Source organism: Cheilinus undulatus, linkage group 13 (genome assembly GCF_018320785.1).
Source record: "Cheilinus undulatus linkage group 13, ASM1832078v1, whole genome shotgun sequence".
Classification (NCBI taxonomy): Eukaryota; Metazoa; Chordata; class Actinopteri; order Labriformes; family Labridae; genus Cheilinus; species Cheilinus undulatus.
The window spans coordinates 25920160-26064338 of record NC_054877.1 but is presented as its reverse complement, the minus strand read 5'-3'; the positions used below and the strand labels follow the sequence as shown (position 1 = coordinate 26064338).

Here is a 144179-nt window from a genome sequence, read left to right as displayed (position 1 = left end):
TAGGCACCTGGGACAACACCAGACTCAGCAAGGGGGGAGGATCATCAATATGAGAGAGTGGGGACCTAGTTTCTGTGAAATACATCAGGGAGAAACAGAGAGACACAACAAGGAGGAGGCAGAGCAAGAGTGAAGCTGGTGGGCTCTGCAGAAAACATTAGGGACACTTCTCGACAACGAATTCCCCTATACACGCAAAAATACAGCAACCACAAAAACAGAACTGAGCTGTAAGGAAGAAATGCACCCCTAAAGGGTCATCTGATGTCCAAAAAACTGACCAATCCACTTAAATGATGAATTCATCACATGCCTTACTATGATTACTGACTATTAATGATACCACACACAGGCTGCACAAATCCACAGGACATCACAAATGAAGACAAATGAGGGACAAATCAACACTCAGAGGATCTGAATATGGATTAACACTGGTGACTCACCAAGAACACTCAGTGTGATTATGGGTTGTTGCATTGCCATGGTAACACATCCTGTAATGCTCTTTTGCCTTGTGTGTGTGTGACTGTTTGTATGTGTTTGTGGGTAGTAGGTGGCAATAATGTCACACTCACCCCTGATTTTAGTGTTAGCACTGATAATTCACTGTCAGTTTAAGAAATAAAAGTATTGCAAGTGATTGCAGAGCATGTATATAATGGCTATAAAAAGTATTTGCCCCTTTTGATGTTTTACCCTTTTATTGACTTTAAAAATCAATCATGGTCAATATAATTTGGCTTTTTTGACAAGAAAACCTTTAATGTCAAAGTAAAAACAGAATTCTACAAAGTTATATCAATCAAACAAAAATATGTAAGGTAAAATAAGTGACTGCATAAATATTCACCCCGTTAGAAAACTAAACTAATTCAACAGAGGTCCAGCAGATTGGTGCTGGTATGACCTGAGTGCTGTGCTTGTCTCCCAAGTGATTGCAGTTTAAAGACACCTGTATCTAGAAGGTCCAGTCACTGGTTAATCAGTATTCCAGGCAACCATTACACCATAATTACAAAAGAACACTCCAAGCAACTCAGAGAAAAAGTTACTGAAAAGTATAAGTCAGGGGATGGATACAAGAGAATTTCCAAGGCACTGAACCAAATCCATCATCAAGAAATGGAAGGAATATGGCGCATGTGTAAATCTGCCTAAATCCAGCCGTCCTCACAAACTTAGTGACTGTGCGAGAATGAGGCTAGAGAGAGACCACCAAGACACCTATGACTACTCTGAAGGGGTTTCAAGCTTAAGCAGCTGAGATGGGAGTGACCCTGTATACAACAACTGTTGCCGGGTTCTTATTAGTCAAAGCTTTATGGGAGAGTGGCAAAGAGAAAGCCACTGTTAAAGAAGACTTATAATAAATCTGGACTAGAGCTCACCAAAAGGCATGTGGGTGACTCCATGCTACATGATGATACCCTACATCCCCACAAACGCACCATCCCCACTGTGAAGCACGGTGGTGGCAGCATCATTCTCTGGGAATTTTTCTCAGCAGCTGGTCCCGGAAGACTTGTAAAGGTAAAGGGTAAAATGAATGCAGCAAAATACAGGAAAATTCTGGAGGACTACCATATTCAGTCAGCCAGAGAACTATGGCTTGGGAGAAGATTTATTTTTCAGCAAGACAATGACATAAGCATACAGCGAAAGCTTCACAGATTAAAGACAACTAGGTGAATGTTCCGGAGTGGCTGACTCAAAGCCCAGACCTTGATCCAATAGATAATTTGTGGCTGGACTTGAAAAGGGCTGTTCATGCCAAAACTTCCTGCAACCTGACAGAGCTTGAGCAGTTTTGCAACGTAGAATAGAGTAAAATCACAGTGTCCAGATGTGCAAGCCTGGTTAAGACCTATCCACACAGACTCAGTGCTGTGATTGCAGCCAAAGGTGCCTCTAATACAGTCACTGACTTGAAGGGAGTGATTATTTATGCAGTCACTTATTTTACATTACATATTTTTATTTAATTGAGATTACTTTGTAGAAATCTGTTTACACATAGACATAGAAGATTTTTTGTAATGTTTTTCCTAATCGCATGCAATTAAGGCCATTTATTTTGCCTGTTATATCTTGGAATAAGATGTTCATTTGGACACGTCATGTGAGAATGGCTAATAAGAAGGATAAGAGACATCTTCTAGAAATAAATGTACAAAAAAGACTACTGCTCTGCACACGTGCAGAAAAGAAAAGGTTATTACAGGACAATACAGATCCCTTGTATGTTTTTATTCTCTGGCAGTATTGGGATGGAGTCAGAAGGCTGACAGGGAATAAAGGACATAATGTAGGCTAGGAACATAGGCAAGAGCATATATACACATTTGGCAACTGAACTCAAGCCCACCTACATTGAATAGATTCATACACACAAGACCAGCAGATGACATGAATAAAGTGGTTTAAAGACAACCAGGTGAATGTTCTGGAGTCAAAGCCAAGACCTCAATCCAATTGAGAATTTATGGCTAGACTTGAAAAGAGTTGTTCACACCTGATCTCTGTACAACCTGATGGAGCTTGTACAGTTTTAAAAAATGGAGTAGAATTGCAGTGTCCAGATGTTCAAGCCTGATTGAGACCTATCCTCACAGACTCAGTGCTATGATTGCAGTCAAAGGTGCATCTACTAAATACTGACTTGAAGGAGGTAAATATTTATGCAGCCAGTTATTTTACATTACATAAGCCAAAATTACATTGAACTTAACTGATTAAAAAATCATTCAAAGGGTAAAACATCCAAGGGGGTGAATACTCTTTAAAGGTACTGCATTTTCCTCTTGTGAGACATCATCTTCCAGCTCACTGCGTTTAAAAATGGTGCTTCTATTCTTAATTCCACCTAATATGCTGTGATTGGTTGTTTTTTCAGTGAGTCAGAGGTGTGATTCATAGGTCAGAAGCTAGAAATAACATTCATTCAAAGGCCACATTTACCACCACCTCATGCGTTCTGTTTCTAACAATGTTTATATCCCCACACCTTAAACTGCATACTTTATATTAATTTTACCCAGCTTTCACATAAAAAGCTAACACAACTGAGATGATGATAATAAAAGCTATGTATGTTATAGTGTCTGTTATGATGTACATGCACTTGTCAGTACATTCGAGCACGTAAACAAAAATCTATCAGATCTTGCATGAGCAGAAAACATGCATGTGTGAAGCTGCGTTGGTGCAATGTTATATTCAGACCATATGTGTTGGTATTTTTGTATCTATCTGGTTGTCAGTGTTTGTATCTTGTCTGCAATCACAGTCTTGTTCTCAGACTTACACTTACAGGAACAAAGCTGATATAGATACAGGAAATTTTTGTGTGTATGAGCGAAAGAGGTGTGATTTACACACGTGCGACATGTGATTAAGATAAAGCTGACTCTACATGAGGCAATAAATTCCACAGAGCCACTTTTAACTGCCGTGCCAGTGCGAAAAGATTAATTAACAACGACCTCTTCTTGAAGCAAGACACACACTCACACAATCACATTCACACATACACAGCAGAAACAACCTCTAATGAATATTCAAGAAATATTCAAGAAAGATACTAATATTTATGACAAAATAGATAATTGCCAACAGATCAGAATACAGTGCTTTACAGTGCAGGACTGAGCTTTATCGCAGCAAAAATAAGGCTGATATTTTTGCAGAGTGGGAGTGCTGGCTGCTTCCAGGAAAGAGTGCAGGAGAACATTTAGAGCCTAACACAGACTGATACAGACTCCTTGAAGTGAACTCGTGGCTACAGACTTGATTTATTACGCCATAAAACTGGGTTATGAATTGTAAAAAAAAATCATCAAACCTGTAAAAGGGCACCACAACACTGGAACCAAAGCTTGTTTTATTATCTGTTCCAGCAGACAAACAATTGTTTTTCAGATTACCTCCATCATATTTAAGTGAGGATCTTTCGCAGTGGGCCTTGGACTGAGTGGGGTCTGGCTACAGACTGTACATCAATGACAGCCACTCACACAGACCGTTCATCTGAGTGGCCTTCTATTTCAGATCAGAAATTCACATGTAATCTTTCTAAATAAAATTGGACTTAACTTCCATTTATGGTTATAGTATTAGTTAGGATACCAAGCATTAAAGTTAAAAATGTAACCTGCAAAACCTGATAACAGTCAAAGGTCGAGTCAACAGTCTGCTTACAGGAAAAAGCTTGTCCTCCTTTAAGAATACACGCGTCTTCTTCCAGGGCCTGGTTGCAGGGACAGCAGGCCAAGCAACTTATCCCAGACATCTCTTTCCCCAGCTACATTTTACCGGCTCTTCCTGGGGGTATTCAAGGCATTCCTAGGCCAGATGAGATATATTATCTCTCCTGGGTTAGTCCTGGGTCTACCCCGGAGTCTCCTCCCAGTTTTACATGCCCACTTTACTTCAAGCTTTCCCCTGATGTCTGAATTCCTCACACTTTCTCTAAGGCTGAGCTCAGACACCCTCCTGGAATCTCCTTTTTAACCACTTGAACACTAATCTGACCAAAAAAAGAAATTAGCAGAAAGAAACCACATTTTTACACCTCTACAAGGTATACAATTAATGAACACTGGTGTTTCTATAAATCACATGAGCAAGGGATGAACATTAGGCTCAGTGACCTTGACCTCTGACCTCCAACTTCTAATTACTTGAACCTGGTGTAAGAGTGGGCATTTGTGTCAAGTTTACAGAAAACCCCCAGATCTCTTAGTATTTAAAGCAAGGCATGAACGTGAGGCCTGTAGGCTGTTTTGGACTATGTGTATGTGTACGCCTATTTTTTAAAAAGCTGTGCATGTCTCTCAGCCAAAGTGGGCAGGAAAACAATAAAAAGTGATCTTATTAACTTTGTTCTGGCAGATATATACATTTATGTTGGCAGAATATGTCACAGTGAAATTGACCTTGACCCAAAAACTAATGCTATGTGCCTCAAATTGCCTGAGTTAACACATGGCTTCAGACACCAAAAGTCTAGTACCTAATCATGTACTAATATGCAGGATGTGTTTAAGAGATTGACCAGTGGCAGAAACAGATCTAGCTCATTAAAGCCTATCTCAAAAGTGTCTGACTATCATAAGGACAGTCTAATTATGGGACCAGTCAATCTCAGAGAGTCCAAAGTAGTTTCTCTTGATCCTCAGAAAGTGCACTACCAAAACATATGGTGAATCATTACCCGTTTGGGGATTTCACATGGTGTGTATCAGAATATTGTGTTGTACTCTTTTTAGTCTGTGTCAAGGGACTATTTTGAATTTGATGACCTTTAGACTTTCCTCAAAGTTTTTATGATTTTACTCTGTTACCACCCCTGTCTAATTTTACCCACTGACTTTGCTTTGACTTCCTTATTCTCATTCTCTGGAATCACCACCATCTCTGGAGAGGTTAATACAAAGTATCATTCACTCTTAAAAGCTAAAAAATAGGTAACTGAAAGTTTTTAGGGAAACCAGTCAAAACACCAGCACACCAGTAAAGACACCAGTGTAGTTTTGTTTGAGCAATATTTTCTATGAGAAGTAATGAAAACAGATCAATAAGTTTCATGAGCATACAACAACATCAGCAGACATTCATGGCCATAAATACCTGACTTATCTGTCAGCTATCATAAAATACAGCTACACTAACCTCAGCTGTGTACAGTTGGCTGTATTTTAGTCTGTCTTCAGATAAGTGATGTGTTATGAGCAGTTTCGACATGTTTTGTCATTTCCTACCATGATTTTGCAGTAATCTGCCTTTTGGTCTAATGTTTTGATTTTACAGGAAAGTGTACCCAAGAAAACCCTGAAAAGGTTACAGGACAGAAAATAAACCCCACAAAATCAAACACAGAAACGTTTGGGCATTTCAAGACAAAGCACTAAACTTATCACTTTGGTTTCTGCTACACCCACACACACACCTACACAGACTCACACACAATAGAAATGGGAGGTTTTCTAGGATCTCGTCATTGACAGACTGATTATGAATACACACAGTGGGCTGTTCTGTTGAAGGTGGTACCTGCGGGACAGCACCGCTGTTAGAGGAAATGCATCAAAAGGATGAAAGGACATTGTAGTTGGGGAGATTCAGAGTGGGGTTGTCGGAGATTTTGCTGACTAAAAGAACTATTGTTCTTCCTCCACATTCACTGCTCTTTATGACAACTGTTTAGCATACTATTTAATTATGATGACCGTAATGTTTGTCATTGGAGAATTTCCCTTTTTAAAAGTACAGAGAAAAATATAACTCATCGAAAGAGAGAACATGTATCTTCAGCAGCTTGATTACTTGTATCTCTGGCACATAGAGCAATGGTTTACGCTTTGGAAATATAGGTTTATGAAATGTTTTACACATTTCAACACATCGTAAGAGCTGTGCAAAGAAACAAACAGAAAGACAACTGTTACAAAACTGCAAAGACACTTAGACATGAATCACATACACAAGCCACATGCCAAAAATATTGAGTGGGGTCTGGTTGTAGACCGTACATCTCTGACAGCCACTCTTATAGACTGTTCATCTGACACAAAGTTTATCTCAGAAAGCTAACACAGCTATACTAGCTACGTACATAACATGACCACATATGCCAATGTACCTATGTTGCCTTTAGCAATGCGAGCTTTAGCAAACGTAGCTAAAGCTAACGTAGCTGCATAGTTAATGTCCATATATAGCTTACATAGCTGCTCTGTGTGCTTAGCTTTAGCTACAAAGCTAGAATAGTTAAGTTACATAGATATAAATACGTACATGCTGCCTGGCCCACCCATGTGGTTGTCGTATGCAAAAGGTGGAGGAGGAGCCTGACGATGGCTGTAAGACAATAATGACGGGAGATAACCTGGCATGCCAGATACATCTGTTTCACACATCCATCTGGAAAACCACTCATAGACAGCGTTTGGATGAACGTTGTGTCTGTCACATCTTTACAGGGCAACAAAATACGTGACGTAGCCGCTACCAAGCCGCGACCCTACCGAAAGGAGTAAACTCCATAGAGAACTGCATAATGCGAACCATGGTGACTGTAGACATGTCAGTACATGACTTTTGTCGTTTTTGAAAAGAAAGCAACTCACTCCTGCTCTTTGTTCTTCCTTTGACGAAGAAATTTTTATCAAGTTCTCATAAAACTGGCGCTTCAGCAGCATCCACGCTAATGTCTTCCGCCATAATTGCACTGGCCTCTTGTTGCTGCTTGCTTATGTCACTACTCTGCTGCTCCCAAAAGCACTGTCCCTCGACAATGATTGGTCCTGCCACTTTTCTAACCGGGCCCAAACTGTTCAGATGAGAGCTTTGCAAGATGGATTCACCAGTGAGAAACACAGAAACGGGCGTATCCATCTGCTTTGCAAGGTTAGATGGGAGGTCTCTACATGATTAAACTGCTTGTAACTCATGAATTTCAAGCACTTTGTTTTGCCCGCATTTATGAGCTACATAAGCTATGCTTTCTGCATTAGATCTCTTTTTTTTTACCTGTAAGCAGAATGTTTACTCGTTCTTATCAAACAATTTATAATTAGGTTTTGTAAGTCAGGTTTTTAACTTTTAAGTTTGGTATCCTAACCCTTACCCTATCCCTAAATGTAAGTTTACTCTGATTTTATTTTGAAAGCTTTGTGTGTATTTCCATCCTGAGATATATGGTGTCTCAAACTGTCTTGAAAATATTTACAACATATTTAACCAAGACAACCAATAAAAGGTATCTAAAGAGTTTAAGATGTTAAGCTACACTGATGACATTTTGGACACATTTGCCAGATAGAAATCAACAGGAAAATCAAACAAAACCACCTACAGGTTACAAAAACATTTCTACATATTGTACTTAAAATCAGTTTGGTTTTGCTGGGATCAGACTTTTGCATGTTCTTGCTTGCATTGATGCTATTTATCTATTTACAGCATGCCTCAATGGGGATCAGCTTGACTCAGTATCTACCCTTCAGTATTGGTGGGATTCTTAACCATCTGTCACAGCAACAACTCAGCTGTCTGCCTCCACCTGCTCTGAACACCTGTGGTTAGTAGCTGGTTAGCATCACTGAGATTCTGAGTCAAGTGCATTGATAAAGTACATCCAGTGTCACATGCTTTGCAAAGCTATTAAAGCTTTTGCTTTCTATAAATGATCAGTGGTCTATGGAGTTATATCTTCACTTCAAAGAACTTTGGCAGAAGTGATACAAAAAGTCTATTTAGTACTATCCAGAGTATTTCTTTAAGCGATAAAGAACATTTCCAACTAAGTCTAGATAAGCCACAACATGCAGTAGAAACAAATTTGTCACATTTATTTTTTCCATCTTATGCCATATTTAATCAATTTTTGCCACTTTCTGACATTTTTCTTGCCCCTTTCAACCCATTTATGACACATTTCACCAATTTTTGCTACTTTATTTTCACACTTTTCACCAATTTTTGCTACGTCTTTTTGGTACTTCTCATTTATGCAAGTACTTTCCAATTCATGCCAATTTTAGCCATTTTTTTATGCTTTTTGCTTTTTTGTGCAACATTTCTGTACCTTTTAACCCATTTTTGTCACTTTCAGTTTTTCCACTTTTTGCCGTTTTTAATCAGTTTTTACGATTTCATACATTTTGGTACTTCTTTGGGACACTTTAAACCCATTTTGGCCATTTTCACCCATTTTTGCCACTTGTATTACAGTTTTGCCTCTTTTCAACCTTAGTTGCCACATCTTTTGCTCCTTTTAACCCTAATATGACTCTTTTTAACAATTTTTTTTCCTTTTTTCCCTTTTTTGTGGTGCCTCTTTTTGCAATTATTTTATTATTTCCATTAAAGTTGTCACAGTTTGTTCTAGTTTATTTTCTGGCATCAAGATGTTGGTGCACATCATGGTTTAGCTATGAAGTCTAATATAACTTTCCTAATTGTTTAGTTTAGTGTGCCCATCCACATTGCAAACATTACTAATAAATAATAATAAAAACGTGATTCTGGCTATGCTATGCTACAGTCTAAATAGATAAAAATTATTTTTTGTTGTTTGATAAGAGTGGCTATTATTCAGGTTAAGAATGAAATATGGTTATCTCTGATTAACTTTACGATGGACCACAATTTTGTAGGCCTCTAAGGGTCCCCCAGTTTGGCTGGGCTCCAGAAAGCTCTCCCTTTTATCCCCCCTTGTGGGCGGCCTTGCCTAAAACTCAACTATCCCTGCAACTACCATTGTTCTTGACAAAGACTTATTTAAGGTAGCCTGAGATACAACTCTGACTCAAGTTATCTTTGATAAATTAAAATAATTGTATCTTACCAGTTCAAATAGTGTAACAATTTGCTTTTACCCAGCCAGTAAATTAAACAACGTCTCTAACATATGCTTCCTAGCGGTTTACTGCTGTCATCTTCAGTATCCTGTTTCTCAAACCAACTCTGGATGAAATCCAAAATAGGCGGAGGACAGAAAAATCATTCATCATGATTTCAGCTTTAGGGACTGACAGGGTCCAAGACCTCTGCTGTTGTACACAAAGTCAGACAGCTTATTCTAGCTGTCGGCACAGGACAGCTTGAAATATAGCTCAATAATCCCATTATAACGGCTGGCTGACTTTGCTTCCAGTCAGTCAGTCAGTCAGGTTTTGGGTTTTCCCCTCATTCCTCCTGGATTAGATTAAATTCTTCTTATCTCTTTGTGCATTGTGTTGTCAGCTAGCCTTGGGGGTTTATGTAGACAGCAAAGTAAGGCTAAATGTGATTTTTGGCTTCATGTAATTCTGTCACAGGATTTTAAACACAAGCTGTAAGCATTCAATTTCACAGCTTTATTAAAACACATAAATCACCTCTCTTTATAGTAAAGGAGAGTTTCTGTGATGTTTTCATGTAAATTCACAGAAAATGGGGATTTTATGGACTGTACCTCATAAACAAGTCTCCTTTCTTTTCTCTAACTACCTGTGTATGCAGGGGAATCACATCACAGGTACTTCCCATGTTGTAAATCAAACATTTTTCCCTTCATGTTTCCAAAAAACTGAAGCTGAAAGCAGAAATAAATCTCCACTGAACTTGGGATCTTTACATGAGCTTTTCATCTGAGATGAACTTTGTGTCATGATGAAATATGGCTCCGTGTGTGCTCTGTATGCATGTGTGAGGATATGAGTGTGTCAAATGACTTGTTAGGGAATTCCCCTCATATCAACCAGTCTGGTCTGGAATCTGTCTGTAGCGCTAATGTTTGGGTTTGTGGAGAGACGGAGAGAGAGAGGGACAGGGAAGAGAAACTAGGGAAGAGAGTGAAAACATCATGTGCACATCTCATATGATCATATTAAATCTTATCTGTGAGTTCTTTTCCTCATGAAATCATCCAGATTATTCTAATTAGTACTATTATTCTATATCTTCTTTGATTTTTCAGCCAGGTTTTGACTTTGTGTTGGGAGCTAAAGCCTCTCGTTGGGGGTTTAAACAACCCCCACATTGCACAAAGTGTCCCATTGAGGCCCATGGGTGCCTTGTCCTACAACAAGCTCTTTTTCTCCAACAGACGGACTGGAGCTCAAACATACTTGTAGTAGGAGGCCTTTCAGTGTCTTGATTGTTGGCAGCTTTCACAGATTGTATGCTGAATGAAAAAGGGCTTGTCTTGTGGCTTATAAAAACACTTCTCAGTAAAAAATGGGAAACATTTATCTGAAAGAGACTGTGTAGAAATCTGACTTTGTGATCTTGTGAGCAGTTGGATCAAAGGAGTAATTATGCCCATACAGAGATTACTTCTGAGATTTTTTCTAATTCCAAGCACAAAATTCCCATGTGATTTCATGTGTCTCACTATTGCCACGTTAATTTTATATTTGATGTTTCAGAGTCACTTTTTTCCAACTTTTCCCATTATTGTCCCATGTGATCGTTCCACATGATGATCACATGTAGACATTTTCACCCAGGGATCACACGGGACTTTCCACACTCAGCTTAGTGTGAAAGTAGTGTGAAGGTTGTTTTTTGAACTGCTAAAGAAAGCTGTTTCATTGGTAGGATAAACAGTACATAGATTTTGGTGTTTGCAAAAATCATATTTCTAAGACCTAGAAATATAAAAATGATATAGTCATTAAAAAGTTGTTTTCAACAGCTTTTTTTTTTTTTGCCATTTCATAACATTGTTTCCCTACTTCATGATTCATTATAATGGCACTTGTGACATGGTTGAGTGTATCATAAATATGATTTATTGGGCCAAAGAAGCAGAAAACTGCAGGAAAAAAATGGCATCAAATTGCTATTTAACTGATATATCAATCCTTCATTTTAGCTTTGTTGGGGCATTTCATATTCAGTTCAGATATCACAAAGTATCATGATTTTCTTACACCACAAGAATTATTGCAGAATCATCAATATTACTGTCAACAACGTCCCATATCGTGTCATATCATATCATATTGTGTCGTGTCGTGTCGAGTTGTGTTGTGTCGAGTCGTGTCATATCGAATCATACCTTATTGAATCGTACTGTACCGTATCGTATTGAATCTTATCATATTGTATCGAATCATATCGTATCACATCTTATTGTATCGTTCTCATTGCATTGCATCATTTTGTAGTGTATTGTATCATATTCAATCACACCATGTCATGTGGTCTTGTATCATTTTGAATCATATTACGTTGTATCGTATTGTTTTGCATTGTATTGTGTTGTATTAGTGGACACCAAACACTACTCATCACCACTAACACACCATCCTCACTGTGAAGCACAGTGGTGACAGCATCATGCTGTGGGGATGCTTCATGGCAGGCCGCCCTGGAAGGCTTGTAAAGGTAGAGGGTTTTTCACTTGTTGAATGTAACACTTTATAGCAAGGATAGTGGGGGACACAGGAATAGAACATCAGTATGATATTGTTTGATGTTATAAGTTTAATGAGATACAGTACATAAGGTGATATCAGACAGGGTGAATATTCATTCTTGTCCGTAAATTCATATATTTTAGGGCACCTATTTATAAGTCACTCCCACAGTTTGGCCATCCCAGTCATAAGAGTGTAGCTATGCCACTGCTTCAGATACAAAATCTGGACTATAAAAAGCAGCTTTCTTTGAAATGTCACTTTTACCAAGTTTTTAGGACAATTTTGAGCTCAGATGTGTCATCATCTTTTTCCTTTTTCATCTATGACTTGATTATGGCTTCAGGATGACCTACATTTATCCATTCTGGACAATGATTGAGATTATATTTCTGTGAAAAATCAGGTTAATGCCATTAGAGTCTCTGCCAAGCTTGTCCTTTGATGACTGTGCCCATTCATGTGTTCATGTATTTTTCTGTTGTGTCATGTGAGCGGCTGACCTGCTGCTGAGTGACCTCAATCAGCTGAAGGAGCTGCTGCGCTGTCCTTTATAAATGATCTCATTCAGCCAAAGATGATTAGTCTATGCTATCATGCTTCCTCTCACATGAGAGCTGTTGACCACAGTGTGGTGTGAACACTCACTGCTGCTTCTTGTGTGCTGAACTTCACTTTTGAAAAATGAAACTAAAAAGAGAATAGAGCTGTTATATTTGGAGCGAGGTGCAAGATTACAGACTATTTTTCATCTTCTTTTGAAAAAATATCTTAACCACACTTTATCTTACACTGCATGATGGATCTTTAGTGTTCATTTAGATGTATCTAATCTTCAGTTTATAGTGCATGCCCTATGAAGTCCTTTCAGAGGAGTAAATCTGGCTCCTCACTGCATCCTCTGCATCACTGTCTCCTGACCATCTGTTTCCAGGCTCTGTGCCTTTCTGTCCTGTCAGCAGAGTCTCCTCCTCCCAAAGACATTAGTGGATTAACAGCCTCACACACAAGGTGTCTCCATATTATTCAAGGGTGTGGACATGTTGGTTTTTACAATAGATGGTAAAATGCTGCCTCATAGGACGCTGACTTAGAAAACTGAAAATGGAGAACAGCCTAAAATGAGTTTTTGAAATAATGACTTCCTTGAATGCCCTTTGAGTTCAGAGGAAATAGAAATGAGTAACCAGGTAGTAGTAAATGTTTAGAAGAACCGAAAAGTTTTTTTTTTCCCTGCAAACATAGATAACAGATTAATAGTATTTACATCTTCAAAAAGCCATGAGATGCAGCAAACAAGTATGCGACCTGGCCCACCCACAGTGATAACTGGGACCTTAAGGGCCCTGTAGGTGGCCTCCCCAAACGTACTTCAATAATATAAACTCATAAAATAGAACAGTACTGCTAGAGGTTAATCACCTTAGCCTTGAGATCCGCTCTTTCAGTTTGTTAAACAGTTACTGTTGGACTCTAATGCCCAAACTCTTTTTCTCTTTTCTTTTTTGCCTTCTTATTTTTTGCACAGGTTCTGGAAAAGGCTCTACATAGTCCCAGTGGCAGGCTTGGAGGGGAAGAGGAAATTGTAAAAAGGGCACCTGTTGTATGTGGTGGTGTACCCGTGCACAAAAATGGTAAAACTCTTATAATGAAATACTAGGAAACCCTGGATAAGATTAAACATTTAAATGATTAAATCAACTATAACTCTGTACAAAAAGAGGAAGAATTATTGACTATGTAACTGTTTATTTAACAAAGATACTCAAGGGAGGATGCCAGTGAATTTCACATGAAGGAACTAATGGTAACTCATTGCATTTACTTCACAATAGGACTAGTGTCAAAGAGGACAATGTGTCAAATTTCCTCCATTAAGAAGACACCAAAAACCACATTTTGCTAAATTTTGCCCACTTAAAGAGAACAAAATAAAGTACTTTGTCAAATTTGGTTCACCTAGAGGGTGATTATCCATCATAAGGGCATCAAAGTGAACACTTTATAAAATTTCAACCCCTAGTGCACTAAAGATGGCAAATAAGCAAATTTGCTGACCCATAGATGGGCAAAAATCTACCATAAAGGCATTCAAAAGGGCACTTTTGTGTCAATTTTTCAATATTGGGGTACTGGGGCTAGGGGGTCCAACCATTAAGCTGAATTTGCCTCTGCACAATAGTGACATTTTGTATAAAAGGCTTAAACCATTTTAGGAAAATGTAGTTAACATTTTTTATGGTGATTATTTGGTTCAAATAATCACCATTATTATCTAAATCTATTAGGACTAATAATTATAATTATTTATCATTGCTTGAATTTAGGATAGACTGTTGGACACCCAATGAGACAGTGTCCTAGAAAGCTTTCCTTTTCTTCTTCCTTTTCTTAAACTTTAGAGAAAATCCCTCAAAATGTTCTTGAGATATAGTGTTCACAAGCAAGGGATGAAAGTGAGGCCCAGTGACCTTTGACATATGACCTTTGAAATCTAATCAGATCATCTTGAGTTAGTGGACATTTTGCAAAATTCGAAGCCATAAAGGGTTTTCTTGGCTATTATGCTCACAAGAATGACCCGGGCAAACAGTCAACCCAAAATCACAGCATCTCCTGCCTTGGCTATCAGCAGCATACAAACAGGGCGGCACTGAGAGTTCTGACATCACACAGAGTCAGCTCATTGTTAAAGAAATTATTTTGGATAACCTAAAACATGTTATTATTATTCGATGTCTCCTTTTTAAGCAGAGAGTATCATCTGTTTGGGGTGTCACCTGTGTGTTTCTGTAACAGAGGTTAACTGAAATATTCAAACTGCAATAGATGAAATGTTTGATATTCATAACTGATGGAATAAAACACTTTACAGTGGAACTATTTATATTTTGTCTGTCTAGGCTGTTGTTGCGTGGGCGCTGTATCTAGCTTCCTCTGCACCTGACAAACAGGAAGATGTATTTATGTCACTGTTTGCGTGCTACCACAGGCTGTAAAGTTTTCAGAGTTGAACTTTCCACGATGCACAACACACATACATAAACAGCAACTGTTGCCCCCCTTTGATTTTTTCATCTCTATAAATAGCTTTTCTGTGTTCACATGTAGCTTATTGTGTGTCTAAACGTGTATTTCTAGCAAATATACTCCCACGCACACACATATGGATGCAGACAAGTGAAGAACAGCCACAGTTTAGACTTGGCTCTATGCTCAGAGGCTGAAGCCATCTGGACAGCTATGAAGTCCTGAGCAGCACGTTTGTATCAGATATCAGAGAATCACTGCACTGATGTGAGCTAACTGTTTGCAGTCTTTAACTACCGGACTCTTTTACTTCAAATGCACTATAGGAGTCATACATATTCACTTCACAAGTTAATGTGTTTTTCTGCACTTTACCTTTAAATTAATTTTATATGATAGGGATAATGCAATTTAACATAGCACAAAACAGACACTAGCTGATGTACTGCACATAGGGCTGGACAACATGGCCTAAAATTCACATGACAGTATTCTTTTGCCCTGCAGTAATGGTATTGTACCAGGGTATTATAAAATAAACGCAATAAATGCCAGTGCTACAACCCTTAACCCTACCATGCTTAAGTTTCATTTCACTCCTGCTAAGGTTTGCCAAGCTGCTACTGACAACCACTCATTTCCTGATGTGGGTATTCACAATAAAAGCGCTGGAGCAAAAAACAACTGCAGACCTCTATTGTGAAAAACCTGTGGAAATAGCCAAAGTCAAACTAAGCTACTCCGTTGCAGCTCACAGCTCACCCCAGACAGGCCAACAGAGATGCTTTGCAAAGCAAGTACACTCACTTCATGCTGCTGTTTTTTATACACATTAAACTTGGAGAGGAAACGCACAAGTTTTAGCCCATCGCTGTGTTTCATATTAATTATACTGGGCGATAGTTGGCTTCATAACTGGCTGCTTTTAAGTGTCAAGGCAAAACACGCTGGTGACTGAGCTCAGACTGAGCTGTTGGGTGTCATTCAAGGACACATGTCCTCTCTCTCCCCCTCCCTCTCTCTCTTTCTGCATCTCTTGTCATCATTATATCCCTCTCCAACCGACAGCCAATCAGTTTGCTTCGTCAGGAGGTCTGTCTGTCTGTCTGTCTGACTTGAAACATAAGCATAACATTAGTGCCTTAAAAACGATAAATCCCTCCGCCCAATCAAAGTCAAGAGGATAATATAAAGGAAAAGATTGATAGTAAAAGGAGCAAAAGCGGTGCTGAAAAGGTTAGATTAAAAAAACCTAAAGTTTTAGAAGCTGACATGGCCAATTGAGCCAAACTTAGTCCCTTACAAAAATTAGAACAATCTCAGAGCTTGATGGAAACGTGCCAGGTGGAGTTGACCCAGGTAAGCTTGCAGTACCAGATGTGCAACAGAGTTTAAACCGTGGATTCTCAACCTGTTCAGCCCATGACCCCCAAAATAAAGGTGCCAGAGACCAAAGACCCCCACTGTACCTGAAGGTGGCTGAACACAGCAATGCACATTCAAGAACAGTCATGTGGAGACAAGGCCGTCCAAAAGGGGGTGTAAAAGGGAAAGCTTTCTGGGGCCCAGCCAAACTGGGGCCCATGGAGGTAAAAAAAAAAAACATGGTCTATTGTAAAGTTAAACTGTAATATCCATATTTTATATTGAACCTGAAAAAATAGCCTTTCTTATTAATGAAACAAGTCTCTTTTTGAAATTGTTTGTAAATCTATTTTGTTAGAAAATAATAATAATTATAGTGGGTTAAAAATTGACAAAATGGGTTAATAATGACCAAAAAAAAGTTGAAAAGGTGGTAAAATTGGATGTTAAAAGTAGCAGAAATGGGTTAGAAGTGGCAAAAATTATATAAGAATGGCAAAAACAACTGAAAAAAGGCCAAAATGGATTACAGTGGCAAAAATGGGCATAAATAGTGGGAAAGGGGAATTAAAAAGTGGCTGAAAAGGCTTTAAATTGGCAAAAATGGGAGGAAATCTGGGGAAATGGGAAGAAAAATTGATATAAACTGGCAAAAAAGTGCTAACTGAGAGAGAAAAAATTGGCAGATACTGGCAGATATTGGCCAAACTGCAAAAATGAGCATATCAGGCAGTGAAATGTGGTAAAATGGGAAAAATTGGGCATAAAAGTGGTAAAATGGGGTTCATAGTGGCAATAATGGCTCAATAGAGGTGACATTAGGCTTATATGGCAAGAACTGGATGAGAAGTGGCAAAAACAGGCAGAAAAAAGTGGTGGAATGGGTTTAAAATGGCAAAAGTAAGTGTTAAATGGCAAAAATGTGTTAAAATTTGTGGGGAAAAAATATTAAAACTGGTTGAAATTTTGCAAAATTGGTATAAAATGGCAACAGAGGAATTTAAAAAATATTCTTAGTTTTTTTTTATAGGGAATCTGGAGACCCCCTTAGTGTCTCGTGACCCCAAGGGGGTCCTGACCCCAAGGTTGAGAACTACTGGTTTATACAACCTACAAATTCAGTGAGTAATGTGGCATCAACTCCTGGTAAATAGCAACTATGTTGTAACATGAGCTAAATGTGAAACATTAGCTGCAGCACCTCAAACAGTACTCCTGACAGTCAGAAGAACCACCTCTAGCAGCCCCAAACCATGAGAGAGGACAGGCTGGACTCAACCAATGTTTTCATTTATAAAGAGCAGCCCATTGTGTAGACCTGCTCCATATGAAAAGAGCTCAGCCCCATAAAAATAAAACTGACTTGGCTTAAAGATGACTAGGGCATATCAAACAAAAAAGACTTAGAAAATTATTAAACTTGATTGTGTTATAAAATAATGATAATCCCATAGTAAGACAAAATCATGAGATAATAATAAATATGAGAACATTTTTAAACCTGATCTTGTCAGTAGTTCCAGGACCAAGTAGTAATCCTAGTATAACTATCACTGTCAATAAATGTAAATAAATTACAAAATTTAACACACAAACTAAATAAATAATCATTAAAAGACGCTTGAACTAGTAATAGCTGTTTGCCATAACTTGACTTTAGTCATGAAAATGTAAATCTGGGGATAAACACAGCAGTGTTTTTAGCAATAAAAATATTGCTTTGGGGATTTTTAAAAGTTGGTTTTAGTTTCACTGAAATGCCTGTTAGCGGTTGGTATTTAGAAGAAATTTCTAAACCTCAGTGTTCTTTAACACAGTTCAGACCCAGAATAGTTTTCTGAAAAAAAGCAGAAGTGATGAATCACTTTCACCAAGCAAAGATATGAGTTATGATTGACTGACAGTCGAGTTGGAGGAAGCAAGTGGAGCAACGCATGGCTGAAAATTGGTGGAAAGTGCTTAAAGGGAAAACCCAGGGGCACACTGTACAAAGGCTGAGGTTTAATACAAACCCTTTCAGATGAATAAAAAATAGATTGTGTGCATTCTTGAAGTATTTACAAGTGATTAAAAAGAATGCAAATAATTGCAAATGTTTGTTTGGGATAAAGTTTGGGGTAAAGTTTCAATCATTACACCACCTAGATCAGCAAATGTGCAAATGTATTAACCTACAAGAAAGATGTGGTTCACAAAACTTAGAGGAACCACTGGTCTAAACTTCAATGCTACTTTTGGTTCAACTCTTCAGTGTGTCTTTAAGAAATCACAGGCTTAAGTACTGAACAATGTTTAGTAAAATAATAATAACATATGAAATCTAAATGGGTAAAACAGACAGAAACCAGGAAACACGTTGTGGGTGACACTTGAGATGCTATGAAAGTTCTGGTGTTATTTTAGCATGAACAGGTGATTCCTCCTGTGAGACGTATTGCTTTTTTGTGTTAGGGAGAAGGATGGGAAAGCCATAAACATAATAAATCTAGGTGGGAAATGAATGTGCAGACCTGAACAATGCATTAGGATGCAGCAGGTCTGAACATGAAGTCGTGGGAAGGGAAAGGGTCTGATGAAACTGATGAAAATGACTCAAACGCTGTTTCCTGAGAGGAAGCGTGTGTTAGCTAAAAGCCCGCTAAAGTAAAAATCCTCACACAGGCCTCGGCTTGTGGCCTTGGCTGAAATTCATAAGAGGAAAGAGCACTACAATAGCCTCTCTCTATTAACACATGCTGAGGGGGGCTGGGGGATAGAAAGTTCTTAAGAAAACAGAAGTTACTAATTAGGTAAAGTTGTCCCACCGCAGTTAGATGTCTGGCTGCATTCTTCCTCTCCCTCTCCTCTCATCTGCCTCCCTCCAGATGTTTGACTTCCTGATGCAGTGACTTTGGTTTTAGTGCTGTTTCATGTCTGTTCTCACAGTGGGAGATATTGTGGCTGATCATTAGTGAAAATGAATAATGAGCCCAGCTGAAACACCAAAGAGCAGGAGAAAAGACACAATAAACAGGAAGAAATTAACAAGAAACATGATACAGGATGTATGTTCTAGTAGATCACAAAGGACTGCAGCTGTTTATAGAATATCCTGGAAATGCACGGTTTTGTGGAGTCCAAAATTACCATAAAAGATTTGATTTTTCAGTGTTTGTATGTCTTTTGAGTGTCTGAACATTCACTCCCCCCTTCCCCTAACAATGACTGTAACAAGCAGAGTGAGCATGTGAAGATCTGAAGTTGGCTTCTACCATTGCTGAGTAAACTAGGAAGTTTTTTGTTTTTTTTTTCTAGAAAGGATGTGTGGTTTCATGTAACATCCTGTGGTTTTCCACCTTTGAAAAGATCTTTTCTTTGTCCATGGTGTTTGTTACACGGCTCTGACCGTCTGATGACTTATGCCTTGTGCCACAGGATGGACATAATGTTGATAGAGTGATGAGATTTAATCAGGTGTCCGTGTATTGTGTTGTATTTTGAAATTGATCAGATGCCTTGAGCATTCTCATTCCTGCTGGGTCGGTCTGCTCTTTTGAAATTGATGTGATCGCCATTAAGAATAGACCGGTAGCATATCTTGAACAGAGGAGTGGCACTTCTTACACGCTGGAGAGAGACTAGCATGTACAGTGGAATTGCAAAGATTGACTAAGGGAGTGATCTGCTTCAGGCCCTGTTCACACAGAGATTGACTCGGGAGGCCGTAAATGCTACTTTTGAAACCGGGTCCCTACGCTTACCGTTTTGTCTTTGTGTGGACAGCCAAACGCATCTTTTTTAAACAATTACATCATACATAGCGTAGCCTATCTACGCTACATGCGCAAGTCGAACCAAAACAACAATGGTGGATTACAGGGCTGTGTTTGTGCTGCAGAAGCTACTGAGCCTGTTATGGCTTTTACTGCAAAACCTGATGCTCCTTTACCACCAACTAGAACAGCAAACACCAGACGTTCTTAAATCCACCTCAGAGAACAACCAGAAGGGCAACAAGGAGAAAGTTTAGCTGTTTTCGAATTGGCCTACTGCATACTCCTGCCAAACGCAGTATGCAGTATTGCGCACTGCCCACTGCGTACTGCGTTTGACAGTAGTATGCAGTATGAATGCCAGTCAGACGTTACTGTGTAGTATGCTTGGCCCAGTTTAGCTGGTTGCCGGTATACAGAAGTACGTCATACCCTGGTCAATATTAAATGATGCTACATTGTTTTCCATCCGTTTACATACAGAAAAAAATCTGGGAAGCATTTTTATTTGATTTTTTGGGATTTTTCTGGCTGTTGTTTTTAGCTTAGCATGTATAGTGCAGTAAAAGGACACACTTGACAGCATACGAGCCTTAATGGCAAAACAAAAACAACAGTGACCTTATTACAACTTATTTCGCTATAGTACATGTTATAATAGGTAAAGAGTGAAAATTGGTAAAAAGTGGTAAAAGAGTGTAAGACTTCATTAACAATGGTAAACTGTATTTAAAGTAGCAAAAATGTGGTGAAATTAGTTATAAGTGCCAAAAAGGGTGACAAAAGGGGTAAAGTGGTTAAAAAGCATAATGATTGAACAATTTCAGAATCAGACCTAATCATAGCTTTTCAGCTCCAAAATAAAGTAACTGTTAGCCTGGATGCCAGCACTAATGCTACTGGTCCAACACACATGCATTGACATTATCAATAAATCGCAGCTGGGCAGGGGGTTTGTCAGGGTCCCAGCCAATTTTTTGGACACCTTCACTGATAAATGATCACTTTGTTCAAAGGGCGTATAAGCATATCATGTTTTGAAGTTACAGATAATTTCATAAAGTACAACTGATACAAGGATTTAAACACGGGGAAGAGGAACTAACGGGGGCCTACCAGAAGCAAAAGGAAAAATGTAATGTTTCTGTGTTTATGTGAAACCACTATTAGACCAGGCCTCTGAGTTTTAGCATGCTGTTTGCTTGTGTTCACTCACTACGGTTCATAAAAGACTATCACTGGTTGTTGTTTCAAGCCACAAAATTCCCAGAGCTTTGTTTTTTGTTTCTGTGCTTGTATAAAGACCCAGTGTTAAGATGAGTCTGGCACTTTTGCCAATGCAACTCTTGTGCTTCAGCTGATTCCGATTTGATCAAAATGGCTCCTTAATGACTATTCAGAGGAGATAAGATAACCTGGTGACATCTGTGAGCCTGGTTAAGGAACATTTTAGGGACAGTATTATTTAATTTAACTTCAATACAAAACTCAGATGTCAGAGGCTGTAACATGGTTTTATTGATCCAAAAACATCCATTAGATTTGTTTTTAACAATTCTAAACAAATGACCGATGATTTCATTCAGTAAGCTATGAAATAACATCTTTTTTCTTGAGTAACTTCCAGTGCTGAGTGATTCACTAAAACATGGAGAGAAAGTTTCATTCTGGCCAGAAAAAGTGGATGACATTCTCCTTTGTGCTTTTAATGGAAACCAGAGGGAGAATCGTAAAAGGAAACACACATTTCCTGTAGAACTGGTGTGTGACGTACACAAGGAGCAGGAACAGGAATGTGACATCAACAGCAGGATCCTGCATAAGGATAAGCCTCCGCCAACACAAACACACACTCGTACACATCACAGCCAGGAAAAGATGTGGTCGGGGGTCAGAGAAGCAGCAACAGAGGAAAGGAGGGATGTCCCCTCCTTTGACTCCTTTTCCTTACCACCCACTTGGCCTTGCCTAAAAGTCCCTTCTCCAAAGATTTTATAGATCCCAGCAGTTGTGGTGACTTTTATTCCCTCGTAAATAAGAAGGGAAAAACAAAGCCACAAAGTAAGCTATCTTTACTGGCAGCATAATCATGTCAACTTTACTTCGCACAGCTGCTCCAGCTGTAGCCAGAAGACACTTCATTACAAAACGATGACTTTAGCTTCTAATTTTAGCAATAAAATGCCTTAAACAAAGGACTCAAACTAAGTCCCTGTTACTTAAAAAAGAAAAACAAGCTTCAATATATAGCAAACTATACCAAGCTGCTTGCAATGTTGCTGTAGCTTAGGCCACTAAAGTTCCCCAGTTGGTATTATTAGTGCTTGATGCCTTAAAACAAGGACGTTCCTAGCATTTATTTCCCTAATCAGCTAAAAACCCTTTTAAATTCTGTTTAAAGAGTCTAAAGAGGAGAAAATGCTTAGAGAACAGTCTAATTCATCAGGGTCATTGTGTCAGTGGGTGTGATGTGGGCCTCATATGCTGTGTAGAGGGTGATAAATGAAACTAATGCTGAAAAGCAGGGGCACCTGTAGCCTCTGTAAACAGGGCACTAAGGACATAACCATTAGGCTACTGGAGCCCATTCATTTCAACATTTCCTTATTTTTCAATACAGAAGGTTACAGCTTGAGCCAGGCCTTATTTTGAGTCATGTTCAAGGTGAATGATTTCACATCCTGGATTCAACGTTAAACTGGTTTACAGAATGTGGCAAACTCTAGCATTGCTAGCAGTGCTACCCTTTGATCCTCCCCGCTGGTTGATATCAACAACCGTGTTTAATGTCATACTTGCTTTGGTGAGTATAGCCTAAAACAGTCCACAAACAATGTTATCCCTATTTTCTGAATCAAAATAGTGCTAAAACGTGCTGTTCCTACAAGATACTATCAGTGCTATCAACTCGTTATTGTTTACATTTGGTCATAGAGCATTGATGTAGCTTTACTTAAGCCATTACAGCAGATACTAGTGGTGGGAAGCTGGGTTACGATCAAGACAGAGTTTGACTAGGATTATGGGCCTGAACTGAGAGGGAATGTTAATAAATGACTTGTAATTCTGATGCAGACTACCAAGGGATCTGATTTAAACTATCTAGTCGACTAATCGTGTATGTCCTTGCTATACTGATGATATTAACTGGTGGCACAGCTCATTATGATAACAAGAAGAACATCCCAACAATTAACTATAAAATCTTATTTCATGCAATAGTACATATTTAGGATTACTTCTTGAAATAGACTAAAGATAATTGCAAAGACTATACCTACTTTATTGTACTTAGCTTAAAGGGATTTTACTTTGTACAACACAGAGAGCTCTTGTGCAATGGTGGAGCTTAGCATGTGTGACTTTACAATAATCAGCATCTAATAAATATCCGGCTGAGAGAATAACTCGACAAACTATTTTCCAAGAAAGGATATATCTTTATTTGTTATTCTATCATTTTCTACACTTTCTATTATTGCTTTAAAATGTGTTCAAACTCACTAGCACATGTAAAAGGGTGACCAATAGCACTGATTTATGGAAAAAAAAAGAAAAGAAAAATTGAGAAAGAGGTTTTAGAAACAAGAACTAATGATACTTCCCAATGACACAGTGACCTCATCTAGACAAACAGATTTGGGAAACTGAGTTTTAATTTCCCATCAGTAATAATCCATATCGCATTTACATCTGCTAATCATTTTTGGTGAACCATGAGTAAAGATAACGATTTTTTGAAAATAAAAGAGACTGCAGAAGACTTGGCTCAGTGTGCTGATCATTTTGCAGAGAGAAGCTGGCATATTGCCATTTAGGCTCAGTCAGTATTCTGTTGAGGAAATGATTTAATGCTAAAATAACTGCAGCTACTAAAGAGCTTTTTAATAGTGTGTCTTCTATGGTGAAGTGAATCTCCTAGATTCAGATTCATATTAAAGACATAATTCTATTTAACTGAAAAACTATTAAAAAGGCAGTGCTTCAGTATCTTTTTGTCTGTTCCGATACTCTGTGCTTTTGAAAAGCACAATAAAGGCTATCATCAACTGTAAGACACTCCTATTATTTCTGACTGTTAGTTGTTTAGATCAACAATTCCCAGAAACCATGCTTCAAAGACACCATGCTGTGTTGTTGATTAAGTTTTCATGACCCTTTTCCTCCTCTTCTCTTGCATGCTATGTTGGATCTTTTATTTACTTCAAACAAACTGCTGTTGTTGCTTGAAGCATAACATGCCTGACTTAGTGTGATGTGGGGATTTTTCTGGGAAAAGGCCTACAGTGTTTGGATGCATTGCATGTGTACTGTGTAGCATCCTCCGCTAGGACAAAGTTTTTTAATGACACATTTTCATCAAAGAGCTGAATGGAGAAAAGAAAAAACAGTTATAATAACACACATTTCACATACAAGTTAATTGCCACAAACAGTTACAACGGACTCACACAGAGCATGACAATAGGTTTGAAGGTTAAAAATATAGAAAACCATTACTTATTGTTTGGATATCTAATTATTAATTTCACAAAATGATTTTTAAAAAAATCAAGCAACTTAGTACCATATAGCTACATGATTCTTGCAGATGGTACTGTGAGAATGGAAGTGCAGTAGTTTGCTGGTGCAACATATTTATAGTATTATATACTTTAAAATGTATCTTTATTCATAAACAAATCCTGGAAGGACACTCATAAGATGAGCACATTACAAACATTACAGACTGAACAACATTTAAAAAAATTAAACAGTGACAAGTTTGAACAGTGGCTTGCTTTTGCCTTGTCAGGTTTAGCTAAAGCTAATATAGCTGCGCAAGCTACATAGCTAACATTGCAACATTGGCCAACATAGCAGAGTTAGCGTTGTCAATGTGAGCGTTTTTATAACTAAAATTGCTGAAGCAAATAAATGTACATACATAAGCTATAGATAATGTAGCTAAGTTACCTAGCTTTGTTAGTATAGATATCCACGGGCTTCAAGATCTTTCGCTTTAGCTCTGTTAACTATGTATCTTTGTTATCTATGTAGCTCCATTGTCTACGAAGCATACCCAACTAAAAGAGCTTTGTAAGTTATGTTTTGCTACGCCAGAATGTTTTCAAGTAGGATGAGCTAGTTCCTGTAAGCGGACTGTTTACTCAGCTTTATCAAACGATTTGTTATCAGGTTTTGCAGATTTTGAACTTGTAACTTTTGGTATCCGAATCCTTGCCTCAACCCTATACCCCAGCCCAACCAAAAGTTTAACCCAATTTTATTTTGAAAGCTTTAGCTTGTATTTCAAATGTGGCATCTCACAGGAACACTCTGCGGGGGGGGGGGGGGCCCTTAACACTGTGAACACACCCACCTGGTTTTAGTTTTTTAAAAATAAAAATCCTGAAAATATTGCTATATACCTTGCCTTGAAGACAAAGGCCTCTGATATAAGCAATGCAACCCAGAGTAAAAAAAGGTCATAGAGACCTTAGTGACAAGCTAGCAAAATGACACTATCATGCTAGTATGTTTTCTAAATCACATTCAGAAAAAGAAGAAGAAATTCTCATAAGCGGATCTGACAACAGTGTTTCATACCTTGCACATCTTCCAGCGGCTTGATAATACATTCCTAAGGCATTCCACTAGTTTATCATCGACAGGCCTGCAGCAGGCATTACATTGAAAACCCACCATAGAAATAAAAGCCTTTACCAATTGCAAACTCAACATACAAAAAGGAGAAAAGACTAAATGAGAGAGGTCTGGCTGGCTGCAGACCATGTCTCTCTCTTGCAGACCATTACTGGGAGATGCACAGAACAAAATACATAGGCTGCTAAAAAAATCAAAATAAATCTGATTAAACTTTCAGTTAGGTAAGGGTTAAAATACCAGAAGTTATAATTAAAACCTGACCTGAAAAACTTGATTAAAAAATGTTTAACAAAGCCAAGTAAACAGTCTTCTTTCAAGACAAAACCTTACCTTCCATGATAACATTCTAACGTAGCTTACAAGCTTATGTAGCCCTGTTAGTTACATCAGCTATGTAGACAACAGGGCTACATAGCTATCATAGCCAAAGCTAAACCTAAAGCTCACAAACCTCATGGATATCTGTGGCCTACGAAGCTAATGTTAGATTCATAGTTCTGTCATCTACGTAGCTTATGTAGCTATGTTAGCTTTACCTATGATAAAGCTCACATTGCTAAAGCTTAGGTTTCTAAAGCCAAATTAGCTACATTGGTTTACATAGTAAAGTAAAATACATAGCTAGTGAGGTTAAGTTAGCTTTAGTTAAAGCTTACAAAGCTGAAGTGGGCTACTATTAGCGTATCTACGCTATCTCTAAAACAGGTATGTACATACAGTGCCGTGAAAAAGTATTGCCACCTTTCTGATTCCTGATGTTTTTGCATTTGAGTCTTTCACATCGCTGTGGAGGAATTTTGACCAACTCTTTTTCACTCTTCTAACGGGCTGCACACCTTCCAAAAAGTTCAACTTTTGTCTCATTAGTCCACAGAATATTTCTCCAAAAGTCTTGGAGATCATCAACATGTTTCTTGGCAAATGTGAGGCGAGCTTTTGTGTTCTTTTTTGTCAGCAGTGGTTTTGGTCTTTGAACTCTCCCATGTTGCAATTTTTGCCCAGTATCTTTCTTATGGTTGAGTCATGAACCTTAACTGAGGCTAGTGTGGCCTACAGGTCTTCAGATGTTGTTCTGGGTTCTTTTGTGATCTCCTGGATGAGTCGTTGTTGCACTCTTGGAGTCATTTTGGTTGGCTGACCACTCCTGGGTTTTCTCCATTCCCAATTTTCTCCGTTTGTGGATAATGGCTCTGACTGTGGTTCACTGGAGTCCCAAAGCCTTGGGAATGGCTTCCTAACCTTTTTCATACTGATAGATTTCAATCAGATTTCTCAATTGTTCTTTAATTTCTTTGGATTGTGGCATGATGTGTTTCTTTTTGAAATCTTGTAGCCTACTTCACTTTGTCTGACAGCTTCTTTTTAAGTGATTTCTTGATTCAACAAGTCTGGCGGTAATCAGGCCTGGGTGTGGCCAGAGAAATTGAACTCAGCTTTCCAAGAATTGTGGTGAATCACAGGTAACTCATGATTTAATAAGGGGGGCAATTACTTTCTCACATAGGGCCAGATAGGTTTGGATTTTTTTTTTCCCTCCCTTAAAAAATTAGTCATTCAGACACTGTTTTTTTTTTTATTTACTTGAGTTGTTTTTGTGAAATATAAAAAAATGGTTTATGATCTGAAACATTTAAGTGTGATAATTATGCAAAAACATCAGGAATCAGAAAGGGGGCAAATACTTTTTCACGGCACTATACATAATTTACCCCTGGTTAGACCTCTGACCTTTTCCTCTGTTTAATTTCTGAAATATTGCTTAGCCTGTAATGTTTGCAATGTAGTTATTTCATGAATATAACTGCCCGACTTTGTCTATGAATAAAGTTGCATTTTAAAAACAAAATCTAAAACTAGAAATATGTTGTACTGGCAAATTACGGGACTTTAATTCTGACAGCGATGGCATCTCATAGTAAACATCTACAAGAGGGGCCGTCTGAGCTCTTTGGTCTGCAGCCAGACTGCCTTGGATTAACCTCTGTTCATAGCAAGTTATGGATATGTTGTAAATGTTTAGCCCTGTGTTGTCTTTTGAATGGACAAGTAAAACATGAGGCCAAATCCTGATTTAGCACAATATTATATTTTCACATTAAAACATACTTTCTACTCATGATCTGGATCTTTCACTTTTCTGACATTGTTTTTCACCTGTCATGATATAAACCAGCCGAACTGAAAGGATTGTGGAGACTGAGGAGCAACAGTGACTTTGCAACAAAATTGGATGGGACAAGAAGTACACATCATGACAACATAATGCAGATTTTAAACACATCATCAAACTAACCAAACATATTCGGGGGGGAAACACAAAGACAAACTGTGAAATTATGACTCACAGTGTCTGCTGTAAACATGCCTGACAGTTTACATCCACATGTCCTGCTTTGACTCTGACACACTCTCATGACCACAACCATGCAACTTTCCAGAATGGTAAGGGTGAGATCATTGTTACAAACATTAAGTGTGTCAGTACTGTCACTTTTATCATTATCTTTTCCATTTGTAGCCCTTTAAGTCTTTTATAACAGTATTATTGTGATTTCAGATAGAAGTGGCCTACCTCTAAAGGTCAAAGTCAACAGAAATAAAAGCCACTGGGGGGGGGGGGGATCCTCTAAAACTATTTATCTTTTAGTTTAATCTATTTTTACTTACTCTATTTGCCATGTTGCCAAGAATATAAAACAAAAATTCTCATCAAGTGTGTATTTCCCTACTCTTTTTTATGGTGTTTGACCCCAATCACTGGTAACAACTCTTTACATGACTTACATTGAAATCAGATGAGGTGAAGCATTTAAATAAGTCTGCAATATTCATTTTCTCATACATGACTTGTAGACCTTGTGCAGACTTCAGATAGAGCTTATTACTTACACCTCCGAGGTTACTTACTGAGAGCTGTGAAAGTCTCACGCTGCAATTAAAGATGTGCAATCAGCACATTTTGGCCTTTAGAGCGAGAGAAGCAGCCTTTTGATCTCTCGCTGCTGCCCCAGATTCCAGCGTGCAATCAGGAGGTTAGTTTGATGACATTTCTCTCTCTCACTCTCTCTCTCATTCTCTCTCTCTCTACAGGGTTTCTTCGAATAGCTGCCAAGTGAGTCCTGTGGATCTGTAGGCCCTTTGCTTTTGTATACACATAAACACACTCACAACACAAAACAACCCTCTAACTAAGGCTGATTTGGGTCTTATATTGCCTGTGTTGATGGCTCCAAAGAGTGCTGCTGCATCAGAACAACAGCTGAGAGTGTGGCAGGGAGCCAGGCTCTATGTGTGTTTGTGCATGTGTGGGAATTTTCATGTCATCTTGTGTGTATGAATCTGTTCCATGTAGGTGGGCTTGAGTTTAGTTGCCAAATGTGTATATATGCTCTTGCCTATGTTCATAGCCTACATTGTTATGTCCTTTATTCCCTCAGTCAACTTTCTGACTCCACCAGAATACTGCCTCAGAAAAAAAAAAAAACAATAAATGAGATCTGCAGTAGTCTTTTTTTTTTTGTACAGTTATTTCTAACAGAAAATCGGATCTGAGAAATTGTATTTGTCTAATTTCAGGTTAAAGATGTCTTGTATCTTTATTATAAGCCATTCTCACATGGCGTGTCCAAACAAACATCTTATTTCGATATAACAGGCAAAATAAATGGCTTTAATTGCATGCGATAAGTAAAAACATAACAAAAAAATATTTTATATATACATGTAAACAGATTTCTACAAAATAAAGTTAATTAAATAAAAACATGTAGTGTAAAATAAGTGACTGCATAAATATTCACTCCTTTCAAGTCAGAATGTAGTAGATGCACCTTTGGCTGCAGCATAGCACTGAGTCTGTGTGGATAAGTTTCAGTCAGGATTGCACACTTGAACACTGCAATTTTACTCCATTCTTCTTTGCACCACTGCTCACTCTGCCAGGTAGCACAAGGATTGGGCGTAAACAGCCCGTTTTCCATTGGATTGGGGTCTGGGCTTTGACATTGGCACTCCAGAACATTCACCTTGTTGTCTTTAAATCCATTACTGTGCAGCTTTCACTGTATGCCTCGGGTCATCGTCTCGCTGGAAAATAAATCTTCTCCCAAGCCCTTGCAGACTGAATGACATCGTCCTCCAGGATTTTCCTACATTTTGCCTCATTCATTTTAGCATCTACCTTTGCAAACCTTCCAGGGCTGCCTAGAAGCATCCCCACAGCATGATGCTGCCACCACCACACTTCACAGCAGGGATGGTGTGTTTGTAGTGATGTGTAGTGTTTGGTGTCTGCCAAACAGCGTCTTGTTTTGATGGTCAAAAAGTGCCATATTGGTCTCATCAGACCAAAGAACTTTCTTCCACTTTACCATAGAGTCCCCCACATGCCTTTTGGTGATGCCCAGTCAAGATTTGATGAGTTTTCTTCAACAGTGGCTTTCTCTTTGCAACTCTCCCATAAAGCTTGGACCGTTGACGAACCCAGGCAACAGTTGTTGTATGCAGAGTCACTCCCATATCAGCTGCTGAAGCTTCTAACTCCCTCAGAGAAGTCATAGATATCTTGGTGGCCTCTCTCACTAGTATCTTTCTTGCATGGTCACTCAGTGAGGACAGCCTGATCTTGGCAGATTTACACATGTACCATTTTCCTTTCATTCCTTGATGGATTCAACTGAACCCGGGGGATGGTCGGTGTCTTGGAAATTCTCTTGTAACCATGTAACCAACCCTGACTTAAACTTTCCTGTAACCTATTCTCTAAGTTGCTTTGAGTGTTCTTATGTCTTCATGGTGTAATAGTAGCCATGAAAACTGATTAACCAGTGACTGGACCTTCCAGATGGGATCTTTCAACTACAGTCACTTGAGACACATTCACTGCACTCAGGTGACCCCCATTTCACTAATTGTGAGTCTACTAGCAGTAGTTGGCTGGACCTCTGTTGAATTAGGTCAGTCACTTTAAAGGAGGTGAATATTTTTCAATCACTTATTTTGCATTACATATTTTTATTTTATTGAGATTATTTTGTAGAAATCTGTTTTCACTTTGACACCAAAGGGGATTTTGTAATTTATTTATGTAAAAAAAAATCAAAATTATATTAATCATGATTGATTTATAAAATCAATACCCCCCCATGTACTGTAGCTACAAACAAGTGAAAAAAATACATCACAAATTTACAATAAATCATTAACAAACAATAATCTGTAGTTTTATTGTTTCAGTAAAGGGATTTAACCAACCATAACTTGCTTTATAATGAGAGACTTGGGCCTTACTTTTGAGGCCAGGTGTCAACCACAGGAACTTTTTTCAAATAATCTGAATCTTTTTGCTGATATTTTATTTACATTTGGCGCTTTATTTGTATTTAAAATCCGTGCCTCAATCCTTCAAAGTAACTTTAGACTAAGATTTAATAATACTCAACACAAAATGTTGACTGCTGCATTGGCAGATATATTCTTTTTGTCTTCTTGTATCATTAAAAATGAGATTCATCTGAACTTGTCAGATAAATGAAGCTCAAGTACAATGAGATACTTTTTGACAAGAAATTGGATGTATACACTTACAAAGATGTGAGCTCTGTTTTTCCATTACAGTCCAGGAAGCATCTCGTAATATTTTAAACTGAGGGCTAGAATGCTGACTACTCCTCTATCAGCACTTGTCTCATAGAGGTATTATAGCTATGAAAACTATTACAAAGAACATAACAAACATATTTGTCACATTCATGTCCGGATGATCTCTGCTATCTGGATTGACAAGGTCAAACAATGATAGGACTCCCTCATGGATGTCATTCCTTACAACTGTTTCCTCCATATTTAGAGATACAATATCTTAGCTGATACTGTATGTAGCCTATGTCTGTTTTAATTTGTATCTCTTGGTAATGTGGAGTTACACTTTCAAACTTCCTTCAAAAAAAAAAAAAAAAGAAAGAAAGAGAAGAAATGCAATTTTTTTTATGTCTTGAGGCAGTTGTTTTGTCTAGTTTGAAATCTAAAGTCTTGCAATTTTATCACCTAGTGTGTTAGATAAATGTCATGATAATGCAGTGAACTGCCCTGCCAGTTTTCTGCCCGAATAAATGCATGAATGTTTGCTTAAAAAGAACTGCTCCATACTAAAGCCTAAATAAACATAGTGTAAATAAAAAGAGAGGACTTAGACCTGTAGGGTTGCTGTGACACTGTTTATGAAATGAAGTCACACAGGACTATACTTACACTTTAGTCTGCTGCTGCACTGTGACATACAGGAAAGCCTGTTTCTATTTATAAATCTACCATGTCTGCAACAAAGCTGTGAGAATATGTTCATCAGACTACACACACTGCATTTTCGTTGGTGAGGAACTCAATTAAACTGATGGACTGAACAACACGGTGTTTAGAGTCAGGGAGAATATCCGGTTTTGGTCTCAGCTGTGTCACATCAAACAAGATAAGACATGAATGAAATGGCTTAGAGGGGTTGACTCACTCACAGTCACAAATATTTCCAGAGCCAGCATGGAGAAACAGTTGAGACACCATAGCTTGGATAACCAGAATTTGATTTCTCTGCAGCTTTCCTGTCACACAGCCACTAGTTGATGATCCTAGAGAAGTCTTAATAAAGTCTGGCTCCAACATGTATGCACTAATTCACATGGGCAGGTGAAGTGTGCTTTATTGTTACAATGGTGATATAAACTGTAGAAATGTGTCTGGCTCTCGAGGCTATGTGATTATGAAAACCTAATCTTACATGAGTCAAGGTATGTGATCTAACCTCACTAACCTCAAGCCACCAGCCAGGACAATCAGAAAAGTACACTAGACTTTAGAGAAGTCAGACAGGACCATTATTATTTGAAATGAATGTGTTATACAAATGAAAACCTGCAGCTGATTGTACCAGTCTTCTACAAACAGTAGAATATCATCTGCATAGCACCTTATCCTGTGATTTTCAGCATGTCTACAGAGCTTTACAGCCACTGTCAGGGGATCAAACCCCCGCCTTAAGGTCAAAGTAGAAGTGAACACCAGATCAAAGTCTTTTTTTCAGATGGATTGTATGATTCCAATACAGTGTAGCCAAGAGGATTCATGAAACAGGTTTAGTAAAAAAAAATTACTAATAATCCAGCAAAGACATAATATCAGTTGTGAAAATCTACAATAAAAATAAGTGTACAAGACAAACTTTTGATACCAGATTTTTCATTTAAAAAGTTAACATCGGTCACCACAGTTGATAGAGTAGGCAAGGATGCCCATAAGGGGGAATAAAGGGGAGAGCTTTCTGGGGCCCTACCATATGGGGGGCTCATGGGGTCAGTAAAACCATGGTCCATTGTATTTTATTTTTAACCTAAATACTAATCACTCTTAACCTGGCACACCAGATGGATTTGCTTTAGCAGCATCCACCCTAATATCTTCCGCCATAATTGCACTGGCCTCTTCTTGCTGCTTGCTTATGTCACGACTCCTTCACGTACGAAAGTACTGCCCCTTGATGCTGGTTGGTCCTGTCACTTTCTAACTGGGCCCAAACGGTTCAGACGGGAGCTTTGCAAGATAGATTCGCCAGTGAGAAACAAGGAAATGGGTGAATCCATCTGCTTTGCATGCAAGGTTAAATCACTCTTGTTATAGCGACAAAAATGAGTTATATGTTTTAATGCTGTAGTACTATGTAGCCTTTTTCAAGATGTATCCCTTTCCTTAAAACAGGGTTAACTTTTCCAGGTAATGATAACATTGTGGACAGGCAAACTGAACTAAACGATTAGGAAAGTAATTGCAGATGTCAGGATGCCAGAAAATGAAGAAGAAACTGTGACTTTTGTGGAACAGTGAATACATTATTGCAATATAACAAAACATATGACACAAATTGGGTCATAAGTGGGGGAAAATGACAAAACTTGGTTTAAAGGGGCATAAAGTTGGAAAAAATGGGTTAGAAGTTGAAAAAAGTGGCAAGAGGAGGTGTACAGTGGCAATTTGCAAATGGTAAAAAGGGGCAAAAATGGGTTAAAAATTGGCAACAAGGTATTTAAAGTGGCAAAAACATGGTGAAAATGGGTCTACACTGACAAAAAAAAGTTGCACACAAGGGTTAAAAGTGGCAAAAAAATGATTAAAAGAAGAGCAAATGTGGTGAAAATGGGTTGTAAGTGGCAAACATGGGTGGGAAAAGTAGTAAAAATGGGTTAAAAAGTGGCATGATTAAATATTTTAAAATTTAGACCCAATCATAGCTTGACATACTTTTCAGCTCCAAAATGAGGTAACAGTTGGGCATGATGCTAGCATCAATGCTACTGGTCCAACATACATGCTTTGATATCATCAGTAAATCACAACCATGGAGGGCCCATTCACTGGTTTTGTCGGGGGTCCAGCCAACTGTGGGCAGGCCTGAAATAGGCACACATATATAGAGGCAATAGTCCTCAATGCAGAGGTCACAGGATCAGTTCCCAATCCCAATGCTTAGTTGATGCTTTTCTTTCCCCAGTCTCTCACCATATTTCCCTGTCTTTAGCTGTCTTATCAGAATAAAATAAAGAAAAATAAAGCTGGCTATGGTTTGTATACCAGAGCAACCAACTCACCAGTTTTGCCAGAACCATTGCACATGACCTGACTTAAAGTAAATTCTACCCTGGCTGTGTTCAACAAGAGGCTTCTTTGCATGGTGCAGATGAGGCTGGTGGCACCACTTTTTAAACAGTTTCTTTGTCAACATGTTATAATCCTGCATTTAAATAAAAGAGGTTTAGCATTAAGTAAATTTACCTTGTGGTATGCTGGTTTCATTGAAAAGACTCTTAGACATGTGACAAGCAAAGGTGTGCAGTGCAGCCCCTTGGCTAAGTTCATACTTATAAGCCCAAGCTAAGAGCTCAACTACCAGGGGAAAAAACAATACTGCAAAATCCACATGAAAAAAAAAGACTATTAGAGTCATTCATATGTACAGAATTTGCATACTGTGGACTTTGCTGAACCGTTATCGAAAAATTTTCCCCCTGGGAGACTCCCAAAAAGCAAACTGCCCCTTATATACCAGTCTGACTTTTTATGAAAGCAAAAGTGGAAAGAAAGTTCATTTTCAATAAACTTTATTTTTGTCCCATTTCCCCCAAACATGTTACATAGAAAAGGTGATTGGAATCGAACATTTCCTTGTGTCAAGACTAACATTTACACAATAAATAAAAAAACATGTATAAATAAAAAATAAATAAACAGGACATTATGTGCCAAAAAATAAAGACTCTTCTTAATTGGCAGATGGCTTTCACAATGTTGGGTTTTTCTGAAAACAAATGTACGTAATACTTGCATTCCAGGTCACAGTTTTTAGGATACAACTCTGGGTCGAGAAAGCAATGTAAACCGATAAGGATTACAGTATAGTACAACAGCGTACAATGTTTTCTTTTTATAGATATTACTGGGATATATTTATGATACCAGTTATTCTAAAAGCTTATATCAGGTAGTGAGAGTGTAGTGCTATTGGACTTACTTTCAAACTTGGCTCAAAGTACAAAGTAAACCCCATCTTTAAAAGCCACCCCTGTTTGTATCCAGCTCGACATTCACGAAGGGTTGTTATTGCACTATACAGACATCCCTCAGAAAGGCACTTTTATCCCCCCCTCCCACCCTCATTTCACTACCAACAGTTTGTTTACAAGCACGTGTGGCACACTCACCTTCTGTATGTGAATTTAAAACTGAATCTTTTTAAAAACCAACAAAGAAAATGCCTTTTGGTATCTGGTTAAAAACAAATAAAATATAACAAGTGTTTGTAAAAGGCTTCACTTTCCAGACAAATTTACAAAAAACAAATTATAGAGTGCAATACTGTGTTGCTCCCATAGCCCCTTTTAACATGCTGTGTACCACGTTGGTGAAAACTTTCTCTCTGACGATTAACAAAAACAGACGAAAGTGATTTTTGAGCCGAAGCAGCGAACCTTCTCATCACTTTCCTCAAATAAGGCCAGGAATGTTATTTGTGCATGTGAGGTCAAGACTGTAGTGTGATCCTTAAGCTGGCTCAGTATTTCTTCTTTAAAATGAAAAGGACAAAAAGAACATGTGCGCTGTAGTCCAAAGAGGCCAGGAACCAACAGAGGGTAGGAGGGTCTTTCAATCTAACCACACCACAGCTTTCCCAAAGCATCTCCGCCGTAAGACCACAGTTCCAGTGCAAGTCAACGCTGTTAATCGACCTTGCTGCTAAAACACTTTTGGAAAAAAAAAAAAAAAAAAAAAATAGCCTAAAAGCATTCCAGCTACAAGATTGTCCTTGTTCCGTTGCAAGCAAAAAAGGACAACTTTAGTGTTTAGATACCTTTTGGGAGACCATGCCTGGGTTATTGGCCGTGATGGGGAAGTGGGAGTTGCAGGGTTGGGTGCTGTCTCTCAAAGCCAAGAAGCATTGGTTCTGAGTGAGAGGAAGGGGATCAGGAGTTGTGGTGTTTATTTAGGCATCTGCCTGTGAGGGATCCATCATTTCAAGCCAAGTAGGAGTCTCTTATTATAGGTATCAATACCTTCCAGGTGAACACCTTTGAGGCATGAGCTGGGCAGGCACTAATCCTTGAGGCAGATGCTGCTTGTGGGCAACTTCCTGACTGCTTGATGATTATCAAGGTCAATCCGTGTGATAAACAGCTGCCTGAGCACCAGTACAGGAAAGGATATTTACTCCACTCCTCCGAGCATCCTTCCATCCTTCCTCCCGGCACTGCCTTGAGGAATTTGATCAAACAGTCAGGCTGCCTAAGAAGTGGTGTTAACCAGTCTGGGTGCCTCGAAGGCATCTGCCACTCAGGCAGCCTGGGAGGCACTAAGCGGTGCTCTCAGGCATCTGCATGGTGTTGGAGCAGCTGGACCACATATCGTAGTCGGTGTCTGAGCTCCGAGGTGCAGCCCATCTCAGCCAGCATGCTGAGGAGGTAAGTGTACGAGACGCGCTCCCTGCTGATGTAAGTGAGCAGGTACGAGTCGTCGGATGACTTGCACAGGATGATCTTTGTGTGGTCGGTGTAGAAGTTCACCTGGTGGGGATAAAAAAAAAAAGAAAAATATAAGCAAATTGCTTTGATGGCAATGTTTAGTAAGGCATCTTTGACTTTTTTTGAGCTTCACACCTGTAGGGTGCCGTTGTTGAAAAGCATGACAAGAGCGTGGTCAGTCTTCACCCACTGGAGCAGCAGAGGAGGAGAACTTGAGACTTGCTCTTCACACTGAAGATCTCCACCCTGAAGAACAGACAAAACAGGATATCACAAAAAATGTCTGAATTTATCTTTATTTCTTATTAACCATGTATTTTGAATATCAGTGCATATGGAAAATTAAATATTTGATTACTTAAACAAATTGCAGCAAGCTAATAATTAGCCACTGTGCACATACCTCCATAAGGTTTTGCTCCATGTAGTTTGCCATGAGCTCAACTATTTGTTTCTGGCTGCGAAGCTGCTCAGGTAGAGAGTTGGCACAGAAACTGAAGTGTTTATTGTTGGTTAAGCAGTAGTGGACTGTCCTGTTTGAAGGAAAAGGGAGATTTTAATTATAATATTCTAAAATGCAAAAGAAGAGCTTTCTGACTGGGTTATATAGATACTGTAAATTTTAAAACACACTGAGTAACTCAACTGAGTCTAAAGCACACTTCCAATGTTTACACAACACCTTCTGTAAATACAGCAGCACGTCATGTACTTACTTGCGTTGGTTACAAAGACTGAGATGTGTTCCCTCATTGAAGAGCACACCAATGCTTTGGTTTGACAGCTGATAGCCAAAGCCATATTTGTTTGAGTAGTCCACCCATTTGGTGACCCACAGGAAGGACTGAGGCCTGGACAAACAGGGTGGGTTTCTGGTGGCTGGAGATAAAAAAGTAAAATTAAATCATACAAGTCAAAGGTAGATAATAAGGGATATAAAGTCATGTGTAGTTTGAAATAAAGATGCCACAAATGTAAAGAAAAGGAAGTTTAAGAAGGTGCTTGAGGTTGGATGAGTCAGCAGATTTTTGGAGGGTAAAGACAGGGCTGGGATAAGACAAGATTGGGTTGATTAAAATTGAATGATGGTGCATAATTTGTTATATAATGCTGAAAAGCACCATTTCTTTGTGGGAGAAACTACACTTTTTGCACTCAATGTCAGCACAGATGCTCATCAGCATTTCAATTTACTCTTTGGAGACATAATATGGAGCCGACTCATTACAGTCTTTTTTTTTTTTTACCATGCTGTGCTTTTGTTTAATTGCTTTGCAGTCTTTATAACTCAGCATTATTAGTGCTCTCCTACCTGCAGGCATGGTGGCTAGGCAGCTGTTGAGAACTTTCATGGCTGATTCAGCGACAGCTGCAGGGGTCAGGGCGTCCTCACACGCTACAGACAAAACAAAAATTAAATTAAGTTTTAAAACCAAAAACAAGGTTTCAAAAATGCATTGAAATCCATGAAAAAGTAGTGTGCCTCACGTTCAGTGCTGCTTGCCATAGTGCCCTTGAATGAGCGGGAGATGGACTTCCTTGATTCCTCCTCAGCAGGGGTCTGTTCTAGAGGTACAGAGCTGACCAGCTGACCAGTGGGAGAGGGAACCTGAAAGGCAAAACAAAACATAAGATATGCCATATATCAGCAGCATATTTAAAAAAAAAAAAAAGCACAAGGCTGAAGACGCCACGTAACCAAAGAGTTAAGAAGACCTGGCTGAGACTTTCTGTCTTCTATTAATGTTTGTACAGCTGCCTCACCTTTGAGAGTCTTAAAAAAAAGTCAACCTGCATAGTTGTTTTTCATTTCTATATTAGGGTACAGCTCAGACGTCTGTTGCTTCAGTTTTCGCTCTTCTAATTGACCCTTTTTGCAAATTTACTAGGGCGAACCTACTTTTAGAAACACTGCTCCCGTCTGTGTGCTTGGATAAGTAGTTTATATGTTCATGTAACCACAAAGCTGTCTTAAATAACCTGATAGTAATCTTTTTGTTAGCCTTTTACGTTTCCTGCAGGAATGCTTCAAAAATGGGAACAAAGCAGCTGTCAAAATAATCTTAACAAAAAAAAAATGCAGCTCATGCCTCTTGACAACAACCTGGTTTCTCAGCACAGGCTCATTATGAAGCTGACAGAGAAATAGTCACACCAAGGAGCAAACATTGTAGTTCCTTTTGGGCTCTATAAATAGCAGCTCAACCATACTGATCAGGGACTGGCCGAATTGAGCTTCCTGCTGCTGTGGCATTTAGTCTCACCTCCTATTGTGAATCTTTCTGAAATTATTCCACAAAATGATAAATAGTCCATCGCAGAATGAAAAATGTGCATTATAAACCAGAAAAGGAAGCATAGGTTTATTTAGCAGAGTAAAAACTGACTGTCCTCAAGTACAGAAAACTGTCCTCAAACAACAAAATCCCTCCTCTGAAATTCACTCCTCTACTGATGAGTTGAAGGACTTTAGGGATGACATAGATTCTTGCACTGCGTAAGTCTCAGAGAAACAAAGCCACAAAAAACATTTCTAAATCTCTTTATGGGGCACAATTCCTTTGTATAATTAAAAGCATTATACATTATTCAAAGAGCAAGTTGCATAAGCAGTTTTTAGTCACTGCGGATGAACCAAGTCCCACAAGTCATGCACAAGTACTGATTTTCACAGCACTTATTAGAAGCTTCAAGTACGCTAATTTTGTCTGCGGTAAACAAGTCGCCATTTTGTTTTCCTCGCAGAAGTAGGACACAAGAAGAGATGAAAGACGCACCTCGTTGGGTCCCACAGTCTTGTAGCTGATCTGCCGGTTGATGGAACATTTAACGATACCAGAAACCAGCTTGGAAATGTCTTTGTCATCTTTTTCCTCGCATGGAATTTTCTCGACTGCAAAAACACAAAAGTCAGACACCAATCAGAACATAAACAACACACTGTTCCTAAAACAGAAAGGGGAAATTCTTAAAAAGGACGCTGATTACACTCTCCTTCTGTATAAGCATTATGAAATATGAAGTCACATGAGCTAAAACTCAATTAACAGGATAAGAGCTGCTACGTAATTACACCAAGGAGAAGGAAAATATGTAACTAACAGTTGGCGTGCATAACAGATGACCTACTCTTCTTCTGTGCCAGTCATCTGGCTGCTCTGCGGCTGCTGCTGCTTACCTTTTGCTTTCTTCTTCCCAAAGAGGCTCTTAGCCATTTTAGTGAAGAATTTCTTGGCAGGGCTGGGGGGATGGAGCTCTGGCACCATCACACAGCTGCTGGGAGGAAGCTTATCAGGAGTGAAACCCTAGAGGAGAGAAATAAAAAAGGCAGAGCAGACAAGGTTAGGGGGATGAAGAAGAGGTGGGGATGGTACACAGCTCAATCTGAGCAAGTGCTGGCAAGTCATATTCTACTCTGGTTTCAAGTATACTGCAAATTTAAGCAAGAATAAACATCTAATTTTAAGTTAGAAATATATATATATATATATATATATATATATATATATATATATATATATATATATATATATATATATATATATATATTTTAAGTCACATCCAACTGAAAAGTCTGGCTCTTATTTCAAGATCTGAGACATAAAAAGACCTTGCTTGATTAAAAATATTTTCAGAGCCAATGGGGCAAGTGATATTGATTGAACTTATTCAAAGATGCAACAAATTCAATAAGATGCATTAACTTATTTTGACTGTACAGCTCATTTCAAGGCACTTGATGTAAATTTTGCTCACCCCATTAGCACAGCTCCTCCTTACAAGCAATACAGGTCATAGTAATTGTCTTTTGTATTCTGAATTAAATTGTTTGTCTAAACCATTCAGGAAAATGTAATGAGATGTTTTGATTTGCTTAGATTTAACTTTTCGCAATGAACACTACAAAAAGCTTAGGATGAAAAACTGATAAAAATCATAAACTGTTAAAAATCATACAAAAGGAGTAACATTGACATTTGTTACACTGACAAAATTAAAATAAATTATTCATACTTTGGTGAAGAATTCATGGTTGAGGATTTGATCCAGTGAGAGTCTGTCACTGGGGTTTTTCTGCAGGATGCCTGAGATGAGTTTCTGTGCAGCGGGGGAAAGAGAGGATGGCAAGTTGTACCGAACTTCCTTTATACACTTGTAGGTCTCCTTTAGATCAAGAGTTTCAAAAGGAGGGTTTCCGCACATTAACGTGTACCTGAAAGGGTTAAAACAAAGCATGTTTTACTGGAATCAAAACTAAAATCGACTCAGATAGTTTGAGTCAATCAGCATCATTTCCTCACTCGCTGATAAGATAAAACCTAAACCAGCTCCTCAACATTCTACAAGTGTCACTTTAAACAAGACCCGACAAAAGCAGCTTACATCACACATCCAAGCGACCACACGTCAGACTCTGTGCCGTGGCCTTGTCTGTTGAGCACCTCTGGTGCCAAGTAGTTGGGAGTGCCACAGATTGTTCTGAAAAGAAAAAAACAGTATTGATTTAGAACCATAAACTAGTCTACATGTACTCAACTTTTGTTGTTGAAGATGAGGAAGTGTGTGCTGAAGCATCTCTATCCTGCCACATTCATTCTCCTGGTATTTGCCAGGAAAGTGTCAAACAGGTAGTGAAACTGTGCTCTGAGCGCTACATTCAACTGTCACATGGAAACCGGTTTAGTTAGAGACTTGCTGAGGAAGAGATGTGGGAGGAAAGGTGTGCTTAGTAACCACTGTAATGGTTTTTGAGTTAATGTGTGCAGAGAAAGCCTAGGAAAGAGGCTAATGCTGAGGTCTTTTGATACTTCTATGTGCAGGAATTACTGGGTGTCGTGAAATGTTGTTTAACCACAAAAATAACCACATAAAAAATTCAGTTAGGTTTTTAAATGTCAACAAAGAACATTAAAAGACTAACTTTTTCCTCTGCTCCACTGTCTCCAGCTTTGCAGCAAGGCCGAAGTCTCCCAGCCGCAGCTCCATGTTCTCATTGATAAAGAAGTTGCCTGAAAGAAACAAAAGCATTTGTCCAGTCAGCATTCCACACGTGACATGTGCATACCCAAAGTCACAGCAGATTCCTGTGATGCTTTGCTGAGCGTGTGCATGTGCCAGGTTTCAGCTCACATACCTAGTTTGAGGTCTCTGTGCAGGATTCCTCTGCTGTGCAGGTACTTGAGGCCGGATATGATCTGTCTGAGGTAATAACGCACTTCTGGCTCTGTGAATGTGTGTCTTGCCTTCCAAATGTGTGCCAGGGACTGCAGAGACAGAGCAGTGAGTGAAGTGTCAACTTCCTGTCCATCAGTTTGACTATACAATACAGCGGCACACAGAGCTGCAGTAGCACACAAATTAGTCAGGAATGGTTATGCTTTGGTTTTGTATACTTGAAATTGGATTAAGAAAGGGATATTAGTACAGATGTGGGCTCTACTGTGTACTATGGAGCAAGCTCTGTATGTGCAAGCAAGCTGTGCAGACTGTTCAAAAAAATTAAGCACAAATTGCCTCACCTTTCGACTGCACAGCTCAAGGAAAATGTAGATGTTTTCCTGGTCTTCAAAATGATGACAGAATTTCACCACATGCTTGTGTGACAGGGTTTTGTGCAGCTCAATCTCATTGGTGATCTGTCAAAAATATAATCAGTTTGTGTTTATAATTCAAGGCAAAAACTATAATACTGAATCCACTTTCATGCATGATCATCCCTGCAGAGTATAAACAAGCATAATAGCGTACCTTGTCCCTCTGGTGCGGTTTGGACACTCTGCTCTGTGGGATCACCTTCACAGCATACATTTTGTTGTTAGAGAGGTCTGTCATCTCATAGCATCGAGCGAAGCCGCCCTTGGGGGAGACAAACAGGATGATCAGTTAACAAAAGCAGCAGGTTGAAAACCTGCAATGGCCATAAATCATTGGCCTCAATAGCACATCTTTGATCCAGGGAGTGATAAGTGTGCAGCAGTTAAAATGTCTGGACAGTAAGACAGCCAATTCTGGCAGGCTAGAGAAGAAAAATCAATCCAGTTTCAAAGGGTTAACTATTCAGCTGCATCATTTTGTAATCAGTTGCACAACATCTTTTACTGCTCTGGATGCTCTCATGTGCTTCTAAACCCAACGATAAACCCCTAATGTCGTGTTTGCAGCTGCACATTTCTGAATACAGTCAGGATTATGGATACTTGAGGACGATAGGGATGAGGCAGCCCGAGCTGCTGCATTCATTAACCGTGAAATTGACTGAGACGTTTCCAGCTCTGCGGCAGGCAGCAAGGAGAAATAGAGAGAGAGAGGGAGAAAGAGAGTTGGCTGGCTGCCCGACGCAGCATATCGATGACGAGCAACATGTTGATGCCGCTCCATTCATACATGGCACATGCAGTGTCAAAAACCATTACAGTCGAGAGATGGTGGAAGAGGGGGGCCGTGGCGTACTAAGAGAGATATATTAATCTGACCAGTAGTCATCTATGAAAGCCATTAAAACCAAGGGATTCTTGTAAATAATCATTTTTGGGGTTTAAGGTGCTGGTAATTTAAGAGCAGGGCACACCTTGCGCCCGCGCACAGCAAAGGGAGATTGGCTACATTCACCACGAGGTCATTGCCTATCCCCGCATTAATGACACACCTGGCACATGGCTAAATAATGAATTTTAATAATCGTCTGCTGTATCAGCCCAGCGCAGCCTCGAAATTCTACATCCATTTTCGCTTCAGATAGAACGCCCCAAAACACAGCAAACAGAGAACATTTTAAAAATAAAACCATTCTTCCTACCTTTCCCAGAAGCTTCCCTTTACTGTAGGATCTTCCTGTTTTGGAGTCTGTTACCACTTGGGCCAGCTCTGGTTTGGTTTGGTCGCTTTTATTCCTGTTGGTTTTCACCGAGGCGCAGGACTTTCGGGGTCCACGTTCCGGAACAGGCTTTAATAAATCCGCATTCATGGTGTGACACGAAATACGCTGTGCTGCAGTGAAACACCCGGAATCCATTTAGCGCAGCGGTGTTATAACAAAGCCGTGTATATACAAATAAATATCCCTTTCGTTCGTTTCTTTTTTCAGCAGTCGGTGTAATGCGTACGGATGCGTCCTGCACGTCCAACTGTATCCATCTGGCGTGTCTGCGCCCTGTTCCCTGCGAGTTTATAAACCAGCAGTGACGTCACGGCCAGGGGCGGGGGGAGGAGGTGCACTGCCGGAGAGAGTCCAGTCTATTTGCTCAGACTGACTCTCAATCAAAAAATGCAGTCTGGAGTAGGGGAAAGACGTGAATGAAACAGCTCATGAAAAGGGAATAAGCCAAACTCACGTTGATATAACTCATGTCTCAAAGCTGCTGTTTAAAACTGAGTTGTGGGGGTCCCTGTTGCATCTTTAATCCCCAGATTCACACTCTATTTAATGAGTAAGGGAAGATTCTGTTTAGAACGTTAAACACAAATAAGGCCTCTCCTTAGAGGATGATAAAGGGTTCATGTGTCCTGCGACTCTGAAAAAATTGCCATAGATTCAGCGGAGTCATACCTGAGGTATTCAAATTGGATTAAAATAAAATATGTATGCACTTTATCCATACAGCATACAAAACGAACAAACGTTGCCTTGTAGACAATTGCATTGAAGCTCCTATTTATTTTTCCCAAGAATAAAAACCTGGTTAATTATTTTTTTGAGCACGTTTTTGTGTGTAATGCCTGGACAAAACACCGTACAAGGTAAGAAGAAGCCTTTTGGTCGCGGGCGCTACCTAGTGGACAAACGTTAGTCATGTTCTGTTGAAGACTTCAAGACCACTGCTCCAGTAAGGAAGTTTAGATTACCTTGATTTTGGCGCCTCTAGTGGTCAAAGCAATACCTCATCTGTCTACGCTGAACTCTTGGAATTTTTAGTGCACGTGCGTGTGTAAGTAGTAATAATATAATAATAATAACTTTATTTCTAAAGCACTTTTAAAAACAAGGGCTTACAAAGTGCTTTGTCATGGTTAGCAACAAAAGCAAAGTGATTAAGAAAGGACGAAGACAACAGAACAATGATACCCAGAAACATCAACAGAACCCCAACAGTGCAAGACAAGAAAACATGATCAAGTAAATAAACTAATAACATCGGAGCCTAAATGTCACAGACACCAAACCATGAGATCATCTCGATAGTGTGCAGGCATTGTAACCATACCAACTAAAATATCTGTGATCAATAGAGCACAAGCATTAAAGGTACCATAAAAACGATAAAAACTGGACCCCAGGCAACACAGGAACCATACAGGTCTTTTCTGACAAAACTTTCCTCTTGCTTTCTGCGTCATTGTGAATATTTGAAGAGGAAAATCGACGTCTGTTTTTTTTGCTGTACAAAGAACAGCTAAATTTCTACACTGACAAGTATTGAGACCCTTTACTAAGTACTTATTTGAAGCACCTTTGACACCTAATACAGCCTTGAGTCTTCTTGAATGACAGAGAAAGCTTTGCACACCTGGAATGGGGGATTTTCTGCCATTCTTTGCTAACCCTCTCGTGCTCAGTCAGCTATGAGGACTGTAGATGCCATTTTCAGGTCTCTCCAGGGAAGTCCGATGGGGTTCAAGTCAGGACTCTGGCTGGGCCACTTTAGAGCACTCAGAGTTGTCTCAGGCCATTCCTGTGTTGTCCTGGCTAAGTGCTCAGGGTCATTGTCATGGCAGAAGTTGAACCTTCAGCTCATTCTGAAGTCCACTGAACATATCACTGTACTTTGCTCAGTTCAGCTTCCCCCTCAACTCTGACCAGTCCCTCTGTTAAGATAATTTAAAAAAACCACACACACATCATGATGCTGCCACCACCATGCTTCACTGTAGGGATGCTATTGGGCAGGTAATAAGCAGTGCATGGTTTTGTCCAAAAATAACTCTTAGAATGGAGGCCAAGGAGTTCAGTCTTGGTTTCATCAAACCAGTGAATCTTGTTTCTCAGTCTTGAGTGTCTGTTAGATGCTTTTACAAATTCCAAACATGCATTCGCATTTTGCACTGAGAGGCGTCTGTCTCGGCACTCCGACATAAAGCCGAGATCAGTGCAGCAGTGATGGTTGTCCCTCTGGAGCTTTGTCCCATCTCCACACATGATCCCCGGAGCTCAACCAGAGTGACCATCGGGTTCCTGGCCACTTCTCTTATTAATGCCCTGCTCAGTTTGGATGGGCAACCAGCTCTTGGATTTGTCCCTGTTGTGCCAAACATCTTAAAATTGAGTTATGGAGGCCACTGTGCTTTTGAGAAAGGCAGTTCCTTTGAATTCATGGCTTGGTTTTTGCTCTGATGTGCAACGTCAGCTGTGAGGCCTTCTATAGAGAGGTGTGTGCCTTTCCAAATCATGTCCAATGAATTTAATTTACCACAGGTGGACTCCAAATTGTAGAAATGACTCAGCAAAGATTGAGAGAAATGGGAGGAATCTGAGCTAAATCTCCAGTGTTGTTGCAAAGGGTCTGAATTCTTATATCATTGTGGTATTTCAGTTTTTAATGTTTTCCTTAAGGAAGCTAAAAGTATATAGTCACTAGGTCATTTCATTTCCCAGTCTACTCTGTGCTTTTACTTTAACAGCAGACAAGAAATGACTTACAACACTTGAAAGGATCAAGACATTAATCAAGATGACTAGGGTCCTTTTTGTGCCTAAGCCACTAAGAAAATTTTTCTTTTTTTAAATTTTTAAAAAATATATTTTATGCTCCCATCTTAAACTAATGACTTTTAACCTGCACACAGGTAGGCCTTTGTCTACATTCTGAAAATTAAGCTTTGAATATGGTTGATGAAACACCTGTTGGATCACAAAACCAGAGAAAGACAGAGGACAATAAGACTCAAAATCTGTATTTGAGAGAACTTCAGGAAGAAGCTTGAGGTGGGCAGGAACATTTTACAATGAGGGAAAGCAAATTCAATAACTGACAAAATTAAAAACAGATACTCACAAATAATTGGCAGTAATTGGGAATAGTATTTCTTGCTGGTTACAAAGAACATTTTCAGTGCATAATTACACAGGAATGGGTTTTTATAGAATTACCAGGAATAAAATGCTGATAAAGAAGAATGGAGAGAGAGTTGAGTCTTTGGCAAATGAATAGTGGAAAACTTCACGAATATCAACTCTGTTTAGACACACAGGAACAACACTGAATGACATATTGCATTTATCCTGGCCAATTTCAACAATAAGGTACTGACTTACATTTACCTCAGGAAATGAACTTCATTGTGGTCCCTGAACACATCAAATAGAACATAACTAAAAGAAAGGATAGTTGTGAGGTGTTTCTTTGTCAAAGGCGCCATCTGCTGGATGGACCCCTCACATTTCTACATACATATTTGATGACTAGTTTTTGTGTTTTCAAAGCAGGGCCTAAATAAGGCCAGGTAGGGCTTACATGAGTCCCTCTACCTTATTTATTTCTGATGATGATGTATAATCATGAAGGTTACATGTTGGACTTTAGTTTTAAACCATCAAATATTCAAGTTAAGTCAGTCAGTCCCTGGCAGCTCTCACTCTGTAATGTTGTGAGGGCACTTCAGAAGTCCATCATGTCTGCTTCTCCTCTTATTTTCTTTTCTTGGGACTCTGTCCAGGCTTTGTTGATGGTTCTCTTCATCTCGTCATCTCCCTCTGAGTAAATCTTCTTCAGCATGCTCATCAGGCCCTCGCTGGGGTCTGCGCTGTCATCAAAGCTGGGTTTACTGTTGATGGGCAATATGTTTAGTGTTTGTATAAGACAGGAATTTTGATTCTGTATGCATAAACTATAGCTACCTCACAAGAAGTGACATATAGAATACAAATATGGTACTGCACTGCAGAGGGCAGTGCAGCATAGCTACAATATAAGCTCCCCATATATGATCTTGTTACTCAGGTATGTTTTTCATGACAGTCTGGACACAAATCACATGAAATCTAAACTTTACAATTCAGATGAGGGCCATTTTCATACATTATCTAAGCCAGATGTTGGCGTGCTTTTTTGTAAGATAATCTGTATTAAGTCTAAACAGTCATTTTGGAATTCATTAAACCTTTACGTCATTAGAATTGACTGCCTTCACAATTCTACTATGACTGATATATTTTAAAGGGACTCTTGGCAACCTAAAACCATATACTAGGCTCCCATAGTAAGCATTTGGGAAGGGCAGGACTTTTCCAAAATTCTCTAAAGGTAATTGGAGGAACATTCTGTCATATTCATGACAGGCCAATCAAAGAGCTACCACGGCAGCAATCACTGGATACAGCAGCAAACCCCCACCTGTAAAAACTGCACTGAAGCAGACTGGGAGAAGAGTGAGAGCATCTTTTGTGTCATGAAAAGCTTTCAGTATTGCTCTCTACCCTTGTTTTAATAAAGACATGTTGTTCTGACAAAACTGGCGCTGTGGCTAAGTCTGAGCTAATCAGCTAATACATACACTCACACAAGAACTAACCCTTTCCCCCGTGATTATCACACACTCAGGCCGAAGCAGGTCGGCAGAAGAGTGAAAACATCTTTCACATCATGAAAAGCTTTATGTGTTTTTTTTTTCTTTATTTCATACAGAAACACGGTCCTGCTCTCGTAAAATTGATGGTATGCTAAAGCTACATCTGAGGTAATCATCGCAGTGGAGGCAGCCTTTAGAAACAGCTTTGAGTACAATTAAACCCCGCCCACAGCACAACTCTGCATGCACCGTTCTGGAAGTATTGTCACCCAATTAGTCAGGCAGTCAGCCAACCAGACCCATGTGTAGGACTGACCTCAGCGGTCAGCCAACATTTGCCTAAAATAGGGTTTCCATCAATCTGTTCTTATTAGGGGTGCACGGTAGGCCGATCTCAGATTGTGAAGAAATGGAATGTATCAACGATCTGCTAAAGCTGTTTAATCATTAAACCGACTATATTACTTCTCTTTTCTTCCTCACCTTCTCCCTTTCTGCTTTCTAATGCAGCTGTGATTCATGGCTGCAAGTGAAACTGTATCTTCAGACTTAGTCCTAAGTAAATCTGGGTCTTGGTTTTCTACACTAACAGTGTAGAAAGAACTTTGTTTGCACAATCTGCACACACTTCTTTTTGATGAGTTTAAAAGTCAGTGTCCTAAAACGACTGTGAGGTTCAAACAGGGGAGAGATTCATACTTTTTCACACCATTTAGTTATTAGCTACTGACAACATATGAACATCAGCTCTTCCTGTGTCATGAATGTTTAATACATCTCACACAAATAAAATCCAATGCAAAATACTTTAAGACAACCAGTGTCCATCTTTTAACTTACTCTTTCTCTTTAGACTGCTTTTCCACTTTTGTTAAGCAATCCCACTTCTTCATAGACTGCTTCCTGCACATGACCAGAACCATGTCTGTTTTTATCTGTTGAAAGGAAAAGATGATGGTTAGAGAAATGTCAAAACACCAACACTATTTTAAGAAGGTTAGTTAGTTAGCAGGTTGGACTCAGAGGCATGATGCAAAATGACACTGGGCCTGAATTCAGCAGCTGGCAACAAAAGGGGAATTTATACACCTGTTTCTCTCTTTTTTTTTTTTTTTAATTCGAGGATCTGGCAGACTCGAACCGAAACTAAGCCTCAGGAACCTATATCAATGCAATCAAGAGCAAATAAGCATTGTTACAGTGGGTTTGTGCATGATTCACCTTTTTATAGCTTTCCTTTTCATCAATTGGACACAACAGGTTGAGGACTGTCATCTGATGATTCTTCCCATCAAGCTCCTTTACCAAAACAGAGAATGATCTGTAACAGAGAGCAAAAGAAAACAAAACTCATAACCAGAGATGAAAAACAACTTTTAAAAAACCACAGTATCTATTGAAGCACTATATTAAATATCAACTCACCCTTCTGTAAAGTTGACCTCCACATTTTCTAATGGGATTTTGTGAACATCCTTCAGTGTAAGGTAAATCTTGATAAATTTCTCTGACTGGTCCCACGCTGTAGAGAAGTGTCAAACATGTAAGGGTTATTAAAACACCTTTGACTAGGTCTTTCTAGGGTCTTAACTGTTGTACTTTGGCACAAATGATTGGTAGTCATAAAAAAGCAGAAATTCATATAGCCCTGTACCATAGTTAGTGATCTTGACTGTATAAGTTGTTTTAGATGACGAAGCTGGGTTTGCCTCTCTCCTGGCTTGCTGCTCCTTCTGTTGTCGTTTGACAGCAAGTTCTTTTTCCACCTTCTTCTGCTCCTGTTTCAGCAGCTCCTGTACTCTTTTCCTCTCTGCCTTCTCCAAGAGCGACCCCAGCTCCTGCAAATCTGCTTCCAGCTGGTTGATCTGCATTTGGAAAAAGATAGTTGAAACACAGAGAAATGCACATCGTTAAGTTAGTTTGGCAGGGCGTCTACGATAGACAGTGTCTGAAAATACTCCTTAGTCACATTCTTTAGTGCCAACTGTTTCTTGAATAGTTAATCAGAGAGAAAAATGTTTAATAAAAATCTTTTCTTCTTAAGGACATTTGTGGTATTTTGTTAGAGGGCCAAACATAAGACATCAAAATCTGCCTTAGGTTTTAAAATCCAATAATATTAGGACATTCATTTCTCTCTACTGATCACAAGAAACACAAAGATAAAGAGACATTTATAAGAAAAAACACTACAAAAGTAAAAAAGCTTTACCCTAAAAGGCAACAAAAATGGAAAAAGAGAAAAGATCTCAAACATATAGAACAAATAAATTATCAATTATCTAAGTAAAGAACTGCACACATTTTTGGTACCACTGTCAATTACATCAGAGTAAATATTACATATTCATTCACTGTGACTGAACATTTTGGACTTGTGTGATGAGCCCTCCACTTCTTGTTGACCTCTCAGCGGACAGCGCTGACAGGAGCCCGGGACAAGAGGCAAGGAAAAGCAGCGGTGATGGACATTAGCAAAGCAAGTCTATCCATGCATGATGCCAACTAAATTAAGATCAAGTAAACCAATGACTGACACTGACTGTTACCGAGCCTTTGTTACTCAGTACACTGTTGGCTTTCATGGGGACAAACTCTCCAAGGCGTTATTTTTAGTCTATTTAATCTCATGTCGAAACCTTGAGGACAAATAATAGCTCGAATGTTCTGTCACAGTCCAGTCAAAGCTAACTGATAGCTAGCTAGCTGCTGACACATGCCGCCAGACCTGGAGAGATTTTATTAGTATTTTTAGAAAGCATGTGTTTCAGTGTGATTGAATGAAGGTATAATATGTAGATGTAAATATGAAAATGAAACGCACAATTTTGCCTTCTTGAAGTTACTGTCTTACTTGTGAAGTTGGCTAATGTAAGCTAACGCAGCACTGTTTAAGAAGAACTATGAAGCTAACCTTTTCAACTGACACCATGTGCACCTGCTAAAATTACTACATGAATAAAACATGCTATTTACCTGCTCTGTTAGATCCATGTATGCTTTGTCTTATTGAGTTATGTGAGCTAAGTTTCAGAGATATCGGCGTCCTCTTCACGCAACTGGTCTATGCAATATTTTCTCATAGCATCTGAATAGTGGAAGCTCATCTTCTTCTTGTAGAATTAGGTGGTGCAAGTCAAATCTATAAACACTCTACTGCCACCTACTGGGCTGACTCATGGAAATCCATTACATAGGAAATCAAAATGTCTAATATTTCTTGTAACTTTTCAAGTATATGTTGAGTATTAACACAACTTCCATTATGCAAATTCATTTTTATCATGCCCTCTGTCCAAAAATGTGAATGGATGCAGAGCTTTGAAATATTCCTGCATTTAATTTTAAATATGTCCCATAAAACATTTAAAACATACCGAATAAAGTGTTGTTTTGTAAAAACACAATTTTGTTACAACGGTTAGGTGTAATATGACCACACTGAACTCTAGTTTTAGGTTTTGAGTTTGAGTGGGTTAGTGGCATCTCACATTGGTTTGCATTTTCTCAGTTTAATGTCACTGTTGGAGTAGACAGGTTTAACAGCATCATATACTAAAAGGCTTTGAAAACCAAGAGGTATGTTATGATGCAACACAAGTTTGAAACATACAAACACCTGCATTATATGTTCAATTGGCTGATACAGAAATAAGACTATCATGTAATGTATTATGTATTTTTTTCTAAATGCTGCAAAAAAGAACCATGAATAAATAATGGTTTACTTTTAATGTGGATCACTGTATGTGTGTGTGTGTGTGTGTGTGTGTATATATATATATATATATATATATATATATATATGCTGTCATAAGAATCATTATTAACCTCAGAAATTCTGTAGGTAATTGTAATTATTGCACCCTTTTTATTGCATAAATTCCAGTTTTTTCATTTAAAACAGTTTTTGTGTCATTTAGGGTTTATCTACTGTCTGTAACTAAGGGTAATTGACTGACTGGATTCAGACCTGCTTTTATAGGTAGATCAAGCACCCAGGATCCAGGATCAAGGAAAAGGAACTTGTTATGGATCTTTCGGAAAGAAGTAAACAGTACAAAGGTAAATGTCTTATAACACAAGGCACAGATGCATTCTGACTTGTCCACTGAGCTGTCTCTGAGATTTCTTAAGTGAAATGAGACATTAAAGGGCAGTGGTGGACTTTCACTGTGACTGCAGGGAGACATTGACGTGGCTTAACCAATGAGTGCTGAAAAAGAAAATAAAGCATGCGATTAATCACGTTTACAGACAATTAGTGCACTAATTGTGGACTTTCATGAATCACATTTAACTCAATCTTGACAGCCGTAATACACACATATTAAAATACACCTGGAAAACACTGCTGGTCTCAGTATAAACATCAACATATAACAAATATTTTCCTTTTTAAACATTTATTCTTATATTTCTGAGTAAAACAATTTACACAGATGTTTGCCTCAGTCACATCATTCTGTCTTTAAATAAGTGTCTGGATGTTTTTACACAAAGCAGAGCTATTAACAAATAAACCAAAAACTTTAGAGGTCAAGAGAAACAATGCTTCTGCACAAATGGATGCTGCCATCTGATTTTTATGATCAAGTCCAACTGTAGTTTTATGGCTCCCATGTCACCATCTCGCCCTCTGAATCCCGGACATCTGGTTGTGGTCAGCTAAATGACGGAAGACAATCCTGCTCAGTCGCCACTTCTGCTTCACTGCTCGAGGCCTTGAAGTCATCACACACCTGTTGCGTATTCTTACGGGGCAGCTGTCTCGAGGTAGTGCTGCAATTTCCTTATCTGCCACTTCCTAAAAAGGTTTTAAACTGTTTAGAAACGCATTGTCTGAAAATCAAATAATGATGACATGAACACTTTTTTGAGCTTGTCAAACAAAGTGTTTTTTTTTTTTCTTTTACTTTTGCATGAGAAGATTTTCATCAGTGGATATCCTACAGCACACTGACTTCTGTTAAAAAAGTTACAAATGATGCATTGTACCTGAAGTTCTCTTGGCAGGATGGTATTCTTCCGCAGTGCATTGATCCGTAGCCTTTCATCGGCATAGTCAAAGGCCATCTGTCTTCTCTTGACGTCTCTCAGCATCCTCCAGTCAACATAGTAAGTCCTAACTTGCTCCACTGCCCCCCAGCAGCTTCTCAAGGCCTGTGCACAGCATAAACATGATGAGTGATTATCACACAATATAATGCCAAAAGGTACCACACACATTAAATAGGTAAACTTTGCAACTTAGATAATGATTTTAGAAATTAAAGGTAGATCATTCTGATTCATCCACACTGTCACATGCTACAGACTTGTACAGACCAAATATGGTTCTTAAGGAGGAGTTAAACATCATGCTGTCATTCAATCCTAGTGTAGAATCTGTCGCTACTCTTTGTAGCTTCTTGGCAGAACTGACAGAAACTGATGGAGACAACTTAGGACAGAAAATAATAAGGTTTTCAAAACCTACCAGGTTACCACCTATTTTAGAATGATACAACCACAGTTTTTAAGGGTTATTAGTATCCAAAACTTCAAGAAATTACAGATTTTCAGCCAGATTTATACCTCAAGCTGCCACAAAAGAAAGAGCCCATTTCATTTCACAGGTTGGAAACAATGATGTTCTGTGAGTCCTTTTTGGATCTCATAAGCACGAAAAGTTATGTTTCTGTCTCTTATAAACACACAGACAGCATGGGAGTTAAACCATCTAAAGTGCACAAATACATTGGCTACATTTTGGTACCAAAACACTGACAGTGTATTGGTATATAGTAGATTTTGCGCATGAGTTTGCATGCATTTATTGTTAATTAAAATCAAGACATTAACATATGCTGTATTTTCAACTACTATTTTTGTTGCTGTGGTTTTTCATGCTGACAGGAAGTTGTTATTGGTCGTCAATATAAACAAAAGGAAACAGTATGTATTTTTGATGGACAAAATCCAATGTCTAAAATGTAAGTGAAGAAGAGAATTAATTAGCTTGTGTTGTAAACTATAGAGTGAAAAGAAAAAATCATGACCATTAGATAAATGGCTTAATTCCAATAAAAAAATCCTTTCAGGCCAACCCAAAGAATTGGCTGGGCCCCTGTGAAACCAAGCGAATGGGCCCTCCTTGGTTGTGATTTACTGATGATGTCAATGCATGTTCATTGGACCAGTAGCATTGGTGCAAACATACTGGCTAAAAATTACCTTATTTTGGAGCTGAAAATGTTTCACCCTATAATTGTGTCTAATTGGATTTTGAAATTGTTTAATTGTGCAACTTTTTAAGGGGGGGGGGGTAAAGTGTCCTAATCCGTGAACTTTACACATAAACATATGCAAAATGCAATGCATTTAATAAAATAAGATAAGATTACTTACTTAAAAAACTCTTTTAATTAAAAAATGTAATTAAAAAAAAACAAATTTCCCACAATGATGAAAATATTGGGATCTGATCTGCTCTCCAACTTGACACAAACACTTTAAATGATAACTACATGTTATCCCTTAATTATATGCATGCAATTTTTGTGCTAAAACTTCATTGTGTAAGTCTTTGAACTAAGACAAAAGAATATGCCTGAATGATTTCATGGTGTCTGTTTAGATCACTCACCTGCCATGCCAAAACTTTTTTTCCCTTTCACAATTTTCTTGAAAATATGTCAAATACAAATATTAGTGGACATTTTCAGTTTGGAATGCCATTGCATTTGGCGCCAGTACATAATCAACTTACACCAAAATAAAACAAAACAAACAGGGAGACTCTCATTCCAGTAACTCACAAAAGCCCAACAAGGTGGAAAGTTTGTTTTCTTTTATGCATTGAAGAGATTTGGCAAGTTGTTTGAGTACATTCTTCCATCCATGAAAATGAGGTTTGACTTTCAAATAAAATGTTTTCCGAACAAAATAAACATTTACCAGAAACTCTATATTTTACTACTTTATAAATACTTTTTTTGTTTTACTGATGTAATAGCTCAGGGATGCAGAACAGTGTCTTAATATTTAATATTTCAAAAGCTGCTTCCTTGGCTTTACGTAGTACTTGGAAGGACAGAAACCCTTTTCTTTATTTTCTTGCCTTTCCATCCCTGTAGAACACATTTTCTTCCAGTGAATTGGATAATAATGTACTAATAAAGTAGTTCTGGTAAAATTAACTGCTTGCTACACAGTTTTACACCTTTAATAATGAATGGTCTAATTTCAAATACGCTAGATAAATGTATTAATTTGTGAAGGCATTTTTTGACTGGGACGACTTTAATTATATTTTCATATTCTCTTGTAAAATCTTACTGATATTAAATTTGATAAATAAATCTCTGTGGTTTAAAACAATCCCCGTCTGCCATGCCAAAGCTGCCTCCAACACAGGTCTAGACCTCCGCTGACACAGGTAAGAGGCATTACAAAAACCACCAGCTTTGCCAGAGACTTTTCAGGAGCTGGTCCGGGACAATAACAAGAAACGGTTAATTATAACCCAAGCCAAATAAACACACACCTTACAGCTGCAGGAAAGAGAAGGAGGGTTATAAAATAATCTTGTCACTCGCCAGACTGACTGGCATTAGCTAAGAAGCTAACGTCAGACAGCAATTACCCTCATTAGCTTAGCCTACTTAAAATTCTCTATCTGTTTGATTTTCTTTGAATGGCAGTATCAACAAAACACCCAACAACAAATTTTAATAACGTAATAAGTCAAATACCTGTGTAGGAGCCCAAACAGAAGAATAAAGGGCATTTAACCCTAAACATGCTATCCTGTGCGCCGCCATATTGGATGCTAATATCGCAAAACCACCGAGGGAGGATGATAAAACAGAATATATCGCCACCTGTCGTTTAGGAGTGAGAAATGGTTAATTAAAGTGATAAAAGAAAGTCTCCTCTGTCTTTTTCAGTATTCTATCGGACCACAAGAAATGTATTCAAGAATATGTCTACATATGCTAAACTTATACGCTAAACGCATTACTATTACTTTGAGGTGTCGATCCCAGGTCGGGACTTTTTACACTATTGTGATACTTCCTCAGACCAGCAGATGGCGGTAGGCTAATGTGTCAAAAATATAAGAATGTTCTCAATGCTCTCCTCTCGCCACCCACCAAAGCAGTAGTCTCCCTCTCATATTTAAATGAGACCCCATGTCTGTTTCCAATCCTTTTCTCAAACCGTCTAAAACTCAGACACATCTTTCTCCCTTGAGCCCAGAAACAATGCAACATGTGTTTTAAAGAAGGCATACTTTTTAAAAACAGCGCACTGTGGTCTTCATTTAACATGTTTCAGAAGGGTCCTGTCTTTAAAGTGCTTTTATAGAAAAAAGTAAAATGAACAATGGGCAAAGATTCCACAAAGCTTTCTTAAACAAACCCCTTTATGGTGGAGCCATGATGGGATAAGTGCTTGGATGAATATAAACACATGCCAAACTGCAGGCAGTGCTTCCTCAATAAAGAGTGGCATAATGAAGCATGATGGGAACATCTTTACAGGCCTCTAGGCATTGAACTAATGGCAACTGATAGGTGAGGAAGCCCATCCTTGTACCTTACAGCACGTTTATATATACATACTGTATATATAGCTTAATTTTTGAGATTTGGAAAATAAAGTATTATTATTATTTGATAACAGCAATATATCATAGTAGATTCACTTTTTGGGCTTTAGTTTTTGGCTCATCCTGTAAATCAGGAAGGCAAATTCATCCACTCTGTTATCTCCAAATAGCACAGAGATAACAGAGATCTGAGAGATGTGGGTCTATGTTTTTATACATTATATCATGCTTCCAGTTTCTGCTGGCAATGCGATTAAGTCCTTGGGTTCAGTCCTTGTGGATCTGTCATTATGGTAAAAGCATTAAGTATCTTATAACTTGTAGTTGACACTGTTGTATACAACAGTTTCAACCACAAGTTGCAGAAAAAAACTTAAAAGCACCAAGAATATGTATTATAAGCTATTATTACAGGCCACCAGAAAAAAAACAGTGGATACTCTGACTTCTGCTCAGTTTATTCTGGGGTGAGGCAGGGGTGTTTCTTAGCCTATGCTTTCTTCAGTACCTATATGGGATGGATAATGGGTACAGAGGGAGCTGGACTGCGGAGGGGCATCTGATGATGTCCAGATCACTGATCCAGGCTTTGCTGATGAAGCTGAGATTCTGTAGATGTCCTTGTCAGGGCTCTTAACTTGCTGAGTGAGGAGGCTAAAACGTTGAGAATGCACGTCTCCTTGCCAAAACAATGATCCAGGCATTTGGGGATGCTATCAAATCTGTCTGTGAATGTTGAGTGCATGGAAGTTGTAGAGTAGTTCCCCGACCTCAGCAGCGCAATCCATCGATTGTCTGACTGCAATGGCTGAGATTAATCATAGACTTAGACTCAAGCATGGGGTGATTGGTTTGCTGAGCAAGATAATGTGGTGTTCCTGGTGTCTAAGCATGCGAACGAAAGTTGGAGTCTTTCTGGTCTTGGCCTAGTCCTGGGGCTGATCTAGCTCAATGCATACTGGGTGCCTGGTGGGGGCGACTGTGTGGGAGGGGGCAGCTGGAAGGATACCTGGAAAGATGGGGCTTGGGTCTGGTGCAGGCCTAGACCATGGCCATCAGGAGGCCAGAGCAGTACAGGTTGTCGTGGTGAAGTATTGAAACGGCAAGTTGTAAAACTGTAATTCTGCCTTTTTGTCATGATGCTGCTAAATGTTGCGACACAGATTGACTTTAGCTTCAAAAACTGTAACAATCAATAGCCCGCAGGCCAGCATAGCCATATAGTGCCTCCAAGATGTCATGATTTCTAAAAAAAAGCAGAGAATTTTGAATTTAACTTAAAATTCATATTACTACGTAAACCTAAGACTGTAAGAAATGCATGGTGGTTCAGCTCCAGCACCTTTTACAATTAAGCTAACAATGTACAAACAATCATGATTAAATGCTCTCTTTCTTAAAATACCTCATAAATGTTTGTATTTCCTTAGCAGGTCATTTGATTGTATGTTAGTGAATCAGGTTGAGGCTCACATGAAAATTGAAACTAGGTCTAGTCAGGCTGATTCAGGTAAGCTCAGCTTTTGTTTGCTGATTTGTCTATCAGAATGGGACCTAAAGGCATTTCAGCAGCTTTTGGAGCCAGCCTCAAGTGGACACCTTAGGGACTTCAGGTGTTTTCTTTTACCACTGGAGGGTGACAGTTGTGCTCATATTTCTTTAATAGAATAAATGTGTAAGGGTTATACTAAGTTTAATAACAATAGCAATTAGATAAATGTAATCTTGCATGTGCAGCGCTGACTGCTTTATTTAAAGAGACCAACCTTTAATACTCAGTATTTTTAGACAGGGTCGTTAATAAAAGTGACACTGCAGTCCAATGTCATCAACTGGAGAAACCGAGTATAAATGTATTATGCATACATGTGTCCTAACAACAAAATGCTGCTCTGCAGAGGATCAAAACCTCAGACTGGATCAGAGCAAAGACTGGGGAGATTTGGGAACAAATCAGTGCAATAAAAATGAAACTGAAACATTGTGAGGTCCTTCAGTGACTCAGCAGACAAATGTCCTCATCTGTTAAACATGACAGCAGAGCAGTGTGCATGCTCAGAATGGGTTAACTGAGACTACAATCAATACCACTCTGAAACCACTGAAAATATACAGCTATATATGTAGCTATGTCATTATCGTCCAACAGTGGACACACACATGAATGGTCTGTTTTTATGTACAGAAGTATAAAACCCTTTTAAAGTAGATTGAAACCTTCAGTGGCTGCTGTGTGTAACAGATATATTGTCCTTATAAAGCTCTGAATGTTAAGTTTGTGCTTCCCATGTGACAATAGAAACCATAAGAAAGCTCCCTGTTTCCTCTGATTAACACCAGACAGCCAGCCACTGGAAATCAGTCGACCTTTCTGCTCTTAATCAACTCAGTATTCTGCTATAGTGGTTACATTTCTCTTCCATAACTCTGTAAACAAGAAAATTAAAGTACACAAAGACCTTGTGGTCACAAAAACATTTGACTGATCTATATGTGCTTTTCGTTGCAACTGTTGAATAATTGAGGTGTGTGAAAGATGCAGAAAAAGACAGATGTCAAAAGTAGAGTAAGATACTTAAGGGGATACAGTTTTACCTGTAAATAACCCAAAAAAAAGGGTTTGTCTTCTTGACCCACACTGGGAACAGTAAAACACACACAGTCCACATAGAGCAAGTCAGGAAAAATAGTAGTGAAATATGTCTAAATAAAACTTAACAAAGCTTGACTGTAGCCTCTAGGAAAAATGTGATCTAAGAGAAGGTCATGTTTGGAGCATAGCGCCACATCTCAGCATGAACTCCTCTGCTGTTTCAAATATTTGAGAGCAGTTTGAAGTGAAGTCATTTCCAGCTGCAGAAACACAATGTTTCTTAAATTTCTATAACATAATATCAAATATATGGACCCATAATGTGATGGAATTTGGAAGAAGAAACAGAGGTGTCAAGCCTCTTTGGATAAGCTGGATCATTGCTGGAAAGACTGGAAAATATCCAGCTGCTCTTAAAATTGTATAATTTAAATACAACAATGTGTTTTCTTTCAGTCATTTTGACTCTAAATTACTGTGTCTATTAAAAGTAGTTGCCCTCTTGGATGTTTTACCATTTGATTGATTTTGTAAATGAATCATGGTCAGTATAATTTGGCCTTTTTTAACAAATTAAAAAAACACTCTTTAATGCCAATGTGAAAACAGATTTCTACAAAGTGACGCCAATTAAACAAGAATATATAGTGTTAAATAAGTGATTGCATAAAAATTTACCCTATTAAAAATGACTGACCTAATTCAACAGAGGTCCTGCCAATTGTGCTAATTGTATCTCATTAGTATAAAGACAGGTGTGTCTGGAAGGTCTAATCACTGGTTAATCAGTCTTCATAACTACCATTATGCATTGAGGACAAAAGAACACTCCAAGCATCTCAGAGACAGGGTTACTGCAAAGTAAAAGTCAGGGGATGAATACAAAAATATTCCAAGGAACTGAACATCCCCATGAGTTCAGTAAAATCCATCATCAAGAAACGGAAGGAATATGATGCACATGTGTAAATCTGCCTAGTTCAGGCTGTTCTCTACAACTGAGTGACCGTGTAAGAAAGAAACTAGAAAGAAAGGTCATTAAGATATATTTGATTAAGGAGTTACAAGCTTCAGCAACTGAGATGGCAGAGATTCAGAGAGCAACTGTTACCCAGGTTCTTCACCACTAAAAGCTTAATGGGGGAGTGGCAGAAAGGAAGAAGACTCAGATTAAATCTCAACAAGAGTCCACCAAAAGGCATTTAAGAGACTCCATGGTCCTGTAGAAGAAAGTTCTTTGGTCTGGATTCACTTTATGTCTTATATTTTGAAACAACAGTACAAGCAGCATTGCAAAAGAGATGACAATCCTTTCAGATATTTGTCTCTTTTTATGTGGAACCATAACCAAGAACAAAAAATACCTAATGTTGCTGACAAATCTAACAAAAAAGGAAACAGTGAGACATTTTCTGTGTCTCTCTGGGTAAAATGAATAACTCTCTCTGCTCAGGATGTTGTAAATTTCACAAGCATAGCCACAATTTTAAGGCCTTCAACTTGACAAATTTTTCATTCCAGACATCTCTTACTCATTTTTTGCCATATAAAGCACCAAGCACATGTTAAAATATTTAAAGCTGATTTAACAGATGAGTGACAAAGCAAACCATTCAGACTCAGGTAATCCTGAAACCTAAACATTGTGTGAATTTGTATTAGGGGAAAGTGAATCGCCAAGGTTAGCGAATAAAAAGATCTTTCATCCCTTCTTGCATTCAAACCAAGCAGACCATTTAACAAACACTGTTACATTTTTTATACACCAATGTTTGCTTTAGTAGAACATTTAATCCTCTGTTAATAGTATGAATGATTTTTTATGTCTTAGTTTGAGAATTGCATGTAACTGGAATGACATTATTAGGCTCTACTCAGGCAGCATTTTGCACACTCACAAGTCTTTAGCTGTTACGATGCCTCTAATGGCATGCCAGCATGGGGAACTGCTTCTTGCTTAAGTAATCAGTGTCCATTTGAAGCAGATACAGCTCATTTAGCATGAGGCCATGACCTGACTGACTCAGAGGTCTCTGCTTTCCAGACCTGAGGAATGTCTAAAATCCCCCTAGAGAGAGAAACAGAGAAAAGAGAAAGGAGAAAGACCTTGGACAAATTTATGGCATGCATGCACTCACTATCTTAATGAACAAGTTCATACACCAGTACACTCCATTTGACACAATCAGTTTTAGATAGTTGACGGCCTTTGAATTTTGAATATTGTGCCACTAATAATTGGATTTTCCTCATCAGACAATTTATCTTAAATCAGTCTAAAGACAAATGTGTTTTTTGTTGATTGTGCTGTTTGTTTTGGCAGTTAACAAATTAACATCAAGACCATGAAAATCCTCTATCTATCTATCAGGAACACACCATCAACTCTTGAAGAGACCCAAATATCTGATATTGTTTGATTTATTTGATGAAAAATGGTACAGTCTTGACCTCATACGGTGAAAACGTGACTAAAAACTCACAGTCCATACAACTTTAGATGACAATCCTATCTAGAATGAGCACAAAACATTTGGAGACAACTGGATGAAATCTGTTGGCAGAGATTCTTCAGAGGTGACACCCATGGCCTCGCCCAAAACAGCCAAAAATGGTCAAAATGTGACCTCTAACTTTTTGTAGTTCACTTCCTGTACATTTTAGTGGATGGTGTTTAGGGTTTGTTTTACGTCTAATCATGATAGATATGCACACCTGTTTTCATGCCTATAGCTCTTACCCAGTCCCTCATCTCCATTGGGGGACCGTTTTCTTAAGGTTTTTGGGACTTTTTAGGCATGTTAAGGCCACCCAAAAAGACACAAAAAATATAAATATCTAAGAACTAATAGTTTCAGTTGGGTCCTCGCTATTATGTTTACGGATTTAATTTATTATAGATGTCCTCTTACCTCCAAGGCCCACCAATGGGTCAGCCCACACTTTGGAAAGCACTGCCATAAGAAGATGGCTCCACACCTTTTTTTTCTAACCATTGTACTCATGCAGTGTTTTATCATGGTTTAATATGTGTAAATCTAATGGTGACAACTTCAGTGCAGACAAAGCCTCCACTGAGAGCTTTGGCGCCCCTCTAGGAGGTTCCAGACCCCAGGTTGGGAAGCACTGATTTAATGCACTAATCTGGTGTGATTTCCCATCTAAGATACATCTGGAGAGTTCTTACATACAAAAAAATGCAGAGGCCTACTATGAATTAATATAATTCTGCATATTAAATGTAATGTCACATTTAGTATGAATAGAGCGAAGACACAGCTGATGCACACCTAGCACAACTTGGAAAGAAAATCCTCTTTAAATCAATACATTTGGGGTAAAGTAATAAACTAATGTAAAGTCTAATGTAGGCGGGAGTATTGAGAAGTCTGATTTAGTCAAGTGGTTAAATAGGATCATGTGCTTTAATGCCCCTTTACTCAACAGCATGAATTTAGTTTTTTGTGTGAAAAATATTAGAAGTTTGCATCTGACTTATTTGCAGTAGTGGACAACGTACTCAACTTTAGTACTTGAGTCAAAGTAGAGATACTCCTGGTCAAATTTTACTGCAGTACAAGTGAAAGTAGCTCTGATTATTTATCACTTTAGGTAAAGTACTGCAATGTGTGCTTTATAAAATACTTAAGTACTTAAAGTACTCTTTAAAAGATCTCAGAATATATTTCCATATTGCTTAAGTGCAGTCAAAGATCCAATCACAGTACATTTTGATATTTTAGATTTTATTTCTTTTAGAATTAGCTCAGTTGCATAAATCAACTGATGAAATCATTTAAAACTGATCAGACTGTGGACAAAAGTCATCAGCTGACTTCAGAGAAAAAGGTGAGTAAGGAGAGGTGTCCGTTGAAATGTAGTGGAGTAAAAAGTGCAACATTTGCCCGTCAAATATAGCAGGGTAAAAGTAAAAAAAAAAAACTCACCAGAAATAAAACTCAAGTAAGTACAAATACTCAAAAACTTACCTAAGTACAGTACTTAAGTAAGTTTACTTTGTTACTGTCCACCACTGGAGCTTAAAAGCAAAGTTTGTAGATTCTATGGTCATAAGAAGGGAATAACGCCAAACACACAAGTTAATTTACAACATAACTTTTCAGAAACAGATGGAAACAGAAAAACTACTGTGAAACTCTTATTTAGATTTAATTCAAAGTGAATGATCTTCTTGAGAAAAGTTTCTTCCTTTTTAATACTTGGGAAATTGTGTGCATTAACCTCATTTCAGTCTTAGCTTTAGCAAAAGTCATATGACTGATAGCAGCATGGGATCAGTTTGATCGTTTTCTTGCCTGCATGAGCATTTACCTACTTGTTATCAATCACAATATGGTGAGAATCCACTCTGAGTGTTTTGGGCCAAGTAAAAATGATGAGTCCCATCTTCAGATGTGCTGCATTTACTCTACTGAGAGAAGAAATTATTGAAAAGCCTCTTCTTCTCAGATTAAAAACCTTTCCGTGGTATTGTTGATGCACACCTCATAAAATCATCTTCTGGGTATTGTTTAGTCCCTGTACTGCTCTCTATTTAAGAGAATATAAAAGTCTACACTATAATGTGTTGCCTTGATGTTTAGGTGTTTATTTCACAATCAAGACAACAAAAAATATTTAGAGATCACAAGACTTGAAGTTTAAGTTGCTTTGTATGGTGGAGAAGAAGAAAAAGAAGCAGAAAGAAAGAGAGAAACAGACACATCTGTGATTTAACTTAGTCATGGGACCACCAGGGCTCTAGGAAATGTAGTCCACAAGCTCTGAAAACAAATCTTTGTTGACCCAGGAGAATCAAGTGAAGGGTAACTCCCAGTGCCTTTTTACAAAGCTGAAATAAATTATATCTGTCTGAGTTTGAGGAAATTTTCCCTCATATAACTAATATTTTCTCATGTTTGTGTTTGAGTCATATGAATATAGTCAGGAAATTAGCTTTAACGAACTCCCTATGAAAGATGAAATATGTTATTGTTGTTCCTATCAGTCCATCTCTTCCTGGATATAGATTCCAGTCAGGTTGGTCTGTCAGTCAAAGGCTATCTTAACTTTGTTTTTACTGTCAGCTGAAATCTGAAATCTCACAAAAAGGTGCTTTTATCTTTTGTCTATAAAGTGAGAAAAAAATTATTTAACAATATAAAGAATAGGTCACACATGATTGCGTCTTTATTTTTCTTGTATTTTTGTGGAAAACAAGCTTAAGCACATGCATGGTTACTCGAGTAAAAGCAGCTCTCAGATCAATGCAGTGCAGCTTTATTCTATCAATGCTAGCATCTACATCAGCTGACAGGAAGTGCAGATTTTCCTGATTGATCTTGTCCCTTTTTTAAATCTCTATTTGCTTCTCTTCTGCAAGCAAAAAAGAAAAACCATGGGTGGGTCTGTTAGATCAAAAGTTCTGGGTTATGTCAACGGGTGGAGCAGGGGTCACGTCTCCACATGGCGTCTCATGACAGCATGACAGGACCTTGAGGACTGGTATCCACATCAGCCTGTTCAGGAAGAATCTCTATCAGCTGTTGACACCAGCTCATCAGTCAGACTGCTGTGTGACTCGCGCTGTCTCACCCAATAAGTCAAAGTGCTCTTCTGTCTGCAAGCAAATGAACGGAGAGGCGTAAATTATCACTCTGATGGCGAGGTGTAACTTTCTTTTCTCAGTTAAACAAGCATAAGTGCCAAATTAAGTACCTTATTTTTGTGAAGTTTGCTGTTTTGTGGGAATAATTGGGAAAACAAATCTATTCAAGCTTGGGGTTTAACAGCTACGGGTTTTTAAAGTTGTGATCTGAAGCAGATGTGAACTAAAGACTTCACAAGTCACAAGTCTGAATAAAGACCACAGTCATTTTCAAACATCCTGGTCAGATCATTTCTTTCTGTGTTTAACATTTGCAGTCTAATGAATACAGTGCCTTAAAAGTCATTCACCCCCTTGAATGATTCACCCTTTTATCAATCTTATAAATCAATGATGGTCAATAAAATAAGACTTTTTTGGATGAAAAAGACAAAAAACAAATCTCTTTAATGTCAAAGTGAAGACATATTTTGTCTGTATGGATTTCAAAGAAATGTCAATTGAATAAAAAATATGTATTGTTAAATAAATGACTAAATACATTTTCACACACTCCAAGTCAGTATTCAGTAGATGCACCTTTGGCTGCATTCACAGCACTGGGTCTGTGTGGATAGGTCTCAATCAGGCTTGCACATCAGGACACTGCAGTTTTACTCGATTCTTCTTTGCAACACCGCTCAAGCTCTGTCAGGTTGCACAGGGATCAGGCGTGAACACCTCTTTCAAGTCCATCCACAAATTCTGTATTGAACTGAGGTTTGGGCTTTTACCCAGCCACTCCACACACTCATTTTTACTTGACCATGGCATCTCCCACATGCCTTTTGGTGAACTCTAGTCGAGATTTATTTAACAGTAGCTTTCTCTCTGCCACTCTCCCATAAAGCTTTGCCTGGAGAATAACCTGAACAGCAGTTGTTGTATGCAAAGTCTCCTATCTCAGCTGCTAAATCTTTTAACTCCTTCAGAGTAGTCATAGGTGCCTTGGTGGCCTCTCTCACCAGTCTCTGAGTTGCTTGGTGTGTTCTTTTGTCTTTATGGTGTTATGGTAGCCAGGGATACTGGTTAACCAGTGACTTGACCTTCCAGACACAGGCATTTTTTATTACAATCACCTGAGACACATTCACTGCACTCAGGTGACCCCCATTTCACAAACTGTCACTAAAGGGGGTGTAATTTTTTGTTATAAAAGCCAAATTATTTTGACCATGATTGATTTATAAAATCAGTGAAAGGGTAAAACATCCAAGGGAGTTAACAAAACCTTGTTTTTCAGACTGTTCACAGTAGTTAAACACATTAACAGATGATAATGACCCATTAATGAACAGCTGTCACACATATTCAGTCTTTGATATACCCTATGGTGATTAAAAGACCCCATAACACTGAAATATGGAAGACATTGAAGATAATCAGTAGCAGGGACGCAGCTCATGAAAAAGTACATAAGGTATATCTGGGCTTATGTGTACCCACAAGTTTGTTTGTAAGTGCACAATGTGGTTAGCATAAAAAATACAACAATGGCTTTGAAATGGACACATTCACCAAGCCTCCATATGGCATTAGTTTGTTTTCCCTAAATGACTTCTTAGACTTTATCTACACCATGTCCTCTAATCTGATCTGCCTTCCATGAAAGTTGCACATGTTGAGTTTACACCGTAACAAATAGAATCAGCCTCTGGGGCATTTTACACGTATAAACATGCAGAAATTATCATTGATGCCAGCTTTGGACCAGCTTCCTCTGATCTGATCACGTCATTCTAGCTAAACAATCAGTAAGCATTTTATCCCTATTTTTAAATGTTTAGACAGGAATGGAGGTTTGTATCCAGAGTCGCCTTGGTCTAAACAAGCCTAATAACCCTCAGACTGGCCAGACATTTAGTCAAGTTTTTGACATATTTTATGTGTTAGATATCTGAGGGTGCTGTTTGGACCCTGTTCACATTTTACATCTGATCATATCTCTCAATCAACAGTTTCAGCATCTACAGTCAAACACACAATCAGCAATGCTTCAGCTCTTTTTACCACAGTTACGTGATTAAACATACCATATGGTGCAAAGACCCACGCTAATGTGCTTTTTGAAAGTTTACATGAAAGGATCCATTGAAGGTGCGGGTTTATGTTGCTTAGAGTGGTTGTTTGAGGCCATATAGACATGCTGTGGAAATGAATGTCTGATGCCTTCGAAATGTATTCACCACATGTTCCCAGGTCATACCAGGCTGTCGCTTTGTTGCAATGCAGCGCCTCCCAAGGATATGCAAGGTAAAGCCTGTTTTCTGCCTTTGTTGTAAGCATGGAACAGAATGTCTGGTTTGTGCACAAAAACGTATTGTTTGATTGTGGCAAGAAACTTTTTTCTTTGTTTGTTGAAAGCTTTCCGGTGCCTCCATCCTATACAGACTGAAACTGCATGTGTGCTTAGACTGTTTTAAAAATATCGCTTTGATGTCATTTCATTTTCTAAGAGGCATGCTGGTGCTCCCTTATGAGAGAACAGCAATACAACTTTCAAATCCAAGGGGGTTAAATTAACAACAAAAATCACTGAGTTGGTTAGCTTAGTCGTGAATAGATGCTACAACTTAGCTATATGATGGGTGGCATGGTGGTTGAGAGTGATCAATGATTAGTAATATCCATTCTCCTCTGCTCCACAGTCAGCCTGTTGTTTCAGTGTGACCTATGCAACCCTCCTCCACCCCAGCCACCTCCAAGTCATCTCATCAGTGTCTGGGTCAAGCTCCTCAGAGATCATTCATCTTATCCTACCTTTTCCTTTACCACCACAAATGTCAAGACTCCAAAGACATTTCACATTTTCAAACATTTCCAAGCTTGTAAAATAAACCATTGTTAAACAAGTATTACGTTTCTCCTGATTGAACAGTCAACTGCTGTTAGCACAGTGTGATCATATTTACAAACCTTCAAATAGGGACACTTGAATCTTACCTGGAAGCACATGTATGAGCTCACGGTACTGTTGGATTTTGCACCAGACACTTTTTAACACCAGAAAATGCCTCTGCAAATGAAAATCATGCCTCACAAGATCAACCAAAACTTAATTTGAAAAATGTACAGGATTAGATTGGTTCAATAGAATGTATTTGTTTATCTATTTAGGGTGTTATCACCAGTGTTTGCCTGTATGGAGTAGTTGCAACAGTGCACATCCTGTTTGTGTTTGCTATTTCTATAATGGCTTTTCATTTCAGCATTTCCACTGAAGACAACTAAAAATTGACTTTTTTGTAGTATGTGCAAAACACACCACATGGACTGTCCTGAAGCACGCTGTTCCTCTCCTGGTGCTCTTTGGAATATGCTGATTTCCCTTTGGCTAGCCTACCTGACATTTTGCAGCATGTACTGTGAGTATAACGTGCTAGGCTAGCTAAGCATTAGCTTCATGGCAACAGCCAATTCGGAGTGTTTAAATTGGGGTAAGGGCTGTTCAAAACAGGGATGTGTTTTAAAGATACTTGTTGGGACTCCAGGAACACTGAACTTGAAAAGGGTATTGTCAAATCAGCATGTTTGGTCACCCTATGATAACAAGAAAATGCAAATAGTCAACCTGAGCAGACAGAAATGATCACTGAAAGAACAGCTTCTGCAGTATGCTAGCTTCACATCAATTAGTAGTTGTGAAAAATATCTATATAAAACTGAAAAAAAAAAATCCTTGTTACCTTTATCCCTCAGCCAAGGGACAGTTAGCTTAGCCTTGCGTAGAGCCAAGACTTCCTGTACTTGTGGAAGGGTCACTGCCTACTTTCTTAATACTAATATCAGTCTTTAGCCTAGCCTAGCAATATTAACTACACAGTCAATTTGACTGATTGATTGATTAGATATAGCTAAGATAGCTCTCATTCAGTTTTCCCATAGGCTTAAACACTATAAGATGAAAGCATGGGTTCCAAAATTTGCCCATGTTGCCCATACTAGACCCACAAACTTAAAAATGTGATATATCAGCCCCTTTTTTTGGGCCCATCATGTGGATAGAAAAATCTTTATACATTATTCAAAGTGTGCAAGTGTGTAAAAAAAAAAAAAAAAAAAAAAAAAAAAAAAAATATATATATATATATATATATATATATATATATATAATTAGCTAAGATTATGATTTGTATTTTCTTTTTGCCCATAATTTTGACAGCTAGATAGGAAACATTGAAATACTTTGACATACAAATGTAGATATTTCCAAGAAAATTTGAAAAAGTTGAATTCTTTCACTTTTAAATGATGACCCCCATATGTAAAAAAAAAAAACAAAAAAAAAAGATTTCTTTTTAAAAAGAATTACAAAAATCTTCTCAGTTTATGACATCTATGGCACAACTGGTCATATTCTAAGCATTGTGTTAATCATGGGAACATGAGGTAGCATGACTTCCTTTAGTAAACAATGCCTGCAAGTTCTCACATCTGGTTGTTCTAAGCACAAATATATGAGCGTCAGGAGGCTGTTTGTCTTGGGTGGGAGGAAAAGACATGTTGAGAGTAGAGAGCTACAGCAAGTGTAAAGGATTGGGTTGTAAATGACTTCCTCGGTTTAGGAAGTCTTCAGAGTAGAATGTGAAGTATGGCTCAGAGAACATATCACAAGGATAGATTGAGATATTCCAGTGATGCTTTTCATCTCTAGTTCAGTGTCTAGTTTGAGAAGTTAATGGGGTATGACACAGGTTTATTAAGTGTGATTTGAGATGATTAACCCTCAAATAGCATCAGTGTGCAGGACTACACTGTACTTTCCGGATGTGTAAGGAGCAGGGTCAACAATGACAAAAGAGGGGCCTGCTCTATGTGATGGACCACCAGTGCAGGAAAGTTGTTATACATTCAAAGCGAAATAGTTCAGAGCCTGGGTTAGAATCTAATTATTCCTAATTATGGGATTAAACTTGCATCACCATTTTTATAATTAGACAAGGAATTAGTAACTTTTTAACCATTTATTTCACAAAGATACACAAGGGAGGATGTCAGGCAAGATGAACTTTATACAAAGGTGGTTTATTGCATTTTCTCAGCAGTTGGACATGTGGTTTCGTCTACTGAGAGGGCACCCTGCCCACTGGGAGCAAACCCTGGAGGGCAGTTTATCCCTTATTGTCCAAAGGAAGGGCGCCCTAGAGGGCACTTTGTTAGACTGTGCCCCCTTGAAGGCCCTTTGTCAAACTATAACCACCTTACAGACACCAAAGAGGTCAAACTTTGTCAGGCATTTTGAGGATGTATCAGAAAATTGAAAAAAAAAAAATCTGAGTAATTGGCATATGTAAATTGAATGATGGAAAAATTAATAGAAAATTTTAAATAAAAACAAAAACTTTGTCAAGCATCAAAGAGAGCACTCTGTCAAATTGCGTTCATCCATAGGGCACTAAAGAAGGCCCTTAATCATATTTTGTTCCCATAGATGGCCCTTAAGAGGGCACTTTGCAAAATACTGACCACTCAGAGGGCATAAATACAGCACTTTGTTCATTTTTGTCCATTTGGCAGCCCCAGATAGGGCACTTTATCAAATAGTTTTCAGTCATAGGGCACTAAAGAAGGCCAATTTTCAAATGTTGTCCTCTTAGCCAGCACTAAGAGGGCACTTTGTCAAATATGATGAACAAATATAACTAAAAAGGCCCTTCTGTGCTATTGAATGATATTTTTTCCCCATTGAGGGCCCTAAAGAGGGCACTTTGCCAAAAACTGTCCAGTCGGTGGGAACTAAGGAGAGACCTTTGTTGACTTTTGTTCACTAGGAGAGCACAAAGAAAGCACTTTGCCATGTTTATCTATCATAGGGGCTTCTGAGAGGGCACTTTTGCAGTATTTTTTTTTATTTTTATTTTTTTTTTATTTAGCCTTTATTTAACCAAATGAAAAAACCCATTGAGATCGAGATCTCTTTTACAAGGGCAACCTGGCCAGGAGGTCAGCAGCACACGTAATAATAAATACACTTCAATGACAGATATTCAAACCCCCTTCTGAATCCACCAGTGGTACCTTTGAGACTGCACAAAAATCCATATAAATGCTTTTCATGCACTTCTTTTATTTATACATGTTGTTAAATACGATTTTAGAGGTTTTTGCTTTGCAACTGATATCTGTTTCTGTAGCGTCATTGGACATGATTTGGTATGTTGAGGATAATACTGGCTTTGCAACTTTAATCTTCTTAACAGGGAGGGAGTCTCTTGTGCTTCAGCCCCTCCACAGGTGGAGGTTGGTGTTCTCAGAGAGGACCAGTAATGTACAAAAGGTGTTTCAATGGATTCTTTCTTACAGGCAAATCCAAAGAAGAAACTGGAGCACACAAGTCACTTTTTGCAATTTAATCAGGTGCAGAAGACTAATGTTTTGACATGCACTGCGTCTTTGTCAGAGTCAAACACTGATGCTTTTAAAAGTGTGATTTAAAAGTGTCATAATAAGGCTGGCCCTAAATTCTTTCAGAATTGCCTGTTCACACAAACCCTCACAGGGATACCCTGCATGGGGGGCTTGGGTGGGGGGTCTCAGTGAGCATGATATTAAAAGGATGGCACAGAAATGGTGGCTAATGCAAAAGACTCCAATGTTGTGATGATAGACTGTTTATTTATCTATCAATGCCACATGTAATTGGATGTTTTCACATGTAAAAGGACTGTGCCATTTTCCCACTTGTCACAAGATATTAACATCATCAACCCCACCCACTCGCAATTTTCCAGAATATTTTCTGACATGTTCTCATATCAGGTCACCTCCACTTCTTGCAGAAAGTTTAGTTGGGAGCTGGCGAGAAAATTCTAGATAAATTCATGGAAAAATATCCTCTGTTTTTGTTACAAGCAGCTCTCTCCAAAATATGTAAATAAATGAGGAGTTTTATACATGTATGAATTCAGTCTTAGCAGCCAGCTATGCATCTAATCAAAGGTCAGTTATTATGCAACAGCACCTGGGTTTCAGTGAACATCTAGCTTGACTTTACTTTGTTATCTTGTTAATGATAATCTCCTCAGGGTGATCACTGTCAAAGTTTACATCTGGTCTCAATTGTAAGAAAAAAAGAGCTATAATAAAAGAACATGAGAAAAATGCAACCCAAGCAACCAGCACCCAACCTAATTGAACAGGAGAAGCTTAAGTGGTGTCTGAGCCAGTGTAATCTATTTGTGAACATAAACAAGGGCATCTGTTATTGTTATTCTACAGCCAACTAGTTATTTCCAGACGTTTCTTAATGTGATCACTGTAAATCTGTCGATTTCATTTTCCAGTTTAGTTCTGCGTATGTGAGTTTATTTGCAGACCTTTACAGTCTGTGTGTAATGAAAAAAGATGCATTTCGGTGTAAGAGCGTCTGCTGATGCATATTTATCGATAAAGGTGCTTTGAATTTGGAGAGGAGCATTACAGCAAGGAGGAAGGTTTACTCAGAGGGAAAAGACCCATGCCTTTTAGTTAGGGCTTTGCTTTAATAAGGACTCCAAGGGAGCAAAAGACAGTAAAATAAACTAAGAACAGGCTAAATCAATGTGATTGGACCTGATTTACAACTGTTGACCTTCTAGCTTGCCATGGTTTGCATTTTGATGCTAAAACACCTATCCAGCAGCTTTAGATTTACAGTTACCCTCTGGTTGAGTGGAAAAAGGTTGGAGGGAAATTCAGAGGTGTGTGGTTACTTCTAATAAGACTTCTGAGTCTTTTTTTCCAGAAGAGGGTAACAAAGTGCAGACTTGCATCACATTAAAGGAAACGTAACATAAAATTTATCCTGCTGAGAAGAGTTCTGTTACATCCGCTGCTAGTGAAGGGTGCATTTCCCAGCATAGGACTGAAAGGACCTTACTCATACAATGGGCCAGTTATATTTCTCTGAAAGTATAGTTACATGCATGAAATATTTTCTCATTGTCCCATGAAGCACTGTAAACGTCATCACCTCCCACACAGCATGTTGGAGCGACATATGTCTGCATGAATGGAGTTTAATATTTGACATTTTGTTTATTTCCTTAGTACACTAAACCTAAAGACTCACCTTATTCCAACACGCATACTCAACAATGATGTTTAATCACAGACAGTGAACTGGACTGAAGTCGTAAAGAGATAGAGAGATGGGATGAATTATCTTGAATTAACAGAGGATTTACAACTCTCTTTTTATTTTTACATTTTCATTCAAAGTGGTCACCAAACAACTGAAACCCACAAATTTTTGGAATGCAGGGTAATTTTTTCAAGGTTGACTATGGTCAATGCAAACTACAGCCATTTTAAGTTAAATATTCTTTTGAAGTTCAGAATATTCCCCATCTAGAGGCTTTTGGATGTTTAGGCTTGTATGCAGCTGCTCAGCCATGGAAACCCATCCCATGAAGCTCCTGCCACATAGTTTTTGTTTTCACATTAATGCCAGTGGAACTCTCTTCAGAACTCCTCAGCTACCGTATCAGCAGAGCTTTCATGCACCATGCGCATAAGCAGTTGTTGACCTACCCTGTGATTTTACATGGTCCTCTGCTTCGTGGCTGAGTTGCTGTTGTTCCTATGTGCTTCCACTTTAATATAATCACTTAGAGTTTACTGTGAAACATCCAGCAGGGATTGCAAAGGTGCTTTCCATCACAGTACTACACTTGAAATCACTGAGCTGTTCAGAACGACCTACTTGAAATACAAATACATATGAGAGAGGTTTCTGAAATTTATTCAATTATATTCATTCAATATTATAATGGAAAGTGTTGTTATTGAGTTTATCGTTTCCTGTTTTTTTTTTTTTTAGATCAATGGTTATCATCTTCTTTCCTCTTTTTTTTCGTGGTAAAACTGTCTCAGGGTGATTTTATTGCTTTCTGTCAAACTTGATTAATACACCATGCTCCATGTTGTGAAATTAAATGTGTCCAGTTCCATAGCCAAATGTGCAGCTTTCCTTACATAAAATGATTTTCCAAGGCTTTATGTTTACTTCCACAGGACGTGTAAATTCTCTGTAATAACAGTCACCATGAGCATCTGCTAATCCATTTATTTTTGTCCCTGCATGGCCCAAGAAGAGGTTTGACTCTAAAAACACAGGAGACATTTTTGCAGGATGACGGATATTATCTCGCTAGAGTTTTGTTGTTTTTCAGGGCCAAAAGTATCATCTTTTTTGTTTTGCCTGCTATTAAAAGATGGAAAATATGCTAAAATAAACACTTCAACCATCCCTGGTTCAAAACCATAGCACCCTGGTATAAAAAAAAATCAAAACAGAGACAGCCACACTTCAGAGCAGCTCTGACAAACATTTTTCGATCAACAATATTAAGTTAAATTTAGAGTTAACTGTTCAGAGCAAAGTAGAGAGAAACAGCTGAAGTTTTAGAAGCTACATCCCATTTTAGCTTTTGCCGAATGCAATGTTACACAGTTGATGAAAAAACTTGTATCGACTGTTAAAGTTTGATAACCTAAGGCCTGACAAACTGATGCTTAATATGGTCACTTGGCAGCAGCTTATCATTCACTCTCCATGACCTGTACACCTCCAGTACTCTGAGGCAGCCAGGTAAAATACTCACCCTAGACATGGACTTTTGAGGCCCTCCCCTCTGGCAGGAGACTGTGATCCATCAGACCAAAACCTCCTGCCATAAGAACAGTTTCTTCCCCTCTGTTGTCAGCGTCATGAACGGTACTCCCCCCACCCCAGACTGAGACTGAACCCCAGAACCAACAAAGCAGCAGACAGAAACAATACATGTCTATACAGACTCTATGCACCATAACCAGTATACCTGCACATCTCTAGAGTTTCTCCTTTTGCACCTTTGTACATACTCGTTTTTATATTGTATATGAACATTTTTTATTCTGATACTTTATTTTCTAACAATTTATGGAAGTGTCAAGTCTCTAAATATTTTTATTCTTCCTCTATGGTATTTTTTTGCACCAAACACCGAGTCAAATTTCTACTGATGGGTTCAAAAAAGGTTGTCAGGTAACTTTACTGTTTCTACATCCTTTACAACCTACAGTTTTCAGCCAACTTTGCAGTCCCTCAAAGTTCTTGCTGAAGGTCTCTAGTTTGTTTTACAGCTTGACTTCTTTTGGTTCATGGCCCTCATGAGAGCCATATTAGGCTCTAATTAACTGTCTTTACACTTCCTGACCAGCACAGAGCTGCAGTGGATAAAGTTAGCAACTGACTGGTCAAAGTATTGGAGCAGTCAGGCCATCTGTGGTTTCAAAATTACTAACTGTGAAAGCCACTTGTCTTAATTTACTTGTAGTGAGACTGAGCACAATAAGTGGGTGATGATTTTAACAATATTAACTTGGTTACTTGTAATTAACTGTTTTCTGTCATGACTTAAGCTGGCTGTTAAGCAGACCACACAAAACAGCTGCAGATGCCATGTCTTATTAGTTCCTTTAATTACAACAAACTAGGTTCAAAGCTAGAATATGGCTGACCGCAACTATCTGGAATGCCTGTTGAAATGTCTGACTTAAATGAGTGTTCTGGCAGAGTGATTTTGTCATGATTGTTAGTAGTTTTTTTAGCCAAAGGCATAGTAAGTGGCAACTGAATGTAAAAAACTACATGTTGTCTCTGTCTGTGTCTGTGTCCTTCTGTTTGTGGAGATGAACCCTGAGCAGCGTCAACCCCCGTTTTTCTTCTACCACATCTTAAACACAGACACAGACAGACACACACATCAACTCAGCTGCGGTTAGAGAACAGAGGGGAAAAGACGCTCTCTGTATTAAGGGAAGACATCACTACAAGAAATGGGCAAAAACCACAGACTGTAAAAAGAATTGGACAAACCCTGTGTGACTTCAGCCGTCTGCTTACAATAGGCAGACTCAAACAGCTCTTGAAGCCAATCTGTGGCAGCTTCCATGTTGACAACGCGGTCTCAACCGATCTTTGGATCAACCTAACAGCCCACCCACTAAGTGCGACTTCCTGTCAGCTAGCTAGCTAGCTAGCATTCTGGTTGACAGAAACATAGCTTCTGCGCCAATCAGTCCGCAGTGAGGTTTTTTTCTCAATATAATCTAAACCATTGTGGTACAAAATAAATTCAGCCCCCGTACAGTGATAGGCCACGAAGCCATTAGCTAATGAGACACCTTTGGTTTTTTTAACTAAGCTGTAAACCAGTTTATTACTAGTGCAAAAAACTGCTTTTTAACAGGTGTCCAGACGGGACTTCCTGTGTTCCTGCAGCCAGCCTCAAGTGGACACTCGTATTGCAATTTTTTGCACTTCTCCATTGGCTTTATTTTTCCGGAGGTTGCCGCTTGGCAAAAACCTCTCCTCTGCTCAAGATAAGCTGCCGGTGTGGCTCTCCAAGCTAACAACTAATGCTGGACAATACTGGACAAGCCCGATGCAATGATTGGAAAGCCAACTAACCCTTTCCCCATAACTATCACTTTGTCATGCCAAAGCGGGGCGGCAGAAGAGTGAAAACATTATTTTCTGTCATAGAAAGCTTTCCATGTTGCTCTGAGCGCTAACTGTGATGAAGAAATGTGGTCTGCCTAAGGCCAACTAACATTCGGCTAGCAGCCGTTGTATACAAGCTCAACAAGTTTATAGGCTTATAGGTTTGTTTTTATTCTTTGTCATACAGAAATGTGGCCTAGTTCTGGTTAAACAGAGGCTTTGCTAAAGCTATATCTGAGTATTTACAATAGTGGAGGCAGCCATTAGAGGGCTTTCAGCACAAGTGATCCCCACCCATATCGCAACTCTGCTTGTATGGCTCTAGTTAACGCAGTGGAGGCAGCCATTACGACAGCATTCAGTACAAGCAAACCCAACTCTGTATGGTAGGGCTCTCAAAGAAGCATCACTCACTCAGTTACTTAGTCAGTCAGTCAGTCAGTATACAGCCAGAGCCATCTGTAGGGCTGACCTAAGCGGTCAGCTAGAAAGAAATCATTCCTTCTGTGCTATTTCCTCCATTTAACCAGTTCATTTCTATTACCATGATCAGTGGAAGCTGATTGCACTGTACTGGTGAAGGACTGAGGTGCCCAGTCAACCCTGTAGGTGTCCAGAGGCCCGCCCACAGGATTGACTGGACTCCTGAAAACCCAGAGAATGGACCCTCCGCAATCGTGATTTATTGATGGTATCATTTTGTGTGTGTTGGATCAGTAGCATTGGTGCTAACATCCTGGCTAATAATGACTCATCATTTTGGAGCTGAAAAATGTGTCAAGCTGTGATTTGATTCTGGTACTGAAATAATTTAGTCCTGGCACTTTCTTACCAATTTTAACCCCTTTTTACCCAATGTTTTTTTATTCAAATTTGCCATTTCTCCCGTTGTTCCAATTTTAACTCCTTTTGCCTCTTTCTAACCCCTTTTTACAACTTTATCTGGCAATTTACAATAACAACAACATTTTGCAAGTCTGCTTTCAGCCCATTTTCCAAATTTAGTCTTTTTTCCACTTAAAACTCATTTTTACCTCTATTTAACCACTTTTGACTACTAGCTGCTTTTGAAACTTTTTGCTACTTTTAACCTTTTTTTTTTTTTCAATTTTAGCCTTTTTTCCCTTTTTTAAACCCATTTTAACTTCTTTTGACCCCGTTTTATCTGGTATATTTTGCAACTCTCTGATACTGTCAACCCATTTTCACCAATTTTTTGCCACTTTTAATCAATTTTTCCAATTTAAATCCCTTTTTTCCACTTAAATTTCATTTATCTTTTAATTTATCTCTTAATTGCCTCGTTTTACTACTTGATCTGGTCATTTTTACATTTCTTTTGTTACTTTTAACCAATTTTTGCCCTCCCCCCCCCCTTTTTTTTTACAGATTTTTCCCTGTCTAACCCACTAATGCCTATTTTTGCCCATTTTGCCTCTTATAACCTCTTTTCACCACATTTTTTTTTTTTTGCCAGTTTCTTGCCCATTTATGCCTCTTTTACCCACTGTAATTATTTAATATTTTTTCCCTTAAAGTTTTCTCAGTTCCTTCTACCTTATTTTCTGGCATCCTTACATTTGTGCACTATATAGAATATGGTTATCACTGATTAAGTTTACAATATACCATGATTTTGCTGACCTCCGTGGACCCTCATTGGTCCCCAGAAAGCTCTCCCCTTTATCCCCCCTTGGGTGTCCAACCACAGTAAAAGTAACTACTCAGGCAGCATTTGTTCAGTACAAACAACCACACCTGACCCCTCATCTTCAGCTCCAGTTTCACTTTGACCGTCTGTCTTCCCGCAGAAATTTGAAACCTTTCTTATATATTTAGAGACAAACACTCACTGTCAGCATAAAGTATTGCCAACCTTGACCCCGCCACACAGGGGGGGTCTTTGGTTCATGGTGGTCACAATGCTGATGTGCCTGTTCTGTCCTTCTTTGTGTGCATGTATTCAGAGTCCTGCATTCTTTCAAACTCTATTGTATATGTGCATGTAAAACAGAGATCAGACTGAAACAAAGCATTGTTGTCTTTGCATACTTAAAAGCGATCATGGTACAGTCTAAAGGGGGTACATTTTTCGCTGAGATGTTTGTGGGTTTTTTGTCGCCTTGAAGGAGTTAGCCTGGTATTCGTCTTCACAGCGTGCTTCCTGGTGGCCTGTTTTCACAAACATTGTGGAGTGATTGTACATAACTGTAAAATCAAATCAAGACTTTTTGGTGTCTAACTGCCAATCATCAGACAGACGATAATGTTCCAAAAGACTCGTATGATTATTATCACCAACAAACAGACAGAAGCTTTGTGTTCTGGGAAATGTGGTGTTTGTTTGTCTCTGGTTTTGTATGCTGCTTTTGTTTTCATGCCAGCTAAATCCAAATTTACCCCAGTATTGTATTTATTTCAGCTTTGAAAATAGAATTTTCTCAAATATAACGTCTTCCCAGTGATACTTCTATCCTAAGCTGACTCTGCGTTTGTTTTGGCTTCAGTCTCGCTCCGCTGATTCCAACTTTATATCCTGTTACTGTGGTGTTTTAAGGCCTGCTCCCTCTGCTTAGGAGATTAATTCCAATTGACTCCTCTAAGACTTAGAAAAGGAAAACAGTTAATACAGAGTGATGAAACTCTTAAGGTGAAGAAGAAGAATGGTTTGTTTATAGGTGGACTGTAGGAAAGTGTTTTAATGTTGCTCATTATCTCCCCCATCTTCTTTTTCTTTTTCATTCAACCACTGAAGGAGAGGAGGAAAGGAGACACTCCCAAGCTAACTGCCCATTGGCCTATAGGCATTTGGGAAGGATTTTAACGATTGAAGAGGGAGGGAGAGAGCAAAAGTCAGTAGCAGCAAAGAGGTCTTTGAATCATTGGTCAGGAGCCTGTCAACAGGTGGGAGAGGGAGAGGCTTGGTGACGCTCGGTCTTTCAGAAAAGAGAGAAAGAAAGAGAGACGAGGAAATCAAGGAAACCCTCAAGGGTAAGGCCACTTTAAAAATGTGTCATTTTCCAGTGATTTATCAATGAAACTTTATATTCAACTAATGCAAATACCTTTTTTTATTAAAGTGTAACCTCTCCTCTAACTCTTTTTCATGCACTTTTGGAGGAATTTGATTTATGAACCAAACTTACATTAAGACTGAATATAAGTAACTTGTGCCTACTTTTGAGCGGGCGGGTGGGTGGGAGGGGGCGTCCTTTTGATAGCAGTAATTAGTGTAAACTTGTGAGTTCTTTGTGCTCGTTAAGCAACCTTATTCATTTCTGTTTAACCCAAGCGTCTTTATGTCGCTTTTCGCACTCTTTTTCTGCATCGGTCATTATTGTTCCACATTAAAATGCCTGTAACGTCCAGATTCCAGCTTCACTCTCTCTCTCTCTTCATCCATCTAAAGTCCCCCAGTTTTACTTGACACCTGGATTTTATAAAGTGTCCTGGAACTGAAGCTGACTGAAGCTTATGATAGTTTGAATTTGCATGGCAGTGCTTTGTTTATATGAAAGTTGTGGAATAGTTTGTGTGTGATAAATATTTATAGCTGGTAAGGTTTTACGTTTTTTTGGTGGCACTGTGAAATAAGACTGATATGTTTTTTCCATCCACAAGAGCTTTTGAGGTGCTAGGCATTCAGTGGTTGGAGGTAACAAGGTAGAATCACTTTAATGTACTTGGATATTTCAGTTTAGGTGATTAAAAAAACTTTATTCCACTTTCAAGGCTCAATACTATGCTACTTAATTTTTAGTTATGTATACTAAAAACTATGTCCGAAAGCAGGGGCGGAATGTAACTAATCACATTTACTCATTGTACTGTTTTTGAATAGCTTTTTTGGTACTTGTACATTTTTGAGTATATATTAAAATCAGTACTTTTACTTCTACTTAAGTAAGTTATGACCAGAATAACTATACTTTTACTTGAGTCCAATATGCTTGTACATTTTACACCTCTGTTGACTACACAGTAGTGGACTGAGAAATATGATTAGATATTACATCCAAAAACAGCTGATGCTCACAGCAAAAACTTAAGTGTTGATATCTCAGGGTTAAATATCTCTGTGTGAAATTGTTTTAAGTGTTGAAGTTATTTGATAGTCATGATCCACCAGTGTTAATTCACCTTTGTAGAAAGTCGAATGATCTAAACTCCACCCGATGCATTTTCAGATTTGGGAGGATGTATGAGCAGAGTATTTAGATGTGTTTTATATGTGCTTAGTTGTGTTGCCTGTTGTGCAGTGATCCCTGCTGGGGTACTATTACTCATGTCTCTGGTAGATTGTTGTCCTTTTTGATGTGAGACACATTTGTACCATGAGTGAAGTTATCAACTCAGTTAGAGTTCCCGTCTGTGACTTTAGGTGCTCCTAAAGGACTCATAGTGCATATTTTTCATCAGTATGTATTGCCTGGCAATGAAGTTGACTCTCTGCTTTGTTCCTGCCAAAGGAGACTAACCCTACTACAAATTTTCAAGGGTTACTGAAGCTCTGTCATGTTGTAGATAATTTAACACTTTTAAAAGTGTAGTTAAACTATATGTAGTGTCGACAAATAGAGTTAAATTCCTCTGTCAGTCAGTTTTGCTGTGTAGCTGGTAAGGCTTTAGAGGCTTTGGAGGTTGAGTGTCATAAAATTGACATTTTTTTCCATTCAAAAAAGGTGAGGTACCTTACTGCACTTGAATATTTCAATTTATGTGAATTTTTCTACACTTTTCCTCTTTTAAAGGCCAATATTATGATATTTCCACTTATATTTTGTAAGGTGACTAGCTATGTATACTAGAACCTATGCCTAAAGAGAAGACAGAATTTCAGTCAGACTCGACTCAACTAAAACAGCAAACAGCAGAATCACTGCCTGCAGGGGTGTAGCACAAAGGGATAAAAGGGTACTGGTTACCCAGGCCCACAGTAGGGAGGGGCCCTTAAGAAGTCTGCAATGAATAAAGTGTTTGTATTTATTTTTCCTTAGCATTTAGTGTCATTACTGAATTAAAAGTGACTAAATGAATTGGTCAACAGACTGAAATTAGTGTCAAATAGAGGACAATGTAATACTGGGGGCCCCTGCTCCTCCCTTAAGAATGTCCACATGGTGTGGTCTAGTGCTGCAATAAAAATATAATTATTATTGTTATCCATGAATTTTCAAATTAACTGATTTACAAAAAAACTGAAAAAATAGTAAATCACATTATTATTTCTTGATTAATATATTAAATTATAGTTATTTACTTGCATTCCTGAACAGAAAAATGAGTTTTAGTGGTTGAATGTTATATTGGTTCATTTCTGACTTCTCAGAGAAGCCCAGTGAGCCAGCTCAAATTTGGGTGAATTCAGTTTGAAATCCCTCATTCCTGTTCAAAATGGTAAAACCTGGAGAGCTCACTGAAAATGAAAGAGTCCGTATCAAAGCACTTCATGGTGCTGGATGGTCTCTGAGACAAATATGACAGGTGGGCTAATAAATTTGTTAAGCACTGTATTTGTAAAAATGAGGCAACATTTGCTGCTTGGCTAGCTGGTTAAAGAGTGCCCTGTGTAATATTCTCTCCGGGGGCCCTAAATCCCTAGCTATGCCCCTGACTGCCTGTAATTGCATTTAGAATAAATGATCCATCAATATAATGAAAGTGCAGGGAGATTTATCTGTTAAGACAGAATTGAATAGAGTTATTTCACCCTGGAGAAGCTTTGACATGCCTGCTAAAAAATATTTGTGGCATTATTTACAACTTCTTTTCAGTTACTACACACTATATTTCAATTACCCCATACGGTCGGTCAGCACAGCTACCAGCACTAATTTCCTCTGTGATAAAATCTGAAATATTTATTATGATATTATGTTGGGGTGACAGATATTCTCTCAGGGCTGTTGATCCACTTGATTTACCTTTAATGCTACTGTGCTGGCTCAGGGAATACACAGAAGCCCTCACAAAATGAGCTACAGATGTGGGCCCTCAGCCATGCAAAATGATAGAAAGAGAGAGACACATACAACCCTGAGTGGGTGGCTTAAAAGTGTTCAGATTGCATAATGTGGCTCCTTTCATGGAAACCTCACAACTCCGGCTCTTTCATATACTTCCACTGATTGAAAATACCCCAGGGCACATTAAAGCTACTGAAAACACATTTCTGTTATTTCAAAAACTTATCTCCGTCTAGGCTGTTTTTATTCACGCTCGAGTTGTGTTATTTTTTCTGTTCGCTTGGTGAGCTTTTCATCTGACGGCCAAACTAAAGTGGAATCGAGCCTCTGCAGTCCTTATCGAAGTCTACTTGTGGTCTATACGGCATCAGGAGGCAGACAGAATCATAAAGATATGAGCTCGGGCTCTCAGACGATAATTGCTTTCAGCTCCGTTTTATTCATTTTACTGTGCCTGTTCTGTCTACAGAGGAGGGGAGAGAGAGGAATGGTCCACACGTTTGTAACCGCACATAAAGGCACAACCTCCCTTCTCTTTTATTTTAACCCTAACTTCATCTCATCCTAAGACTGGTCTGATGAGATTTGTCTCCTGCTGAAACCTGGTGAAACAGTCAGCCTTTTGTCTGAGTCGTAACGGCTCTCAGGAGAGGATGAGGCAGACTGACCAAGTCTCCTTTCTATCTCTCCCTGTTTATCTGAACTCCCAGTACAAGTTACAGCTGTTTGTAGTCGTCTTCCCCTCCTGTTCTCTGTTTATGTCAGCCCAATGTTCAATGCATTCACTGTTCCCAAAGGTCTGAGAGCATATGGAGGTTCTTAGAAACACACACACACATACAACAGCCTGTCAAGGATCCTTCAGAGAAAGGCATCCATGGATCCAGACAGCATTGTCCTTTGGTGATTAAACTGTCGTTGTTACCAGCAGGAAAACGCCTCCTGAGGTAGCAACAGCAAGCTCTGTGAGCTATAAATGAAAGCATTCACACACATACTGTACACACATGGCCGAGCCCCATTCACGTCTTTCTTCCATATAAAAGAGTGAACACACATCACAGGTAGTCCACAAACATTTTACAGGCCCACTGACACAGCTCTGCTTTGACAGAGAGAAGTTATTGTCAGGAAGGAATTTTTAACTGTGTTTATGGACATGTTGAATTTTACTTGAGAGGCTTTTGAAAGCCAGGCTGAAATGCTATCTGCACGGGCTATGAGCTGAGGACATGCGCTGAACTGAACTAACTGTTTTTTGCTGTATCCTGCAGTCTTACGCACTCATGATTGATAGAGCTATACTGGTTTTCTATTATGGATGAAGCCAAAGCAGAGTTTAACAATTTTCTACTCTTTCCAGTAAATTCTTTCTGTTTTTATAAAATCTGTCTGTCCATCCATCCATCAATCTGTCTTTCTGTCCATCTGTTCATCCATGCATCCATCCATCCACCCATTCATCCATACATACATACATCCACTCATTCATCCATCCATCTATCCATCCTTCCATCCATCCGTGCATCTATCTTTCTGTCTGTCTGTCCATTTATCCATCCGCCCCTCCCTCCCCCCCCCCCCTCACTCAGGGACTTCCTCTAGCTGTTGGGGTTAGGCCTTTGCTATGTTTGGAAGGTCAGTGTGCCATCTCCTCCAAGAAAAATAAGGAAAAAGCTTGAATATTGCAGGCATCAAATAAAGACTTGACAGGCAGCTATAAACATGCTTGTTAAGCATCTCTGTGTGCCAGTGCCCACTGCTGTTCCACATGGTTGTAGTCCACTGCTTATAATGTTGAGAACTGCTTGGCTGTCACTGATTCAAACACACTCCTTCCATCATACTCTCTATTACCTATTCCTTTTCTTTTTCACCCACTTAAACATACATTTTTAATCTAATTTTCCTATATGTTCAAGTCTATTTCCATCTCCCACTCCTAATATCTTTTTCTACCTCTTCAGGTTTTCCCTCTAAAGTCTGGGCCATTGATAGAACACCGACTCAAGTTCTGGCAACCACACAGGGTCAAAAAGCTGTTTCTAAATGATGTCATAGCTTGGGTTTCTTGCACAGGCACCAGTCTCTGACCTCAAACTTTTGAAAGGCAGTAATCAAAAAGCCAGCTGAAATAACCAAACAAGGTCAGCTATGGGGTTTGGAGTAGTAATGACTCAGCCATGGTAATTATATGGCTATTTGTCTCCATAAACAGAACTGGAGAATCTAACTATTTAATCTACTTGAATTACATCCTGAATAAACCAATACAGGGAGATTCAGAAGCCAAAGTTTATTTTACTGAAACAAACTGTGTCTAGTTGCATAAAGCAAATAGATTTCTACCTAAGCTATTGAAAAAATGTAAAGACCTCAAAAGAGTATTCTCACTTGTAAAGGATCCCTTCCCTAAATCACTGTGATTCAAATAATAGTACAATTGGCTTAAAGATTGGCAGGCTTTGGGTCCACTTGTTGATATTTTTGTATTCAAGCCAATGTACACACAATGTCCAGTGGGAAATTAAGGATTTGTTTCCTTTTCTCTCTAACTTTTCCATCTGTCGATGTCTTTGATGGTCTAAAAGCAAATGTTATGGACCAAGGAATGTTTTAACTGTCTGATTCATCAGTAAAAATAAATCAAGCAAAACAACAAAAATGTCATTCTTCCCCTTATATTTTGACCAAAACAAAAGAACTAGAAACACTTTTTTCTTGTTTTAAGGGTTCTTTTTTTTTGGGGGCAAGATTTCAGCCAATGTGTTTGTTTGCTGTTTTAACAAATGCAGCAAATAAACCAATCAATTTTTCATTTTTAATTGTGGGTTGGCCTTCAGTCGCCCTTTGCCAGGTACGGCACTGTAATCAGAAAAAATAAATACATGTACATATAAGCTAATACACAGAGGAATATATTTGTATCATTTTCGGTGGATGGATGGATGGATGTATGGATGAATAGAGGGATGGATGGACAGACTGACTGCCGGATGGATGGACGGATGGATGGATGGATGGATGGATGGATGGAAAACTCGTCCATGTCAAACAGGTGAACAGATGGATGAAACAGAACATGGTGAGGTTTGTTCCATAGGTTTAAACAGAAACTCAAACAAATGGGCTGAAATTTTGCTTCTGGTTTTCCCTCATAAATCCATATATCAAGAAAACAGTTGTTTTTCTGTTTTTTTTTGTCGGTCTATAAAACGAATCAGACTGTTAAAACGCACCCTGGTCATTGTGCTTTCAAATTGTTGAATTCCTCCTTTTCAAAGTTACCTTCTTTTGGCATAAATCAGAATTAAATCACATTCACACACAAAAAAAAGTGTGATTTGATCAAAACAAGACAAAATGACATTCTTCCTCTACGGGGTCATGCTCATGATGTCTAGGAAAACACTTTCCTCACTTTTAACATTTTCTTCCTTTTTTCTTTGCCCTATGTTTGCATTCATGTTAAACTCTATTCAACAGCTTTGGGGTTTGCATGGACATTCAGTTGAACCATATGATTTTAAACAAATTCAAATTCATATCACTATGCAGTTTTCCAGTTGTCAAGCTTCATTGCAGGGCCCCCAGTGCTTTATTACAGACTCCATTGGAGGTGTTGTGTTTCCATAGACCACACACACTCAGCACAGTTAGACTAGAGCTGGACCACATTTCAAACTTCAATACCAGAAGGTTTAATTAGACCAAAGTCCACAAAAAAAAAATAAAACAGAATAAAATAAATCCCACTGAAGGTTAACACGGCCTTACATTTTTGAAAGCTTGTAATTTTGGTCTTCTGGGGAAGCCACTACAAGGTTTTAAATTCAAATGACATCAGTATCATTAAAAACAATGACATCACCACTGAGGATGTGAGTCTGCCCTCTCTAAAGCGCAGAAATGCCTGACTGGACACAATTTATGGTTAAGAGCAAACGAATCTCTGCTAAAGTGATGACTACTCAACCACTCACTTTCAGACACACATACATATACTGCAGTGACACAATGGTTTAGGTTTAAGAAGATCAAATATACAGTAGCGTGCCCCACTGGATGTAATGTAACTTATACATTGTCAGAACAGTGTGTCTTTCCTCAGTTCTCCATAAAACATTCACTGGAAAGAACAAATATGACCCTTTTTCAACTCGGAGACTGAGGTCCAGTCAGCCGTGACGACAAACATCTACAGTTTTGGTCGCCTGTCAGACAGAGGTCATGCCAAAGATATAATCTTTACAAAGTGTATAAGCACACATTAAAAAAACAGATGAAATATGTATATATTACTGCTCCTTTGGAAACATTGTCTCATGCCCCTGTGCTTGGGGGAAGCTTGAAAGAGAAACTTCATTTACTTGACAGTCAAAAGTGAAAAGTGACTGATCTTTTCTGGGGGGGAAACTTGTTTGATGTGGCAATACTTCTTTTTGAAAAGTACTCTAAAGGGGGAAACATGTTTTCCTCATAATACTTAAATTACCTTTAAGATATGCCAAAGACTTGTGTGTTATGGAGAGAGTGTTTAGGAGGTGTTTACCAGCTGTAAGCCTATGCAGTAAAGATATAACAAAGGAAACATATAAAGTCATAAAAAAGATTATTTCTCTCCTTAGTAACAATTATGGTTGCTTTGAATTCTGAGAGGGGACAATCTGATCTTATGCTACATGAAGACTCCTTGTACTTTTAAAACAGTAGGTATAAGACATTATTGCATGTTCTGTTGCACCTGTATTGTGGTGTTAAGAAAAAAATGTTACGGTTGAGGAAAATTAAAGAATTTCCTGCCCTCTTGTCTTGTCCTCTAGCCATGACCACCAGACTGCTGTGGAGGGCCCTGTTCCTGTTGGCCTTACTGTGCTCTTTGTCCCACTTTGGCTCTGCCGAAAGCCTGCCAGAGACCAAAACTGAGCAGGGAGTCACCTTCAGCCATGTCTATAAAATTGACGTCCCAGGAGGCTCCAATTGTAAACTAGAGGGCCTGTCAAGCCAGGATGGAACAGGTAACGAACAAAAACCAAAATTAAAGCAAGACAAAAGCACATTGATAGTGACTGATGTCAAGGGGAGGAATGATATTCAGCTCAATATGGCATTATGTGTGATGATTTAGACTCACATGATTGAATTAATTCTTTTAAAAAGCAAAAATATGAGTTGATTGTCTTTTTAGGAAATATTAAAATCTTTTCCTTTCCTGTTTTCATCAGACAGTTAAATTGGGTGGATGGAACTTTTGGTTAGGATTAGGGTAAGGGTTAGGATACCACAAATTTAAAGTTAGAAACCTGGCCTGCAAAACCTAATTTGAAATATTTAATAAAGCCAACTAAACAGTAAGCTTACAGGTAAAAAAGGCTTGTTCTCCATGAAAACAATCCAACATAGCAAATAAATCTTGGGTCTATTCTTAATTTACCTCCAGGTTAGACCTCTGACTTTTTTTCTGATTTATTTATGAAATTTTGCTTCGTCTGTAATGTTTGCAATGTAGTTATTTTATGACTGCCAGGATTTGATTATGAATGAGGTAGTTTTTTTTTTTATCTATAACTGGAAATATGTTGATCTGGAAAATTATGGCTGTTCTGAAAAAGTAACATTCTGCTGGAGGGACATCTGAGATCTATGGTCTGCAGCCAGACTGTCTTGGTTGAATTACATGAGTCATTTTTGAAGGTAATTTTGCACTAATCATGCTTTTAGTAACAAGGTCTTCTTTAATAACCTTTTCAATTTGAGCTGCAAATGCATATTCCTGCACCATACTGCATTATCATCAGTAGGTTTATATGCCCTTATGAAAAGTCAATTGTGTTAATATGACTGAAACTGAACTTTCAAAACACATGTAAACATGTACGTCTGACTGAGATCTGACTGGATCAAATTTGTTGAGGTTGGGTCGCACACCTAGACAGTGTAGTGAGATCAGTTTTCTTGCTTGTAAACACCGCAATCAGACTGAACTGGTCTAGACAGCCTGGGCTTACTCTGTAGTTTCTGCACTGAACTTTGACCTGGAAGCTAAACAGCATTGGCGTTGCAAGAGTTGCACTGCTGTTTGCCTCTGGGTATTACCATAACCTAGTAGTATGGTGTTCATCTCAGCTGTACCAAAATTAAGCACAGTATGTACAGAATGAATGGCACTATAGAACTGTCAGTTTTTCATTGTTCAACATAAAACCATAGATGCTTGCTAACTTGTTAGCATAGTTAAGTGAGAGGATGCCCATAGAAACTCACTGAAAGGGGAATATCACCACTTACCATAGCAGATATGGACATGCTCCAGTCAATTAATTGACTCTCCCATGGTGCATATATACTGAGACAAGGTCAATCACCAAATCTAACCATGAATTTAGCTGAACTTTATGTAAGCATACTGAACGTGTGGCCATAAGTCCATTGACAGAACAACAAGATATAATGAATGAATATATCATTGTGCTTTCTAGATCTGCAGACAGAGACCACTAAGAATGGAGAGAATGACATTATCTTCAGACACAACATTCGGCTGCAGACACCACAGTGTGACTGTGCTGAGTCAGAGAGCTTCAAGTCTCTCCTCTACAGAGTGAATGGGCTGGAAGAGGAGGTCAACTACCTAAAGACCCAGTGTAGTCAGGGTTGTTGTGGAAAAGGTGGTAAGTTCTGTCTACTTGAGGTTAATGAGTTGTGAAGATTTGGATGAAGCTACAAGAAATCTTGCTTTAATTCCTAAATCAGTTATTTATGTTTTCTACCTATTATTACCTATCAGCTGTAAATCAGCATATTTTCCCTTTCTTCAGGAGTAGACACGAGCTGTAGTGGCCATGGGACCTATCAACACGATGCCTGTAGCTGCCAGTGTAACCTGGGATGGGAAGGCCCAGATTGCTCCGTGTCGTCCTGCCCTGATGAGTGCAACGACAATGGCCGTTGTGTGGACGGGAAATGCGTGTGCCATCAGGGTTTCACAGGAGACGACTGCAGTCAGCTGATGTGTCCAGACAACTGTAATGACAAGGGACAGTGTGTGGATGGAAAGTGTGTGTGTTTCCCGCACTTCACCGGGGAGGACTGCAGCATCCAGAAGTGTCCCAATGACTGCATTGGAAACGGCCAGTGTGTGGACGGCCAGTGTGTCTGTGATGAAGGCTTTTATGGGGAGGACTGTTCATTAGGTAAGCCATTAAGATTTAAAATCACCAAAGGAACAAAAAAAAAAACAAAACAAAAAAAAAAAACATTTTTTTCATTGTATGCATACAAACTCTTAAAATAGCTGGAGATTTGGATAGCTAGTGAACCAAAGTAGATGCACTGATAGGCTAACAGCCAGTGTCAAATATAATAGAAAAGAGGGAAACTTGAAAGTACTGTTGGTCAAAATATAGGCTACATCTGCTGTATCCTCCCTGGAAAGTATGAATCAGGGTTGTGGTGGTTTATCAATTTTTAAAATGTTAGACAAAGATAAGCAGGGAGATTGCTAGTGGTTGTTAGCTTAATGCTAAGGGCCCAAAATTACACCATGCTTCAAAGATTTACATAACAGACTTGCTGCAGTAGTGATGGGAATTTCAGCTCTTTTCAGTGATCAGATCATTCGGTTTGGCTCAGCAGGGAGAGTCGACTCTTTATTTGGGTACCAGTTTGGTTCATTTGACCTGCAAGATTTAGCAATATCATGACATATGATTGACATTTGTGATATTTTAGTCCCAATATGCTCTTTTTTTAATTGATGAAATTATCATGTAACCATTTTTCCAAAATAGACTGTTCCCCCAAAACACCTTGTGGGTCAGATGAAATCCGCTCACTGGCTGGGCTGTATGACACACCTGATACAAAATATTACTGTTCCACCATCATGCTTGTGTCCCTAATGCGTGGTGTGCCTGTGGTAATGGGTGTAGAAAAGACCATTCCTGCTAACAAACGCATAACACACAGACTCAACATTCATACAATTAATAAAAGTAATAGTTATAATGATATAAAACAGCTCTCAAACGGTATCCAGCTCTAATCGTTCAAGAAGAAGAGCCGGCTCTTTGAACTGGCTTGTTCATGAACAACCCATCACTATGCTGCAGACCGTACATTTCTGATGGCCACTCTCACACACTGTGCTTCTGAGATGCCCTGTATCTCAGAACAGAAATACATGCTAAAACCTTTGAAATAAAATAAGATTTAACTTCCATTTAGGTTTAGGGTAAGTACCAAAAGTTAAAAGTTATAAAGCTAACCTGCAAAACCTTATTATTAAACTAAAACAAAGTAAACAGCATGCTCGTAGGAAAGCAGCTCGTTCACCATAAAAACATTCTAATGCAGCAAACGTATCTTATGTAGCTCTGTTGGCTGGGCAAGATAACAACGCTACTAACAGAGCTCTGGAGTTTGTGAACATCATTAAGAAGCAACTTGCTTTGAAACCCATTTAATGGCTTACAATTGGTAGCAGCCAGTGTGGTTGGAACACACTGACAAATTATTGAACTTATGTGTTGTTCCCCCTTGGAAATAACTGTCTTGCTGTTTTATGTGTTTGTGTGACCAGACAGCAGCAGACATAATCTGTATTTAGACAGTTCACATCCAAACTACCAGCAACACTTTTGGTGTGTCCTCTAAAGATGAATAGTAGCGTCTGAGTAAGCATATCACACCATGCTCTTTTTATGGGTAATTTATTAATCAGGGGTGCAGTCCAATAACTTTTTATGGCTCAGGCTCATATTAAATTTGATCTGTGTTTCTCAAGAGAATTAACATTCACATTTCACCTCTTTATTTAGTCACCTCTATGGCTCTGCTGACACGAGGCTGTGAATATTAACTACAATCTCATGTGAAAGCACAGATGCTACTTGAAGCACTGGAACCATAAAAAATTTAACACTCATCCCAAAAGCCCAGTTCACCTTCATATAAACTTCCTACCTTTATCATTAAGTAAAGAGTTTTATTATTCAACCTGGATTTAGTTTAACATCTTACAGACATTTTTTTCTTTTACCAGCTTATTTTCTGTCATCTATTTAATTCATGCTGAAGCATCCTCAGCTCATTAACTGCTTAGCAGTGGAGCTTTTGACATAAAAAATGTCAAGCTGTCACAGTAGGAAAATCACAAGTAATAAAAGTGACAATGTTTTACATTTTCTCTTGTATGTGTATTTTAACAGCTGGCTAGCACCATTTATACAGGCCTGGCTTTTTAGCCTGACACTAGTCTCTCCTTTGCTGCTCATGCCTCATTGCAGCAAACAAATTTGGGTTAAACAGTCTTCTCAGAGTAAGTTTCAATATGAAAATTGAATCCTGTCAAGTCCTGCAAACACCAAAGCTGGCTTGAAATGACTGACTTTAACCCTGAGATCAGCCGAGGCTTTACAGTGGTGATGGTCCTAGACGAATAATTTCACACCTTATGGAATGCAAGTTATTTGCATTTAGTTGACAAGTCCAAAAGAAAACACCCTGAAAACAGTTAAAATCATACACTGATTCTTTGAGACAGGATTACAGCGTCAGTGGGTTAGTGGTATGTAGTTGTTTTGCAGAATGTAGCTAACATTAGGAGAGCTAACACCTTCAGTCTTTGATCTTCTTTGCAGATTAATGACCAGATAGCAACAAGTGACCACACATGGGCCTGATCTGGTGTGGACTTGTGACGTATTTGTAACAGTTTGGGACCAGAATGGGTCCAGATATGTGGCAACCAAGTTAATGTTCGGCTCAAATCTGGTGCAAATTTGCCTGAAAGCAAAGACATTTTGCCCCGATCTGTCTCAAAACTGGAACACTCTGTGCCAGCTTTGAGCCAGATCTGAGCCGAATGTCTATGCTATGACACTGATAGCTGTGCCAACTTTGAGCTGGATCTGGACCAAATGTCTTTGCTGGATGTTTTCTAAAACTACCCTCATGGAAAAATACCTTTGGCTCAGACGTGGGCCAGATGAACAGCAAAGATGTGACCCAAAACTGTGAATGATGTCCCAAATCTGTCCCACTTCTGTGTGTTAGCAGTGTCTGAACCATAACAAAACCAGACCTCTACCATCACTACACCAAATAACCTTGAAGGGCCCACATGTGAATAACAGACCAAACTCTACCATTCCCAGAAGATAGCAACCTGAACTGAGAAAAAAAGACTTACTAGTTGGTTAAACTAGTTTAACCAACTAGTAATTCCCTATACATGGATCCTCCTTTAACCATGTAGTCAACTTATCGTGTGTATCACTACTTGACAGTTCTGTGCATTTGTTACATTTTTATTGAATACCATTACTTATAAATTAAAGGAGACACAAACAGAATATACAATATCAATAGACTGTTTCTAACATTTTCAAATGGAAATTATAGCTCTTTTAATTTCACACTTAACTTTTAGTTAGCTTCTTTCTGTATAAGTTGTATACAACAGTAAAAACAGTTTATCAAATAAAAATACTGACTAGGAGCAAGAGCCACAAGGAGTGGAGCAAGAGCCATGGCTGAGGGTGAGTGAGCTGGCTGGTGGCGCGTTGAAGCACTGGCAGGAAGTAGGGGACACTGTAAGAGAAGAGGATAAAGTTAGCAAAACTTGAAAAAGTCACTGAAAATTCACTTGCAAAAGCACACCTAGTCAGCGTTGAGTGAGCCAGGGTGCCACTCATGAAACAGAAGGAATACTCTGACGTCTGAAGGCTCAACATGAGGTGGTAAAGAGGAGCTCTTGATTGCCCAAAAATTGGCTGCAGCTGTAATGCATAACAAGCTACAGCTGTGACTGCCAGTGCTCCTGCTCTCCCCAACCAGCCTGCAGTGGGAGAAAAAAACACAGAGCCTCCTCTCCAGTACAAAAATCAATCTATAACACAAAATCCAAGAATCACAGGTGGTCAACCATGATGAAAATCTGCAGTATCTTGACATTTTCCTTTTCTGTCTTTTCTTTATTGATTTAAGAGAAAACAAATCTTTAAATTAAAATGACCTTTGGAAGCCTGCTGTACCAACTCTTGCTGCAGTTTCATTTCTCCGATCTTCAAACTCCTCTTTTCTTTATTAGGGTGATGACTTTTCTATTTGTGACCAGCAGCGTCTCAAAGCTGGCTCAGAGAGCATTCTTTTTGCAGAGGTACTCATGTCATTGACATAGATGTTCATGACTGAGCCAAAGATTATGTCAGTTGTCATGAAGGCTTTAGTGACCCACTTCTGTGGAATTCAAAGCATCTCTCGGATAGTTCTTTTAGAAAAAACAGCTGATGGGGCCCTTTCGGCGTACTGACCCTGTGACTCCTGACTGCTATGGCCTGAAGACGACTTATGACATCAGCTCACGTACTGTTTCTAGAAATAAAAGAAAACCCATCTGTCTTTTGGAGCTTCATCTAACTTTGACCTTCTCACAGAATCACCACCTTTCCTGCTAAATGCTTTGCTCACCAGACCCTCTGACTGTACTGCTTCAGGAGTTGAGTACAAAATTGCTTTTTATGGCAATTTAAGGTCAGGCAAGCAGAAAGGTGAGCTGCAGCAGTCAGGCAGTGACGCTTTGATTCACTGAAATTATACTGAGTCATTTCTAGCAGATTCTGAAGATTTAGAGGATGAGGTATAAAATTCAATCCTTAAAAAGTGCTTTCATGCCATTGGAGAATCTTTAAAACAATATTTTTAACATGGAATTTATTTTTCTGTGTGTATGGCATGCCATCCCCTAATGTACCCAGAGAAGAGAGCACGTAAGTCTTATTAAAACATTTTATTTGGATTGATCCGCCAAAGGCACTCCACAACCAGTCACAGGTCCTGAGCCACAGCTTTAACAGCTACGATAGTTAAGTCTTCACAGTGAGCCGTACCAAACCCTTAAAGGAGATTTTATTCCTTCAAGCTGTTCTGCCCTTCAGAGGTGCAGCTCATGTGTAGTTGTGGTTGAATGCAGTCCAACATCAACAGTGGCAGCGTGTCAGAGGAAGAGTCAGGATGGAAGGGAAAGTAGGAGGTAAAGAAATAAAATACACTGTGTTGATTTTAGGTGTGGGTGATAATAGGGGTAATAAGCAGCAGGAGAAGACGGGCATAGAAGCAAAACAGCCGAGACGTTCTTTGTTTTATGTGGCTGTTTGCCATTTCAGCACCTGGATGATAGATATTAATCTGCAGGTGATGACAGCAACGTGAGTCCAAGAGTATGGCTGAAGATGATGGCAGGTATAGTGTTGTTCCACTTAGGATTGTCACAAAACCAGCATTTTAAATCTAGCTATGATATTAGTAAAGGAAAAAAAAGAAAAAAAAAACAAACTACCAAACAACTCCAACCAGTATTAGGTAATTTTTCTGGTTTTATTTCACATTGCATGTCCACATCCACACAAACACACCATCTCTACTGTGAAGCGCAGTGGTGGCAGCATCATGCTTTGGGGATGCTTCTCGGCAGCTGGCCCTGGAAGGCTTTTAAAGGTAGAGGGTAAAATGAACGTCGAAAATACAGGAAAATCCTGGAGGACGATCTTATTCAGTCTTTAAGAGAACTACAGCTTGGGAGAAGATTTATTTTCTAGCAAGACAATGACCCGAAGCATACAGCAAAGGCTACACAGAAATGGTTTAAAGACAACAAGGTGAAGGTTCTGGAGAGGCCGAGTCAAAGCCCAAGCCTCAATCCAATAGAGAATTTGTGGCTGAAATTGAAAAGGGATGTTAATGCGTCCACTAAACACTGACCACGAATGTACCACTGATATTGTCTTTACTTTAAACCCTATTTAAGTCTATTGGATCATATTGTATTAACCTGATAAAAGATGATACCATCCAGAGCAACTACGTACAATAAGTTGATTGAATTCCCGTTTCTTTTGTCCTGAGAGCATTAGCACGGAGACTTCCTCAGAATTAATTTACTGCAGAAACATGTTGTTTCAGTTGTATTTTCCCTCTTCAAATGGTTCATCACTCATCATAGAGGACACATAAGACTTTTGGTTTCCACTTCTTTCCTATGTTAATATGTTAATTTATTCAACCCAGCTGTCCTGACATATTATTCGAGAGTAGGGATTGTAGATGCTCGTGCCTCGAGTGACAACAGGGGAATATAAAGTGCTACTGGATGGAAAGAACTGCTACACTTGAGAAAAAACAACATTTCGCTTCCTGACTGTTCCTTGTGGAGCAGCAGCTGAACCTGATGTGAATTCCTGCCCTGCCACAGCTATTGTGGAGCCCACTACCACCCCGTTTCTCATTTTCCCCTCGAAATATACTTACTTTTTACTGCTGTACTTTTCTACATCCACCACTAGGATCTACATACCTCTCATTTCCCTCCTATGGGGCCCACAGAGAGTTCTTTTTGTTGGTGGGAAGCCTCACTCCAACACTGCTGACTCTCTGTCTGGTGACTTTTGGCTGCTGTTTTGTTGTTGAGTCCCCCAAAGTAATATGACAGTACACCTACATATTTACTTTTCCTATTTCCATTCAAATCCTACACCTTGTATTTTGCTGTGAGCATTTTTTTTTAAATTTCCATCTCATGTTTGCAAAGAAACCTCAAAGTTAAAGATAATTTGATTTTGATCTTTTTAGTCCTAACATAGACTTAGGCCCTGTTTACACCACAACGTTTTTGGATAAAAACGTAATACTTTCGTGGCGTTTTGGCTTTACCACTTTCCAATGTGTAAATTAAATGCAGAACCTGAGAGAATTCTATAAACTCTAAATTAGTATAAAATTAAACACTATGAGAGTTGAACTAGCACTGATGATTTTGCTATGTATGAGTTCTCTTTAGTATTGTTAGGTTTTGTTCTGAGCTCAGAAAAACATGGAGAAGAAAACTTTGATGTGGGTCAGAATCTTCTTGACAACGCTGTAGATCATTAAAACAAATTTGTTCCAACGAAGGTTCAGTAAATCAGGTCTTATCAGTGCTGAAATATATGATGTCAAAACAATGATACAATAAATTTGGAGATGTGGATATCAAAAGTTAGTTTTCCAAATTCCATTGATATGCTCAGATATAACCTCTTTTACTCACTGGGACTTTTAAAAAAAAATGTGTTCGGCCATTATATGAAGAAGTAAAGGCTGTTTTATTCTAGACAACAATGTAGTGTCAATCAGACATACAGTACCTGTTCAGTTACATGTTTTTTTTTTTTACAAATTTAACTCTTCATACCAGTAAGTGATATATTTAAGTGAAGGCTGGTTTAAAATAGCATGTAAAATTTGTAAACTTAGCTGTGATAATAAAAGTGAAACATGTAGGGAAGAAGTTTGTTGTTGACACATTCTATGTAAAGATCTACATTTTTCTCATTGCAGCTCTTTACTTCCTTATGTTCTGTTATATGATGAATTGGGATTTTAATCAAAGTGTGACCATGAAAAATAGTTCTCAAGGTCTAAAGTTAATCTAGTAAATTATGGTGAAAGACAAAGAGTGACAGAGAATAATGATGTGAGTAAAGCAAGCAAAGATGTAATTAAAGTAATAGAAGGTTATATTAAAATGTATTATGACCTCTATTAACCCTGTCCCTTTGTCTGCCTCTCTTTCTTCCAGTGCTCGGCCCTCAGGGTCTGAGGTTGGTCCAGGTGACTGACGTGTCTCTACTGGTGGAGTGGGAGCCTGTTCGTGGAGCAGAATATTACATTTTGACTCATCATCCCGAAGGAGATCAGGGTGCAATGAAACAAGTAGGTTTTTTCTTTTCTTTTAGTGTAGGTTTGTTGGATAAAGCATGTTGCTTGAACACAATATGACATGATGTGTAGTACAGTTATAATCGATATATAGACATGGATTTGATTTGTTAGCTTCTCTAATTGTTGATTTGGCTCTGCAGTCTGACCTGAGGTGGACTGTGTCAGTCAACAAATTCACATTTTCCCTCAGCCTTTCTACCTTTTATCTGTTTACTCAGCTGTACATCAGCTTTTGGGTCCTACATGTTTATCTATGTCTCCATTTATTATGCAGCTTGGAAAAAAGTCTGTTTATAGCTGCTTTTGTAAAGTGTGACAGATCAACTAAACAAAGACCATTTAAAAACAGGAGAGGTGGACAGATACATGTGTTTAAAGTGGCAGTGGTCCATTTCCCAGATTTCTTCTATGATTAACTTCCTCCAAGGCATTTATGAAACCATCTAAGAATTTGATTGCTGTTCAACAAGACTATTTCAACAAAAAATCATCTTGTTTACATAACTCAAAGAGTGTGGGCATAGCATCTTCTCTAAGTCTGATGTCTTGCCATAGCACAGGAAGTGGCTTTTACTACAAAAATCAAGACGATTCCTTCGAGGTTGCCCAAATTTCTCTGAAAATGTGTTTTTAGCATCCTTGAATCACCCCCTCATGTTTTCATGTGAAGCTTACAGGTCTGTGACTAAAGCTGTGGCAGTGCATTATTCGCCATGAAACAGGAAGTTGTTTTTTTTCAGGGGCTGTTCTGCTACAAATACTGGGAGACACAAGGCCAATTGGGAAAGTAAAAGATTGACACAAGTTATATTGGTGGGTGTGGATAAGTCACTTGGAGCCAAATTAGCAGGAAGTTGCCATTTATGTTATGTTATGTCACTGATAAAAACTAGACATTTCCTGGCCTCACTCTGGATGTAACAACTCCTAGAAAATATGACGTTTGTGTAGGGCTGGAAAATGCCCTGAATGCAAAACTTTATTCGCCTCGTACGCAAAACTTAAGGGGTTTGGTTCTTCCGGCGCCTCAAAGTTTAATGTGTTGCCATGTAAGAGAATTAATTGCTATTCAAACATGAAGGATAAAATCTGCCTCAATTTTTACTTACTAGCACCGCCTATCAGTAAGACCCATTCAGCCCACTTTTAGGTGTCTGTAAGTTTTCGTTATATTTCCAAATAAACATTTTTAACCCACTGTATCTTAGGTTCGGGTTCCCAACACAGAGAACTCATACCTCATCACAGGTCTGTCTCCTGGGGTCACCTACATCGTTCAAGTGTATGCTGTCATCAGAGAAATCCAAAGTGAAGCTGACATGATTGAAGCTACCACAGGTGAGCTCAGGCTGCGCTAAAAACCAACTGTGAAGCTTGAAAATGTTTGCTTCCTTTCACTAAATGAGCGTGATGCAGGTTGAGAACAATTACTTGTGAAGTGGAATGGGGCTGGAAGTGGCATGTTGCCTTTAAATACTTTGGTAGTTTGAGGTGAAAACAGATGTGACTTATTAGAGACTTCTTTGGAAGGAAGGGCCAGGTAGGGCCTGCAGGTATGGAGGGATTAAGTCACATTTTCTGTGGATTAACTGGTCACATTTTAGCTTGATGTCTTCATGCATCACATGAGCTGAGGCATAAAAACACTAATATTATAGATACTTAAAAAGTGTGCAAAGGGCAGCAAATTTGGAAACTGCAAAGGCAAGAGAGAGGTCCTTGTAACATTGGAAATCTAGCAGATTTTAACAAAGACACTTAATGATATCTTACCTCATTACGAAGGTCAGAGGCATTTCTAGTAACGCTTAATTATTTTCAGGTGTTTTCAGGGCAGCTATGGCTCAGTAGGTAAAGGTATGCTTTCTCCTGCAGTCACGTGTTGATGTGTCAGTGGGCAAGACACTTAACCCCACAGCACTCCCACTGCTGCATCAGTGGTGTGTGAATGCATGGATGCATATGAATAGGGTTAGTTAATACTGATTGCCATTCTACATAGCAGCTTTCACCACCAGTGTGTGAATGGGTACGTCTGACCTGCAGAAAAGCACTTTAGTGTGTAGTCAGATGACTAGAAAAAAGTCATCTGACTGCACACCAAGGTCCATTTAACATTTATCAGGTTTTAATATAGGATAATGTTTCTCCTGCTTTAAATCAAGAGTGTGTGCCTTTTACACCAATGTTGCTTTAAAATGAACAAAGTGAAGCCTGTCATAACTAAGTGTTTCATTAAGAGCTGGTTTGTTCACTATTAAATTTTAAGGTAATTACAAGGAAATGGCTCCACGGATGTGTTAAATAGACATCAAACTTTCTCACAGATGTGGTAGAAGCAGATGTGAAGAGAAAGAGATTAACAGACAGGCCTGGTGGGAGTGAGTGAGACACACAGACATAGCGAGAGACTGAGTTTGACTCTAATGTGTGGTTACCCTGGTTAACAATGATGGAAAACCTTACAGAGCTTGGCATTCCCATATGGGCATGGGAAAACACACCATCATCTGGCTTATATGGTTTTGTGAGAGAACTCAGCATGAGGCCAACATTTCACATAGTTTTCAACTTCAAACGATGATCTACTTCAAAAGAGCTCATAAGCATGTTTCTCTTTTTCCCATAGAAAGACACAATAGACGGTATTTACTAAATGCTATTCTGTCTTTTTTAACCACATGTTTTGTTTATACTCTTTTTTTAACCATATGCTGCAAACCCTGTCAACCCTCTTGGCTGTACTATTATTTTGATGTTAAGTTCTGATTGTTTAACTACATATTTTTCATAATAAAGAGTTTGTGTACTCTTTAAGGTTGTTCATAAGTATAAAACAGTCTTCACATCTTTAATGGCCTTTAACTACAATGAGGCCAAATGTAGGTAGAAAACAATAAAAGGTGTGCAAGTGCACAGTCAGTTTGAGTCTCTGCAGTTCCAACCACTGATTGGCAGAAAGTTTGTACTGGTAACAGAAATCAGTAAGGAGTTAGCGGTAAGCGGCGTTATCTCAGCTTAAAAGTTGCTTTCATTTTGATAACTATATCCTGATGATGTTCATTGTGGTCTGTACAAATCCTCAGCTACTGGAATATGTTTAAATAATTGTGCTGACCTTTTTGATATTAAAAAGGTACATTTAGTTTCAGTTTTAGTCGTTACGTCTCTCTTTATCATAAAGAACTGCACTGACTCACTTTAAATTCAGTTTAGTTTTTGGGCCAAATCAGACACATTAGAGATTTTTTTAGAACAAGGAGAACCACTTTTAAGACAGAGCAGAATGCTGTTCTGATATTTACTTAAGAGTTGAAAGGGGAAAAAAACCCTGTCTGCCCTGTCTTCTTGAGGTTCACGTTGCAGTCTGGCAGTGATTAATCATCCAACTCAAGGCCATGATGGGAGCAGAGCGGGACAGATGCACGTTATTACACAAGGATTTCAGTTTAAGGGTTATGTCTGTACTACAAGGTCCGTGTTGTCTTGTATCCTCTCCAGATGTTTCTGACATAGATGATATCCAAGTTCTTGGTCAGAATGAGGTTTCCATCCAGGTGGACTGGAGGAACCCACCAGTGGAGGTGGACCACTTTAGGCTGACCCACATCGACCCAGCAGGACAGGAGGAGGAGCAGAACGTACAGATGAGCCAGGAGGCGCGCACCAGACACACTATTGTTGGTAAGTTAAAACCCTTAAAGCCCCTTTTCACATTGGGTTGTTATTTTCTAATCTTCGTTTCTTCAGTATATTATGTAACAATAGATTCCCTTGTCTTTTTGTTTCTAACATCTCACTCTTTTGTTTTCTTATTTTATTTCCCTTGCTTTTTAAATATCCCGACTCTCTGATACTCTGTATAATAAAGTTTTATTTTGAATCACTTAGTCAATCTTCAAGATTTTTACTATCTTAAATCATATTTGTAACACAACATAAGCATTCATACTCAAGCACACACTTACAGTAATTACAGGAGATGTAAAAGTACTCTCAACTCACAAGACAAACTGTATCTCAGTTAATTATATTATTTAATCCCAAATTTTAACAGTCTTTTTTTTGTTTTTGTTTTTGTTTTGTTTTTTTTTCATTTTTTTTAAAGGTATGGGACTACAGAGGAGGGTTAGGGCTGTGTAGAGAGTCAATTGATCTGAGTTCAACCCACTACCATCTCAAATATGGGGGGCAGCTTTTCACACTTTGCCCTTGAGCTGAGTTTTTATGTTTGTTTTAAATGTTTTCAGATGTACTGATATCTTTTAAGATGTCATTAGATGTTGTTGTTTCTGGTGAATTTTTTTTTTTAATGCTAAACAGGCATGCACCATGAGTGAAGTTATCCACTAAGTTGCCCGTTTATTGTCTGTGGTAAGAATGGTCTGTAATAAAGGGTGGAGTGCAGTCTACTACTATGGCTGTATTCATTATCTATATTATTACTACATCCTTTCCATACAACACCTGACTTTTCCACAATTGTTCAACGTGAGGCAAAAATCTTAGGTATGTATGGAAAGTAATATTTGCACTGTGTAAACAATTAAAATGATAAATACTTTAGATTCACCCCCAAAGTGAAGGGATTAACATAATTTTGTGTTAAAAATACACTTTAATGTATAAAAAAACAACCCTACGAGTGTTAAATTAACACTACAAGAGAGATACATTACTAATGCGCTCTAAAGTCTTCATTTAATTTAATTGGAGCCCATGATAGTTATATAAATATAAAAAAAATGTGAAATTTAACACCATGGGAGTTGAATTAACTTTGATGATTGTTCTGTGTGGAATGTCCTGAACCCTAAGTCTGGGGAAGCTGTAGTGAGTACTGTGGTACATTTCATCTTACCTATATAAAAGCTAAAATAAATGTGTCTTCCTGCAGGTCTGTATCCTGGGACAGAGTATCAGATCTCAGTCCAGGCTGTCAAAGGAACCAGCGAGGGGAAATCTTCTACTGTCACTGGTACTACAGGTCAGTGCAAACACATTAGTGGTTATGATCCATTTAGGCCTGCTAATTACTAAACGACAAGCAAGGAAAATGTTAAACATTGATAACAAACCACATTTGCTTGTGTGTTTGTTTTCCTCAAATGAACTACAGTTGGATAAGTTTCAGAGGCTCTGGCCACATTTACATGCCAGTAGTTTCACTAGAAAACAGCAACCTTTTATTGCATTTTGGCTGTTCATTCACACAGCCAACACAAGCATTGCTGTCTGCAGATGTTTTTAAACTAAAAACAAAAAAATTATACTTTTAGAGGACCATTGCCATGTAAACGTGACCTCTGACTCTCTTCATGAGTCCCCTGCCTGTGTCTGAATTAGCTTACTCTTAAATCAGTAGATGAGGCTCCTGTGAAGGAGGAATACATTTCAGAAATAGCGAGAATATTCAAATTCTGCTAAGCTCTGAAGTCATAGCAGCATTCAAAGCAGCTCTGAACTCTTGTCAAGCCAAGTAAAATCCAGTAGCGGTTAGCCCCTAATAGGAAAAACACATGATCTGTCAAACCCAGTCTGTATGATACAACCTGGTATTACCTTCCACACACAGCCAATGATAATAGCATAATGAATATAGCCAGTAAGGTTTATGGGTTAATGATAGAGGGCAGGAATTTACAGCCTAATAGTCTGGACAATCCCTAATGGCTGTGGTGAGCCTGTTCACTGAGGGGAAACTCGATATAAACGGTGTAACGACTACAAGATGCTCCCTGACAGCGGAGGTGAGAGGATGTGTGATTTACATTCCATTTGGTAACGTTTAATCATGTGGCACTCAGTCCTGACGTGCTTTGGCATTAAGGAAAGGTGCTGGACTTATGATTAAATTTGTTGGAACTTTTTTTGGGAGAATAAAGGACGGTCAGTGGCAGGAAAGGTCTTCAGTTTCTTCTCAAATCTGCTTATTTGTGCTTTGTTTGTTTCTTGTTTTCCATCTCATTTCCATTTAAACACCCATTTTGAAGCTTAAAACACTACCAGGATAAATTGCCTCCATTTTTAGTCCCCACTGCAGCTAATTTAACACCTTTTTGGTATCAGGCGGTTTCAAAACTCACCTCTCTACTTTTAAACCAGTCAGGTAAGGGCCCCTGTTCCTTTTTTCTTTCTTCCTCAAATCGTGTTCTCGACTCAAGCAGTCATTACTAGTGTGTATTTGCAGATGTGCTAATCTACACCACACAGACTGAGGCTTGTCTCCACTTCAGTAGCTACAATCCTTCATTTTAGGTGTTTCAGGAAAAGGCTTAGAGGTGATTGAGGAGGATAGTCCTCAGTTAGAGGGTGCATGTTTCATGATGACTGGCAGAGCTCAACACGGGGCACTCTCACCTGTTATCTCAACCCCAGCATGCTGCTCGCTTTGGGGCCTGCATGGTCATATGCAGTAAGAGATAAGAAGAAAATGAGGAGGAAAAGTAAAAAATAGAGTATAAAAAAATCACACTAGGAGCACCAGTAGCCTAGTATTTATGTCACAGTACCTCATTTACAGAGGCTGTTATCCTCTAAGCATGTGGCACCAGTTCAAATTCTGTACTTTTCTGCATGCTATTCCTGTCTCTTTTTTTTGACTTATCCACTCAAATACAAACAGAACCCCACAGATAACTGAAATGTGCTTTTAAGCAATAGTGACAAAGACAAGGGTATTTTCTGTGGTTAAAATGAGCAGGAATGTAAGGAAAATATACAAATGCATCTCAAAATATACGTAAGAATATTACAAAACACCAAAGGGAAAAGGAATTACGATACAGAAATGTGCGCCTTCTGGAAAATTATGTTTATTTATGAATTCAGTACTTGGTCAGGGCTCCTGTTGCATGAATTACTGCATCTATGCAACAAAGCGTGTAGCTAATCACTCTTTGGCACTGCTGGGGTGTTATGAAGCCCAGGTTGGTTCAATGGGGGCGACTGTGGCTAGTAGATAGGTAGTTGGTAGTTGATTGCCAGCTCCAGCTCCTGTGACCTTGGGGAAGACACTCAACGCCAATTTGCTCCCACTGCTTTGTCAGTGATGTATAATGGGTTTGGATGTGTTTGAATGGGATTAGCAAATACTGATGGCCAATTCTCGATAACAACCTCCGCCATCAGGGTATGAATGCAGAATAATAGCAGTTTTCAGCTCATCTGTATTGTTGAGTCTGGTCCCTTTCTTCTCCCTCTTGACATTTCCCCAGAGATTTTCTACCAGTTTCTGCTAGTTTTGGCTTCACTGTGGGTAGGTGCCAAGTCCTGCTGGAATAGGAAGGATATCAGAATCTCTATAAAGCTTCACAGCAGATGGAAGCATAAAGTGCTCTAAAATCTCCTGGTAGAGAGCTGATAGCATTGACTCTAGACTTGATAAAGCATAGTGGACCAACAGCAGCAGGCAGCATGGCACCCCAAACCATCACTGACTGTGGAAACAGAAAACACTGGACTTCACGAACCTTGGATTCTGTGTCTCTCTGATCTTTTCTCTACACTCTGGGACCTTGATTTCCCAATGAAATGCAAAATTACTTTCATCTGATAACAGGACTTTGGACCATTGAGCAACGGTCCAGTTCTGTTTCTTTGTAGCAGGTGAGACGCGAATGATGTTTTCTGTGGTTCAGTAGTGGCTTGAGACTTGGCACACAACACTTGTAGTTCATTTCCTGGACCCGTCTGTGTCTGGTGGCTCTTGATCCCCTTACTACAGCCTCAGTCCACTCCTTGTGAAGCTAAATCCTTGAATTTGTTTTGTTTGACAATCCTCTGAAGGCTGAGCTCATACCTGTTGCTTGTGCATCTTTTCTTTCCACATTTGTTTCTTACAGTCAACTGTCCATTAATATTTTAATATAGAACTCTGAGAACAGCCTGCCCTTTGAACAGTGGGCTTCTGTGACTTATAAAGGTGATTGTCTTCCTGACAACTGTCAAGTCAGCAGTCTTCTCCATGACTGAGGTGGACAAGAAATTGGAATTTTCCAAATATTTTAATATTTTGAAATATTGGATTTTGATTTTTATAATCTGTAAGTTGTAATCATCAAGATTAAAATAAAAAACAAACTCAGTTTGCATAATTCAGTTTGCATGTGTTAAATTTATAATATATGATAGTTTATCTTTTTGGATACATTTCAGGAAAAATTCTAATTTTTTGAGATGCACCTGTACATGAGACAGTTTAAAGGGCAGGGATTTGAGAAGTTTAGGTCATGAAGATGTAATTTCAATGACATTATGCTATCTTTGCTTTAAACTGAGCTTTTTTCTGAAATCAAAGTTGACCACATTTTTACCTTTCATTTTTCTCTAATAATGTTTATCTTTCTCTCTGTTTGGTTTTTTTTATGTTTTTTCCTCCTTTCTTTTCTGATTTTTCATGACCTAATAAATAAAACACAACTACATAAATTGACCATGAATTTTATTTTTAAGGCATTTGTTGATTCTGAAAATGAAACATACAGATTGACATAATTACTACTAGGGCTGTCAGTTAATCTCAATTAGGGCGATTAGTCTCAGAATTCCTGAGGTTAATCATGATTAACCTCTCCACTTTCAAATTCCACCATTTAGCATTTAGAACTATTTTTTTCATTTTGGATTTTTGTACTTGTATTTTAAACTAAATGTATTGTTTTCCTGTGTGGATAGAGAACTGCTTTTATTTTGAAAGAACTTCTGAAAATTTGGGCAGATTTAAGAACTCAAAAGAGATAAAGAAATTTGTTATGGACTGAAAAGGAAATATGTAAAAGTGAAATATTTGATAAGATAAGGTGCAGATGACTTTTGACGTGTCCAGTGAGCTGCCTGTGAGGGTTTCTTTTATGTGAAATGAGACTTTAAGACACTGTGGCAGACCTTTTTAAGTCACTTTGGCTGCAGGAAGACATTGCAGTGACTTAACTAAATCAATGTGCTAATTATGGACTTAAATAGTCACAATGAATGCATTAATGAACACCCTAGTTTCTTTGGCTCTATTTGTCATCCCATTAAGGCCTGTGGTTTTATGCTGTTAAACACATTTTATGCACTGCATCTTTACTTATACATATGTATCTGAGTTTGTGGGTGGCTGCATGTTGCCTTCAACTGCTTTTAGCTCCAGACTAAGATGATTCAGTGACAGCTAGCATTTAGGGAAACACCAGAGCTCTTTGGAGCAGACATTTCATAGTCGCTGACCTGCCTAAAGATTATGAGGCGTATAAACACAGCAACCCACGACTGCTCCTGATTCAAATTCAATAAAGTCACCACCAAGGCTAGTATAACACGAAGCAGATGGACTTGGGTTTGGCAGAGGAGTTGAATTTTTAGTCTTTACGCTATCTGGACACACTGTAGCACCTCATGTGGTCCACTGGGAGTTCCCTGCCTGCTTGGTCGCTGTCTATCAGCACTGTATGGGCAAGCCCTGAACCAACAGAGGCCAGAAAACTGACAAGCGAGAATATGAGGGGGGAGACTTTGTACATGTGTGTTTTTGTCAGATTGAAGAATCGACATGCATGTGTGCACAGTTATATTACAGGGAGAATGTGTACATCTTCAGTTTGTTGTGATATTTGATTTTGATTGGTTGATTGTACTTTACTTAGAAGCCCTCATGGCTTTATGAGACACCAGAAAAAAATGTTGCAGTATTCCAAAAATCTATTGATCACAAGCAATTACAAAGTTGCTTGTTCTTTTTCCAGTTCAGAATTAAACAGTACATTGTGCTCTTTCTCCAAGGCTTAGCAGATCAAATCTCTGATTTGGAGATTCAACACAGCCATAGTGTCCCTGGTCTGTTACGATGCCAAAATTGCACATTTCACATTGGATCACATAACTTGAAATTTCATTGAAAGTGATACATCTGCATTTTTTTTAGCCAGCTGCTACACTGGAGGGATATAGAAAAAAGCTGTTTTATGAAAGAACACAGGGACCTCAACATCGGCCATATGACAGATCACTTCTTTGTCATTATGCTGCAAAATCCCTTCTGTCAAAGACAATTTCAGCTGCTTGCAGTACAAACAGATTGTTAGAAAATCATTTGAACAAGTAATTCCACATATGTTTCTCTCTGCCTGATCTGTAAGTATATTGTTACTGTATAATTGTTCCTGTATGCTGAGGGTGTTAATCTGTGAGTCTGTAAATGATGAAAGATGACCTTTTGCTGTAAACTTTGTGGTTCATGCTTCTGCTGAACATGCCAGCCATAAAGGATAAGCTGTTTTCCAAACGGCTTCAGTCACAGCTCATGTTCTGAGGCCCAGCAGCCTTCCCTACTTAGCTAGTGAGGCAGAAACTCGCTCAGTAACCTCAGACTTACTGTGTATGATGGCTCTCTGAGAAAGGAAAGTTACTGGAAAAAATATCGTCTGACAGGTAGATGTTAAAAAGACTGAAAGCAGCTGTACAGCCTCCCAAAATGAAGCAAAAGTATTGAACAAGAAAAAGGGAACACTTGTTTTGAAGGAGAACAGGACATTGACGAATATACAATGTGTTCAAACAGTGAAGAAAATGATTTAGTTTCAAGGAGTAAACATTTCTTAAGCGTAGAAAAGTGTGAATAAAAGGAACAAAGCCTGTGTTTACATTTATGTTGAAAAAATAATCCGTCTTATTCCTAGTCCCCATGTTATTTTGCATAAAATATCGGCTTGGCTCGCTACTGTCTAAATGAGAGTTTGTATTGAAACTATTTGCTAACCCTGATAATCAGAGAGATAAAGAAATCAAAACATGTAAACCTCATCTCTTACACTTCAAAGAGGATAATATTATTATTCCTCTTCCTAATACTGGAGATGACAAATGGAGAAATTAGCTCAGATAACACACACAAGCATATTTAGCTAACTATTAGCTCTGTTTTAGTATTTGCTTGACATTAAGGAGGATCATGTTTGGTTGAAGGATCTGAAACACAACCTTATATACTGATAAGAAGAAGATCTAAAGCCCAGTCAGAGCTTTAACATCGTACTGCGGAGCAAATCGCTCCCTCTCTAATCTATCAGAGCATTTCTACAGCCAATGCTCCAGACCGGCAGCGCCGTATACCTGGAGAATCACTTCGCTCCGCTTCGTTCAAGATACGCTGCAGGTCTATTTTCAGCGCTGGCCGCTGCCAAAATGCGTCAATACGCGTTAACCAGAAAGCTCCAAAAAAGGAAGTCACAAGCATAGAATATCCGCTTCTTTCAAAATAAAACACAATGCACGGACTCCCAGTCGCAAACCATCACTATATCAACCTTACGTCTCATCCTGCAGCAAGAGCAAAGGGTCACCAAGAGGTCAGTGGGTCACCGAGCTACAACAGTTCCATTAATAAGGAAAAGTAACTTTTGAGGACATTTAGCCTAAGAATTTTACAAAAAACCACACATCCTTTGAGCAAACATTAACCTTTTAACTTCCTAATGAACTCACTCATGAAGGTAGCAATAATATCACGGACTTATACTGGAAAGGATGATAAATTAAGCCCAGAAGTTAAAACAGTCCACTATTCCTGCGTGAACTCGCAGTTCTACTGTGATCTCTGCACGCTGATCGGGGCTGCACCCAGCGGCGCAGCGCTCTAGACTCGCTTCCAGTGGGCGAGGTTGCTCGCCTTCAGTCGGACCAAACCCGCGGCACTTCAGTATGTGACGCAGTAGTCCCACGTGGAAATTGTGGGTCCAACTCTCCAACTATCCATCCAACCATTCTCTATACCGCTTATCCTGGTTGGGGTCGCTGGGGGGTGCATTTATCATTTTTCAGGCTGTCATGAAAGCCCCTCTATAACTCATTACGAGGGATGTTGTTGCTAGAGCTTGACAAACTTTCCCTCTGTCTCAAAGTTTCATCTTGCATCACCAACTTAACCAGTTCAACCGGTAATCAGCCCTCTTCTGCTTTTCCATCTGGTTTGTTTACATTTGTGGCTTTTGCATGTTGAGAGTGTTCTCTGTTCTCAATGGCCAATTTTACTGATGTAATGGAACAAGTTCTAAAAGACAAAAAGAAAAATCAGTTAAGGTAGACTTTCTGTTGGGAGGACATGGCCCAGACATGGACATGATTGTCATCCAGTACGACAGTACACGGGATAATAGAAGTCATTTTAGGGGGCTGAGAGACCAACTAGCTGATTGGGCCAGAACCATGCTCAAAACAAACAGTCTGGCCTTGACTTTAAATGTCACCTCTCACATGTTAATGGTCACACTGTAGACAACGGCAGCACACAGAAACAGAAATCTTGCTCAGAAGTTGTTTCTAACTACTTGCTTCACGTGCCAGCTGTTACATTTTCTGTTTGGCAAAAAAGACTAAAGAGAACTAGGAGTCAAATAATGTATGAGTTATGATACGTTAGGGACATTTTGTGTTACCTGGGACAAAAGAAACATGTCAGACTGTTTTGACACTTTTATTTCTCAGATCTACTGTAGTTTGAGAGAAATTAGACTAACATCTAATTAGACACCACATGCTGTTTCAGCGTAAGTGTCTTTTCTGCATGTGTGTTAATCTGATTATTTTCACAAGAAGTGCACAACTCCCTGAGAAACACTCACTCACAATACTTAGGTGGCTGAATGACCTCTCATTTTCAGGCCGTGGAGGAAACTTCGACACAAATAAAAACGGAGCTATTATAAATTCTGCCTGCGTTTAAGCTCCATCAGACTGTCGAGCGGTGCAGCCACAAGGACGGGAAAGTGACAACAGGAGAAGAGAGAGGAGGCAGAGAGGGGATATGGAGTTAGACAGTTGCATAGCTGCTTTCTTTTCCTGGATGCTTCATAAATCAGTTTTCATGATGCAGTCTGCACACTGACACAAGACTGACCTCGCCTGAGCTGCTGCCACAGAGGAATAATCCTAAATGATGATTACTTTCACATTCCCCTCACTTCCTCTGTGTCTCTCCTATTATACCTCCTTTTTCATAGTTATTCCCTGAACAGAGACTAACACCCACTTACATACATGCACTACCAACTGCACTGCCTGCATCTTCCATATGTCCCCTCTGAGTCCCCAAGCCTGCTAACTTCACAAACAGAGGCTCTGTGTTCTGCTCCGGTGTCCTCTTTTTACCGCAGCTCATCCCATGGAGCTTGGTGAACAGGATGAGACCACAGGTTGGCTTGTGTAGTGTTTCTTCTTAAGAGTTTTACAAAGCCAGTCCTTGGAGCCAAAACACAAATATTCCTCTGACATCTTTGGTGTCTAGACAAAACAGCATACAAGGCAGTTTGTGTTTCTTAAGTTTTATGAGAAAACGGCACTCTTAATTAGTGATTTAACATGTTGCTTCTGCTTCCTCTTTTACCCCTCTTTGCTTCTTAACAACTCATTGCTGATTTTAAACGTAAACCCCTTCTATCACTTCTGTGCTTACCAATTTCTTGTAAAACAACCCTATGATATATATTTAAAGTAAAACTCCTGTTTCCTTGAAATCATCCTCCAAAAGAAAACAACAGCATCATTTGTTTTAGTACCTGTCTTAACGTATAATGCCCTTTGATTTAGAAGAGCTAAGGAAGAAATTTAGCACCATTGTTAAGGAAAAAAATCTGCAATGGATGGAGGAATTTTTTTTAACAAAATGTTAAATTCTTAACAAAGCAGACATATGTTTTTTCCTCTTTCGATCAGACAACCAATATTTTGGCTTGTTTTGGTTGTTTGAAAGCAGGACCACATGTATTGCGATTGTAACCATGTGTGTTTTATTGTAGCAATGAGGACAAAGCTTTCCTTTTCTTAACACACAACATCACCATTGTGGCCACAACTACCAATATGCCAATCTCAGCAGATTTTTAACCAAAGCTTTGTCACATGGTGAGATACATTAATAAATCTTTTGTTTGTGATTTCCATTGACATGTTCCTTTCTGGCTAAATTTGAATTGTTGTTTGTTTCTAGTGTTCTTTTTTATTGTTTGTACTGCAGAAACAGTGGTACGGTATGGTACGGTACGGTACGGTATGGTAGGTACGGTATGGTAGGTTCGGTATGGTATGGTATGGTATGGTAGGTACGGTACCGTACTGTACTATAGCCTGCCTATTTACTGGAGTAGTGAATAATGTTTACATTCCCTAAGAACGTTATGGGATTGGAATAGCTATTCCAGTTATTAGTCAAGCCCTCAGGTGTTGCTAGGGGAAAGAAGTTGTTTTTGTAAAACTTTCTATTTTGATCACAAAACATATGAAATTATGAAATTATAAATTAGTTTTATTAATTATTTTTGTTGGCAAGTGACCATGGTATAAGCGGGTTAATGCCCGATGAGGTGTCCGTGTCGGACGGCTCAAGCTCCATGTGGTCCATTAATCCCTGATAACTGGACACCTCGCCAGGCATTAACCCTTACATATCGTTTTGCACTGTGTTGTACTTCGTCGTATCTTATCGTATTGAAGAGAATTATATCATATTGTATCAAATCTTATGGCATCATTGCAGCAGTTTCTTTCTGAGTCATATTCAATCACATCATGTCATCTTGTATCCAACATTATCTGTGATTTTAGTTTTCAAGTGCAGGGACACAATATCATTGACTGGGGCAATGCCTCAGTATTATTATGAAGGACAGGAGCTATTTTGTTGTTTACTTTTGAGGAATTGTTTGTTTTGTTAAACTGAAGTTCCTCTTAATCTGTAACATGCAGGCATATTGTCTAAGTAAAAACACAGGCTTCTTAGGAGACAAAAATTATTTGACACATCAGGTAATTGTTTACATTTTGTCTTCAGCCAGGAGTGAACATTTGCCTCTTTGTACCACAGTTGTTGTCTTTTCCTAGACTTTAAATTAACAACTTAAGATGTTGCAGATCACATAAATGATTCATGAGAATGCACTTCTTTCTTGTTTTGACTGTTCAAGTTTCAAGTTGTATGGCTTTTTCATTTCTCTACTCAGTTGTACCCAAGATTTTGACTCATTTATGTTTCTTGTCACTTGTCTTGTTTATGTATTTCTATTATACATATTTCAAGTTTAAACCACCTAGTTTCAGCTTTTCTATGTCTGTGTGCATTCTCATATTACTGAGTTTGTAGAGCTCAGTTAATAGGGAAGGATACAGTAATCTGTTTAGAACGAGCTTAGAGTTTTTTCTCACTCCACTTTGTTGTTCCACTTCTTCTTTCCTTCCTTAGACATTGACTCGCCTACCAACCTGGTGACCACTGAAGTAACAGAGGACACGGCTACGGTGTCCTGGGATCAAGTCCAGGCAGACATAGACGGCTACATGCTGAGCTACGTCTCAGCTGAGGGCTCTTCTGCAGACATTCCTGTAGGACGTGACCGGACTTCATACAGGCTGGTTGGCTTGAAGCCTGGAGTCGTGTATACTGTCTACATCTGGGCCTACAAGGGAGAGAGAGTGAGCAGGAAGAGTTCAACAGAAGCTGAAACAGGTAAACTTTTTAAAGTACACTGGCTAAGCATCGGAGTGACCAGTACCTTTGTTCTTTTCATGGGAGCACAGTTAAGGATCTTCATAGGTTATAATAAAGACCATGTGAAGTGAAAATAAATCTGTATTCAGGTTTGCCGTATGAAAGGCCACTGTGTTATGAAACCCCACGTCAATTTTCAGTCAAATAAAACATCTCTAAGTTTATACAATTAAGACTCAAAGTCATGAAAAATGAGGCAGTAAAATCTGCTCCAGGATGGTGTGGGCATGTCTGTTGAATGAGCTGAAGCCCCACCCACTCAGGAGAAATACAGTCCTCTCAAATAAAAAGTAAAATGCAACAATTTGAATTGAGGAAAGCACTCATGCCATTAGCCTGCCTCTTGACCTTTTGTTGACCTTTGAAGAAGAGAAGAAGTTTTCTGGCTCAAATCTGTTATGATACTTTAAATAATCCATAGGCCACTGTGGCTAATAGATTTGGCAAATTTATCTCACAATGAACATAAAAACAGCATTTAACTGGCTGTTAACTTTCAATAAAGGCAGTGACATCAGCTAACAACAAACTGTACTGAGATGAACTGCTCTGTGATTTTATATTGTAGTGTTAGAGGGGCGGGGTCATTTCCTACTGTGGACTTGTGACATCATGAGCCCACATATTGGCCCCACCCACATTAAACTCAGCCAGAAAAGATGTGAAAAATTTTCTAATGGTCTAAATCCAAAATTCAGTCTCATGTAGATCTCAGTACTTTCACATGTTTACAGCAGCCATATTCCAGCATTTTTAATGTGTTTACACACAAATTATGGTTTTCACTTTACAGGGTCTTAGATCTGAATAACTAATGTGGTTAAAGGAGTTTAATATAAAGGGTTAGACCCTTGCCCCTTCTACTGAGCCCTAGCCTTGAGTTTGTGGATTCACATCTAGGGACAGTGTGCCCTGTCCATGCCCATAGCTAGCTTGCTACCATTATGTTATTTCTAAATGTCTGGCTGACAGTCCAGCATTTTCTGCTGACAACTGTAAAAGGATCTCAATAGCTCCCACAAGAGGAATTACCACAGTTGAAGATAGCCTGTTGGGCATGTTTGTAAGCATGATCACTTTATTTAGGTTAAATGCTGTCAATGATGAACGGTTGTACCATTTGGTAGGGAAAGATTTCCCCATTACCACTTGTAACTAACGCTATTTTGAGGGACAAAAGGGCAATTGAAAACATAAGGTATATCATATCATAAAGCCTCGTATCGTATCATATCGTACTGTATCACATTGTATTCTATTTTATCATGTTGTAGCGTATCATATTGTATAGTTTCAGACCGTAACTATCACATCGTATCGTATTGTATCATATCTTACTAGTATCCTTTCATATAGGATCGTATTGTCCTCATATTGTATCATACAGTACATAGCATCATTTTGTATCATATCATATTGTATTGTATAATATTATATTGCAAAGTATCTTATCATATCATACCATACTGTGTCCTATCGTACTACAGTATATCATAATATCCTACTCTACTGTTCTGTGCTGTACCTCATTTTATCATATCGTATCATACACAACATATCCTATCATATCGTACTGTACTGTGACGTTTCATCTCGTATCATACTGTGTCATATCATATCATATCATATCATCCTATCCTATCATATCGTACTGTATCATATCGTATCATATATAATATATATCATATTGTATCATACTATATAATTTAATAACGTATGGTATTATATATCATGTCATATCATATATATGGTGCTGTATCTTATCTTCTTGTATCATATTATATCCCATCAAATCGTCCCATAATCTTATCTTATAGTATCGTATTGTATCACATGCCATTGAATCATATCGCATCTGACGCATTGCACTGTATCACATGTTACTCAATAGTATTGTATCCCACTGCATGGTATAATATTGTATGGTATCTTACTGTGTTAACTCAGAGTCCATGGTATCATAGCAAATGAATTCTCGAGCCATCTTGGATTGTGTCATGTTATATTATTTAGATCTTTGTCTGTGAGTCCAAACTTTTGAGGTGCGGAGACACAATATTAACTTTATCAATGTCAATTAGCGCTGAATGATTTGTGAAAACAATCTAATTGCGATTTTTCCCCCCAATATTGCAATTTCAATTTAATGGCCGATTATTTTAAGGTTCTTCTTCTTATGTAATGTTTAACAAACACGATAAATCATTCTTGATAATAACCAACAATATTAGATAAATTGAACTAGGGATGAAAGATTTGAAAAAACAACCATCTTATTGTGAATTTGGCTCACATAGAAAATTTGATATCAATTGCTATACTGAAGGGGATGATAATTTTTTTTATGTTAGTCTCATTTTGATTAAGAAAATCATATAAACAGGAAAAGTCGGATTTTTATAAAGTATTCTAAAAAAGACACTTGTGCATGTGCACATGCATGTATGCATGTGTAGAACAAAAAGTTTCTGATGCAAAACATTGTATTAAGCTGGTATTCTGACACATTTCAGAAAAAATGGCACTGTCTGTGATTTAAAAATTGCAGCAGGCATTTAATCTAATTTGCGATTAATTGCCCAGCCCTAAATTATCAATATTAACTCTGTTTTGAAGGACAAAGGGACAATTGAAAATGAGGGGTGGGGTAAGAAATGTAATTGGGACTGAGCCAAAGTCAACACAATTGCACAATAGTCAGACATCAAAAAACAACTGGAAGGCCTACTTTTGTTTGTACACAGGAGAAGCAATGAAATATTTTAAAAAGAACAAAAAAAAGTAATTTTTTTTGAGCAGTTGGATTTCCAGATATATTAAGTGTTCCCTGCTGTTTCTTTTTTTGTCCTCTTAGAACAGACTGAACAAGGAAAAGAAGTTTTAAGTGTCCTTTTTTTCATAAGCTGCTTTTTTGCAGATTCCCTCAGACAGTCCTCATGCACAATGCACCAATCATTTCCTTTTGATCTTTTGAGGGTTTCTTTCTTCTGTCCAATTTCCTTGTCTTTTTTTTTCTGTGGTGACACGAAGTGAAAAGCATCACACAAGACATTACACACTTAGCACGCTAAACCACTTCTGCAGAACTGCCAAGAGGGAAACTTGAACTGTCAGTGAAAAAAGCCCATTAAACATAATTAGACTGGACACCTCATTTAAAGGTTTAGTGTAGCCCGGGGCTGAAAGTCTCAAAGAAGTCTGAGAAGAGCCAATTTTGCTTATTTGACAAAGCCGACTAGTTTGTTTCTCCTGTGTTCTCCTGTCTCTTAATCTTTGCTGTTGTGGAGTTTCGCAGCTGTTTGCTCGCTGTTTGCTTTTATGTCGGTGTAGAAAGAACACGTTTGAGGGCTGACAGGCACATACCCAAATTGCTTTAAGTATCCAGTTTGACACATGGAGCCAAATCTTTTGCGACAATAACACAATGTGCAGTAAAGAAAGAAACAGTTGTTAATTTGTATTGACAAGGTGTTAAATGCAAACAGTCTGATGGCTTATGATGGTCACGTATAGAGTGACAGCAAAAAAATATATGTATGTTGTAATATATGTGTTGGTTTTTTTCTTTAACAAAAATTGGTCAAAAACCTCTTTGAGTTGCTTTGTTCTCTGCATATCCCTGATTTCTCTTAAACCTTTTCTATCTTTTTATTTACTTAGTTTCAGATTTTTCCTGGTGCTTTTAGATGAGAGAAGCAGACATGTGAGCTCCAATAACCTGAGTCATTCATCAACCGGCAGGAGTGCATGTGGTTATAAAAAAATGAAGTAGCTTGAAACTCGCTTCCTTGGCTATTATTCTCGATACTGTCATCTCAATTAACTATGAAATGAGGAGAACTGGGAAGCAAAACTGATCTTATTTTTTGTCATGATCAGGCTGCATACAGACCGGAAATTTTCATTTATGGAGTTCATATCAAAGGGTTGGGTCTTTAAGTCGAAACAATTTGTCTTGTTTTGGAGAATACAAACATTTAACGTGATAGTCCATAAAATATACATATGAACGGTTTTCACATGGAATCAAAGTCAGTGACTCTGCCAAACGTCATTAGTGTTTCATATTTTTCCTGCATCAGTTTTCTGGCAATGCCTAGGGTTTGCATTACTAGTCTGCATGTCTTTTTATTAACGTAGCTTGTAGAAAACTCGTAGAAATGCATCTGATATAAAGTTATGAGATGTCAAACTTGGTTCAAAGAGTTTTTATCTGGTTAGGAAAACTGACTGAAAACAGCTCTGCATGTGCTACAAAGGTAAATAAAACCACAACAATACTGATCGCTTCCATATGGTATTTTATAATGCCTGGAAAAGCTGCCATGAGGTAGGAGTCAGACAAGGTGAGTAATGCATTTGACTGTTCAAAAACAGCAAGATGAGATTACTTAGTAAAACCTTAATCCAGGAAAACATCAACACAGAGACAAGAGGGAACAATGTGTCCTTAGAGGGCAAAAATGATGTAGTCCAAATTTTATCCATCTTGTGAACATCTTATCCCTTTGCTAATCTTTTCTTGGGTGTAAAAATCATGCCTTAAAATGAAAAAACTCCAGCTTTCTGTGAATAGTTGATTGTCACTCCTCAGGTGCATCTCAAGTCTCTTAAATGACGTGTCCTTAGCCTTCTGTTACACCGGATGTAACTCCAGACCTGCCTTGTTAAGGACCATGCCAAAGCTTTTAAGCAAACCAGAGGACAGAAGATAGAGAGCAGAGAAGGGAGATCTGAGGACTGATGCACTGTAAAAATAAGCTGTGTTTACTTAAAAATCTAAAATCATTATTACAGTCTTGTTTTTCTGAGTTGACAGATACAGTACTCGATCACTTTAAGTATTTTTTGTCATTGTACTAAAGTTATTTGACAATTATCCCTTAGTCTGCATAGATGCCTGTTTTTTTTACAGTGAGGCCTGAAGTTAAACTCTACCTTTAGACCAAAGAGGGCAGTGATAGGTCTGGGCACTTAGAACTTTATACCATAGGCTCCCAAGGTAAGGAAATAGTACACATTATAAGAGCCCAATATCAAATTCATAATGGATCAGAGTGGGTATGAAAAAATGCCAAAAGTCTAAACAATGTGCAATTGTCAAATTTTAACTTGAGCATCATATAAATATTTCAGTCAATAATGATGTAATGTGTTATTGGTTATATGTAAGAGAGCAGAGTGACTTGATAATATAAGAAAACAGCAGAGCATAATGATAAACAGACATCAGGTTATACCATGACATAAAAGACAAGCTAATTCTTCTAAGAGGAACTGTTAAAACTATTCTTGGCCCTGGTGTGCCATTAAAGCTGCAAACTCTTATTGACCTTTAGAAAACAGGTACAACTTTTTGTTGCCTAGAAACAATATCCATGTTTGTCCATTGCAGGGAAACACCATAGACATTATATTCATAGATGCCTCACAGGCCAATGGGCCATACGTCAGCGCCACCTCCATCTTGCCAGAGGTATTCCATGTTATATACAAACGACTCATAACGACCACTTAAATGTAAACTTGTGTGTTTTTAATCACAAAACCCTTCATCCCCCACTGACTTACATTGTTTATGGAACAGTCTTTCCTTTGGTAATATGGCGGACACGTTGACGTATAGCGGAAGCGGGCAAACATCAGCAATGAGGCGTCTACATATATTATGTCTATGGGGAAACACTGTACTGTGTTATTTTTGAAAGGGAATTCTTCAACAACAAAGACAGATTTAAAGTTCAGACTGAATCGGCTTTTACTCCCAGTGATCTCCTGCTTGTATTGTTTAAATAAACAGCAAGTGTTATTGAAATACTCTTAGCAAGCCTTTAGCAAACTATATAACAATATTAAATCATCTATAAATATCAGTTAATTATGCACACCTAAACCAGGGGTATTGATCTATTTTTGCAGTAATTGCTTGCATGTATCATTTATATTAGCAAATCAATTTCCCTTACTAACACTGAGTAATCAGTTATAGAAATAAAGGACAGGAAAGCTTGAAACAAACATGCCTATAATTTTACAACTTACTATGCCATTAAACTGGAAGTGTCTGCCTACTTAGTTTTGTTTTATAGTCTGAGAGCCGTAGTGTAAATACACATCTTCCTCTATTTGGTTGTGTTTTACAGCAACAACGTTTTGACTGGTGCTGGTAAAAATGGTATGTGTGTTTTTTATATTGCAGACTGCAGTGCATTCTTAATTATAAGTCTTAAATATATGGACAAAGCACTGTTAGAGTGTGAAGGCCTGTTTTATTACAATTAATGCAGTGTGTATTTGTGCAGAAACAACAAACTCTTTAAACTGCTGATAGATGATTTTTGCAAACAGATGAGATTTCAAGAAAGGACATCTTGTGTCCCCGACAAATTCCTTCATTCCTTTCCCCTTTTTTGTTTTCCCAAGTCTCCCTCTGCATCTCTGGTGGGAGGGACTAAGGACACAAGTAAGGAACGAATGGACACAAGTTAAGAGACTTATGACACACTAACTCTAAAATTTAAGAAACAGCCATTTCTGCTGTGTGCTGTTATTCACTTTGTCTGATGCCTACTTACAGACAGTGTTTATACTGTAGGCATTGAAATAATAATATAGAAACAGACTATCTTGTCCCTGATGGTTTTATTTGCTGAAGTAGGCTGCATATTAAGCTTAGCATCAGTTATTCATCATAAAGTTACAAGAATTAAAAAAAATCCAACATCACCAAGATTTGACATTTCTAAACTTTTACTACATTATTGAATATGATTCAGCTGTGTTCATTTGCCGTTACTGTTTGTTTTCTATGTACTGATATCCTTCAGCAATAACACTAACCCTGACTCCTCATGCAGAGCTGGACGCTCCTGCTAACCTCTTAGCTCAAGATGAAACTGAGACCAGCTTCAGTGTGTCCTGGGATCCAGTCAAGGCTCCCATTGAAGGCTACTTGCTAACCTACAGCTCCTCTGAGGGCTCGTATGAGCTCCCAGTTGGGTCGGACCGTTCTTCATACACAGTGACTGGCCTGAGGCCTGGGGTCGTCTATACGGTCCACCTTGTGGCTGTCAAGGAGATGAAAGCCAGCACGAAGATTTCAACTCAGGCTGAGACAGGTTTTAAAACTCACCTTTCTGCTCCAATCCAGGGATTTAATCTGACCAGTAAATGCCAAATTTTGGGTTAAATATGCACAGGTTTCAGCATCTTCAGACATATGTTAGTATGTGAAAATATTTAACCCAAACAAACTCCTATTTAGGCTATTTGCCTTTTTTATCATTGTTAAGTCATTCTGATAGGAAAACACAACTATAATGATGAAATAAATGATCCTATAGGATCTTGGCAAAAGCTGAAACAAGAGTCCAGCTTCAGCATGTGATGATAACAGGTCTTGAGATAAACATAATTAACGTAGTAGCTTGCATCATTTGTGAATTAATATTCCTAACTAACCTCTTCCCCTAGTTCTGGATGCTCCTGCTAACCTCTCAGCTCAAGATGTCACAGAGACAACCTTCAGTGTGTCATGGGATCCTGTCCAGGCCGAAATAGACGGCTACATGCTAACCTACAGCTCCTCTGAGGGCTCCAGTGGGGACATCCCACTGAGCTCTGACAGCACCTCTTACATGCTGACAAGCTTGAAGCCTGGAGTCCTTTACACGGTCTACATCTGGGCTGTCAAGGGACCAAAATCCAGCAGGAAGATCTCCACACAGGCTGAGACAGGTTTCAAAACTATATGTTTTATTTTAAAGCTAATTACTTGATCAGTTGTAGCCATGCATACCTCAGATTACCCTAAGTGGCGCCATTTGCCTTTAGTCCCTGACAGATATTTAATATGTTTTACACTTTTCTTCATAATCTCAAAGTTGCTTTCTTACATGGTAAAACACAGAATCAGCTTGTTTGTTTAAAGCAGTTTTTCAATGTATCCATCCACTGGCTCTCCACAACTTCCCATGCAGGACACTGCAACCAAAGCATCCCAGATTTTCACTTTTCTAAATAACCTAATCCATCTCTTCCTTAGCAGTCTCATGCCAGCTTAGAGGTGTTTTTCCTCTAACATGTTCTCGTCTACCCTGCAGTCTCCCCTCAGTCTCCCCTAAGTCCGTCATGTCTTCAGCATTAGAAAGCCTAAGGGCTGATTATTTCCAAGACATCGGGAATAAAATTAAAGACCTGCATGTCTAGCATGTCATAGGTCCTTTAAGATAAACAGAAAGGGTCTTGGGTCACAACTAAAATATTACTTAAGGGCTCACTATGCAATTTTCCAAGCAGTTTTTCAGACCAAAACAAATTCTCTCTTTGGTTACATCACTTTTAATCCCTCAGTAGGACTAAACAACATGGATCTGGAAGTGAAAATCATTTTCTCCATAGCAAGTTTGATTATTAGCCATTGTATCAGAAGTATCCAAGTTAGACGTACCAAGAGCTACCTGAGAGTGAAACAATGTATTGTATTCCAACATAATCATTTAAAATGTAAACACTACAATAAAGGTAAGTGTAGAAAAGAGGTACATATATAGTTAAAAAGCTTGAAAACTATCATTAATGACAAATAAAATTAATTGCACTGATTGTTGGATAAGTAGTCCCTTCCTCCTTGTAAAATGTGAGTCCTGTACCCTTTCCTTTTCTCCATTTTCATTGTTTTTGTGCTGTATTTAATGTTTTATAGTCATGAGTACTCAGGTAGCTAGATGGCTTGGTTCAAGCATCAAAAGTGTTGTAATAAGGATTTTACTAAAAGTCTCTGGGGGATTTGAAAATTTTGGTAAATTTTGCTTCCAGAACCACTGCTGATAAAAAAGTGAGCAAGCATGATTGAGCTCTCATCTCTCATCTCTCTAACCTCCACAATTCCCCCACTCAACCCTTCTGGTCTCACCAGAAAGTAGGTGAAAAGCAGAAGACAAGGGCTCATGCAAACCTCAATTTCAAATGATAATATGAGCAACCATCAATGACAACAGAGTCAACAGAAGCAGAAAAAATGAGAAGCTGGGGTGGAGGAAGGTTGCAAAAAGCAGTTTGCAGAGAGCAACAAAACGTAGCCGGGCTAAAGCAGTTTAAATATGGCAGCATGAGAGCTATTAGCCATTGGTGTGCTGAGAGCAAATCAGCTGATTTCAATTACATGGCAGCACCTGACTCTGCGGCCTGCCTGAACTAACGCTATAGGCTTGGTTTTTAAAGTTAAATGGTGGAATTTTAAAACGTGACAAAAAGGGGAGATTATTTGTCATTACAGATTATTTGGGATTAACACAATTAAAATTGTTTATCTTTTGACAGCCCTCCTTTTAACAGTTGTGACCTTAGATGAAAAATATATGACTCAGGAAATTCAGAGCCTCACTCTCCCCAATAATTTCCATTGTTCAGCTGTTTTTCTAAAGCCCTTGATTCACTTTTAGACACCGTCTTCCAATAGAGGAGAAGAAAGTCCCCCCTCCAGTCTGACGCTCCTGTTATCCATTAGCAATTCTTTGAAAGTCAAAATGACAATTTCTTGCATCCCTCTAACCACAGTCCCGTGCAGCTGCCTCTTTCGTAGACTCAGTTCTGTGCAGAGCCAATGCGTGGATACAAGAAAATCTGAATTATATTTTAATTATTCTAGCACATGAAACTCTCCAGCACCAGTTAGATTCACTGTTAAAGAATCACTTATTAATGATGCATTTCACTCCCATAATGTTCCCAGTCAATACCATTTGCCTTGAGTTTCCCCAAGCCTCAGACAAGGACCCATAGGCAAAAGCTGTTTACTCTCTTAGGTCTTGCTTTAAATGTGATTCCAGATGCATAACCAGGACAGGCGATAATCTCTTGGCCCCTCATCAGGGTGTTTGGGACAAAGTGAAGTCAAAAAGTTACAATCTGGCAAGAGCTTACATAAATACATAGAAACCTCTGGGACCCATGATGTCTCTCATAAGCTCCCTACTGGTTCCTCCTGTCTGCATTACAGCTGTGGAGTGGGGCAACAATGATGGGAACACTTCAGAAATATTATATTTGTATGGAATGTTTTATGTGATTTAACAATAAAGGTAAACATCAACACTCACCTTACAAATACCTTTATTACTGTATACTAATATGTGATAATGCATGAGAAAAGATGACACATTTTCACCTGTGGGTGGAAAATGAAATCTTGTAATGTGCATCAGTAGTTCTTGTAGTTTGCATCTTGTAGTTCTTGTAGTTTGCATCAGTGGTATGTTAATCACTTTCACTAACATTTTTCTCAGAACTGGATGCTCCTGCTAACCTCTTAGCCCGAGATGAAACAGAGTCCAGCTTCAGGGTGTCCTGGGATCCAGTCCAGGCCGACATTGATGGCTACATGCTTACCTACAGCTCCTCTGAGGGAGATAGTGAGGAGATACCAGTCGGGTCTGACAGCACATCTTACACACTGACCGGCCTCAGGCCAGGTGTCCTCTACACGGTCTACATCTGGGCTGTCAAGGGGCGCAAAACCACCAGGAAGATATCAACCAATGCAGAAACAGGTTAATACACAGCAGACAGACCGGACATCTTTGCAGTAATGTGCCCCCTCATCTCTTGATTTAATTACTAATGTCAACATTCAAACGAGGGATTTTCTTTGAAAATTATGGCAGTGCAGCTTCTTGTTCCTGCACAATTTTGATACACACATGCAAAGAATGAAAATCAAGGTTTTTAAGGCCTATATTTTCTGGAGCAGGTACTCAAATTGAAGAAATGCCTCTCATATGGGTGACACGAACAGTAAAAAGTCATGCAGACAGGCTCAGGTTTGGGTTTTAAATATGTTTCCTACCAGGCATCCAAAAGCCATGCAGAGCCCATAAGCATCACAGCTGTACCGCTGTTTCTAACAACGCAATGATGTTACTTTGGCACGAACCTGTCCCTCTGTAACAAGTCCTAGGGTATCTCTGCAGACACAAATTCAAACAGGTTTCTGCTCCTTGCTGTTAGAAACAAAAGCCTCAGTCTGAGTCTCTGCTCAGTCTGAGTGTGCAACATCTGGCGTTGGTTTTTGGGGAACATTGGAAGCAGTAGGTTGGTGCAGAATACACAGATGCACAAAAGCTGCAGCCTTTGAAGAAAAGGCAACAAGAAGTAAAGTCATTTTATTTTTAAGGATTTGATTTTTTTTTTAAAAATCATTCATATCATCTAAAAACATTTGGATTCCAGCATTGAGGGTTTACCTGTTAAATCCTAGTCTGGCTGCAGACCTACATCTCAGATGCCCACTCCCATAGACCGTTCATCTGAGATGCCATCTCTGTCAGAACAGAAGTGCCAGACTTTGCCGGTACAACGTATTTCCAAACGTCCCCTAATTCCAGGGAACTGTCCCTGTTTAAAGAGACCTGTCCCTGGCTTTTGCTGTCCCTTGAAATGTCCCCAATTTTTATCGTGAACTCTAAAAAAGAACTTCTTTTTGTTACACTACTGACTGATTAAAACTTCCCCCTGACATTTTCAAACTAATCCACTGTCAAAAAAGTAATAATATGTTTGCTGTTCTGTCTGTAGCTTGGATATTTTTTGATGAACAGTTAAGTGCAAACACAAAACTCAGGCGTTATCTGTAAGCTAACATTGCTAAGTAGCAACATAGGTTGTGTGGCTTATGTAGCTGCTTTGTGAGCTTAGCCTTGGCTACATTTGCTTCTAACGTAGCTAACAGAGCTAAGGGAGCTATGTAAGCTAGGCTTGCAACATAAGAATGTTTTCATGGAAGACAACCTTTTTTTCTGTAAGCAGACCATTGAGGAGGCTTAATTAAAGATTTTGTAATCAGGTTTTGCAGGTCTAATGCTACTTTATTACGTTAATCATAGAGGAGGATAGTGGATAGAATCAGGCATGAGAAAGTGGAGGAGAGACATGCAGGAAAGTAGCCACAGGTCGTGCTTGAATCAGGGCTGCCCTCGTATGTGAGGCAGCCACAAGGCCATCTTAACCCCCCAAAAGGAAGTTTAATCTGATTTTATTTTGAAAGTTTGTTAGTTTCTGTTCTAGCAGAGATGGTGTCTCAGATGAACAGTCTGTGAGAGCGGCCGTCAGAGGTGTATGGACTGCAGCCAGACACTTCTGGGTTGTATCTTTTTATTGTGGTTTAGTTTACAAATGTTGGAAATTTAATGAAATTCTTGGTATAATTGGGTGGTTTTAATGCATCAAAATTACTTAAAATCTTGTACTGAAGGTTTTATTTAATAATCATGCACCTTTTTGTATCTGCATAGAAAAAATGCCCACTCCGCCCACTTGCAGTGCAACAGAGGAAATATAAACTTAAAACAAAAAGTAAGGAAATTTGTGTTAGGTACATTGTTTCTTTGTTGTAACAATGCTTCTTGGTAATAAATCTTATACCACTGGAAAGTCTGTTTATTACCCATTTGTGGGATGAGCAGCATAGCTGAGTATGTGGGTTGCGCCCATGAAAAATATGCCAAATCTTCTCTGCTCTCTTTCCAACGGTATACAATTTTTTGCCAAGAAGTATTGTTTCAACAAAGAAATAATGTACCAAACACAAATTTTTGTTGTAAGTTTATGTAATCATTATACCTGGAAAAACTCACCTAAAAACCCACTTAAAAAGTATAATCACTTCTGAGATTACTCTTAACTTTCATAGTTTAAAAAAATCAATTAACACAAATTATTTCAGTTTTCAACATTTTGAAAAGCCTACAAAGAAGGTGAACTTAAATTTGCTTTCTTTGTCCACTAACAATGACGCTTTGATAAACACATCATATCTTTAACCATATCAAACTGTATGAGTCCTAGAAATGTTTTCCTCTTACCCTGAAAAACTGCTCTTAAGCACCAAAACTCTTAATCTGACAGGAACCACATCCCTCAGACCAGGCCAGTCCAGGGTCAAAATGAATGTTTCACAGCTTAGTGTAGCGTATAAATAACAGCTGCAGCACATGGTGAATGCAACAACAGAGGTGTCTTTGTGTGTGCCAGATGATGTGTAAAATCACCTGGGAGCGCTAAGTGAAAGCTGGATCTTTTTCAATTAGGCAGCAAATGGCCGAGGTTAGAATTATAAACTTGTCACGTCGTAACTCATTAGAAACCATTGCTGGCTGCAGTCCGGAGCGGTGTTGGGACCAGATAGGAAAGCCATTGTGGCAGAGATTATCATCTGGGATACATAAAAGTGCATGTTATTACAATTGTGACTTTACTGGAGATCATAACAGGCTTCATGAATACGTCATTTAAAATGGTCTGAAAGCATTTCAAAGTCTAATGATAACAATAATACCCTGTCACTTTACTTCCTTCTTTTAAATAGTGATAGAATAAATGACTGTAAGATTATTTACTTACAAAGCAAGGCAGTGCTTTATAGCTTTCAAGGACTTCAAGTATGACCCTCGGCTTGAATTTATAATGTATGGTGACAAACGTTTCCTCTAATTTCATAAGCTGTGGGAGGTTAAAGCTCCCACTGCTACAGAAGCGGCGTCTTTATGTCAGACAAATTATTTCAGCGTGTGTCGCAGGTTAAACCTCCAGAGCATTTAAACGAGGCAGAGGATAAGAGCCAGTTTATCTGCAGAGGCAAACTGTAACTCTGCGTGTGGGTGGAAGTCATCTTGGTTGTGTGCTTCAGCTGCAGAGAGGCCAAGAGCCTCAGTGCAAGACACATTCATTTTGAGATAAATGAAGAGAAAAGGATGAATACTGCTCCCTTCAGTTATGAATCTGTATTTTAGAAAGCCTAATTCATATTGAAAAAAGTTTGTAATCTTTAATGTGAAGCCTTAAGTTTAAAATAACAGTTTAGTTTGCTTCATTACAGAGAGAATGTTAATCTTTAATTATGCCCTCATTTTAGTGATCAGACTTGATCAGAAGTTGGCTGGTCCAAACTTGAGTTGACTCCCAACTGAAGATGAGCACAGAGTATTGTAATCTGCTCTGATTTACTCTCTAATCCGCAGAGATTGATTCCCCCAGAGACCTGAAGGCGACAGACGTGAAGTTGGACTCTGCTGTTCTGACATGGGTTCCTCCTCTGGCTGACATAGAGGGGTACATCCTCACCTACAGACTGGAGGATGGCAACATGGAGGTACTTAGCCAGGAGGTTTGACACAAACAGAAAATGACACAAAGATCATTTAGTTTTAGATCTTATGATGCCTGTGAAAAGTACTCACCCCCTGGATGTTTTACACTTTTATTGATTTTATAAATCAGCTATGGTCAATATAATTTTTCTGTCTGTCAAAGGAAAAATAGATGTCTACAAATGTTACAACCCTGGCTCAGGGGAAGCAACATAAAGGAGCAGATCAAACTGAACAAAGTTTAACAACGTTTGTCACCAAAACTTTGGTTTAACAATGAAAATGAGAAATGATGACTGAAGAAACATGGCTGGTCTGGCTGCAGGCTGAGAGAGAGTGAGTAGAAGTTCTGCTTTGGCTTATATAGACCCTCCACAGGTGCAGGTGATCAGAGCCTGATTGTGTAGGCTGAGCAGTGCTATCCATGGAGTCTTCATATGGAGGCCATGAAGTGCCACAGAGGACCAGGAACAAATTAGCCACAGGGTGCCTCAAAGAAAATAAACATTAGTATGGCACATACAACAAAACACACATACATAACAACAAAGTAATGTTGATTGAATAAAAATGTGTGAGGTAAAATATGTTCTTTTAAAATGACCGACCTAATTCAAGAGAGGTCCTGCCAATTGGTGCTTGTAGTCTTACTATTAGTTAAATAGGGTTTACCTGAGTGCAGTGAATGGGTCTTTAATGACCGTGGTATAAGGACACCTGTGTCTGGAATGTCCTGTCACTAGTTAATCAGTGTTCCTGGCTACCATTACACCATGAAGACAGAAGAACACTCCAAGAAACTCTGAGAAAAGGTGAAGGAAAAGAGTAAGCCAGGGGATGGATACAAAAAAATCCAAGCATTTGCCAAAAAGGCATTTGGAAAACTCTGTGGTCAAGTGGCAGAAAGTTTTCTGGTCTGATGAGACCAAAATCATACATGATCAAAAATATCAAATATTGATTAATTATTTGGAATTTAACCCAAGGTCAGTTTGAGCGCAAACACTCTGATTTTTGTGATATAAAAACCACAGGAAATGCAATATTTTTGTATAATACATGCAAACTGGATTTTCTTCAAAGAGATTATGTTAATTAAGAATAACAACTTTGATTTTTATGCATAACAATTTCTCTGAATTTTAACATTTGAATAAATTGTTATTGTAGGAAAACATTTTACCTTTACATTTAAAAACATTTTGAAAAGGGTTAACCAACACATCTCTATGAGATGACAACAAAATGCTATTGAATAAATACAAAATACTGTATCAGTAAAGAGCAGCTATTGCATAATTTAAGAGATAATAAGAAAGTTGACTAAACTTCACTAGGCTTACTTAAAGGTGCAGTGTGTAAAATTGGGACTATCAACATCTAACAGTCAGTTCTGGAGTGTGATGATCATTTCTCTGGTGATAACTGTGGGAACCAGTGAAGTTTAAAAATCAATACATGCTTAACTGTTATTTGGTTCCTTCTATGGTGCCAGAGAAACAGGCAAAATGCAAAAGTCCAAGATGGCAGCGTCCTTGGAGGGGACCCTCCCTATGAATAAAAGGCTTATTCTGAGTTAATTTAAAACATAAATTTAAAAATGTGTTATCAGATGTCAACACTAATTTAGATCAATCTACTTATAAATGTTATGTTTCATTTTAACCAAGCTTGTTTTGCTTAATACTAGGCTAAATATTACACACTGCACCTTTAAAAGGTGTAATCTAAAAAGGTGTAACTGTGATGAGCACAAATTAAAGTATTTCAAATGTGTAGAGGATGAGGACTCAGAAAACTCCACTGTCAGGAAAACAGACTTTCTCCAGTCCACACAGGGTTTTCTACAGCATCCATTACAAATTGAGGTTTTAAAATCTTTGTCTAGTTCTGGAAATAAACTAAGAACTTCTACTAATATGAATTTTAACAGAGAAGAACAATTAAAAATCTTCAGATTTATTCTTCAGAGTTGAAGTAGAGTTGCAGCTTCTTTGAATAGCATGTGGCTAAACTAAACAACACTAATTCTAAATTCCTTTTTTCATTGTCAAATGAGTGCCTCTGAAAACAGTTCATCAGTTTGAAATAAGCTGAGAGTAAATCAAAGCTATATGTTAAATTTAAGCTTTGTGGAACGCTGCCCCCTTGTGGTGGAAAGTCAAACAAATCTACCAGAGATCAATCTAAACACATGGATAAATGATTGACCCTGCCTGCATTTATTTTCTTGTTAATGCTTAAACAGAGGGGGACTGTTTCTAATTGTAGTTATTGACAGTTGTCATCACTCACTTAGTCAGAAACGCCATATCCTTTTTATCAAACAGGACAGTTATGTTTCACAGTGCTCAGTAAAATTAACTGCAGTTGTTTTCCTTTGCTGTCAGGCTGTTGAGAGGCGGCTTGGAGCCAGAGAGAGACAATTTTCTATGTCAGGTCTGGAGATGGGAAAGAGATACATCATTACCATCATTGCCTACAGGGGGAACAAGAGGAGCAGAGTTGTAGAGACCATCTTTAAAACAGGTGTGTACACTGAAATAGACTGTCTGCTGACTCACTTCCTCTGTGTGCTTTTTGATGTTGTCATGTTATTCTGGGCTCAAACATGTTAACATATATATTCACTATGTCACATTTTCTTCTCTAGTCGGCCTCATGTACCCGTTCCCCATGGATTGCATTCAGATTCTGAAAAATGGCAATAAGAAGAGTGGAATCTACACCATCTATATTAACAACGACCGCACCAAACCACTGGAGGTTTACTGCGACATGGACACTGACGGAGGCGGCTGGCTTGTAAGAACCTCAATGACCATAAGATAGAAATATAATTAATTAAATATGATTCTTATTGAAGCCCTTTAGCAAACATGCATGTTGTCTGACTGTGTTTTATTAGTTCTGGGACTTTCAAAGAGTATACAAACAAGCAATCAAGTATCTAATTTTAATTTCTTAAATGGCTTTTATGTGTTATAAATGACCTCTCATGACCTACCTGGAGTACCCCAGGACCCCCTGAGGGGTTGTGGTCCACACTTGTCAGGGATACCAAAAAGAGTTAAGATCATGTGAAAACTAGAAAAGCACTCGGAGAGTGCAGACCTCCACCATTAGCCCTATCTCCCAGTAGTAAAGAGTCCTTTAAAAAGTCCTGGATCCAGACGGTGATCCGGATCACTCCCAAAATCTAATCAGTTCTTTCTTATGCCATTTCTGACATTTCCTGAAAATGTCATCAAAATCCGTCCATAACTTTTTGAGTTATGTTGCTAATAAACTAACTAACAAACCCTGCCGATCACATAACCTCTTTGGCAGAGGTAACAATCCTATAGTACTCATTATCACAGGAAAAAGAGAACATTAAATAAATATATCTGTCCACTGAGGGCTTCAGTGTATGTCATGGTATTGATAATACTTCCTTGTTGTTTTTATTTCTTTTGTTTACAGTGATGGTTAGTGATTGGACGGTAAACATTAGTGAGATTTGTACAGTTTTATCTCACTCATCTTGGCACTACTTGGCCCTCTAAAGAGGGAATATATGGATTTTAAAGCCTTAAAATTATCTTAAATTTGCCCATCTCTACAGACATATATCTCTATTTTCCTTCTTGAAATGCAGGGATCCAGTGTTTTTAGAGCGAAGGGTTAAAACCATACATATCATGGCCAACAATGCTTACATTTTTTATGTTCTTTTTGTAATCTTTGTCTTCAAAATTAGGATTACGACAAAGATTTAAATGTTAGATATAGTAAACAACATATTTTGAAACTAAATGCACCTGCTGCCAGTAAACATCTTCCACTTGCTGCTTTCAGATGCTTCAGCGCCGTAACAGTGGTAAGCTGGACTTCATGAAACGCTGGAAACACTACATGGCAGGTTTTGGCAACATGACTGATGAGTTCTGGATTGGTGAGCAGGCCAACTTTCTGTTTTTTTCTGCAAACATTTGACATGTGTCCAGCAAAGTAGCACATCATTGTTTACTCTGTGTGACTGGTCCCTCAGGTCTGGAGAAGATATATGAGCTGACCAACACTCCAACTCAGTATGAGCTGAGGTTTGACCTGGGCCTGGGGTCAGAGAGAGCCTTTGCTGTATATGACAACTTCAAGATTGCGCCAGCCAAGCAGAAGTTCAAACTCACTATTGGCACATACAGAGGAAACGCAGGTGGGTGCCTTTTTTTGCTACAAAAATCTACCTGAAAAACACAATAGGCCAACACTGTGGAGACAACAAGAGCAACTTTGGAGGCTCACATTTTCTCTCTGACACTTTCCTAAAATAGAAGAGAAGAAGAGCGGGCAGGGGTGGGAATGAGACAGACAGAGGGGGGGAATACAGGGGTTTCACACAGTAGGCATCATTCTGTGGGCTGCTGAGAAAGCAAATACGCACCAACAGTAGGTGGGATATTTGTTTCAGGGAGTTACAGACAGCAGCTGTATGGAGAAGGAGGTATCTGAAGAAGGCAGGGCTGTGGTGAGCTTTGAAGCCGGACAGATACAGACGCACAGCAAGTGGGACACTGTGTCTACACACACCACAGTGTGCTGAAACAACACATACTGTACGCATCTATTTCTGGCATTTCATTAAATCCCTTCCATCGGGGAAAATGTGAAGGAAAAAAATGGAACAGCAAGAGTCTGTGAATACACTGCTGTTAGAGAACAGTCTGTTTCCAGCAGTTTTCACATGTAAACTCATCTAATTGTTTTGTTTTTCATCGTTGATTACCCCCAGGTGATGCTATGACCTACCACCAAGGCCGGCCCTGGACTACCGTGGACTCGGATAATGATATCGCCCTCGGTAACTGTGCCCTTACTCACCGTGGAGCCTGGTGGTACAAAAACTGTCACCTGGCCAACCTCAACGGAAAGTGGGGAGACACCAGGCACAGTTTGGTGAGTGAGCAGAGAGAGGTTTTTTTTCAGAAAATGTGTGTTTTTTTAGGATAAGTGATTGGTGTGTGTTGTGTGTGCATGTTTCATAGTTCCTGCCGTCTGTTGTTGGATAGAATACAGTGTTAATTTTGGCAGCAATGTTCAATTTTAGTCTTAGTCTTTAGATTAAATGTCTTTTAATTTTAGTCCCATTTTAGTCATTTCTATCCTCTTTAGTTTTAGTCTACTTTTAGTTGGTGAAAACTCAAAAACATTTTTGTCTAGTTTTAGTCCATAAAAAGTCCTCACATTTTAGTCTTTACTTTTAGTCCAAGCATATATTTTCTTGCCTAAATCTGGTACCAAGTCATGGTAGTGTGTTCTATGCACCCTGCCTAACCTGGGGTCCCTGCTTTCTACAGCTGAGAGGCAGAATAGATACAGCTGCATTTTTTTTTAGATACATTTACCAACAGTAAAGAAATTTCATGGATTTTGAATGTCCGACAAAACTATATTACATTTTAGTGTAGTTTTAGTTATCTTGACGAAAACTAAGCTTACTTTTTGTCAGTTTTAGTCATCACAGATCTATTTTTGTCAGTCTTCGTCTAGTTTTTGTCATGAAAAAAAGGCTGTCGACAAACATTTTTAGTCATAGTTTTAGTCAATGAAACTAACACTGGTAGAATAGAAATAGAACAATAGCAGAAGTACAGTATATTATGAATGAAGTGTGAAGCTGATGGCCTAGTGGATTAGGTCACACCCTGTGCACAGAGGCTGTAGTCCTCCAAGCAGGTGGCCCTAGTGCATGCCTGCTTGTCATTCTCCCCAGCCTCTCTGATTTCCTGCTACATTCACTGTCCTATCTAAAAAATGACTAACAGATACAGTGCCTAAAAAAGTATTCACTACCTGGGATCTTTTACCTTTTATTGATTTTATGAATCAGTCATGTTCACTAAAGTGTGGCTTTTTTTTTCTTTTTTTCACAAAAACAAATAAAAAAACTATTTTATGTTAAAGTGACTGCATTAATATTTTCCTCTTTAAAGTGAGCGACTTAATTCAACAGAGGTTCAGTCGACTGGTGCTAGTAGTCTCAAAGTTAGTGAAATGGGGATCACCTGAGTACAATAAATGTGTCTCAAGTCATTGTAGTATAAAAACACTTATGTCCAGAAGGTCCAGTCACTGGTTAGTCAGTATTCCTGGCTACCATTACACCATAAAGACAAAAGAACACTCTAACCAACTCAGAGAAAAGGTTATTGAAAAGTATAATTCAGAGGATGGACACCAAAAACATTCCATGGCACTGAAGTGCCATGGAATGTTTTCCATGGCACTTCACTGGAAGTGTGGCAGATAATGTTACAGGAAGTAATAAGAGTAAAAAGAATGTTAGCACGGTTAGTTTCAGGATGTGCAAACCCATTGAAAGTAAACACGACAGAGATTGCTATGGGGTTGAACAGGGTTGTAATGGTGTTTACTTTGAAGTTTCAAATGACAATGACAGAACCATACAAGCATAATCAGTTGTCAGTGAAGTGGGATGGGTATTATTTTGCAATGTAAAAGTTGAGGGTGGAGTTGTGGAACCTTAATGTCAGGATTTGAATGCCTATGTGTATAGTGATAGTAAGAGGTGGATCTAGGAGCCATGGATATTAGCCAAAATGGCTTATGGAACATGATTGGTCCAATGTCATGTGTCACATCTGCTGTCTGAGGTAGGATGTACAGGACATGGAAAAGAAACACATTATAGTATTGAAAAGAACACTTATTTTATGTGAAAGCTGTTAAAGGGGTTTGAATGTGTATTGAAAGAATTACCTGGAGCAGGTGGCTCAAAGGTGTCGTGTGGCAAACATGGATGTCAGCCGGATGAGCAGGATCTAGAAAGAAGAGCACATGTGTTAGTGTGAGCAGTGGGGAATAAAATCAACTTGGGACAAATCTAAGCAGCTTTCTCATCCAAAGATAACAAGATAAAAAAGTTGAGATATTGAGAAAACAACAAAAGTGAACTTGTTATCAGGGCAAAAATGAGAAAAATAGAATTTACACAGCCATTCTTCCCAGCACACACACACCTGTTTCACTTTCAGCTGAGAACCACTGACCTACACCTCTAGCTGCAAACCAAGCTGCATCATAATCTCTACATTGTGGTGTCTGTGTTAAGTGTTGTGTTAAACAATGCAATAGTCGCTAAATGACACTGTAACATTGTTAAACATGGTGGGTGGGACTGGTTGACTCTTGATTCCACCATCCTTATTCTGCCACGACTTACCCCTCAGAGACACCTCAGTTATTGCTTCAACATTGTAGATGTTATTCTTTAACAAAGAATAACCTCCTCTGCAGACTTTACCCTTTTACTGTTTTGGTGTAGCATGACTTTAAACCAACAGGGGGCACTCACACTATTATTTGATAGTAGATTTTTACTAACTCTAGTTCTTGGATTCTTGGTGGTAAAACAAAGACATAAAATATTGCACCCTTGCTCCATCTTTTCTGTGAGATTTTTCTCTCCAAGTTTGTGCAAATTTTTAGGTTCTAAATCGACTTCATTCGAGTTAAGCTCCACTAGACTTTGCCCAAACAATATTGATCTTTCATACTTGTAAATAAAAATGCAAGTAGATCTCTGAGCTTTTTTAATTCTCTGTGTTTGCCTCTCTGAATTGCCTTAAGCTCAGAATGTCAATATGGAAAATTACATTTTCATTGAGTGTTCTTAATAAATTCTGCACTTCCTGGATGTTCCAACACTCAAGTTTAGTAACTGAGTTATAGAGTTTTGCTTTGTTTTTCTGCTGTGCTGTTTTTCATATTCCATACCTCTGCTAACCTTCAAAAGAAACAGTTATTTGTTAAGATGGCTACAGCTCACAGCTGCTCTTTATGTTAAGTCAGCTAAAAAAATACACAGAAACATTACATGTACTTTGGATAACTTCTGAACAGACTCAGAAATAAAAACAGAGGACTAACCGGGGGCTGTTCTCTGGTCAGAAATCAAAGACAACTTCTTGCCAGCCCCCTCTCTTTGTTTTGTTGTAGATTGTGGAGGTGAGGCTGAAATGGCCTGAATCCATCAGCAGTGATAAGAAAACGCATTGCTCACACCGACTATAAACCATAAGTGTGTTTTTACCAGGCTGATAGGGTAACAACAACAGTTATTATGTCTGGGGGAGACTGATGCTGAAGGAAATGCCGAGGGAGACCTCTGCTCTTGTCGAGATTTCATCCATAATATTGCCGCTGCAGATGTCTCCCACAATGTTCGTCTGCAAAATGTAATAACAGTCAAAACAAGTTTGTACTAACACGAAATGAAGCCAGAGGCTGGTATTTATTAGTGTTTGTCATTCTGCCTGTCTGTCATGCTGCCTGCATCTTCCTCTCTGTGTCTAATCCTTTTCCTCTCTCTACTTTTTCTTGCTCCTCCCTCCAATCGCTCTTAACTGTTCCCTGTGTCTACTAATCTCACTGTCTTTCTTGCTCTCAGGGAGTGAACTGGGAGCCGTGGAAGGGCCACCTGACATCCCTTGATTTCACTGAGATGAAGATCCGACCTGTGGGAGCCATGACCAGCAGGAAGAGACGATCGCTGACAGCCAGAGAGAACAAAACCAAAAGTGTCCAAAAGATATAAAAGAGCAGCTTGCACCAAAACTGCACGGTCATTTTCGATACAATTAACCCATCCACGTAATAAATTGTGTGTGTGATGACATGAATATGTCTAGGTGCTCTAACCACACAAGATTTCCCTCTGATCAACATCCCTGTATGCATCTTACCTCCAAAATGCACACTTCTATGCCGAAGGAAAATGCTCATATCTAATAGTAACTTATTATCTGTTCATATAAAACAGGATCAGAAAGCTTGAGTGGGATTATGAGTAAGAGGCAGATAGAAACTAGAGTTGTTTTGAAGTGTACCAAAGATGAACATTTAAGTCTTTCAGTTAGAATGCAGTTGTGGTTTTAAAAGCTCCTGTTTCACTGATTATGGTTGGAACTTTGATTCAAAATCAGGAAACAGATGATATAAGTTGAACGAACAGAGAAAACAAATTTCTTTCATTTTAATGCATTCATTTTTTTCTTATTTTAAAGCCTCAGAGCAGCAGCCGAGGCAGTTTGTATTATAATTGTTTATTGTATGTCCTATGAAGACTGAGTAGCAACTTATCTTGTGTATAATACTATTGTCATAACAAAATAAATGTTGCTAAAAGTGTAGTTTGTCTGGTGAGTTTTGATTAAAGATTAAGTGATGATGACCGGCAAGTGCATTGCTAGTATATTGCTTATGTGCCATGATTTGGCTGAAACACTCAAAACAATAAATACAGATTTAATAGAACTACTCTCAGATTATATTTATAAGAAGATATTAATCAGAATCTTCTATTAATCAAATGCTATCACATTACTTTACCTCTAGATTTCTTTTATAAATGTAATATAATCTAACTTTATATATGACATGCTATTTTTGAGTGTCATTATCAAATTGTCACTTACACAACATGGTTGATTTAAATTAATAAATTATTTCATGAAGTTAATGGTAATAATACTTTAAAGCAACTACACACTTTTAGCATCAAGACAGCATTAGTAAAGCTGTTAATACCTAACTCATTATCTGTAAGGCCTTATTACTTATTTATATGTCATCTAATAAATCAACTATAATTCCCTAGCAAAAAGATTTAGTAATCTTAACTCTTAAGCCCAATTCTGACAAAAGATTTGCAAGGAGATGAGTTGAAACTCACAGCTGCTCGCAATTTGTATTTATATTATTTAACCCTAATTCAACCAGGGGAAACAACTCAGGGTTAGGGTTAGGGTTAGGGGTTAGGGTTAGGGAAAAATATCTTTTTCAAGAGTGTCCTGGCCAAAAATGGGCCTTCTGTAACATTCTGAAAGCCTGTCAGTTCACACCGCTGCAGAAATTAAAACCTGACCTGCAAAACCTACAAAACATTTAATAAAGCCGAGTAATCAGCTTACAGGAAAAAGCTCATCCTCCATTAAAACATTCTAACTCAGCAAACATAGCTTACATCTATTAGTTACGTAGCTAGATAACATGGTTACTGTAGCTACATGGCACTGCTGACAAAGCAGCTCTGTAACAGTGTTCATTTCGTCGACTAAAACTATTTGTCGACAGCCTTTTTTCCATGACAAAAAACTAGACTAAGACTAAAAAAAATAGATCTGTGGTGACTAAAACTGACAAAAGTACGTGTAGCTTTCATCAAGATGACAAAAACAACTAAAATGTAATGTTGTTTTAATTGGATATACAAAATCCATGATATTTCTCGACTGGTGGTAAATCTGTCAAAAAACGGTGCAGCTGTAGCTATTCTCTAGTCTCTAGTCTCTCAGCTGTAGAAAGCAGGTTTAGCAGAGCACATAGAGCACACTACCATGATTTGGTACCAGATTTAGGAGAGAAAATAAATGCTTGGACTAAAAATGACTAAAACATGAGGACTTTTTATGGACTAAAACTAGACTAAAATGTCTCGAGTGTCTTGAGGAGCCATCACGGATGTATGGTCTGCAGCCTCATCGCTACTTCATTAATCATCACGGTCACTGCTAACAGCACATATAAACACAAAAGAGCTTTGCTAGCTCAGTCTTGTTATAACTGAGATATCTACAGAGAAAGTTTATTTTCCACTTACAAATTTAGTCACTACAGCCTTGAATTTCTCATTAATTATTAGCTCAGATATTGCTGAGAGTCCTGTTAAAATGCACTGCTGCTGGAGGGGACAGGGATTTTTATAAGACTAAGTTTCTGTGTGAAAAGTTTATTTAAAATAGACACATGTATTCATTTCCAAAATTACATTTTAAAGTTTAATTCAGATAGTTCTGCATGACCAACTAAATTGCGGCCATCATCTGACAATCTGATTAAAGCTGCAACGGCCCAGTTCAAACTTCTTAAATTTCTGCATCCATTGACGTTGGTCTGAACTGGACTTCACCCTAACTCTTTACATATTTTAGCAATATCCCATGTTGTAAACCTCAGGTAATTTCTCCAGAGACTTAAATTTTCTGATAGAGAATAAAATTCCCTTTGTCCCATCTGTCACCCAGAAAACCCTAAGTAAAACTGTAGTTATACTGATATTACTTTAATGGGGCTTTTATGAACATAAAACATCCTTATAGAGAAATCTGGTAGTATTTTAATATTCACAGTCTCCCAGAGCCCTTGGCTCTTGCAGCACTCATTTAAGACAGCTGAGCTACCTTTATATTCTAACCTAACCATACCACTTTACTTATGTTGTAATAATGCTTTCTTACATACACATACAGGAAATTAGATATTTAGAAATTATGACTTGAATATCTACTTATGCATTGATAAAGCCTTTATAAATTTGTTTATATATTACATAAATTTAAAGATGATATTTTAAAGATGTTGAGTTAGTTATTTCCTAACGCTTTACTAATGCTTTATAGTGTGCACTTACTATAAGGCAGGGGTGTCAAACTCAAGGCCCGGGGGCCAAATCCGGCGAGTGGTACAGTTTTACCCGGCCCGCAAGATCAGATCATATTTTCATTACAACTGGACCATCGACAAGAGGGCTGCCGATTTCCTCCAGTTTAAATATTTAAACTTAACCCTGATGATTGAAAATATTCCTGTTAAGTCATAAAAATGTGGAAAAATATAAAGAGTAAAATAATTTATAAAAAGTCAGGAATGTGGGAAGAAACTAATTTGTGTTTTTGTTTAATATTTTCAATTTTGTATGTCACGATTATGTCTAAAACTTGTGATTTTGATTTTCATCTCATATTTGTACCTTTTAGATTTTTTTTCTCTCAAATCTTTATCTTTAAAACTCGTGTTTTTGAATCTCATTTTTTGCCCTTTTAAACTTGTGATTTTCTTTCTTTTTCATATTTTCATTTTCAAAACATTATTTTGACTTTTAAATTTTGGTTTTGACCTTTGCAACTAATAAGCTATTTTTCTCAGATTTTGAGCCTTTAAACTTATAATTTTTACTTTTTTCAATCTCAAAATTATTTATCCTCATTGCTAAATTTGTACCCCCTACATTATTATTGGTGAAAATAAGGTTGACAGTTTCTGGTTAAATGTGGACCTTGTAAGGCTCTCAGGTTAGACCTAGACATAGAATCCTGCCCCTGCTGTGACTGAGTTTGACACCGCTGTTATAAGGCGTTCCCAGTTTTATTCAAGTAAAAAAAATTGTGGAACATCCTTGCATAACTAGTTCAGTTGAGTAAATTAAGTTATGATCATATAATTATTCAGTTATGTGCAACCAGGTTACTTTGTAGTTTTCAAATTTTATAGGCTATTTCAACATAATACATCTGATCCCTCCGTCCATCCTGTAATATTACTTTAAACAGTCTTATTTCATATTGTGTAATTCTAATAATTACCAGTAATCAGATTAAATTTCTAATTCTACTCTTTTTTAATTTGTAGCTGACTCAATGCAGTAAGATATCTTTAAAGCTGTGGATTTTCTTTATCTTTCAACGTGCTGAAACACTGTCACATTCCTTTACTTTTCAGAGAAAAAACACAGAATAACGTCAGGATGTTTGTTGTGAATGGCCGTGTTGCTCCTGCTTTAATTTCATACTCTATGGTCGCATCAGTCAATTTAATGTGTCAAATGTCAATAAGAGGGATGATTGTTTGCCCCATCTTCATACTGTTAATGACCACAGTCTTATTTTCAATCTGGAAGCTGACAGACTGTCAAAGGTTATTAATACAGCTCTGACCTTCATTTTTATTACATAATGACTTTTCTGTTACTTTTATTGCAGACTCTGTTGGTTTATGTGACAAGGACGGAGCGCATCAATCACCTCCTCTGCTAATCAGCTAGAACTGATGTAGTCACTGCTGCTCATAAATTTTTCATTCATTTAAATTCCTTTATAAGCTTTCAGGGCCTATGAATTTTACTCCAAATAGGATGAAATTTCAAGGTCAGAATCAAACATTTACATCATCAGCATTCCTTGGTGTGATTTATTAACCACAAACTAACATCAGAGCTTCTGCTTCCCAGTTTTATATGAAATCATCGTGTTTTTCATTTAGAAATACAACTCTTGTCCACAGCCGTACTAACGTCATTATGAGGCTTTACAGCACGTTAAAGCACACTCACCTGATCATGACGATGTAATAGGCCTTTCATGAAGGCTGTTTAATAGACAATTTTGCTCAGTTTGTTAAAGATTTAAAGTAATTGTAGGCTGTTTGAGTCACGCCTCAGAGCTCAATCTGACCATTGGAGTGCAATTTTGCACAAAATAATTCAGTCCACTTTGACTAAACTGTTTCAAAATGTAAAAAGGCCGTTAACAGGAGGAGAAATGGTGGCATTCTGTGTACTTTTTAGACATACTTAAGGACTTGTCAGTATTTCATTGGGTTACTCTTTTTGATTCCATGCTGTAATTCTTCCTGGCTTAAATTTATTATTTTGACATGGTGATAGTAAAATGTGAACTATGTGTACCATGTTAGTTTAGCATGTTAGCACTAACTTTTGACCTAGTTGTGACAGATCCATCCTTAAGTTGACAGAGAATGGTATGGCTAAGGACCACAGATTTCGGACGGCCTCTTGCAGACCTTTTCTGTGATACCCCACATCTGTCAGGACAAAAGTTGTAATTGTAAATTGTAAAAAATGACATTGTAACATTGTAACAAAAGTATACATAGTGTAATTGCCAGTACATGTATTTTAGTTACTTTTTAAAATCAACTTTATTCATAAATAAAGTCTGCCAGTTACATCTATTAAATAGCCACATTATAAAATTACAGACTAAGCAATACCTCTTAAATAAAACAGAAAAAATCATTTTTTCCAATCCAGAGTTCCAATCCAGGGTTAAATTATGTATGATTCATTTTAGAAGTGGCTTGCTTTAGCTTTATTAGCTTTAGCTAAAGCTGATATAGCTATGCTAACTATGTTAACATCACTGCATAAGTCATTGTAATTGTGTTGGCTTTAGCAACATGAGTTTAGTGGATATGGCTAATGTCAACGTAGCTATGTTAGCTTTCTAGGTAATGTAGCTATGTAGCAAATATTGCTAAGTAAGCTTTAGCAAACATAGCATAAGCTAATGTAGCTTCATTTGCTTTAGCTTTAGGTATGTATGTAGCTTTTTTACATGAATATAGTATGAGTTTATGAGATTTGCCAAACTGTGTACAGTCTTCAGCTACATAACCTACATAACCTACATACTCTGCTTTATCATACTTTTGTAATCGAGGTTTGAAGGTAAGGTTTCAGAAATGATCTTTTGGTATCGTAACACCTACCTTATGCCTAATCCAATTTTATTGTGAAAGTTTTAATGACTTCCACAATTCTTTAGTTGTTGCTCTGTCTGTCTACACCTAGCTGTTCTGTTGTTGTCTTTCTGTGTTCTAGTTAGCTAACATCATACATATGTTTGTAGTTTCCAACAACTCACTCAATATTTTACTATATTTCCTTAGAGATTTATAGGAAAGTATAACAAAAGTACAGTTAAGTACTGTAATGAACTTTTACCACATACATAAACACGTAGATGCACAGATGTCTCCTTGGCGGCTACTGTTCACTGGAGAGATACCACGCAGCTGCCATTTTGAAAAGGTGCAGTCACGGCTGATAGTCTACACTGTAAAAAAAATTCCGTTAAATTTACGGTAAAACGCTGGCAGCTGTGGTTACCAGAGATTTACTGTAAAAATTACGGTGAGAATGTATGAGAAAAAACTGTGTTTTCATTCTACAACTGTAAATATTACAGTTCAAACCTGTTTTTTTTTAACTGTAAATTTCTGTTAAAAAAAATACAATATTGTAACCATTTATACAAGGATTTGCTGTAAAAATAACAGTTATACTGTAACCATATTTACAGTAATTTGCTGTACAACTTACTGTAATTTGATGTAGAAGTTACAGCTCTATTACAACATTTTCTACAGGGATTGGCTGTAAAAATAACGATAATGAAACGAACCTGTTTACAGTAAATTACTGTAAAAACACCAGAAATCCTGTAAACCTAAATACAATCTATCTCAGTAATAAAAACAGTAGACCCGTATAATGTTAAACGGTATTTTATTATAACTACTTAAATTTTACAGTAAATTACTGGCAGCTGTGGTTACCAGAAATTTACCGTAAAAAATACAGTACAAAACATGAGAAATTACAGCTGATATTTGCAGATTTTACGGTAGTAGCAAAATACTGCCCAACTTTAAATTTTACAGTAAATTACTGGCAGCTGTGGTTACCAGAAATTTACTGTAAAAAATACAGTACAAAACATGAGAAATTACAGCTGATGTTTGCAGATTTTACAGTAGTAGCTTAATACTGCCTTACTTTAAATTTTACTGTAAATTACCAGCAGCTGTGGTTGCCAGAAATTTACTGTAAAAAATACAGTACAAAACATGTGAAATTTCAGTTAATTTGCTAGATTTTTGCAGTAGTGCCCTAATACTCCTACTTTTAACAAAAGATTCAAGCTCTCTGATAAACAATAAGAAACTCTGCAGTTATATGTTTGCAATAAAAAACCTTTCAACACATGTGATAACTTGTCTGTTTACTCACAAAGCAGTTTAGATCTTGGAAAAAAAAAGCTTGTGTCCATATGTACGACAGGTAGTCCTTGGTGTAATGCATGAAGATGAAACAAAGTCATTTGCCCCTAAATGATTGAAGAGTAATGAGTCCAGTCTTGACTGAAGAAGGCCTTCCACTTGGGAAGCTTCACGTGGCCAAGAAACTTCATCTTCTTGAAGACTTGAGCACAGTTCATCAGGTGTTCTACTTTGGACTGGCTCCATCCTCTCTGCAGGAAGTACATATACAAAACAAAGTTAGAGTGATTCAGTGCTTCAGTTTAATGCCTACACAGATGTAAATTTGAGAAAACTAGGCTCTAATAAGCCATGCTTACAATCAGCACAACAGAATAAAATAAACAGTGTGTACAGTACATACAGATCGCTTCTATAATAGAATATGGTGAAGAAACGCAAATGTACCCACAAGTGCCAGCTATTAAGTCAGCAATCACCTAACAACAGCCAATTACTTTGTCCGTTATTGATTATAATGAGACAGTTATGACATATTAATTGCAATTTGCTTTTCCTTTATAGTTTAGAGCTGTGGTGCCCAGGCTTGTATCCACTGAGCTCCCCCCTCCTTCACATATCCAAGAAGATATGGACCCACACAAAAAAGTGACATAGCTATTGCTGTAAAAACTAAACATAAATTTGAATTGATGTCATTATTTAAAGCAGTTTTAATTTTGGCAGATATTTTTAATTTTAGTCTTAGTTTTAGTCTTTAAGTGAAATGAATTGTAGTTTCAGTCACATTTTAGTAATTTCTGTCCATTTAGTTTTAGTCCATAAAAAGTCCTCACATTTTAGGTTTTACTTTTAGTCCAAGCATTTATTGTCTTGCTTAAATCTGGTACCAAGTCATAGTGGGATGTTCTCTGCACCCTGCCAAACCTGGGGTCCCTGCTTTCTACAGCTGAGAGACAGAAGAGCTACAGCTGCATTGTTTTTTGACAGAATTACCCACAGTGGAGAGGTATCATGGATTTTGAATGTCCGACGAAAACTACATTACATTCTAGTCAAAAACTAAACTTAGTTTTTGTCAGTTTTAGTCATCACAGATCTATTTTTGTTAGTCTAGTTTTTGTCATGGAAAACAAAGCTGTCGATGAACATTTTTAGTCATAGTTTTAGTCGACGAAATTAACACTGGTTTAAAGCTACACACCATAGCCCAAACCACAAGTGTTAGCAAAAGACCTTGGTATGAACCATTCATAAGGGTTATATTGTGATTTTAGGTAGTTGAACCACAAGATAAATATTTGCAAACTATGCTCTTTATTTATATATTTACCTGTAAGACCACCCAAATAAATATAGAATTTGCTTTTACATGTCAATATAATATATAATTTTATATATAATTTCTATATAATTTCCCTTCGGGGCTGAATAAAGTTATTATTGTATTGTATTAGGGTAAGCCTACCCATTAAGCCCAGGCACCATTTAAGCCCACTTGCGACTTTGAAGTCAATTTAAAAAAAAAAAAGAAGAGGGGCCTGTCTTATGCTATACATTATTTTGTCCAATCACAC

At 38.4% G+C, this 144179-nt stretch overlaps 4 protein-coding genes across 4 annotated transcripts; 1 reads left to right on the top strand and 3 right to left on the bottom strand.

Annotated features, from left to right (window-relative positions):
- Nucleotides 1-34834: 34834 nt before the first annotated feature.
- plk3 (polo-like kinase 3 (Drosophila)) lies at nt 34835-43899 on the bottom strand. The gene is made up of 15 exons (XM_041803315.1): nt 43562-43899; nt 42514-42621; nt 42285-42401; nt 41900-42029; nt 41687-41774; nt 41149-41244; nt 40780-40978; nt 39944-40070; nt 39543-39658; nt 38254-38374; nt 38078-38161; nt 37482-37644; nt 37169-37298; nt 36901-37011; nt 34835-36807 (listed from the first exon to the last, which is right to left on the bottom strand). The coding sequence occupies exons 1-15, from the start codon at nt 43775-43777 to the stop codon at nt 36610-36612; spliced, it is 2004 nt and encodes a 667-aa protein (XP_041659249.1). The 5' UTR covers nt 43778-43899; the 3' UTR covers nt 34835-36609.
- A 2738-nt stretch (nt 43900-46637) lies between these two features.
- Nucleotides 46638-51373, bottom strand: LOC121520180 (calcyclin binding protein). The gene is made up of 6 exons (XM_041803536.1): nt 51244-51373; nt 49922-50132; nt 49693-49789; nt 49489-49588; nt 49108-49202; nt 46638-47523 (listed from the first exon to the last, which is right to left on the bottom strand). Exons 1-6 carry the CDS (start codon nt 51259-51261, stop codon nt 47358-47360), a joined length of 687 nt encoding a protein of 228 aa, XP_041659470.1. The 5' UTR covers nt 51262-51373; the 3' UTR covers nt 46638-47357.
- A 1283-nt stretch (nt 51374-52656) lies between these two features.
- Nucleotides 52657-56092, bottom strand: mrps14 (mitochondrial ribosomal protein S14). The gene is made up of 3 exons (XM_041802832.1): nt 56004-56092; nt 53266-53430; nt 52657-53074 (listed from the first exon to the last, which is right to left on the bottom strand). The coding sequence occupies exons 1-3, from the start codon at nt 56070-56072 to the stop codon at nt 52892-52894; spliced, it is 417 nt and encodes a 138-aa protein (XP_041658766.1). The 5' UTR covers nt 56073-56092; the 3' UTR covers nt 52657-52891.
- A 31269-nt stretch (nt 56093-87361) lies between these two features.
- Nucleotides 87362-136075, top strand: tnn (tenascin N). The gene is made up of 18 exons (XM_041802831.1): nt 87362-87554; nt 89016-89211; nt 89335-89729; nt 97154-97287; nt 98505-98634; nt 100798-100980; nt 102194-102283; nt 112511-112774; nt 119674-119934; nt 120290-120553; nt 123103-123366; nt 126832-126962; nt 129351-129489; nt 129614-129765; nt 130801-130897; nt 130994-131158; nt 131735-131898; nt 135413-136075. Exons 1-18 carry the CDS (start codon nt 87362-87364, stop codon nt 135557-135559), a joined length of 3369 nt encoding a protein of 1122 aa, XP_041658765.1. The 3' UTR covers nt 135560-136075.
- The last annotated feature ends 8104 nt before the right edge of the window (nt 136076-144179 follow it).

What these genes read in the sequence shown, in the direction of transcription:
- plk3 (XM_041803315.1), bottom strand. Translation starts at nt 43,777, where the DNA reads ATGGATTCCGGGTGTTTCACTGCAGCACAGCGTATTTCGTGTCACACC. An exon ending in TGGGAAGAAGAAAGCAAAAG is followed by an intron (nt 39,659 to 39,943) that starts GTAAGCAGCAGC and finishes GTGTTTTTGCAG; the next exon opens with TCGAGAAAATTCCATGCGAG. An exon ending in CCTAGCCACCATGCCTGCAG is followed by an intron (nt 37,645 to 38,077) that starts GTAGGAGAGCAC and finishes TTTTATCTCCAG; the next exon opens with CCACCAGAAACCCACCCTGT.
- LOC121520180 (XM_041803536.1), bottom strand. An exon ending in GAGGTCAACTTTACAGAAGG is followed by an intron (nt 49,589 to 49,692) that starts GTGAGTTGATAT and finishes TCTCTGTTACAG; the next exon opens with ATCATTCTCTGTTTTGGTAA. An exon ending in AAGCAGTCTAAAGAGAAAGA is followed by an intron (nt 47,524 to 49,107) that starts GTAAGTTAAAAG and finishes GCCCATCAACAG; the next exon opens with TAAACCCAGCTTTGATGACA.
- mrps14 (XM_041802832.1), bottom strand. Translation starts at nt 56,072, where the DNA reads ATGGCGGCGCACAGGATAGCATGTTTAGGGTTAAATGCCCTTTATTCT. An exon ending in CTGTTTGGGCTCCTACACAG is followed by an intron (nt 53,431 to 56,003) that starts GTATTTGACTTA and finishes TGCTGTGCACAG; the next exon opens with GCCTTGAGAAGCTGCTGGGG. An exon ending in TCCTGCCAAGAGAACTTCAG is followed by an intron (nt 53,075 to 53,265) that starts GTACAATGCATC and finishes AAACCTTTTTAG; the next exon opens with GAAGTGGCAGATAAGGAAAT.
- tnn (XM_041802831.1), top strand. Translation starts at nt 87,362, where the DNA reads ATGACCACCAGACTGCTGTGGAGGGCCCTGTTCCTGTTGGCCTTACTG. An exon ending in TTCAACAGAAGCTGAAACAG is followed by an intron (nt 112,775 to 119,673) that starts GTAAACTTTTTA and finishes CTCCTCATGCAG; the next exon opens with AGCTGGACGCTCCTGCTAAC. An exon ending in ATCAACCAATGCAGAAACAG is followed by an intron (nt 123,367 to 126,831) that starts GTTAATACACAG and finishes TCTAATCCGCAG; the next exon opens with AGATTGATTCCCCCAGAGAC.